General features: G+C 40.5%; 2 protein-coding genes across 11 annotated transcripts; both read right to left on the bottom strand.

The window, feature by feature from the left end:
• Positions 1-56,221: 56,221 nt before the first annotated feature.
• Positions 56,222-75,623, bottom strand: TCAIM (T cell activation inhibitor, mitochondrial). 7 transcript variants are annotated; one of them, XM_039391231.1, is made up of 13 exons: positions 75,538-75,602; positions 74,706-74,768; positions 73,574-73,617; positions 73,214-73,289; positions 69,879-70,014; positions 69,187-69,340; positions 68,044-68,290; positions 66,320-66,442; positions 63,633-63,730; positions 61,935-62,026; positions 59,832-60,064; positions 59,175-59,306; positions 56,222-57,950 (listed from the first exon to the last, which is right to left on the bottom strand). In XM_039391231.1, the coding sequence occupies exons 4-13, from the start codon at positions 73,240-73,242 to the stop codon at positions 57,725-57,727; spliced, it is 1,470 nt and encodes a 489-aa protein (XP_039247165.1). In that variant the 5' UTR covers positions 73,243-73,289; positions 73,574-73,617; positions 74,706-74,768; positions 75,538-75,602; the 3' UTR covers positions 56,222-57,724. The 7 variants fall into 7 exon arrangements, with proteins under 7 accessions (XP_039247165.1, XP_027589155.1, XP_039247163.1 ...); XM_027733354.2 differs by having other exon boundaries at positions 74,651-74,768; XM_039391229.1 differs by lacking the exon at positions 75,538-75,602 and adding an exon at positions 75,394-75,483 and having other exon boundaries at positions 74,651-74,768.
• Positions 75,624-77,901: 2,278 nt separating this feature from the next.
• On the bottom strand, positions 77,902-120,660 carry TOPAZ1 (testis and ovary specific PAZ domain containing 1). Of its 4 annotated transcripts, XM_039391248.1 has the most exons (21): positions 120,572-120,630; positions 119,099-120,002; positions 114,987-117,699; positions 110,243-110,304; positions 107,769-107,899; positions 105,810-105,871; positions 103,891-104,003; positions 101,558-101,643; positions 100,702-100,839; positions 96,458-96,521; positions 95,161-95,312; positions 94,850-94,942; positions 94,452-94,567; positions 92,986-93,055; positions 91,807-91,981; positions 90,278-90,378; positions 86,259-86,424; positions 85,276-85,440; positions 84,031-84,234; positions 82,781-82,964; positions 77,902-81,544 (listed from the first exon to the last, which is right to left on the bottom strand). In XM_039391248.1, the coding sequence occupies exons 2-21, from the start codon at positions 119,949-119,951 to the stop codon at positions 81,331-81,333; spliced, it is 5,862 nt and encodes a 1,953-aa protein (XP_039247182.1). In that variant the 5' UTR covers positions 119,952-120,002; positions 120,572-120,630; the 3' UTR covers positions 77,902-81,330. The 4 variants fall into 4 exon arrangements, with proteins under 4 accessions (XP_039247182.1, XP_039247180.1, XP_039247181.1 ...); XM_039391246.1 differs by having other exon boundaries at positions 114,987-117,696; positions 119,099-120,660; XM_039391247.1 differs by having other exon boundaries at positions 101,558-101,628; positions 119,099-120,660.
• Between the last annotated feature and the right edge of the window lie 8,852 nt (positions 120,661-129,512).

A 129,512-nucleotide genomic window follows, 5' to 3' on the forward strand; every position in this document is an offset into this window, starting at 1 on the left:
ACCCTAGCTTCTACTACAGCCCCTTGGGATATGAGTGTCACTGCTTTGCACCAGAATTGTTCTATGGGAAAAGTCCTCTGAGAGTGGCACATCAGTGGCACATTCTCTCTCACTTGGGCAGGTTTAAGTAAGAATTCTTCTCAGCACTCACTGGATTGGCTTTTTAGAGTAAAAGTCAACATCATGGGTCTTTTTCAAGGCTCATTTTATATCTGGAAGGTTAACTGAGCTGAAGAAGTCACCCTTCTGTACGTATTATTAAGAAAAAGGTTCACTGCACAACCAGAAACACGTGACCAGCAAAACACAAGACAGTTATAGAAAAAGACAAGGCTGCTTACAACAAGAAAAGGTTTTTGGGTGGAAGCATAAACTTCCCTCTTAACTGGGAAGTGTTCTGGAATTAAGGGTTAGTTACTATAACACCATACAATAAAGGCAATCCTTAAACTGCAACACTTTAAACTACTCAAGCCAACTTCACTAAAACTATTATCAGAAACACAGTCAGAACCAAGCCTTCTTTCCCCAACTCTGCAGAACTCGGCATTTGATCAACTAAAATCAAATAAACAAAGATCAGTAGAAAATACTTGGTCAATCCCTTTTAAGGGCATAAAAGCTGAATCCCTTTGTGGCAGACATTACTTTCAGATGCCAATACTGTTGCCAAATTGTCTGGTCAGCTAATCTAATAAGGGCAGAAGCCCATCTCAGCTCAGTATATTTTTAAGGAAGGTTATACTCAAATGGGTAAGAGTTGAGAGCCACTCGATCAAGTAGTACGCCATCTTCCTTTTGTTCCAGGCTACAATCAGTAAATAATTAAGATCTCCATACAAATTCTTAAGTCTAAAGTATGTTATATTAAGACTTTGACTACACAACCACCTGTGTTATTCAAAAAACACAGTCTCAGAAAACATCAAGAAATTACAGAATTGTTTAAAAAGGTCAGGTGAGTGAGTAGCCAAGAGGTGGCAGTGTTTCTATCTGGCAAACAAGAAATGGACTAATTGTTTATAGCATTCTAGCAGAGTAGGAAGTCCAGAGACATCAAACAGCGATATACTGCAAGAGGCAGAGTTTTTAAACTGCTTCTCTCGCACTTTCAGCTGCAGCCCAGTTAAAGTGAACAGCCTCTTCAGGCACTACATCCAGCTCTTGGTTAAAGCAATTGCCTTAAAAAAGCAGTAGTAGTATAGTAGTACAGACATTCAAACGAGGAGTTGTTGATGCTTCTAGACAAGAAGGTGGCAATATTTTAATACCTTACTAGGCTTCCATAAATTAAAGCATTATAAGAGTCTGTCTATGCAATTGTTGAGGGCTTTTTAATTGATAAAGAATTTTCAGATTTACAATATAAATTGTAGCTTAGACTTACAAAAAAAAAAAAAAAGGAAGAGTAACTGCATAAATCAGTACTTAAATTTCACTTGGCATTTAAGCTAGCCTAAGGAAGTCCCAAGACTGCCTCACCTCTGAATTTTTAACATGGTTATTGAACACTGGAAGATGAAGTTTCAGTTCACATGTTCAGTGCAAAGGTCACAAGCTCTGCAAGACCATGATCAGAAACATTCCAGGGCAGTGTTGCTTAATTCATGGCAACAGCTTTATTTAACAAAAGCACTCGAGGAATGGTTTCCCTCCATAACTCCATATGGGATCAAACATGAAACAAGTCAGCTTACTCCAAGAAGTGGCTTCTCTTGACCACATGAGAGCTGGGTGTTTTGAGAATTTGTTTTGGCTGGTTTTGTCTCTTTTTGTTTGTTTAAACTTTGATTTACAAAGATCTTTCATTCTGAAAGCATTTCCACCCCATTGTAGCAGAAAAAGAGCCAGGGCATACATATTTGGCAGGAATGTCTCCCCTGCTTGGAGAAAAACAGATACATGAAATGGGGAAAAACAACCCACACACCACGATATTCTGACTGTCACTGATCTAGGAAAGTATCTTCCAAGAACAGCCATTTGCTCCTAGTGAACGGCTGGCAAGTTTGCTTGGGTCAGACAGGGGTTTCTGAAGACGAGTTTCTTTTCTTAGATAATTAGTATTTTTTATCATTTCCCATCATGCTGCTCAAAAACTTGTGCTATTTCATATGTGCATCTAAAACAACTTACTAGATTTAGAGCTGTGGAAGTCACCTTGGATTATTTCCCTTCACTTCCCCCCTCCTTAAGCAAGGGACTACAGAGATGTCTGTTGAAGTGTCTCTGCCACAGAAGCCAAATGGAAAAAACCTGCCCATCTATATCCAAAATCAGAATCCACTAATACAGGTGCTAAATATTTCTTTACACATACCTTAGGAAAACTCATACAGGAAGCTTTGGAGTAAAATCATAAGCCACAACATAGGAGATAACTGTTCTCAAAGGGAGGGATAAACCCAGTTTCTGGTCAGTTCCTCAAGAACTGACAACTAAAACACAGTTATAACGAGGATATACTCATCCAGAGTACTTTTGTCTGATTTCCATCCCAAAGTAAGCCATATGCAAGTGCACCTGAATTCTGCAAGAAGGTTAATACCGTGTTCTCATATACTGAGGAACACCTGGAAAAAACAAACAAGACTTCCAAGACAGCATTCCATTTCAGTGAGTCTCATCTGCTGACAGTACATTGGGATAGCAGACAGTAATTTCAGCTTTTTTATTTTGGTCTTTGTTTTAACATGCAACACTTCCTCTTTCCAATCCATGCCCTAGCTAATGAAAAGTGTTTCCTTTTACATTTCCCCCCTGGATGGTATCAAAATGAATTTAAAGTTTAAACAATAAAGATATTGATGAAAATACTGTTTTCTCCTCTAGACAAGATGATATTAAATTTCATGCATTATATGGTACTTTAAGAAGAGATCATGATTTTTTTCTGTTGCTTATATTAGTAAAGTAATATTAAAATAGCATAAGACAGGACACCGTCAAGGTTTTCCCATGATAATTTCAAAATTAAAATGGAAGGATACCCTGGGGACCAGTTATTTTAGAAATATATACTATAAACAGCTTTCCTTTTTTTTTTTCCCCGAAACAGCTGTATTGAACATTGGTAAAGACAAAACAGCAGTTCTGACAGGAAACTGGTTCAATACATTATTCCCAGATTGATTAACTGTCAAGATTTATCTTTCATTTAGGAAAAAAATAAGTCAGTCTTACTATGCTAGCCAAACCCTCATAAATACTATATAAAAGTGATGTTTACATACATATACTGACAATATATAACAAAGACAAATGAATAGCAACAGACAAAAAAAGCACATTACTGAACAGCTGAGAGGTATAAACACTTTCCATGTTTACACAGTGACTTGCACTAGATGTTTAGTCACAAGAAGGCTTTCTAATGAAAAGCTCAACTATGGCTTTAACCAAAAATTCATTCAAAGTACACATGTTGTTTAATTTCCCTTTCAGAGTTTTGGTTGTTCAGTGTAAGGCAGAGCTGGGGAAGGAAAAGAGATGAACAGGTTTGGAAGAGAGAAAGGGAACTTCAGTGCTTTTTCTCCTTCCCTATAGCATCTTCAGCTGTAGGATTTTGCTACCTCCATTGTCCAATGACTTCAGTGAGCCTGGCACTGGCTTCTTTTCTCTTAGATTTGAGCCAGTTCACCCTGCTATTTGTTGCTGATCAGTGCACAAAGGGATCAGATACAGAGCACAAGACTTCCTGAAGAAGGCTGAAGCAGAAAAGAAATGCACATTTAGATAATAACTGATACCTGTGACAAAGCTACTGAGGCAACTAGCTGGTTTTGTGCAACCACTTTGCTTTGCCTGCATAGCAAACTCTGTCACTTCTCTATGCCTATAATGAACACAGTTTTCTGTTCCTCTACCCCACTTGGGAGAGTCCACACCACTGAGGGCTTTCATCAACTTAAGCTCCTTAGCAGTCCTGTTCTTTGCTGAATGGCATAGGCTGGCATTAAGAACAAGTTTCAGAAGTGATATCATATACAGAATAAAAATGCTAACCTTGAATTGTATTTAAAGGATGTTAATTAAGAGGCATGACTTCACTGTAAGAAACTGGTTGCCAAATGAGCAGCTGAGTAAGTCTTCCACACTAAGCTTTTTTAGCTAGGCAAGCAAATGGGAAACCAATTAAAATAAAGCTATAAGTAGTTTGACACCCTAAATTATTTCTATAACTACAAAAATTACGGTACTCTCTGAAGACAAATACAATTCAATCGCTTGCAGCATCCAAAGACTGAGATATGAAAATGAAACTTAACTCAAAAAATGGCTTAAGGTGATTTGTGTTGCAGTTTGTAAAAGTAAGTTTCATGTTAACACCTGCACTTTTAAATTAAGGTTCTCCTATTTGTTCTCTCAGTGTATAAAAGTTGTTGTTTTGGGTTGTTTTTATTTTTTTTCATTTTTGCCAAGAGACCAAGACAGGAGCACTAGTAAAAATTGTCAGTAATCATGTACTACTTGAACTCACTTCACTGACTGTGAGGCATAGGAAAAGTAAGGAAAGGACTGACAAGGAAGTGTTCCAGTGAAAGAAGAGCCTTTAGATCTAAGCCAAGCCACTACAAGCTTAAGTGGCCAGTCACAGAACTCAGCTACTCCAGTCTTTACAAAGACATACTGACCTAACCTATATCCAAGTCAATGTTGAAGTCTCCTACAAGGGGAAATGAAGTGTACACATTATAATAATTTTAACTGTAGTGCTTCAGAACTTCTAGCAAAATCTCTAGTAGTTCTGTAGAAGACCTACCTTCCTATATCATAAAGAATGTTTAATTCTAAAAACAATGGAAAAGTACATAACTTCCATGTAACAATACATAACATATGCAACCAAAGCATACAATTGCTCCCTGAAAATACTATTTCAAGGACAAGGCACTTGGAATGAAAGGCCCACATGCACCCCTTCAGGTTAACATTGCCTTAGAAGTTTTCCACTTGTTTTTGTACAGAGACAAAGCTTTAAGTTAGACTGACACAGCTGCTACTGTTTAGCATAACAGTTCAGATTCAGAGGTTCTTACTCAACTACTTTTTGACAAGATGCAAAGATGGGATAAACACCACCTTTGCCAGAAAGGCAATAAGATGCAGATTAAGTCTTTTGTTTTGACAAATCACAATCGGCTAAAGCTTGTGAAGTTTATCAGATATGTATGCATTTGCATGCACTGGGAAAATGCATACAAATGGGAAAAGCACCTCTCCGGAGTGGCTGGAGATTTGGAGTGGACAGCTCTCCAGCAGCATGCCAGCTATGCAGAGAAAGTCATCTCAAGATCCTCCAAGTCTTGCTTCCACTAACAGCAAGTCTGCTTAGACTGCCCACTAAACCCCCTATGAACCATCCCACCAACAACCCTGCAGGATAATTCCAGTAAGGGAGCTATGCTTCAGCAACAGGAAGCTCAAAGGGTCATATGTTAGTTATCTAGTAAGAGGCTCAGAGCTTATGAAAAAATTAGTAATGCTAGAAGAGAGGAAGAGCTACGATGAAATAATATTGTCAATTTAAATATATGTTGTCTAGAATGGAGAAGGCAGATAGCACCCAAGAAAGGGCATGTTGTTACCTTTTCGGACACTGTCAACAGCCACCATTTATAATTCCAATCCAATTCCTAATTCTAATCTTATCAATGATTTCATGATATTGGGGGAAGGGGGATTATTACATCTCCTCTCTCATTTACAATTGTATCAAGTACAAGAGGGGAAGAAGAAGCAAGGAGAGCATTAAATCTTCCCCATTACCATTTTACTATATACAAAAGCAGAATTAGAAGCATAGGGACCTCAGTGTTCCAGAATCCACTCCAGAACACTGTTTAAGCTCTCTACTACCAATGTCTTTGTTATACTAATTTTTGGTAAGTTCTTTTTCCACAATCTGTCCCTCCTTTCTTCCCAAAATACTTGGCCATCCATTTAAAAGCCTTTAACAGAAGTTAACACCAAATACATTGTTATGGGGTACCGTTGCATCACTTGTAGCTGCTTCTACAGTAACTAGATGGGGGAAGTTATTTGCCATTTTTTCAGACTAGTGTTCAGTCTATTGAACTAAATTGTCTGTTGTATCATTATCTGCATGATAGTCTCCACAACTTACATGCACTTCAGTGGGAGAATCACAGTTTTCATTTTCCCCTACAAATAACCACTCCGCTGAAGGGAGACAGTTCTCACAACTTTAGCTGGCTTGCTTGTCAGTCAGTCATCAGCTTAAGAAAATCTGGTTTCCAATTTGCTCATCTAGCCACAAAAGCTGTGTTTGGGACATTCAGCCGGCTCATTTGGCAACCAGTTTCTTACAGAGAAGCTATGCCTTTCTCAAGTAACATCCTTGTATGGATCAAGTATTCCTGAAATTTGAGTGACTTTGTCTAGCAGCCTGCAGACCCCCTTCACGCTCCAACTTCAATGTATTAAATCTCCAGTGCCTTTGGGCACACCATATATAGTGGTGGGGGCGGGGTGTGCTGCAGGGGGGTGGAATTTAACCCTTTACCAGCACTGCTTTTTAAGGGAAAAGAAAGGCAGCTTGGAGGCACGATGCTCCATCTTTCCATTCTCTAAGAGTTTTTCCTCGAAGTAACAGACCCACTCTGCCTTACATATACATGCACTTACTAAAGCATTTTAGAACTATATAGTTGACCTCCAAACCACAGAAAGACACAGAAGCAGCAAGACCCCAGGAGCTCCCTGATCATTATCTCTTACACCCCCCCCCCCACCTGACATGGCATTATTCAAGGTTACAGAGAATCAGGAATAGTAACCTTGTCAGGCGACTAGTACCGACTCGCTCACTGGCGATTCACAAACCACACTACCAACACTCGCACAGGACAGCAGCATTTCTCTAGTCTCTGATGCAGCCCTAGGTTGGATTACTAAGCTTAAAGGCACAGCCTTCAAGCTTTACTTGCACCCAATATTTAAGGTCAGGTCTTTTTATTATGTATTAAGTGACAGTGTGAATGGCGGAGTGATAAGAACCACTGAAGTGAAGGGGGAGGGAAAAGGGGAGGATTTGAAGTTTGATAGCTGACATTTTCCCATAAATAATAGTTTGCCTTTTGTTAACCAAGAGCAGCTGAACAAAAGGTTGTATAAAATTAGTCTTGTAGCATATGCCTGCCACTCTGGACAGCAAGTACATAGACATGCAGACTGAACCCACAAAACCCCAGACAACATGGGACATGGGGAAGATACAGCAACAAGCTCCAACATTACCATTGAGAATCCCATTGAGGTTTGATTCCTGTATTTCAGGTCCCTACCAGCCTTTTAATCCAGCCAAACACAGCATTTGGTAGTTCTGTACATTTACAATACCTTAATTAGCAAAAAGTAGTTTATAACAAAAAGGTAGATGGTAGTTTATAACATTGGCTATCCACAAAAATATATGGGATGGACATGTAATACAAGCAAAGAAACGATAAAATTTAGCAAACTTGACAGGACACCTTTAAATATTTTGGTAATGCATGGAGACCGAGCAACAGTAAAGGGAAAATGATGCCACACAAGTACAGCTATTACTTTTAGCTCACTAAAGGACCCTTCTCCCCTCCCAGTACTGAGATTCAAAGGCAAGCAGTTGCTATTCTGACAACCCTGGAAAGCAGTGGTATGAGAGCAGCCTAGGTTTGCATGTGTGATCTTAGCAGAGATTATACTATAGTAGCAAACAGGAGTAAAACACAGGAGGTTACAACAGCAGCCTCTGGTTGGATTAATCTATTTCAGGAGTGAGTATAAGAAATTTCACATGTTCGTTTGTTCAGTAGAGTTCATTTCCACTACAGCATTCAAAACATACTTCACAGTCCCCAGAATTTTAAGTATTCAACTCTGAAGAGTGACTGCATCCATTGCCGGTCCAACAAGTTTAGAAATTGCCTCCCTGGTGCTGGGAGGTAACCCATTTTCTCCAACTCGGCACTAGTGCAGAGGCATATAGCACAAAGCATGCAGAACTATAAAACAATAAATATTCGAGATTCCCAGTTCAAGTCTTAGTCACTTCAAAAATATTTCAACTATATATGTAGGAAAACTGCTGACTAGATATCATCCTACCCAACAAATTCACCATCTGAGGTTTTAAAACATGCATGTTATACAAGCAAATGAAATAACAGTAATGGAGCTCTTGTTTCTTAGAGCTGAACATAGAAGTATTAATTTGTTCTTATTAAGAAATGTCAGTATTGCACACACGGGTACCAAGTCTTACTCCTTTTCTTATTATAAAACCGGAGCATTCAAAGCTGGCCAACATCTTTAGTTGCTAAATAAGATTATGAGCTATGGACTCTATAGCTGAAAAATTATTTTGTTGAGGACTGACAGAAAGAAAGGAAGAAAGAAGTAGCTTAGTGACAAAAGAACTTTAGGAAAGAAGTACTACTCCTGTCTTAGCCACATATGCTTTCTTTTCTTCAAGATGGGAGGGCAAAGGTGAAAGAGAAAGAAAAAGTTGTCCAAGGTGACACTGCATAGTAAAAAAGTTTTTGAACTCAAGTTAGAAAACAGTTAGCGGATAGTGTAGCTCCAATTCCTTAGCACATTTTTTATCTGTTCCCATGACTTTCAGAATTGATTTGGATGCACAAGCCTAATTTGTTAGGAGGACCAAGCCCATCTCACCCACACAGCCCTTCTTCAAGCACAGACAGGGAAAGTAGAAAACCCATGGAAGGAGCTGCAGCTGAGCCCATGAGAACAGCGAAAACAAGGACATATGCTTAACATATTTTAGGAACAGGGACATCCATTCATTACATTAACCAATACTTGCATTGCCAAGCAGTAGTCCCATTCCCATCCAGTATTTCTACACTTTAATTAAGACTTAGAATTATAGGGTAAAAGCATTAGTAAAAATTATGTACTACATAATTATGATCCAAGATTATATACATAACTGCTCTATTGAAATTGGATTACAGCTGAAGACAATAAACCCCTTCTGTGAAATCTTATCTGTGGCAACATTAGTCTTGCATTCTGTGCATTGTTTGTGCAGCTTAAGATCTGTGCTCTCAACACATCGTGATTCTTTGTCTGATGGAAAGACACCAACAACTTTGCAGGAAGGAAGGGAGTATGGGAGGAAAACTAGGAAGAGACAGGGTCAAGACAGTATTGAAAGAGGAATGATACCTCTTTAACTTTAAAACAGAGGAACTAGGTAGTTTTCCTCTAAGGAAGCATGGTCTAGCAAGCATGTTTACATGCTCTGAAGATTTAGCTGAAAGGAGAAACTGCTACACATGATGCAAAAGTTCATCACTAAATTGAGGCAAAAATTCAGCCAGACCTTCTCTCCCAGTTATGAGATACACTTCAAGACATTGGTTTTAACAGAACTGTAGTTAAAAAAACTAAATTATCGGTATAGTTGACTAGTTTCATGCCTATTTGTTGTATGCACATCTCCAGTCATATTTTCTCAAGAAAGTTACTATAGCCTCAGAGGTCTATGTTGCAGTCTGCAAGCATTAACACTCTTACATGTAGTAATACTCTTGGTTTTTCAGAGACATTGCTCTAAGTAAAAAACAGTCCACAATAGTTGCTTGAACGGCCATGGTATTTCTGCTTCTTTCAATTTTTATTCACTGAAAACTGTCTGAAGTCATGTTTAATTAATGTCATATAATATATCAGATTATCACCAGCAGCAAAACCTGACAACTTTGCTGTATTTACCCTAAAACTTTAAGCGTATTTCAGCATTAGTCAAAGCAAAGCAGAGGAGGTTTTGATTCTGTCCAGTGTGGTATTAAAGCCAAAAGTTTTCATTCTCTTTCTAAAGAGAATCAATTAAATAAAAAAAGACTTCTGCATGCAAGGAAGAGCCAGGAGCTAAAGAGGTGACTCAGCTAAAAGGAAGGTAAGGCAGAATAAACCAAGAGGTAACTGTTTAGCACCAAATACCTGAACATTATTGTTAAGTTAAAAAATGCTTAAATGTGAAATTAAAGACTATTAAAACCCCTTATCATTCTGAAGATGTTAACTCCACATTACGTAGATCACATATGAACAAAATAACTTACTCCCTTGCTTTTTTCACCAGGAAAAAAAATAAAAAGGAAAATACAAGCATCAGTAACTTAATCTGAAGCATTGTCTTCAGATGGGCACCTGTATGTGCATTTGCATTTGATATCAGAAGTAAAGACATAGCAAGTATGATAAATGACAGGTGCATCAGTACAAAGGAGAATACAGGGTTTCTCACATATACTTGAAGTATGAATTCCTCTAGTTCATGCACATTCTCCTCTAAGGCTGAAGCTCTAGCAGTCACAGCACCAGCAACACAATGAAGTATTGCATATTAAGACCAGGATACACTCCTAAAATTTTTCATCATTTTGTTAGGAGGCAAACCCCCTAATCATTAGAAAATGGAATAGCAAAAGCCTGCATCACATTTGTATCACATGTTGCAGTTTCATATAAGTAGCCCTTGAGCAAGAGACACGGAATTGGGAACACAGGCATATTCCCTTTGCATTAGCCAACTATTTTGGTGAGAGGTGGGTGACTGGCATTAAGAGCACCATGGAGTAAAGCTCAGCATTTGGCAGTGACTGCAAGACATTACACAAAAGCAACCATGTTTAACCTACCATTCCTGCCTAACTACACTATTCCTTTTTCTCGTACCAGTTTAGCTTGGGCCAGATTCCTCTGCAATTAAAATAAACTTATACCAACACTAGAAGAAGGGAGAAAAGTTTTCTGGTTTCTGTCATGTTAAGTGAGTTAAATTGGCTCAGAGAAGCATCTCCTGAGTGCACGCAGCCAAGCCTTCGAGAGGAGAAATTGAGATCCCCTATTCTCTGAGTAGCCATGAGATGTTAAGACAGCTTGCTCCCTCCTATTGTGAAACCAGAGCTTTAACCCTACATTAGAGCAGCTTAGACACAAATTTAATCAGCAAATTTCTCCAAGGTACCAGATAAGTAGCTTTCCGTTCAGCTGACAGTTATGCATTTGAATGCCTTCCCCTATACCTGCACATTCCTCCAAAAGTTGCATCTTTTACAGTGAGTAGGACAATAAGAAGGAATACATTTCATTTGTAACCTAAAAAGACAAAGAATCCAAGAATATATGCAAATCCAGAATTCAGTAAAGCAATCTAATTTAACAAGTCTTATCTACATGCGTTGACAGCCCTATGAACCACTGACATGCACTGATCTGGCAAGAAACTTAGGAGTTTGTCAATTAATCTGATCAGTTAAGATCCTGACCAAAGGATGCAAGCAAAAGGAAGGAACAGAGTGGCTCAGAGCAAGCAGAAAAAGACCTTAAAAATCCTTTCTTGCAGTGAAGGGAGCCATGGTGCTACAGGGTTATGCCTCTGTAGAGCAATATGAGAAGTAGAGGGTCACACACCATTAGGTTGACTGAATTTGGCAACTCCACGCTTTCCCTACAAAGTGTTAGAAGTCTGCTATTGAAGTGTTTTGACCATCCAGCACTTATCACCAAATGATGCTGAAGCACACAGCAGCTGAGCCTTGGCATAATGCAGGCATTACTTAACCTGCAACTTGTCCTGTTTTCCACTTTCTGCAAACTCACTTGAATCCAGGTAGTTTATCTACACAACCCGAGTGTCCTACAGTTGTTTCAACGTTTTCTGATATTATGGTTTAGTTTGCAGCCTATTGATATTTCTAAGAAAAACAGGTGCTCTTTCAGTCTGAGAGATGAAACAATCAAGCACATTCTGCATTTTGACTTATCAGTTAGCATATTTTATTTAAATACGAGTAAGACTACAGTAAAATCTTTTTCTAGTTTAAAGTCCTGTTCTAGTTGGGTTTATTACAGTAACATCCAGTTAGTACTATAGCATTGACAGTTATGTCCACACAATAAACGTGGTCAGACAAAAGAAAAATTTCAGCGTTGCAACATTGTTACTTTTGTAGAATGCTTTGAAACAGAGCTGAAAGCATTTCCCCTGCTGCCGTGGTAGGATTTTACCTCCGACAGTGAAGTTTAAAGTCGTGAGTTCACGGGTTCCACTTTCTTTAATGTTTGCCACTACTGTAAAAGTCAATATTCTCTGTTTTAGAGACTGTATGCGCTCAGAACACGAGGCAACAGCTCAACTGAGACCAGAACCAACTCGACTAAAAAGAGACTGCTCCAGACATCCCAGTTAAGACATGAAATCTGCATTTCTCAGCATTCAAAGGATGACCAATTATCCTGATCTTGTCTGGCAAATGTGGATGTGTAGTCTTGTTCTGAGACTTGGAACACCCAATAAATAACCACCCACACTGTTACTTCCCTTCTCACTTGACGGAGTCACAAAATAGGAGTGGAATGAGGAAAAACGATGGGGAATGGACAGTGACTCCCAGGTGGAGAGGTGGAAAGACCAGAGAGGAACAGGACCAAAGGTAACAAATCAGTAGCGGTGTTAGGACAGGAATATCATGTTCTAGGCAAGAACATAAGGGAGCCAGTAACTTCTGTTGATAAAAACCTCAGGGACAGGGTCAAACTCCTTATAACTCATCTCAAATAGGGTGAGGAGGATATATCCTGGGGAAGGAGAAACTGCATCCAAGAAAACTACTCTTTCAGCAGCTCACATATGAGATCTGCCTGTGCTCAAATCTTATCTGCATGACATTGGTCTGAGGGAATATCCTGCTCACCAGCTTTTCTCACTTACAAATGGAGCAGAGACAGAGTTTCTAACTACTAATATTAAGCTTTCAGGCTACCCTTTCTGTCTTGCATTTTAGGTTTGTTTTTACACTATTAGCCAAACAAAGTACTTAAGTGATGCACTAAGTACTCTTCTGGAAGGCTGCCTTTCTATTATCGTTGCTTTTATGAGGCTATAAATAGCATTCTTAGAATTAAACAAGCAATAACACTCGCAGCTTTGCAGCCACCCTCTTTCTCAAAAAAAAGTTTTTCACATCGCCCATATTTTTAGCCAAAGTGAGAAAGATTACAGTGTAAACTGTTCCCAACAGTCTGTCTCTCCCAAACAATTCCCTCGAGTGACTGATAAGTACTTGCAAATACTCATCAGGTACACCTGCATTCAGGAACCACCAAAACCCACTAATCAAGAACAATAGTAGATCATTAATTTGCAGAATAAAAGCCTTTCTCAACAGGAGCTGAAGGCTTGAAAATGCTTACTTGTTTTAACACAATTTTTAGGTCTACAGGACACAAGAACACCCAAAACCAATTCTATGAGACATGCACTCTTTTCGAAGCACGCTGTTGAAAATAAAATTAGGTATGTAAAATAAATTAAGCTTCTTTAGAAGTTACTTCTAGAAAAGCTGTAGGGTTTAAGCAAGGCTAGAATATCTTTGTTCCCTTTGCAATTTCAAGATTTAAAGTCCACAAAATACCTTGGAGCTCCTGTCCCAAGTACTCTTCACTAAGTAATGGAGAATACATCACTTTAAAAGATGGATATTTTACGCTATGGCCAAAAGCCGTCAATTATTTTTCATTTTACACACTTCGACAAGAACTGAGAACACAAAAACTACAAGCTTTTCAGCCTGTACCAGAAGTCCAAAGTTATACTCCGAAATAATTGCAAAAAGCTAGCTTTTTTACTGTCTTAAGAACATCATGCCTCATTTCATTCTGGTTTTCAATATTACGTGTGTGCTCTAGGAAGCCCACTAGCAGGAAGATACTTTGATACCACAAAAACCTGTAAGCAGCCCAACTACAATAACATTGCTGGGTTGGATTTTTTTTTTTAAAACTTCACTGTCCATCAAGTATACCTCACATTCTCCAAATGTCATTTGAAGGTTTTTCTTTTTCCACAAAATTCGTACTTAGTCCTCTGACACTAGCAACTTTAAGAAACAAAAAATGCTCTTCCAGACCTTCCTAGAAAAATTATTTCTGAGTTACAGCAATATCAAAGATAGAAAAAGTGCCCCTGCAAACTGAAGACAAAGGCATCGCCAAATTTCCCTAGGCTAAACACCTTCATCTATCAGTTAAAGCAAGCATCCCACAGCAAACTCATGTACTACCCCTCTCCTCAGGCAGATTTTCCCCTGAAGCCCCTTGTTGTGCTGTCCGATTTCATACTGGGAGGGAACTACATCCAACACTGAATTTACTGGAAAATTCCAGCAAAATCCCCCGCGTTGACCCCTAGAGCAGAAGGGGGAAAGACAGCAGATCGCCATTTTCCAGCCTCAAATGAAAAATCAAGTTTCAAACCATCACAGCAAGAAACTATCCCAATGAAACTTAAGACACTTTCAGTACATTTTGAGGAAGCCGCTGTCTCTTTTAAGATCTATGAAACAATAGTCAGGGTCACCAGAAACAAAATTTAAAACGCTTTGGTTTTACAAGTTAAGACCACATAAAGCAAGTTCCCGTTTTCGTATCAGTAGATGTAGCTGGTATTCACAAGGGTGAGTACCTCTGCTAACTTTTAGACTACTTTTTATTTATTTATAAATAAGCAAAAAGGAGTCCTTTCCTCGATACAGTTATCTTCCTTCCCTATTTATTCGTTTTTTCTTTCTCCGAGGGGTTACACGCAGAACACAGTTGTACAAAATAGACTCCACTTCGTTTTAGAAGCGTTAGGAGCTCGGGGGAGGGGGTGGGGCGCCTCTAAACTTCTCTCTCTTGCATCTCCACGGCCCCGCCACCCCTCCCGACGAGCTCCCTCTGAGGGGCATCGCCCGCAGCAGCCCGATGCCCCCTCCGCAAACCGCGCACAGGCAGCCCGGAGCTCCGGCGACCGCCTCCGGGCACAGCGTCTCCCGCATCTCGCAGAGAGCCCCCCCCGGCTCACCTTCACCGCCTCCTCCTCCCGGGCGGCGGTGCGGAGCGACGCCCGGTGGGAGCAGGGCGCGGCCGGGACGTCGCACGCCCTCCCCCGGTGTTCCAGCGGCTCCCGCCCCCCGCACACGCCGCTGGCGGGGCGGCCTTGCCCCCAACCCCGAGCCCATCCCCGGCTCCCGAGCCCCGCGGCAGGAGCCCAGCGCCTCCGCGGGCTACGGGAGCTCTGCGGCCGGTCTCCACCGCCGCCCGCCCCCCGGGAGGCAGCGATGCGGGCGGGGGCCCTCTGGCGCCGGCCAGGGGCGGGAGCGCGGCCGCCCCCTCCGTCCTTTCCTCCCTCCCTCCCTCCCGCGCCGCGCACCGGCTCACCTCGTCGTCGTGGTGCTGGCAGTAGCTAGCCCGGTCGGGGAAGACGGAGAGGATGTTGTATGGCGAGGCAGGGTAGGGCGGGCTGAGGGCGAGTGGCGCGGCGGGGCCGGCGGCTGCGGGGCCGGCGGCGAAGCGCTCGATGAAGTGGTCCTTGGTGAGGCGGACGCGCTGGTGCGCCCGCACGCAGTTGTCGCACAGGTGCTCCTGGCAGTCGAGGCAGCGGGAGCTGGCGGCGTTGCCCTCATCGCAGGAGCTGCAGCGGGGCTCGCCCTGCCGGCTGTGGGGCCGCCGCAGCAGGAGCGCCGCCGAGCCGCCGCCCGAGGAGGAGGAGGACGAAGACGTCGAGGAGGGCGCGGCCGAGGCGGCGGCGGCGGCGGGCGAGGAGCCGGCGGCGCGGGGTGGCCCCGGCGGCGGGCGGCCGTGGTGCCGGTTGTTGCCGCCGCCGCCCCCGCCGCCCCCAGCGCCAGAGCTCCCGGCCGGGCCGGCCCCGGCGGCGCGGCCGTTCTTCTGCTCGTCGGCGGCCGCGGCCACCACGACGACGTCCAGCAGGTTGCTGAGAAGGAAGTTGGAGGAGGGCAGCGCGTCCATGCCCGAGGGCTCCGAGATCACCACCTTCTGGTCGCAAATGGGGCAGCGCAGCTTGAGCGCGTCCCCCGCGCCGGGGTGCCGCTGCGCCTCCAGGCACTGGCGGCAGAAGGCGTGCAGGCAGGGCAGGACGTGGAGCCGCCGCGGCGGGCCTCCGCAGGAGGAGCCGCCGCCGCCCCCGGAGGAGCTGGAGGTCTGCGAGGAGGACGAGGAGGTGGAGGAGTTGGAGGAGAGGGGAGCCGGCGACCCGCACATCTCCTTGCACAGCGGGCAGATCTGGAAGTCGGACTCGGGAAACGAAGCCATTTGCGACAAGCCTGACTCCCCGATGGGGGGCAAAAACGTGTCTCTCCTCACTCAAAAAAAAAAAAAAAAAAAAAAAAAAAAGGCAGCGTGGGCGGAAAAAACAGAGGCGCGGGGAGAAGGTAGTTCTGCAAGCAGCTTACGACCAAGCTGGCATCGATCAGTCGTTTTGCCAAGTGGGATCGATTGGCCGTTTTTGCAAATACGGTGTCATCGATTCGGCGGTCTGCAGGGAGCTGGGTCCTCGCCTCGTACCTCGCTGCTGCCGGGCTGGCTGCTGCGGGGGTGGGGGGGCGGGGGTATTTTTGGTATCAAGGTGTAGCTGTCCCGTTCTCCCTCAGAAAATGGATCCTCTCTTCCCTCACACGTACTTAACCCCCGATCCCCCGTTGCATTAGACAAATTGTATCGATTCCCGGATCGGTCAATACCTCACACAGTCTTCTCATCTCCCCCTCGGGTCAGCAGTTTGACAACGTGGTTTAGTTACTTGTCTTCTTCCTAAACGGAAAGTGCATGGGCGCCGACCGCCCGATCCCCGCCGCATCCAGCGGGGACCGGACCTCTGTCCGCCGGGGCTCGGCTCCGGTTCCCACGGCCGCAGAACCGGGTCAGGGCGGCAGTGCAAGTCCCTCTCGGCCGGGCGGGGAGGAGGCGAATGGGGGGCAGCAAGGGCTTAACTCAAGTTTCGCTCTTTCTTCTTGGGGCGTTGGGTTTTTTCCTCTTTTCCTTTAAACCTGTGCTTGTCGGGGGGGAAGGGGAAATTTCGTTTCAGTTCCCCCCTCCACTTTTGCAATCCAGAGCAGCTCTAGGAGAGAGAGAGGCACTGAAACACAGTGGCCAGGCAGACTTCTCCGGCTCCAGTCCTCCCCCGCCGACGCCTGCTCCACCACCGCATGACTGGGGGGTGGGGATGGAGGGCGGCGTTGATGCCCACCCCACCGGCAGAGACTCACGCTGGCGGGACGTGGAGGAGAAGGAGGAGATGGGAAGAAAAGGGCTCCGAGGGCGGCCAAGAAGTGCAGTCCCCTCTGAGTCTCGGCTCTTGCCGGACGCCTTCCTTTACGCGGGGCTCCCCTCAGAGGGCAGCGCCGAGCCCGCAGCCTCCCCACCACACGCGGTGCCCGGCGGCTCGGGCGGCTCTCCCGGCCGGTCAGTGCCGCGGGCTCGGCGCGGCTCGCACAGGCTGCGGCGGCCGCGGCCGGGCAGAGGAGCAGCGGCAGGTCCCCGCCGGCCGCCCTGAATTATTCATGGAGGGTGTATTATATTCGCTCGCACAAATTGGAGCCGCTGTGCAATGCTATCCGAGAGCGCTACGCTCGCCCCCTCCTCCTCCTCTCCGGTTCTCGCTCGCTCTGAGCCCCTGCAGCGCCTAGGATCACATTTCCTTTGTCATCTCGCCTCTTCGCGTGGTGTTTTATTGAGAAAACAAAAATAATATAAAACCCGAAGAGGGGGAGGAAGGAGGGGCAGGGGTGGTAAAAAGCTGGGAAACCCAAAACGCCCGCCTCCCCCGCGATCTGCCGAGCCGGAGCCCACCGGCCCCGGGGGGTGAATTAGCAGGAATTACTCACTGATGCGGCAGCACCGTCCCGGGCGGCGTGGGATCCGGGGAGAGCCATCGCGCCGGGCGCCTTCCCCGCCTGGCGGGGTGCGGAGGGCGGCCCCGGGGTGCGGGGGGCGCGGGGCTGGTGGCGGCGCTGGCTCTGGCCCCGCTGCGGCCGCCGGCACTGGGGCGGCGCGGCGTGCGGGAGCCTTTTAAGCTCCGACGGCGCGGGCTGACTTCCGCCCGGCTGCGGGGGGCGGCCGGGGGGCGGCGGCGGCGGGCAGGAAACATTCGCCCTCCTCCCGCCCGACCTGCCCCCATCCGCCCGCATCCAGCCCTGCCGCCCACCCCCCGATTTTTAATACCGCCGGTTTCGGCGCCGGGGACCCCCTTCCCACCGTGGGTCTGACGCGCCCCAGCCGCGGCTCGGGCGGTCGCCGGACCCTCGCGCCCTTTTTGTGTTTGGGATGCGAGCGGGGAAGGAGCGGGGCTTCGGGGCCCTTCTTTGAAAGCACCGGGGCGTTAATGCAGCTTTAAACGTTAAGGCTCTCGATTAATTGTTTTCTGACGCCCAGTCTGGAGCTGACCGGCTCCTCTCCGTGGTGTTGCGGTTGCCGCCGGGTCCGGCGTGCCGGGGAGGGCGAGTCCGGGGGGGGGTTTGCTGCTGGCTAGGGGCAGGCGCTTCCTCTCCTTCAAACTGACGCGATGAAGTTAAGCAAAAATTAGAGGCGATGCCATTTGCGCTGCTGCGAGACGTAAATTAAGCAAAAAACCCGCCGCAATTATTTTGTTTTTAATGAAACGCCCCGCCACCAGCAACGGCATGGAGGAAAGTTTCGGCTGCAGCACGACCGAGTGGCCACCCTCTTGTTTAGTATGGCTTGTGGTAGCGAGAGAGGACGCATGGCATTGCACCCTTAACAAGGAAACTGGAAATATTGAGAAGTTTTAAAATGTGGAACTGGCTTAGGGATTGGAAAGCCAAATAACAGGAAAAAGAATAAAAATTGGAAAATATACACATTAGTGAATGAAAGCATCTGTAAATAAGCAAATTAAAGACAAAACAAATTAGTGTTCAGTAATGATAACAAATTTTCAAAACCACCACAGAACAGGAAAACTGGTTATTAAAATATATTCAGTTATGTTCCTCCTTTGTTTAGCCCTTAGATGGACAAAGAACTAATGCTATTTAGACCTTAGACTCACAAATAACACTAACTTGTGTACTTTATAATGTCTTTTGTCTTCTGCTGACAGGTACTAAACAAAACTCGAGCCATGCCTGTGAGGATCTCTCACCAAAAGCCCTTTAGAGAACTGAGAAACTCAGGAGCGCTAACGTCCATAAGGATGTCCATAAGCAAGACCACGAAATGGGAATTGCTGGTGGAGTCCTTGGGGCAACCAACATGCATTAAGTTGTAAACAAGCATGAATATTTATTACGCCCCTCTCCCCCCATATATTCTGCTGAGAACTTGCCTTATGTATCACTGAAGGATTTGGCTGGGGGGCTGTGTTCTGTATATTACAAATCCATATATTCACATTTGAGCATGCAGGTGAAATCTACCACAGCCTTGACTATCAGAGGTTAAAAAATCATTGAGCCTTGCCTCAGCTCTGTTTATTTGTCCTGTGGTTGCTGCAGAGAGTTGTGATACTGTGGAGCTTGTCCTTTTCCAGATGAAGTCAGTTAGTTGTGAAGAACGGTAACTCCCCAAACAACAAACGTAAGGTAGATCCTTTTGGGTTTCCCAGATAATGCTTTGCACCAGCTCCCTCGGTAGAAACCATCATCTTTTGTGTTCAGAAATATTTTAATTGGGCAGAAATTCCCAGATGCGTGTCTCCAGGCGTATCTGACACCCCTGCCTTCCTCGGTGACAGCTGTTTGCTTTCCAGCAAAGCGGCTGAAGAGGGCAATTCTGCGCGTCAGTGGTTCAAATGGTTCTTAACGCGCTCACGATGCTACCTATGCGCTGCGGAAGGTCTTTCTGCTGACAGGATCCACTGTATTTGTGCCAAAGCTCCCGAAGCTCGTTTACAGCTTACACCCTCCCTGAGCTTGTAAAAGGCTATAAGCAATTCACTGTCCCTGAACAGTGGGTCCTTATTCTCCAGATGTCACCCTCGTATTGGAGCACCCCTGTCTTGCCAAATCAAAGTCCGCCTTTTCTTCTCCCTCCACCACTGCCGAAGGAATACTACGTTTTGAGGCTTCCTCCAATTATGGAAGACTTTCTGTCTTCATTATGAAAAACGCTGAAATAAAGCTAAAGGGAATACACCAGTATTATACTCCGTTTTGAAACACCAGCTCCTGGAGCACTCGTGTACTCAAGTACACATCAGATAGCACTGGGCATTTTTCTGCTTAGTACATTGACTCGATGGTTTTTGATTCAATTAACTTGTTCTACTATAAAAAACCCCTGAGCTCTCCTCAGAGCGAGGCCTCAATTTATTTAATTTGTTTTCTAAGCCGACAAACACGTGGGTGAATAACAGCGTGAGGGCGATAGGTGAAGTGCGGGAGGCTTCTGGTTCCTCATTAGACAGCAGGATGAGAACTTATTTTTATGATTTTTCCCTGGGAAGCTAGTGCTTCGCATTTACCCTTTTTGTTTCTTAAAAACAAAAGAACAATAGCTATCCTGGTTAACAGGGCTATTGTCCCTCTGTGCCAAATAAATGAAATCTCCCGTGCTTACGTGAGCGTCTGAGGCATTTCTCTGCATTCTGCTCATTCTCCTTTGTGTCGCTCTGCTGAGGTTTCTTGCATTTATTCCCTTCTCTCCGGTCTTTTTCACACCCATTTCTGTCATCTTTCTTTTGTCCTCCATTCAGATGCTGTTGCTAGTCTGAATCGAAAATGGTGTGGTTGTACTAAAGGCAAGCCCATCTTATAAACTGTGTTGAAATCATAACTGTGTCATGATCACATCAGAACTATGTTAAAACATTAACCATCAAAACATTCTAACAATGCTAAAATCTGGGCATGACTGGCCAAACCTTCAGAGACACTTAACGAGAATTGAAATAGCTCTGAAGATACGGGCCAACTTCTACCTAGTTGAAAAATCTCTATTTGGCAACATTTGTCTGTCCTTGACTAACTGCCCAGCCACTGCAGCTAAAGGATGCATTAAAACTGCCTTTTTTTTCCTTTCCCCCTTATATTTCAGCAGAAAATAGGACATTAGGGCAGAAGACTGCACCTGAGTCATTCTCTAGTATCTACTTCCAATGTTGGGATGTGCTTTCCACTGACCGTACTTTAGAAGATTTGTTTCTCGAAGGAAAGCATCTGCTTTCCACCAGCAGTACTGTGGGACAAACAGAACAGTGTTCCTGCCAAAAGCAGTACAGCTGGAAAAGCCAGGGGTCTGTAGGTTAAAAGCTTTGTTAAATAGAACCAGGTACAGTAATTGTGGGTTCAGGGATATTTTACTGTAATTTTGGAGGCAAACATTCACATAAAGAGCTCTCCCCCATACCACCTGCGTGAAGTGGTCCAGCATCCTGACATGGTTTGCCCTGCTATGTGTTGAGCACGAAGGCACTGTGCAAGCTCAGAGCTTGGCAGGGCTTCTGAACAGGAGTTGCTGAGGAGCTGGTGCCTGTCCTGAACGTGCACAGGTAATAATAAACATAGAGGTCTGAACTTCTGTTGTCATTGTTGCTGTTTTACACCTAAGGACCCAGAAAACATTTCCAACTCCAGTATTGCTATACTGCAGACATAAAAAGCCAGGACAGTGGTTCATCACTTTTAGTTCTGCGCAGTCTTTTCTAGGGATTACCAAGACTAAAACTCTCCCTGAATCCCCTTCCTTCTTTATCTGTTAACAAAGAGACAAGAGACACAGCACTGCAACCTGCTTGGATCTTTACTTCCCATGCTTAAGAATTCAACTAGTAAATCAGTGTATGAAAGGAGCACTTCCAACAGGTTTACTCACAAGGAAAGGCTTCAGTAAGATCTTGATGCTGGTGTAGCCTTTGGAGATTTTGTGTTAGTCAAATAGTGCCAGATAAATGAAAGAGGAAGGTTTTGCTCATGGTTTTTAGCTTGCTGTTAGGGACTTATTCATTACACTCAGAGGAATATCCATCTTTTTTTTTGGCTTTCACCGCAACTGTACTCCACGGACAACTGTGCCACTTAAGTTCAGCCACTTTAGCCCTGATTTGTGCTGGGTTTTTCTCCTTTCCTCATTTTTACTCTTGCGAGCACAAACTTCTAAATTTGCCTCAGATTCCAAATTTGCCATGCCTGCTCTTGCACACTGACTCTCGCTCAACCATATATCTGTCATTGGATCCATTAGTAAGTACAGTAGTAAGCTCAACTTTCTGCATGTGTTGCTGAGCTTCCTGTATGGTATGCTGGATCTTGAGCAGGGTGGAGGGTTGGGGAGCAAAGAAGCAGTATGGGTTGTCCCCATGGTATAAATCATTGGGAACTGGCTTGCTCAGCATATTAATTCAAGCCTTTGACACCCCCTCCTCCACCCATCCATCTCCTCTACAGCAGGGTCACCTTGAGTTTAAAGATGTGCTTGTTAGGATGTGATGGGATCCAGAGAGGAACAGAGAGAGCCTCCTTTATACACATGTGCAAGTGAAATCTATAGGTTTTGTTGGTGCATCTTTACATCTCTACAGTCTTCAAGGGCTGGCTTTGGTAAGCAAGGACCTTGCACTCAAACAGCTGACATTACTTTTAACCCCAGAGACATTACCAAGTTTGGGCATCAATCCTCTATTCCCAGAAAGAAGCAAACCCCTACTGTCTTGCCTTACAGCACTGAGCTCTGCAGGCAACTGATGCAAAGATGTCATTTTTTGATGTGCTAAAGGAAGTTGGGGTTTTTTTCCACTTCTACTGATAGAGTCTCCCAGAGCACCTTTATGCTTAAGCCTTACTCAGGCTCTCCTACTGTTTAGTATGCATCTGAGAGGAAAGTAAATGACCTTTCTTTTCCTATTTTTTTTCTCCCTCTGCATTCTGATTCGTTCCTTCTTCTTTTCAGAAATTCTGGCTGAAAATCATTCATTTCTAACCACATAGCGGGATTTAGCATCACAAGGACTTTTAGCAACTTTACCTCCCAATGGCTGCATCTCTAAAACCGGTTTCTTCTTCCAGACTCTCAAATCTCTCTCTATTCACCATCTGTTCAATCAGATTTCTTGTTAGACTAAGTACCTGTGTTGGCTTTAATCTTTGATGATGACAGCTCAACTATTGCCCCCCAAGGATGGGCTCAAGGCCAGAAGATGACAATGTCTGTTCTTCTCATCCTGATTTCGCTCTAAACAGCTTTCAAATGTGATGCCTACCATTAACAATGGTCTAAATCCAGGTCTAAATCACAAGAAGAGACTTTGCTGACTGGGTGTTGAACTTATGTGAAAACTGATGCTGGAGTCATATTAAAGGCTCTCAAACTCACCTTCCATGAAATGTCCCATCAGATCACTTTTCTCTTTCAGGAAAAGCTTGGCAGAATCAACATGTCTTGTAAACATGCTCTACAGGTCAAGAAATGCAAGCTCTGAGCAGCTGGAGGTAGAAAGCAGGTGCCAACATTATGGGCTAATAATTGCAAATGTTTTGTTATTAGCCTCCTGTTTCCTGACACTGCTGCTGCTCTGATACCTCACTCTGCATTTATCCTCTCCGCACAGTTAACTCGGCTCAAACTCAGAAGTTCACCTTACCTTCGTTCTTGTTCACATCCGCAAGATCCTTTTACTCAGCTGGGGGAGTGCTTTTAACAGCAAAAGGGAGAATGGCTTGTCAGCTGCTAATGCTTCCCCACAGCTGTGTAAACTCTGGGCACGGGCAGCTGTTCCCCTCCAGATCTGGCGGCAGGAGCTGGGAAGCCTGGCACCCTCAGCTATTCATTACCAGCCCCCAGTGCAGCCCCCAAACTGGGACATGAGTGTCCCCTAACAGGCTGCAGCACCACCATGACTGACCTTATGCTGGGAAGGGTGAAGTGCTTGTGCAGTGTGTTCAGAGAGACACTAGTATCTCCTGTCTCTTAGAATGGTTGCAAAGATCATCTACATCTTCTACATCTTAAGGTTGTCTGCATCCAAGTGCTGCCTGTCTCCTTCTGCCTCCTCCTCATCGTTCCCTGGGAAGCCTGGACTGATCATTTCTCCCACAGGGCCATGCAGTGTAATTCCCTGAACATTGGCAAAACTGTGACCCTTGGCAAGTGGCACATGTTCCCAGATGATTATGTGTTGCATGCAGCACTGATCCTGACCCACATTCAGGTGCTGCTCTCTCCCACAGCTGCTCTGATCAAGACAGATCAGTTTCAGAGGTATAAACTGACCGCTGAGAGAGAAAAGTGGAGCTATTTTTGCATTATCCTTAGCGGGAAATATGCTTGGAGCTAATCTGAACCTGAAATGTTTAGGGTGAAACCAACACTGGTCAGGGACAGTACATGCAAAAGTACTGTACTCCTTTATGAGAGCGAATGAACAAGAAAGCAGCCATGCAGGGTGATAATCAAAGTTTCTGGCTCATGTGAGAATTTCTTGTGGTTATAATTTTGTTGCCTGTAGGGAAAGCTGTAAGATGGGCTCAGAGAAAGCTTTTACTACCTTATAGGATGCCATTCCTCCAGGCTCAGGTTACAGGTAGAGGCTGTTGTGTACTCACAGGATATGCAAGAGGTTGAAGTCTCCTATCTTGACTTCCCTACAAAATCTCTGGGAACAAGGAGTGACAGACACGTGAAGAAGCCTTTCACCTCCTCGCTGTTTCACCAGGGAGCCAAAAAGGGAGAAGCCCTTGCCTGGGCAGCTCTCCCTGGCAGTAGGAGCAAGCAGCTGCATCCTCTCCTACATGAGACCGCAATGGCATCCCTACAGTTCTTCATATAAGTGGACCTACAAGAACAGCCTATGACTCACATCACAGCCCAAAGCCCTTGTTGGGTTTGGAAATACAGGCAGCTAACACCCTTTGGGTTTTCTCACAGAAAATGAACCCCAAGGAGCCACATCTTACTTGGAGGCTATTAAATGTCCCTTTGGGATGTGCCTCTTCACTGTGCACAAGAAGGGCCCTGCGCCTGCTGGTGTAAAGCCTTCCCAGTATACCTCTGCCACAGGAGCTATAAATAGGCTGGAGGATAAGACAAAGGGAAACTTTCTGAAAATGGAGGATACCACAGGTCGTCTTGTTTGCAGGAATGAGAACTTTAAAGGTTAGGCAGGTGTTCAGGGAAGTTTTGAAGCTGGTGCTGTAGGTCTTGGAGAGGGGAACACTGTCATTCTGGGGATCTCTTCCCTTTTTTGCTTCACTAAAGCAGAGAGGGTGTTCTCTCTCCTTTCAAATAATACCCATGCACGTTTACGATAGTGGATGGCTGCTGGGAAGAGAAATTTGTATATCTTCTGCTTGCTTGCTGCAGAGCGGTGGAGTTGCGTTGAGCCGGACAGCCCCTTTGTGAACCACTGCCTAGCAGTACAGATGCTCATTTATTTGAATAAAAGCAGCCAAGGGGCTTGTGTGGTCTCCACATGCAGACTCTACCCTTCCAGGGTGTTTCACAACTACACGCTTTTGGATGCTACTGCAACCTAGAGAAGTAAAAATAGGAAGGAGGGAGTGAGCCTCAGGAAGCCAAATCAAATGGCAGTAACAGCATCTCAGGAAGTTCACCCAAGGTGGTGGGGTGCAGGGCAGGTGAAGAAGATCAGAAGCATAGGAAACCGGGGAAACAGATGTGGCGATGCCAGGCTTTGGGGAGGGAGCTCTTGAGATGCAGGGCCGGCATTCCCATGCGTTCCCATCTGGCAGTGAAGGAAGTTATGTAAAGTGGAGGGGCCACGGGCCCCCTGATTTTTTTTTTCTTCCAATTCTTTTCTCCCTTCACTTCCCATGATGCAATTAAACAGCCATTGCTGACATCATCATGTATGCATGCTGAATGCAGCCATTGTGTCTCAGCTGCAGTGCTGTACTATATATAGATTAGTTGCCAATCTCTGCTATGTATCAGCAGGGAAGACACCCAAGGAATTAAGTGAGCAGTTGCACTGTAGGACTCCTGGCTTTTGTCCCGTGGCCTCAAGACATGATGGAACTAGAAATAGTCAAAGATAAGTGATTTGGAGACCAAGCCAGGAAACTTTTGAAGGATTGATTTGCAGCAGTGGTAAGGGAGCAGTCCTCTAGGTTTTGATGCATGAAGCAGGAAGACAACCTGCCTCACGCATGTTGCTAGCTTCTTTTATGTAAAACTAAGTGGTTAGTCAGTAATTTCCCCTCACCAGTCCCTGTGTCAGGTAACATTAGATAGCTGCACATCCAGCTTCTTTGCCTTTGGTGGATGAAGGAAAAACATCCACCTGTGGTCTCGGCCTTGTGGACAATTGAAGGGACAATTGTGACTGCCCTCCCCTCTGTGGGTGGTAAATGCACCCTGCAATCCCCTGTGCAGAGGTCACATAGAGCAGCCAGTGCCTGTCCTGGCATTGTCAGTGGCATGGGAGGCTGGGCATTTGAGGAGGACCAGTGCTGTATCTGCCACCACAACATACCAGGTTCCATGCTGAGCCTGTTCAAGTGGCCTTGCCAGCACTAGGTTAGGGAAATTTGGTCTTGTGCATTTCCAATGGTAGCATTTTCTTTTGAGGCAAGACAGCTCCATCAGCTACTTCTCCCTCCCACCCAGCCCTTTGGCTGGAGGCGACTGGAGGTAGCTGAGCCAATCAAACAGCTCAACACTTCAGAAAGGGGCAAGTCCTGTTCTCTCCCTCCAGCTCCTGCTCTTTGCTGCTCATCTGTGGACACTCCAGGCAGCTGACAGCAGGGGCTGATGAGTGCTCAAATAGAGGAGGTGGTGGGACCAGGGAGCTGGGTGAGCAGGAGAGGGTCAGGGTCCTTGGAGGTAAGCAAACCCTCCCCGTTCAGCAGTGACCTGTTAGATTGCCTCAGACAACAGACAATTTGAAGGTGTAAATTGACCCCGAAAGGAAAGCTTTGATGTTAGAGAATTTTTTCTTTCTTGTTGACTTCACTCCAGGCCAAATTCCATCTAAACTGTGGCCATAGCAGCTTTCTCAGTCATTTCATGAAGTCCCATACCAAGATGATGAGACCAAGTGTTGCCACAGCCCCAGGCACTCACCTTCCTGCCCTTATGCTGCCCATGAGCCAGTCACAGTGTCTCTGTTCCTAAGAGGTGTTCAAGTCTTCACTCAGTAGATGGTATTTTTTGTTGCTCTGGCTCCTGCTAGGCATTTAAGAATAAGCCAGGTAAAACTGTTTATTTCTTGTAGTTCCTATGAGAGTGGCTGTTTCTTTGGTGGCAGGCACAGAAGATGCTACCAGAGTGGTTTTGAAAATCTTCAGGAATGTAGGTTCCCCAGATTCTGTGGGCCCCTGTTCCCCTGTCTGACCCACCTGTCACGACAATGTTTTTCCTTGTGTCCAGGTAGGATTTTCCTTGCTGCAACTCATGACTGCGGGTCTTGTCCTTTCAGTCTTCTCAGACTAAATAAAGCCAGTTCTGTTAGCTCTTCTTCACACATCATGCTCCAGCCCCTCTAACCATCCTAGTGCCCTTCTGCTGCACTTGCTTCATTATATTCATGTCTTTCTTGCACCAGGAAGCCCAAACTGGACACAGTAGCACAGGTGCAGTCTTGCTGCTGCTGAAAACAAGGGAAGGATCACTGCTCTTTACCTGCCGGTTCTGCACTTGCTGATACAACCCAGTCTGGAATTAGCCTTCACGCTGCTGTCTCATGTTCAACCTGTTGCTCACAGGGACCCTCAGGTCCTTTTTGGCAGAGATGGTGCCCAGGCAGTAGGTCCCCACTGATGCAGGGAGTTTTTCCAGATGAGGTGCAGGACTTTACATTTATCCATGCTGAAATTCATGAGGTCCCTGTTGCCCCATTTCTCTAATTTGTCCTGGTCCCTCTGAACAGCAGCCCTGCTCTCCAGGATATTGTGCTCCTCCTGCTTTGACATTATCTCTGAACTTGCTGAGGAAATGTTATCTCCCATTGTGCAGGTTGTGGGTGATATTGGTGTAAACCAATTCTGGCCTCAGTATTGACCCCAAAATTCACTACCCATTATGGACTGCCTGATGGACTCTGAATCCGTGACCATGTCTAAGCATTCAGGCAGTTTTTCACCTACTTTCCAGTCCATCCATGCAGCCCATACCACCTTAGTTCGGCTACAAAGATGCTATGGGATACCATGGTGAAAGCCTTACTAAAACCAAGGAAAGCAACATCCACTGCCCTCCTCACCCCTGCAGAGCAGGTTACATATTCCACCAGGAGTGCAGGCAGGCTGGTCAGGCACACTTTACCCTTGGAGAACCCATGCTGGCTATTCCTAATCACTCTCCTGTTGTTCTTGAGGTAGACGTAGAGTCCCTCAGGACTTGTTTCATAATTTTCCCAGGCACTGGGTTGAGTCTGACCATCTGGTCTTTCTCCAGATTCTCCTCTCTGCCTTTTTTTTTTTATTTTTTGAAGGCAGACTTCACATCAGGCATCGATCGACAGATCAAACACAGACCTGGTTGAAGCTGACGGATGTACAAAGCAGCCTTCAAGTACAATAAAAGCAGCAAGTGAAGATCCCTGTGCAGCAGGACAGCTACTGCAGAAGCCACCACGCACGGCATCACAGCGAGCATTGCACAGCATGGAAAACACAGCCCAGCAAAGCCCCAAATGCTGCTTATGGGGGACAACACAGGACAGTCATAGCTAATGGCTGCAATGAAAATTGCAGAACTTTTGCAGTTTGACCAGTAAATAATCCATGGTGTTACGGTCTATTTTTGAAACAATTGAGAAAATCACTATATTGGGTTCCTTGGGTTGAAGAACTACAGTTAGTCCCCTGATGTCTTTCCATTTCTGCTGGTACTTGTTAGTCCCTTTAATTGCATGTGTATTGCAGAGCAAATGAGAGGCACAAATTTGGATATGAGAATCTGATCCAGTTCAAGCTCTTCTGATGTGGCTGTTTCAACAAAGAGAGTATCAGGGCAGATGGAAAATAATGTGGTATTTCTGGAGGTACAAGGGAATTCTTTGTATTTCCTGAATGCAAACAGTATTTCTACTTGGTAATAGCTGTCCTGGAACTGATTGCCTTTCATTCATTGTCTTTTTATATCCCAGACACAGAAAACCTATATTTTTCAATTGATTTTGCATCTTTTCTTGATACAGCTATATACAGCACCCTAAAAGCTTTCACCTAACTGGGTAATTATATTTTGTTTTCAACACAGAAATGTTTTAAACTTCCTGTAATATTAAACGGCTCCCAAAGACACATTGAATATTGACCAAAAGTGTGACCAGGGTATGATGGGCTACATGACTGTCAAAACAAAACTCCCAGAGCACAGAGCACCCCTAGGAAATTGGGCATCTCAGGATTCCTGACAGCAGGAGCTGAGAGTTAAGGCAGCATCTACCCTGCCTTGATTGCCCTCGGGCACCTTGCCACATTGGCCTTGGCAGATAGCCACTCTGAACTGAATGCATATATTTGTCTTTTAAGATGAAGTTTTGTTAGCCTTTTATTCTCTGTGCAGATCCCAAAGTTACGAAAAAACCTGCTAAAAACTGTGGTTCCTCATCAGCAAGATGAGGAAAAATTCTTACCCTTTTGCAAAGCCTGAGGTGCTGATTCTCTCAGGACATGGTAGACCTGAGGGTGTCTTCAAAAACCTTAAAAAGCTATCTGATCCTGCCAACAGTGATCTGCAAAGCTATGAAGCCCTCTCTGCTTTTCAGGTTTCTGATGCAAGTGCCTTGCGTAATACCGCAGGCTTCCAGGTATGGGAACCATAGCCAGCCCATAAACCTGAGTGCATATCTTATCCACCTTGAGGCCAAAATAACCTGACCTTTAGATGATCTTCAGTGGATGATGAATAATGTATTGCATCTCCCAGAAGGCTGATTTCTGCCCCTACGATAACTGACAGTTTTCCTGGCATCAACCAAGCGTGTCAGCTTGTATATTTTGAAAAAATGTTCTGGGGTTATTGAGGGGGAAAACCTGTAAGGCAGAGGACAGACTGTTTCAAAAAGTCAAAAACTATTGCAACCACCAAATGGGAGTGACTTTTTGGGCATGGTGGCTGCAATGTTGGAATTCTCCTGAGCACAATAAAATCTATCAAAGAAGAAACATCAGGGCTGGAGAGAGACAGCAGAAACTGAGAGCTAGGAGAGAACTTCCAAGGAGTTAATTGGTGCTGCATTGGTGTTTGTGGGTAAGCAGATCTGTAAGTAAGGACATATATTTGTGAGATCACGTAGAAATTCCCAAAGGAGCTCTCTTTGCTGGCCAAGCCTGTGCCGACACACATACTACCTGCTATGAAAGATAATTATATGTCACTCATTACAGAAAAGGCATTACAGGATAAAAATCCAAGTCCTTTGGTTCAAAGAAATCTCCAGTACTGCTTCAGCCTATCTGCCTGTCATCTCCAGCTGTTTCTCACTGGGCTGGGGCTGTCCCCAGGAGCCATGGTGTCCCCAGGATCCACTGGGTCATGGCAAAAACATCTCCTCATGAAGGAACTGGTTGTGGACCAGAACCGCCCACATGCAAGAAAAGGCTTGTCTCCCTCTGCTCTCCCTTATCCTGGGGTTGCCATTAAAAAGGCCCAGAAACAGCAGCCTCATGTCATGAGTCACAGAAGTGACTTTTAATTCTCAGAGGGAATTTTTGAAGTGATTTAATGCTTAGAAGTTTACACCTGTTCGGGGATGGATAAAACTCCCTGCTTTTGTGCTTTCAAAAATGTGCCATGCCAATTAACTGCAGATGTGTTTATAGGGTAAGAAGGATGCTACCAGAGTTTCCCCTGCTTTTCTTGGCTAGACCATTTCCTGGGAGCAGGCCCTGCAAAACGTCTGAGCCCTCACCCTCATGAATGTTTTGGTGGCCAAAATGGGCTGCACTTCTTTCTGATGTGGTTTTAGGGCAGTGTGGCCCTTTGATGCTCTGTCTTGCTCCCCTTGCCATCCTTCTCAGTACTCACCAGTGCTCCACTGGGCTGGCTGCCTGTTTGCTGTAGCTGGATGCTTGCAGCAAGGTTGGGGTTGTCTTAAATGCTTTTAATAGTCGGGTGGCCACTACTAAATAAAAATACACTTCTTAAACGAAAATATATATTCAGACACAGCAGATGCCTTAGCTTGTGGGGAGCTGCTAAGTTTCAGGGAATCACATTTTCTGCCAGCATAACTTCACTGGAGTCAACGCAACACCTTCTCCTAAAAAACCCGTGTGCAGGGGGTTGCATCCATCGGCAGGATTGGAACTACTTGGAAATAAGAGCACAGACTTCTTTTATAACATAGTAAAAAGTATGCTTCTGTATGACTTATTATATGTTCGTTATGTTCAAGTTGACACCACTTGCATTCCTTATGTGCTTTTCTCAATTACAATCTTAAACACTTGTATAATTTTAAGCACCTGGAGAGTTTGGCTGGCTTCGCCGGAGGCTGCTTCTGTTTAACCTCATGCCAGGGTTATGCTGCAGTATATCTTACAGTCTCACCAGGTAAAACTACTGGTTTTGATTCAAGCATGTTTTGTCTGTTATTTCTCTTGAGGTTTTATCTTTTGAGGTGATTCTCTGGACTAAACATTGCTCCAAGGTCTTCTCCATGCTTTTGGAAGATAACATCCATCTTGTTGGGACTTGCTGTTTAAACCGTGTGGCAATGAAGGGCCATTTGACTCGCCAGCCTGCCTTAGGCCTGCTGTGATCCTTCAACAGCTTAGTTGACAAAGCAGGAGCTGTGGCTTCCAGGGTCTGTGCTGCTCTGCAGAGACACTGGATTCTTAACTGGAGGAAAGCAGGGATACGTGAGATGGGAATTCAGTGTCCTGGAACTGAGGGCAGTGGGCTGGAGAACCTCCGGAAATATGGCTCTGAGTATAGCCAGCCATTACAGGAGAAGGTTGCTGAATGTGGCTCCCCCTCTTCCTCTGACCAGTGGGTCGGTGCTCACCCCTCCCTGAGGTCAGGGTAGGCTCCCATTGCTCCCCTGCAGGCTGCATCCACCTGGCTGAGCTCAGTCATGGGCAAAGCTCACTCCTGGGGAGGGGTGAGGTGGACATGAAACCTTGCTCAGCCTTTCTTCAGCCAGCATCTCCTATCACAAGGAAAGATGACAAATTGTTTGTTAAATTATTTAAGATACTACTGACTGGTTATGAATTATTAAAGTGTTTATTACTTACCATTTGGATGGCAACTCAGAGCAGAAAATCACAAGCCTTTCAAGAAACCTGAGGCCAGACATAGCGTGCCAGACATGCTGGGGACTCGGGGGTGAGCCGAGGTGGTGGGCGCAGCAGCATCTGGTGTGAGAAAAGGCACGGCTGGAGCCTGGAGCGTGCCACAGCCTGCACTGCTGCAGATGGCTTTGCCACTGGTGCTGCAGTCTCACAGCCTCCTGCCACTCCTCCCAGTCCTATTTTTATTTCGTATTTGCGTGATGGCAGTGCTGTACAATGCGCCATATAACTTAAAACAGAGACAGTCCTTGTCCCAGTGGTTTTCTCCCTATTACTGCAATTTTCTTATTAATGAAACTATCTTTAGGTAGGAGAGGACACCACTAAAGCAAGAATATGCTAGTTCTCATCAGCAAGTGTAAATGTTTGTTTATGGTTTCGCTCTGTTAAAGATATTTGAAATTTTTTATACCGGCCTTTTTTCCCCCTCCTTTTCACCTCCCTCATGTTTGGGTTTTTTTGCTTTCTGTTTTAATTTTCCCTTTTCTTGAAACTGTAACCATGTGCTGATCATTAGGACTTCTGTTCAATGCATACTTACCCTTTGTGGTCACCATTCACGAATCCGGAGGTTACTGATCAAAGAAAGAGTGTACCTTATCTTCCAATGTTATTTTGAGGAAGACAAAGCAAGGAGATAAGCATAGTTTGGACATGCAGCTCTGCTTAACAATACCTCCACATCAGAGTCAGGATTGGGCATGTGGTTAAAATACAACTAGTTGGAGCAAAAATTCTGCTACTGGGTTCTGACCACATAACATGGCTGCTAAAAAATGACATTACCCTTTGGGCTGAGTGAGATGAGTTTGATTTGCAGACATAGATATATCACGGCATCCAGAATCCACAGGGTAGCCAGAGATTGCTGGAATTCTCTGAAATTGTTTGTGAAAACAGTCAGCTGAATATGTTTGTCCTTGAAATGCACTGTTTCTTATTTAGTATCGTGTGTTCATTTTTCCTCCCTTGCAAACATTTCAGTCATTCAGCCCAGCAACTGATTAAACCACCCAGTAAACACAGTACAGATGTCAAAGTGAAAAATTCACAAGCTATTCATAACAAGCCATCTGCTGAAAATAATTTGTCTAAATTATTTGGGGAAAATTTATGAAGTAATGAAAATGCTCAGAGATATTTGGGAAGATTCTAATTACCAAAAATCAAGAGAAGGCCTAATGATATGTTTTGGATACAACTGAAATCTTTACAGCTCATTGCCGGATTTGGGATAATAAATGCTCTCTGGCCTGCCATGCTAAGTACTGTCTGCTCAGATTTGAAGCACATAAACCTGTTTCACATTCATGATTACCCTACAAGAATGTGCAGTTTGGGCATAGTCCGTGGTCTGACTTATATTCCTAGGACAATAAATGGCTGAAACTCTCACTCAGGCTATATTTGGACTATATTGGAAATCCAACCTTCAGAAACTCAAGCCATCCAAACAATAAAAAGAAAAGTCATACCAACCTTTGCAGACCTTGCTCAAGTAAAGGCATACCTAACCTTAAACAATTTTTCATGACTGTTTCTTTGGTTGTTCAAATTGCTTCTGTTGTGCATTATTCTGGTTTTCAGAGCTCCTGCTGAGTCCCGAAGATGGGCTCTTTCATCTGCCACTGGCTCCAGGAGCATCTCTTCTTTGCCTTTTTCCATTCTCTGCATTTCTTCTTTGCCTTAGTTTACACACCAGTGCTTTGACAGGCACCTGAGCTGGCTAAAGTGTTTTTTGTGTGTGAAATTTGGATTTGGGCCCCTGGGAGTTGTATTTGCTGGTAGATCAGAGATCTCACCTTTAAACCACAAGCAATTTCCTGAAGAAGGCTTAAAGTGAAATAAAAAAGAAGGGGAAAAGATTAGTATCTTCAGGGGACATTTTCCAGCACATCACTTAAATCCGCCTCCCCAGCCTACAGGCTGAGTAAAGGTTAATCCTACAGCATCTAAAATCCCATACAATCCACACTCCCTCAATGGACACATTTCCAGGAGGAATTCCTCTGACTGAGCATACTTGGCAGCCACACAGAAAAGTATCTCAGATCTTAATGGCCACAAGTCAGTGGATATCTAGGTCCATCAATCTTCAGTGGATATAAAAGTCACACTGGGACATAGATGCTGGGCACATGCGGGATGGGGGCTTTCTTTGTGAGGGAACCATGTGCACTAAGAAGAAAGACCTCTTCTAAAACCCAGACCAAGAAGTAATTGTCAAAGCCTTCGCTCTGGGATTAATGAGACTAGGGTCAAACAGATAGGTAGGTACTTAATGAATTTTTCAGTAGATGTTACATCTGAAGTGTGTGTTTACTGAATTATTCCCATGTCCTGTTTCTTCTTTTCTTTGGAAACTGTCAGTATAAATATTCTAAACAGACTGAAAAGTATGTGAGTACAGCTGGTTGCTGAACTTCACCAGTGAACACGGGGAAATTTGTTTTATGTTTGCAGTCAGAACTCGTTTTCCATTTTTAAGTGACTTCCAATATTGAACTCCCAATTAGGTACTTTTAAATAGAGATGAGCTAATGCATTGTCCAGCTGCTCTTGCCACTATCCCGTGTTCGTCGATAGTTGCCCATCTGGTCTTTACCAGCTTAAAAATAAACATCCTCTAGTAAAATGAAAACATGTTCATTTAGAGTATTATCCTGATGCTACACAATTCAGTGTTTTCCATCTAAAAGTTCATTGCATTCTATAAAAAAACATGAAAAAAACGCAGTAGCTTGTCTTACCAGAGGGACAAAGTGGACTCATTGTATGAAAATACGCCATAAAATGTTGCTACCAAATAAAGAGCTTCAAAACTGGCATTAGCCTTCTCTTTATCTTTTGCCTTTTATTAGTGTAGTCTAACACCCAGATCCACGAAGTTATTTGACTGTCAGACTCTCACTGATTACAACAGGAGTAATGCACCTAGGTGTATTATAAAAGTTTGGTCTGAGGGTCTCCAGCCTTACACTGCGCGTAACCCGTGAGCTTCGGCACATGGTTTCTCTCAGCCTGACCAGCTTTGACTAGTGCCGTAGACTGCATTTCCGATGGGAAAACGGGGACCACGGCTGCAGATCTTCGGGCAGAGCCTCCCGTACGTTTCCCCGGCGGTGGGGCTGGGTGATCGCGGACCCCACCACGGAGCAGGTCAGCGACCTCAGAGAGCTCGGGCTTGTTCCGGGGGCAGAAACCAGAGACACGAACCGAAAGCACACCGTGTGGTCCCGGCGATGCTCCCGGGCGGCGTGGCGGTCTCGTCGGGAGCATCTCCCTGCAGCGCCAGTGACCCCCGAGCGGAGGGGCCGCTTTTGTCCCCATCGCGGCGGGTTTGCCGGCCGAGGCGGGGGTGGCGGGGCCGGAGGGGGGTCCCGGCAGCGGCTGCCGGCAGCTCATCCCCCGGCCCCGGAGCTCGGCGGGGTTCGCGGGGCAAGAGCGGCACCCAGCGGCATCCAGAGCCCCGCGCCGCAGGCTGCGGGACAGCGCCGGGAGCACCGCGGGATGGTGTGGGGTCTGTGTGTGACCGGGGGCCTGCGAGAGAGGGGCACAAACTTCTTAGCAAGACCTGTTGTGATAGGACAAGGGGTAATGGCTTTAAACAGAAAGAGGGCCGATTTAGGTTGAATATAAGAAAGAAGTAAGTTTTTTGAGGTGCGGGTGGTGAGACGCTGGCACAGGTGGCCCGGAATGGATGCAGTGGATGCTCCATCCCAGGAAACATTCAGGGTCAGGTTGGACAGGGCTCTGAACAACCTGATCTAGTTGAAGATGTCCCTGATCATTGCAGGGGGTGTTGGAACTAGATGATCTCAGAAGGTTCTTTCCATCCCAAACAATTCTGTGATAGTAGGTTTTTGTGATTCTATGATTCTATGACTCCCAGCCCTGGGAAGGACCTGAAACTGGCTGGGGTTTTTTTGTGTGTTTTTCTGTGTGTGTTTTTTTGTTTGTTTTTAATAAAACACACACACACACACACACACACACACACACACACACACACACGGACTGGCAGAAGCCTGAGGAAGCCAGAGGGAAGGTCTGGGCTTGCTGCTGCTGTGCTGAGGGCAGGGTGAGAAAGGGACCTACAGGCTTTGAGACCTTTCTCTTGCTGTTACAAATATCAGGGAGCATGGTTTCTCCACGCAATAGTTTTGTCCTGAGGGAATCCTCCCAAGAGGGAGCCAGTGGTGATTCAGGGCTGGATTGCATGAGGCAAATCTCAGCTTTCACTGCCAAGGAGAGAAATGGAAGAGGAGATGAAAACCTGTCAGACTTAACTCCAATCCCAGCCAGTGGCATTTCAGTGGAATTGCTGTGGGTTGGGAGTACTGCACTTAAGAACAGATTTTTTTGGCAAAAATAATTTAATCCACTGCTTTAGAGTAAGAAACATCACACTCATCATGCCTAGCATGGTCTGCATGCTTGTGTGAACCAGCCCCAAAGACCACAGCAAGCACAGGTAGTGTCTGCAGTCATGGGAGCCTGTGGACCACCAAGCACAGCCAGGAGAGAGCAAAGTGAAGAGCTGGAGCCAGCCTCTCCCTCACCTTGCTCCTCTGGGTCTCATCCAAAACCAGTACCAGGCTCTGCCAAGTTTTCCTCCAGCTGAATTCCTAATGCAAGTGAATCTTAACTCTACCCCTGTCTAGGGTGTTGAACATTTCTGTCTTTGTAAGAAGAAACTGTTGATAAGGATGATCCAACTGTGGGTTTGGAAACATGATAAATAAATGGTGCTCAAATAGCTGCACTTCAGTAGAAGTGATGTTTGGTGGAAAACAAAATATTAAGAAAAAAACTGTATTCATTATTGCTTTTAATCTTTTTAGCAGTATTGCAGACTGGGCAGACAATCTACTTTTCTTGTGGTGTAAAAGAATCCTCCTAAATGAATAAAATATGGGATATGTCAGAGCTCAGCTTAAAAACTAGAAAAAAAGAGGAAAGAAAAAACCAGAAAGAACACAGGCAAGTCCCCGTCTCAGCTCTCATTGCCATCTGAGAATCCGTGGTTGGGATCCTATGAAAGAACAACCCCTGGTGGGACAAGAATTAAAATTAGAAGAAGAAGAAAAAAACCTGAAATACAAAGTGACCCATGAAACCTAGCCCAGAAAGAAGAAGGGCCACTAGAGGAAATGAAGTTAAGGATATGTTTGGAGGGAGTTTGTTTTCTCAAAGCCTTCCGTTTCACTGCAGCTGATTTAAAGTGAGGGTTGTGTTTCAGCAGCAGCAGTTGTAGGAGTGCAAGAGGGGATCCTGCTGCCTTGGCCTCTGCTGGCACACCCCACACAGAGTTGTTTCTGAGATTGGGCTCAGAAGCTGTCCATGGGACCAGACCTGGAGGAAAAGCTGCCTTTTCCCTCCAGGGGACCAAGTGATGCTGCAGAGGGGCATAAAAGGTGTCCCTCAGCCTGGCTGCAGACAAACATGTGAGTTTGTTGCCCAGCAGTTTTCTCCACTTGTAGAAATGGTCAGCAGTGATGCAGACCTGTGCCCACCAACACAGGGATTTGAGCAGTGCAAGAACTGAACCAGATTTTGTATGCTAAGGAACCAGTGCCATGCCATCAACCCTTTCATATGGTAAATGCCTATTTGCTTATTTCATTTGCTTCTTTACCCCTAACAGGAGCACTTTTCATCTCATAGGGCTTCTCCAAATGGCCCACATATGTGCTGTTCTCCACCTTTGGGCATGGTCTGGATGCCCATCACAGACCTGCTCTCCTCGGGGCAATCCCACTCCAGCCAGTGAAGCCTTGCTCCTCAACATGCTCCCGCTATTACATTCTCGTTAAGCACAAAACATTTCTATTCTGCCCCACACTGAGAAATTCTATGGGGACCATGACATCAACAAATGACCCCTGGAGATTTTGTAGCTCTTTGCTGGGTCAGGAAGCGTGGATTGATGGTCCTGCACTGGCAGGTGGATGAAGTTATGATGGTGCCCACTGCTCCAACTTTCCCAGTTGATGGCAGGAGCAGCCACCTTTGTCTCCCATAGGCCCAGTTTCCAGCCCTCCTCAGGGGTGTCATGGGGGTCCAAGATGTCCAGTGATGTCAGCTGGACGTTGTTGACACTGTTAGCCAAACACATTTCAAGGGATAGTTTAAATAATAGATAAATTATGGGTAAGTTTCTGCTTAGCAAGGATCTTTACACTTGAAATATTTGTACTAGCCATGTCTGAAAAGAGTGGTGTGGACAGGGAAAAATAAATTACACTGTCAAAAGCCGAGCTGAGTAAATGCTGCAGCGGGGATGTTTCAAGTTCATTAGCTCTTTACAAAGCCATACTTATACTGATTCGAATAGAAAAATATCTCCAGTGAAGGGGTGCAAATCTGCCATCATGGTCCAGGGACTGAAGAGCCTGGTAGTCCCTTGCTGCAGTGCAGGTGCCTGGGTGCTGAGCCGCACTTCGGAACACAACGTCTAACTGCATGTCATGGCTCAGGACACTTTATTGCTTTCTGTCAACACCACAGCACCGAGCTGGGAAGTAATATGTGCTTCTAGTGATGTGATCCCTTAGACGGCATTTTAAATCAAACTTCTGTCTGTGGGGAGGCATGAAAGATCCCGTGACACCATTTTTATTTCAGGAAGAATAAAGGCATTCATCTCCGCAACATTGGATAGATTCACTGCCTTATCCCAGTAGGGCATCTTCACATAAACAGCTGAATTGAACTGCAGTCTGGAATAGTAGTCAGTGGTAGGAAACTCAGGCACTAATTTTGCTTCTTCACTGAAACTGTGTTTTATTGCTCTGAAGGAGAGTGGCCAGCAGTTTGTGCTATGACTTCCAAATAATGGTACCATTTTTCGTTGGACTGCGGGGTCATTTTTGTTTGAATGCTGATGGCTGGTATTTACAGTTTCAAGCCCATTCGAGGCCAGGAGTGTGAGAAGAAAATCAAAAGCAAGTTCCAACCCCTATTTTCAAGGAATCTGGCTGAGCTGTGGAGGTTGATTTGCAGTTTAAAATCTTTAAAATGCAGTTTTAGTTCTAAAAGAACAATGATTGCACCAAGACAGCCAAAAGACAAATGGTGATAACATTTTTAATACCAATGGGGACAGCTGATTTGAATTAAGGTTTTTCTCTCAAGGGGGAGACAGCAGCCCTTATAAGGGCTACAACTGCCATGGTGGAGCTTTTCATGACCATCCATAGTCACAACCTTCCTGAATGCCATGTAAGCTTTGAAAACACTATCCCAGTTTTACAGATTTGGGACTATGGTCCAAGACTTGGCCTGGGACCACTCCCTTCTGAGAGCACTCAGCAATCCTGCAGTTGAGCCAGTACCGTAACTCGCGGGAATCACTCCCATGCCATTCTTGCCTTCTTTGCCCTACACCAGTGTCCTCCAGGCTGGATGTCACCCTCTACCCCTTGAGCTGATGAGAGCTCTTAGATGGATGTTCACGCACTGGTGAACACCAGCCCAGCCTTCATTTGAGTGAGGGCAGAAGAAACAGAAAGCTTCTCCAGTCTTTGGGCTGAATTCATTCTCCAAGCAGCAGAAAATAAGGAGAAAAAAAATCAGGGTGAGGGGTAGAAAGTAAAGTCAATGCAGGATAGAGATATGTATACTCACCACAGTTTATGGTGTACTTAAATAACATAGCAAGGATTTTAAAAATTCAGTCTTGATTCTTTTGTTTTAAAAGTAATTATCACTTGTGAATATACAGCTGGATGAGTTAATCATTTGGTGTTATTTTTAGCCCTTTTTTGTGCATTTTGAAAGTTGCTTCAGCCTCAGTAGGTCTAACAACCCAAGAGGCCAGGGAAATGCCTTTTCCTTGTATCTTTTCTCCTTTTTACATTTTGCATTGGTCTGATTTTTTGTGGGGTCAGTTTGTATTACTGTTGGTTTGGATCCGGGTGTGTGCATCACTGGATTGTAAAGATGCAAAGCTGCAAAGGCACAATTCACAGAACATCACTGCTTTGTAAAGCATACATTTAAGAACCACTTTGAGTCTTTTCATCTCACCTTTTCACAGAGTCAACAATTTTCTTTGTCATTGACAGCAACTGGGGATAAAATCACTATGTGAAATGCTTACAAAAGGACCTACCTGCCCTTTGCAGAGTTTCCAATACAGCATCTGGCTGCCAGCAAGTCGGACTACCTAGGTAAGGGGAGAACTCTGGTCCATGTAACCTCTTCTCCCTCCTCCCAAGCAACGCCACTGCAGAGACACAGAAGTTTAGCATCTCCCACCTAGCACCATAGATATTTATGCGACATATTCCCTCTCCTTTTTTTCCAGAAAGCCACATCCCTCTCTCCCCACGACTAGGAGCAGAAATCCAACCCTGGGGCATCCATCCTGCAGAAACTGCACCTTGCCAGAGACAAGTACTGCAGATGGCTGCAGCTGCTCAAGCCAACTGGGACGGCAGCCGCCGGCCCCCACACAGCAGCCCCACGGCTCAGGTGTCCTCAGGAAGGAGAGAATTAGTGAGGACTTTAATGCTGGATTAGGCTGCCCCAGGTTTTCTCTTTTTCTCCTACCGCCAGCTCAGCCCATGGAAGCGGGTGGTCTCCGGTGTGGGTTACAGCCTGGGACTGCCCCTCGGCGTGGCATGTCCTCTCTCTGACCCACAGCCCTGCTTCGTCCTGGGGTGTCCTGAGGGCACAGGGATGGGAGCTGCCAGAGTTACAACTTACAACTCACCCTGTCCTCTGCTGTGTAAAGCCTGCAGCTGAAATGGAGCATTTTGCAAAGGGCTTCTCTCCTCTCTGTCTTATTCAGAACCCATACACCAGAACATGGGTAGAGCCCCCTGCACAGACAAAATGTTCTCCCCTGTGTTTTTAGGCATTCCCTTTCTCCACAAAACCTTAGGAATATTCCACCAAGCTGCAGAGAAATCTCTAGCCATCACAGCAGACTTTAATGGCCCTTAAGTCCTGGAGGACTGAGCAACCCAGTGCTGTGGCCTTCCTCACACTGCAGGGAGGAACTCACCATTCCCCCTGTGGTCAGAGCTGCAACCATTAATGTAACTACTGGGAAACTGGAGTTGACATGACTTGTTGAGTGGTAGTTGGTAAGCTTCCTGGCTGAATTTGGACAGCCTGCTGGGCTGCCCTTCCACAGCAGTCATGTGGAAAGCCATGGAGAAATCAGGCTATTGCAGTAACGCCATTTTTCTGAAAAGCCAGTTCTGTGGCTGAATGAGCTCATGTGGGTTCAGGACAAAAATCCCATAGTCATGCAACACAGAAATAAGAATTAAAAAAGATCTCATATGTGATTTTTCCCTGGGACTTAGAGATTTGCCAAAACCACTGTGTGCTGAAAACCAAGAGGAGATCACTTTGCATTTACCCAGTTTCTCATCTTTCCTTGAACATCTGCTACTCGTTGTTGCTAGAGGGAGGTTTAGGATGAGGATAAACACCAGATCTGACCCACTGTCATAATTCTTTTACTTTCTGCTATGTAGTGTTCATTTTTTAACCCCAGTTGACTTTGAACAGCTCAGCCAGGCTCATCTGCCTCTCTTCTTGGGAGCTGCTTTTTGCTTTCTAAGAATGCCCAGCTGAGTCATTCTGATAGTATTTCCCAAAGGGTAATTAAAAAGCTTTTGTTAAAATATGTCAGGTCTGTTTTGCTGGAGTGAACACATCTTGGAGGCAATAATTTGTTACAAATATTCCATGTCAAAAAGCCAGAGCATGATGACTCTGCTTTGGCTCTCAATTCTAGCAGAGATGCCAGGTCCTGAGGAATTGTATCTCGAAAGAGCAGGTTCATCCACTGTTTTTTGGTCTCAGGTAACCAGTGCTGTCCTCTCATTGAGGGATTAGCAGCATAATTGACAAACCAGGAGGAATCCAACTGGTGACTCTCTTTGTAGACACAACCTTGGAACACAAACCTCTGGCCCCAGGGATTTGCTTTTCATTTGCTGCTCTACAAGCGCAAACAGTTCAGTAGGGAAACTGCACTCAGGCTGATGGCTGCTGACCCTCCTCCTGCTCAAAGTGTGAGGCAGCAGGAGCCTGAAAATCATGGTTGTAATATATCAAGTGACTAAACTCCATCTGCCACAGCAAGAACCATGCTTCATGCTGCACCACTTGGCTGATGGTATATGAAGTTTCTCAAGCAGAGCTGAAGCAAAATTCACACTTTGTGAAGCTGGTGGAGCTTAAGAAGTTAATGCAAAAATGCCACAAGTAATCACTCTTTTTCACAAGAAATGTTTTGAAGTAAGCCCAATTAATCAATCATTTTACAAAATGCAGGTCAGGATGGTGCGGGTGCATTAAACCTGCAATCTCACAATATTACCTCACCTCCACTGGGTCATGTAGGATGTTTTGGAGATGGTGGCCAACGAACACCCTTTCAGACTGTGAGCAGGGGTACCTGCTGCCTGGAGACATCTTACAGTTTTGAAGATACCAATGGCCATGAATTTCCTTGTTCTCAACCAGGAGTTTCAAGAGCTGATGCAACACCTTGTGCCTTCAGGTATTGGCATTTGGCACCGCTGGCCAGGCTGACACAGTCTCCTACAAAAACTTTTTCATCAGTTTGCATGAGATTCTCATCTGGGACAAGGAAACTTTCTACTACAAGAACTGGGTTTTAATCTTGTTTGTTTGTTTGTTTGTTTTAAGTAGCTCTTTGATTTATTTGCTCATCTAAAGTTTTTTTACGATCCTGAGGCAAATCCCAGATGACAGATCCTGGTATTGCAGATGAAGCAAATAACCAGTAAAATGACATGCACCAGGTTTCCCACACATCATTACAGAGGAAGCCATGTTTCAAGAATAGATTTACAATGTACAGAAGCAGAAAAATGCAGAAATAATGAACATTTTAAAGAAGAGAATGTGCCTGTTTATTTCTTCTGATGTAAAGAAAAAGCAATATTATTCTGAACATGCTCTTTCAGAGTGATTTTCTAGTATTAACATTATGGATTTTAAAAAAGTATCCACTATATTGTTGATATATAAAATATTACATTTATATTGATCTATTGATCTATTGTATCAATGTAATAAAAGCATTTAGTTGAAAAGCAGAACAAATCAATCCCATGCCCATCAGCTACAAATTCAGTTCTAACTTGTCAGCTTCTGCACTGTTTTTAATTCTTATTTTCTACTGCCTCTTCTAATACGAGATAATTTTTATGTACTTACTTTCATGATCAACTATGCAGCACTTCCTTCAGTTTTGCACAATGTCAGGAGAGGATGGAAACAGTTGTGTAGGATGCAAAAGTGGAGCCAAGGTCTTGTTGAGGGTGAAATGGGTTTGTGTAGGGGAAATTCGAGAAGACCCCCATGCATCCATCCAGGACATTAGCTGATGGCAGGACAGCTTGTGCAAAGTGTGTGCACAGAGCTACTTGTGGCTCCTGGAAAACACTAGTTTTTTGTGTGACCACCACCACCTCTCTCTGTGCCACGGTTAAATGGCTGGTGGCTGGGTGGACTGGTATAGAGACAACTGGCTTTGAAATCCTCCACTGTGCTTTATAAGGAAGGATCCCAGGGATGCAGGATGCAGGAGGAGGGCTGAGGCACAGGCAAGCTAGAAGGAAGCACTGGGAAAAGGACAGTGAGAACTTTATAGGATAAAAGCAGGGGACAAGGACAAAGTGAGGGCACAGCAAAATGCTAAAGTGCTATATTTCAGGCAATTAGAATAATCATTCACATCTCAGAAATGCCACAGTTTTATTTAATACGTCATTATTTTTGGCCTTTTACTCCCAGACCTGGAGAGGAGAGAGCAGCTGCAAGGCATCCCCAAAACCCCAGATACCCCCCTCTCCCCTCCGCAGAATAAATAGTTTATTGGAGCTTTGCTTGCGGCATTTGCACTTCACCAGCTCCTGCATCTGCAGGCACTGGCCAGGACATGAAGCAGATTTTGTATGCCCCTGAGATGCTCTGAGCTGAAGGCACATAAGGATTGGTTTTGCTGCACTATCACATTTTTCTGCTGCAATAAAAATCAAACCATTGAGTAAAATGCTCCCAATAGGAAGCACGAAAATGTGCAAATGGAAAACACAGGAAAGGCTTTTGTTACTGTGATAGTCCTGTACATGCTGGTGAATGATGAAATATAGTGACTTCTGCAACATTCATAAATGCAGACTGCCAAGGCAGGCTGGCAGAGGCAGAGGATGGTCTATGGGACACTTTGGTTGAACACAGAGGGTGGCCTGTGTGCTCCTCAGTGCACCAAAAGGAAAGAGAAGGCAAAGCATGAGTCCTGACTCATACCTGCACAGAGCACATACACACTAAAATATTCCCTAAAATTTTTAGATGTTATTTGATCAGGGGAAAAGCAAAGGAGGATGGAAGGATTTCTCACCAGTTGGGAAAAATGAGACCATACTTGCAAAGACATGAAGGCATCCTCTGCCTTCCCCGCTCCAGGTTCTGAGTTCCCAGCATGAAATGCACTGCATCATTCTATTGTGATTTGAACAATCAGACAGAGCAGCACAGCCATGTGGGTTAGCCACGGAAAATCAACACTTGTGGGCTCATGAAAGGAAAACTCTGGGTGCCTCCCTGGACCCACCTAGTATGGAGTGGGGCCCGAGCACCCCAAAATCAATGTGGCTCTGGCAGGACCCCCAGTGGAGCAGGTTGGCCCCTTGAGGCAACTGCAGCAAGGAGCCAGGGATGGAGCCCTGCTTTTCTCCAGGCAAGGAAGGAGCCGAGTGCAGGCGGCAGGAAGGCGGACGGGGATGGATAAAAAGGAAGAACTCCCTGATCAGAGGCCACAGCTGATGGCCATGCCCAGGGCGTGCGCCCTGGCTGCCTCTGGTCCGGAAACGCCGTCGTGAGGCCCAGCGAGGGTGAGCTACGCGAGGAGAAAAGCAGCCCCAGAGCATGTCTAAGGTCATGACACTTGACCTTTTCATTTCTTTTCGTTTTTGAAACCTGATTACGTCTATTTTTAGGCCCGTGCTTGGGGAAGGAGGGGGGCAGGGGTGGCCTGACCCTGCCTGATGGCGCAGCTCCGCTGTATTCCCTACTCTGCGCCTGTGCCTGTTTGTACATTGCAGCAATGGCCCCATGTGTCCAAGCACACTTGGAATCACTGGGTGGGTTTGGTACCAGGGTGCTTTCACCACCCCAAATCCCCTGCAGAATGAGGTCTGCCCCATCTGGATGAGGAGCATGTGCTACAGCTGGTTTGGACAGGAAGCCAAGCTCAGCAGTGAGCAGCTTCCAAGGGCATTCGCACTGGGTGGCCAGGGAAGACAAGGTTTGGTGCAAAGGAGAGTGGCTGCTTGTCCATTCTGAATTGGGATAACCCTGTGGATGCTGTTGGTGAGTGATGGGTTGCCAGGAAGGTGCAGGAGTGGAGGAGGGACTTGGGCATGTCAGAGGCAGAACAAAGAAATTACCAGTTTTGAGAATGAGTATTGTAATCCAGCATAGACTCTGGATTTTTCTATTTAAGACAGGCAAAATCACAGTTGAAGAAACAAGGAAAAGGGGGTGAAATAATCATGGGTGATGATAGCAAAGCTGGCTCCCAGTACAACAGTCCCTTCACCAAGCATAATGTCTATTTTATTTTACCATTTTAGGTTATCCGAGCAATAAGAAAATAACAAAAAAACTCCATAACCTTCTGGCAGACTGTTTTGCCAGACAGATGCTGATTTTCTCCCACTCCAGCTACCCAACTTCCAGAAGTGCAGCGGGGGGAAGCCAGGAGCTGAGCAAAACCTGTAGTGTAGGAGATGTCCCCAGGTGGGGCTGGGCTCTCCCTCTCTCCCCAGGACCTGGTGAGTGGGTGTTACTTCACCTAGTGTAAGTTTTGCATCCTGCCTTTCCCACAGCTCTGGCCAAAAGCAAATTCATTCTCTCTCTCTCTCTGCCTCTCTCTCTCTCTCTCCCTCTCTCTCTTTTGTTTTAAAGCAAAGGTTATTCTGCCCATCCAAGGCCTGACTTCTTTCACATCACCCATGCAGCAGCATCTCACAAACACATTCAACAAAATATTGGGGGGTCTCTATGCCAATATGATATTTACACATTATTTCATATACCAAACACACACACACACACACACACACACACACACACACACACACACAGAGCGCTTTCTGCTTTGTGTTTTTTCTTTAAAAGGCCCAGGGTATGGTCAACCAATTCTCTTGGCTGCTTAGCAACAGGCAATTGAGCCTGCCTATCAATTCTCAGTTTATAATAACCTGAGGCAGACCTAGATTTTTGTTTTCCCTTGAGCTTTTGTCTTCCCTTCCCTCTATAATAAATACCAGAAATGTAGGGGCAGCATGTGTCAGAAATCCCCCAGTGGAATATCTTTCATCGTGCTGGCGGGGCTGCTTCTCTAGCAGGATAGAACTCTAGGTCCCACACGCCCTACTCTCCTTTGTTAAAACATTTGAGAGATTCGTTCTGCATTAGACCACACCTTGCAGTAGACTTATCTTTAAAGTAGATAAGTTAAAAATAGAAAATTTCTATTTTATATTAAAAAGAAGACCCAAAGAGTTCACCTCGACAGACAGACTGAATGCAACCCTGAAGATACCCTGAATATCTCTGTCTTTGAATGTGCTATAAAAAAAAATAGAATATAATTAATTTTACTGGCTAATATATCACTAAACAGCACATCCTGCACTGCAACTCAAGGGGCTGGAGCTGAGGGGCCTGGCCATGCTCTTGGGGGGAAATGGCAGTGACAGTGCATGGAGAGGTTGGGAGCACAGTGCTGTGCCTTAGCGAGCACCAAGGAGCTGCTGCCTCCCGTTGGAGGAGGGCAACGTGTGTGGATGATGAAGAGGTGGGTATTCAGCCCATCCTGAGAGGTGCTCAATGGACAGTGGGCAGGGCACGGTGGGGTCTCTGTGGCCAGCTTTGCTGTAACAGCACGCTTCCTCTGAAACACTTTTGTTCTCCACTGCAGCACCATAGGGATGCTGCTTGTTGACTATTACTGCCCTTACTCTGGAAGGAAAAGCAACCTGTAAGGCCTGGAGATAAGGCAAACCTATGGAGATAAGAAGTCAGCAAATGGGAGAAGCCTGCTCACTCACCTCCGGCCCCGAGCAGCCTCATCCATAGAGCTTAGGGCAGCCTCAGGCTGGTATGGTCTTTTTAGATGGGACCCCTCTGTACCAGGTTGACCACAATTCTCATAGTTATCCTGTATCAAATCTAAGCATTTCCATTATAAGAAGCATTTCCAGGAGACTGACATGTTTTTTACAAGCAGGTGAGCAGGAGTAGCCCGGCCACCCCACATGTCCTGGATCACTCTGGCAAGGGATTGGCATCCCTGGTGCTGGTCCACAGCCTCCAGACTCACCACACCTCTCCTGTTCACAGAGCGTGGTGCAAAGCTGCCACCTGCAGCCCTCCTGCCCACAGCTGTGCTGTGCTCCCCACCCTCCACTGTAGGTATGTCACAGGACCAAGTGCTGTTTCACCCCCAAGCTCATGACATGAAGGATGGTCAGAAACCACCAGCAAGGCCTTTGCTTTCTTGTTCTTTCTTTGCGGATCAGCAGGTTCTTCAAACGCTAGTTCATGCTGATTCCGGAGCTGGCACAGATGATGGGGATGGAGAATCCAGTAGCATGCATGTGTCTCCTCTCATAAGGACCAGACATTAGAACATTCCCCTTACAGCATGACAGGAGGTCATGCCGGGGAAGGAGAACAGGGGGTCCCCATGATTCCAGCGCAGCCTGTCTGCTCACACCCCTTCACTCTGGGCTAGAGCCTGTGGGATTGTTCTGAGCTGCTGTATCACATAATACCATCACTCATCTTTTGTTTGCTGGAAATTTAGCAGAGGATCCAGCTTTTTAAAAGCAGAACATCTGGAAACGAAACATAGGCAGGGTATACATGGGGATGGGCATAGGTGTTCACTTAAGCAGAACTGAAGTTAATGGAAGCAGCATGTCACTGGGAATGCGGGTGGCCAGGACCTTTCTCCGAGAGGAATCCTACAGGAAAGCCACATTTCTGCACTGTGAAAATGCAGTCAGGTGACTGTCAAGGTTCCCAACACCAGCGCCTGCCTTCACAGAGGGAGTTTTCTGGTGTGAAGTTTGTGGTACAGTAATCTCTTCAGACCTTTTTTACAGAGGGAGGGAAAAGTCACATTGCTTTTGTTGAAAGTTCAGTTATAACTGTGCCGAAGAATGGACCAATCTATCTTCTCCCTGCATACCTTCTCCTATGCTCTGCCTTCCTGTTAGGACAGTAAAATTACAGGCCAAAACAAGCTCTACCTTTCAAGAAAAGATGTTAAGGGAAAAAAAATATTTTTCACAAAATCTGTGCTTTTGATCTGTTCATAGCAGGAACTAAAAAAATCTACAAAGAAATTCAGGACACTTCATGCACTATTGTTCAAACAGTGATTTCTGGATGCAAAGCATCCAACAGGGATTACAGAAATATTGAACTCCATTGCAATCCTTCAGGAAAGGGGAAATATTTTAGAACACATCAGCTGTGGTGTAAATGTGAAATCACTGAAGCTACACAAGGGCTTGTCATCACAACAGTGACAGCATTATAAGTGTACATTTAGGTTACAGCAACTCTGGTGCAATTCTCCAGGGGAAACTCACTTCTGCAACAGGTAATACACTTTTAAAGGTTTATTTATGGCTAAGAGTGTATGTTTAAGAAAACAGAACAACAAAAAAGGAAACAAAATACTGGAACAAATATTAAGACAAGAGGTTACACTATTTTAACACCCTGAATTCAACTCTCGCTTTCTGACATTTTCCCAGATACACCCTTCCTATAGACCCTTGTACATTTATGTAGCTGTACATCTGGTGCACAAGGTGGAATGAGACCCTTTCCCACAGTGAGGATGCAGCACTGGCAGAATTTGAGGAAAACAGCTTTGCTTTAACAAAAAACAATCAGCAACAACTACAAAGCCCAAACCAGAATAACACTGAAGATAGAAGAAACTTAACTGGGAGTGCAAACTGCTGAGAAAATGGCTCCAGTGTACAAGAAAATTATCCATACTGACACTGTGTGTGTTAAACTATTTATTATGCTCATGCATATGGTGATATACTAAAATTCTTGTTGGTAAAATGTCCATTCAAAATTAAATGTTGCTTTAGCCTCACTACCAAGATTTTTGTGGTACCAAGTCACATTTGTAATAAACTTTATTAAATAAGATAAAATATTACACAGTTCAAACAGAGAAATCCAACAGGGAATTCATGTCCATTTTTGTTAAACCAAGTAGCAGAGCTTTGTTGTTGGCATTAGAACAGCTCTGAGCTTTGCTGGAGATATGTTCTAGAAAATCTCCCTGTAGTTCCTAATGAATAATTGAAGACAATATATAACTGAGATGCTTGTTTGCAAGCTCCAGAGCTAGATCCTAGAGGACCATTATATTAACTTTTAATAACATATGCTGTGGTTAAAGTTATAGGACACAAAATTTCACCCTAAATATGCTCATCCTATAAAGAATAATCCCAAGATTATACCCCGGAGGTATAGCAGGAGGTGTACAATGACTAATAAAGCAGAAAGGGAAACATTAGCAAAGCTTACAGCTTCTCCAAGTTATTTTTCAGATATCCTCTATTTATGCCTCTTACCTACATATTCCATGACTCTAACAGTGCACCACGATGACAATGCTCAAATTCTCCAGTGCAGTTCTCCTTGTTTTCACGGTCCTCTTTTCGCCCCCCAGAAGCTAGGAACTGAGCAAGTCTTTCAAGTGTGTGGGGTCTGGACAAGATCCTACCCATTTTAATTATTTATCATATGTGATCAGTGAGGATGCAATTTCTGCTCATGCCTCAGGGTGATGCTGAAAATGTTTCACAAATTTTTTATCCAAGAAGAATTCAGCACAATAAGTTGTCTGCAAAATAAATTTGTAGAGAACGAAGTAATCATTAGGAAATCCAGCCCATTTAAGTGATTGCTAACTGCACCTAGGCTTCCATTAATCACCACGTAATTGTGTTTCACCTAATATTAACTCTGTCTTCAAGAAAGGCTGGTTTATCTTTGGAATAAATGAACATAATAAAAGAAGGGAACAATGAAGGAATGACAAAATCAGCATAAACTTTAAACTAAAAAAGAACAGAGGAGTTACCAAATATCCCATGCCATGGGTGACTCAGTATTTGTATAGAATCTCTGCAGTCTACTACTGAGATAAGCAGCATGTGAGAACATATTGGAATGCAGGCAGAGTACACTTTGTAATGCTGTGGTGGAGCATGAGGGTTTAAGACACAGTGTGACAGTATGTACCCAGTGAAGCTTTTATTTTGACAGAAGCAGAAAGCAGTTCTGGAAACCCTGGTTTGTAATTTCTTGGTAAACTTTGTCACTATTGCAGCCAAAGGTCCATGCTCACTCAATGTGGAGTAGCCTTTGCCCATTGGCACTAGTACTTGAAATGACAAACAGAGGAGAGGAAGGAGGAAGACAGATGTACTCAACACCCAATCCTTCCACACTCTGTTCTTAGCCACTTTCAAACACAAGACATTTAGAATAAACTTGCCTATGATTTGTACCTACCAAGTCCAACCTGATGAAGAAAAATGCAGGACACACGTACTTAGTCAGAACAGCAGTTCTCCTCTTTGAAAGAAATTTCTAGTGCCAACCAGATATACAGATGTACCACACTCACTATACAGGCTTATACAGCTTTACTTGGGTGAGGGAGTATTTTTTCACAAGAGATTTTGCAAATAAAGACATAATTAAATTTCTCTTCTAAGAGAGACCTGTGAGCTGAGAAGGTCTGTTAGGACTTCTTGAAGACATCTGAAGATACCTATAATTGCAGTAAGGTCTCTGTGGTTTTCAAAGGGCTGCTACCCAGCTAGGGATATGCTACTAAATTATAACTAGAAATCTCAGCTAGCACCTGCTCTTTAGATCTGCCATTCAGTGCCAGTCATGACAAACTGCATTAGAAAGGAGGTGGACAAAACCCCTAATTGTCAAGCTGGAGCAATCCTAAACCTGATTGTTCCTTTTCCTCATTTTTAAACCGGAGCATAAATTGTAGATGAAATGTGGTTCCTACCAGAAGATTACAGTTTACAGGTTCTATACCCAGTAAAGATGGAAAGAACCGTACAGTAGCAAAGATAAATATATATATATATACGTGTGTATATGTAATCATTTTTTTTAAAGTCCTGACTTCAGCCAGGAGGGGTTTAGACCTTCAGGGTCCTTTGTCCCACCCCGTTTTCACCATCTCAAAATGAAGACAGGGAATCTTGAGCTCCAGCAGAGATTTCTGGCTAAAACCAGAACACACATATACTCTTCAATTTACAGCACAACTTATTTTCCCTCCAAAGTCTGTCAATGCCAGGACAACAAAGACCTGAGCAATGAAAAAACATTTGCAACTGTACAGAGTTTTAAATTCTGATTCATTAATTTGATTTTTCTTTTTTGAGGTAATACAGAGTGCAAGAGACCCAGGTATTCCAGGCATCATATAAATACTGATCAAGACAAGATTTCCTGTTGCTAAAACCTTTGTGAACTGGTTAGTCACATCTAGATTAACACTTTGTGACCTTTACAGAAAGGTCTTGCAAGCTCAAAGATTAAACAGAGAGGAATGCGCATCTGATCATGCAATACACTAACGGCCCTATGTTTAAATATCCCCTGGCTAGAGGGATTTGTCCATTTTGAAGACAGTGGTATCATCCTCCAAGAATCTTATTTGAAGTGTGCAAAACCACAGCAGAAAATTGGCTCAAAAAACCATAAGGCTCAAAAAACTCTGTCAGCACTGCTACAACCCCCCAGGGAGCACTTTTATTTGTTTTGTGTTATGTTGGTTTGGGTTTTTTTCTCCTTTATTTTTTTGTTTGGTTGCTTTTTGTTCATTTGTTTTTGTTTTTAAGTGAGCAAGGTTACTCAGACCACTCCACCGGAGAGGTTGCTGTGATCAGATGTCCTCCCCTGGGGCTGCATAGGCAGTCTTGATGAAGACAACAGTGACTCACCCTCCACAGGTCTGCTTCTCTGAGACAGTATCACCTTCTCACATCCCTGCTAGCAGGGTGAGCCCCAAATCATATAGTCTCTGAACAATGCCCTAGCTGCCAGTTGGTGAGAAAAATCAAAGTTAGATGTAGTGCTCCTTGTTAAGTACATTCTAGCAATTTTAATCAGCTGTAAAATTGAGGGATTTGCATTTATTCAATTTTTTTTAGCAATGTGTAGAAGTTACCACTCAGTCTCCATGGACTGTCTGAAATAAATGCGAGCTAAAAACAGGAGTTACCTATGACCTTGGATTATAACATATTCAAAAACTCAGTCTATGGCTGTGACCCAGTGACTCAATGAACTTGAAACATCCCACTAAAAAAAAAAAATCTCAGAGTAAGTTCCCAGGAGCATGACAAACGGATGGGTAAAATAACGTGTGGGTTGGACAGAGCACTATCAAGGAAATGCCTTGATCTTGAACTGTGGCTGCCAGATCACAGAGCGGTCTTGAGGGAGGACATCAGGTTCTCATCCGAGCACTGCTTTTAGTAAATGGTCCCAGAATATCCCATTACAGAGAGAGGGTACACACAGCAACCACAGGCATTAGCTGACTGCTCAACTATGTCCCTGCAACATATAAAACTCAAATGACAAAGCAGATGATGAAAGAGAAACAATCAAAAAGAAATTAAAGCTGACTGGTGTCTTAAGCTACAGTAAATTGCCTTGTGTTCTCCTGTGCAGCTAGGTAGGGATGTTGGTACTAAATAAGAAGAAAATTAACCCTGCTCTCTTTATCTAACCTCAATGTTAAAACACCGTTTCATGCTGTCATTGCAGCCGTTATATTTGGCACAAACCTTGGCTGCTCCCACTTTTCTGAAATCTTATTCCCTGTTAAAATCCAAGAGAAGTTTAGAAAGAGGTTAAGCAGCTCAATTTCAGGCATGTTGGCAGGGTCTGTTGTTAGCACAGTCCACAGCAGAGATGGGGTGAATTTAAGACCTGTGGTTTTTTTGGTAAACATGGTAGGAAAAGCAAAAGAGTTAAAAATCATCTAAACTTGCTAAAATACAGAGTCAAAACAACAGCCAAAGGCTATGGAAACAGATCAGAGAAAAGACACTTTTCGAATATAAAAGTTGTCACGAAAATACTAAATTTCAGCTCTACTAAATAAAACATATTCTAAAGGTTTTTTGTTTTAAAGACATCGTTGAGATCATAATCAATCAGTCTGGCTACTTAGACACAGTGCCCATCGGAGGATTTAGCAAAAATGAAGCACTAAATTATTCAGCATTTAAGCAATCGTGTAAAGAATATGTAGCTGAAAAGGACAAACTGCAAAACAAGATTATTTTTCCATTCCTTCAGTATATACTGTAGTTTTACCTGGGCCTTCCAGAGAGATATCTAAACATTTTTTCCATGCACAGAATCGAGATCCCAGCTTTTAATCTTGTATTTTTAAGTCAAATTACTCTAGTATTTATATGCAACTGAAAAGGATGATCTTCCTGTCTAACTTCTTAAATTAATGTTTTCACTGTATTTACAGCTATGTTTTTTCCTTCTCAGTTAGGCTTTAAAAACCAATCAAACACAAAACCCCAAACAAACAACCCTCTCTCCCTCCCTCAAAACAACAACAAAACAATCAATCAAACCAAAACCAAAATCAAACAAAAACCCCCAAACAACCCTGCCCTTCTCTATTACAAATCTGCATAACGTTAAGCTTATAAATATTAGGTGTCATCTTTGTATACAGGTACTATACGCAGACAGTACATGCATATGTCCAAGGAGTCACAGAGATAACCTTCTTCAGAAAAATACTATATATTCTCAGAAAGAAAGAAATCAGTAAGTTTAAAAATTTCAGTTTCCTCAGAAAGACTTTTTTAGCTGTAACGTACAAAACTAGATGAGATTTACATTCTGCATGAAGAGTTCTGATGGATTTTAGATATGCTTTAAAAAATTAGCTCTAATCTTCTGGAAGACTTTCCCTTTTTAAGTCTTCCTCAAGATTCATTATCAAGATTTTGAATGTCTTACAAAACATGAATACAAGCCAATTAGTTCTGGAGACTGTATCACAGCAGTTAACAGCCACAAGAACAACGACAAAATGGACCTTATTGCATGCAATTGCATGCAATTTTCATATACAGCTGTTAAAACCCAGGCAGGAGCCTGTAACACTGAAATTCATACAGAACTGATACTGTAAAATGTTGTGCCAACATGTGACAAGATGGAAAATGCTGTTTGTCAGTGACTGCATCTCAAGGTCACAGTATTAAACAGCATCAAAATAACTTGTTAAGGTGATAAATTTTGTCTCAAGCCCCCACCTCTTTTATTGTAGCATTGAATTTGGCATTGAATTTCCTTCTGGCAGCTGCATGAAAATACTAAACCACTCTCATGGGCTGAATGACACGATCTGGGCATCAGGGTTTACTGACTCATGACAGATGACCAACACACATTTCAAGTCTGATCACTGGCAGAGTTTCTTACTTATCTTTCAAATCACAGAATGACTTTTTAAATCACAGAACATTCTCAGTTGGAAGGGACCCACAACGATCATCAAGTCCAACTCGTAAGTGAATGGCCCCTACGGGGATTAACCCACAACCTTGGCATTATTAGCACTGTGCTCTAACCCCTTAGCTAATCTCGGGCATGTTTGCTGCAAATTTCTAAACAGTAGATAACCTCAAATCTAAGCCAAACAATAATGATTAAAACAGCAAGACATCAACTCTACCTAATTATATTAGGATTTGTTTTCAAAGAGGACACTTTTTGAAACTTAATGCCAAGCATGTTTTTAGTTGTTGGTCGCAAGCAGGAATATTGTACTGAAAAAAAACTACAGTAGATGTTAGTACTCATTCAAATGCAGTTCTGTAATGAGGCAATAGCAAAGTCTGTTGAACAGAATTCGAGGCATTCTGCGCTGCTTAAAAACACAACAGTTTCAAATCATCATCCATTTCCACCCTGCCATTGTGACAAAAGATTTTCAGAGTTCTATTACCTCTTTTTTCCCGCCACCATATTAACATGTCAGAAAGCAAAATGTAACTCTGACAGATTTAACCCATATATTTACCTAAATGGATAATTGTTACTCTTGTGACAGTCTTCAAAATAAGTCAAACATGCCAAAATAAATACCTACAACATGTGCCTTAAATTTACTTCCCCCCCCCCCCATTTTTCTAAGTATATTAAATAGAGAGGCCTATATGCTTATAAAGGGAACTCATTCTGCAGCAAAATGGACTTACAGAAAGTGCACTATAAAATAACACTGCTAAGTTCTAGACCTTGCATTGCTGAATTACTGACTTATGCTCAACTTTAACTCTTTTACTGCTCAACTTCTGAGCAGTTTTAGAGATTTTTATAATGTATCTCCTTCAGAACTCAGGAAAACTGAACCTAACAGAAGAACGAAAGCCCACCCCCCCATGGCACCTGAGCCAACCACCTTCCTGGTGGAAGAGCAGCAGGACTGGAACTCTGGTTTATTGCACAAGAACAGAGACCCGGCCCGGAGGTATCCATCAGGAGAGCAAGCTGCCACACTATCCTTGGAGTGCCGACACATTTTGCTAGACAATATTGGTTACTTCCCCTTAGAAGGAATGGTGACAATCTGCAGGTGTATCCCAGACTAGAAGTGTGTAATAGCAACTACTTTCACTGCTTTTACACTTAAGCTCAGTCCCATTCTCCCTTGCCAACCCTTGCCTACACCAACCCCATTCCAGGTCAGGGTCTCCATTGCCCCAGTTACTTCCATGGAAACATCTCATGCTCTATTTCATTAAGGCTCTTTAGAGCTTATGTCTCCTCCTCCTCCAGCCAGTTCCAGTCATCTTTTCTGCATCGCAAAGAGGTGTAGTCACTGCTTTCTGTGACATTAGCGTCATTATCCTTCCAGGATTCCATCGGGCTCTCAGCTGCATCCACCCACCTTCCCTCAGACTTTTTATCATCTCCTCTACAATCAAACTGGACCACTGCTTATTGCCTCAAGATCTGTAAGGGGCCATTCAACTCAAGCAAGAAAAAACTCCACTACATTCACTTTTTATTGCCAATGACACTCTGCTTTCAAAGAGCTATTACAGGGAATATTGCTGGGCTACAACTGATAGGGCTGGCTCACTTGCTTAGCACAGCGGACATGGACAGGATCATCAATGATAGATGGAGCGAGGGAGGTAATGTGCAATGGAAGTTAACTACTTAGAAGAAACTATCAACTGACCTTCAAAACCTACACAAGGAATTGCCAGTAATATCCCTGAATTAAAGGCCTGAAAAAGTCACAGCTTCTGCCTCAATGTTTTAAACCACACATTTGAAATCACAGTGAGAATTTTTGTTTTAAGTTTGACAACATATCAAACAACTTGACACTGAGTCTTTTAACAGGAGAAAACAGAGAACCACAACAATTTCCCTGCTCAACACAAATAAAAAGACAAGGCAAGTAAGCATTTGACAATTCCTCTTTTTTTTTTTTGCCAGTTATGATGAATTCAAGTGCAGAAATGTTAAGCAGTTGGTGTTTCTCAAAAGATATTTTGTAAAGTAGTAATCCAAATACCAAAATGCATCTTGGCATGTATTACAATGAAAAAGTGTTGACATACATTCACACTTTATTTCATGTTTTTTTTTCAAAGAATAAAGTACCAGTAAAGATCCATTTGCCGTACTGCAAACTCCTTGTTCTTATTGAGAAATACTTACTCTTGCAGACAATCCCACACAAATCAATGCTTCCTTTCCTTAGATGTCACATTAAAGTACTCAGGTTTTAAGTGTTGTGAATGGGATTTGCAATCTGTTATAGTGTAAGTAAAGAGGATTGTCTGTATTTATGGAGCAAATGCTGGAAAACAAAAAGAGAATGACATCTGCTTTAAAGTAATTGCAGACAGTACAACTGGTGTATTTTGGAATTCTAAGGCAATACTGTTGGACCAGCATATGAAACTCTGCTGTAGAGACCCAGTTAATGTATTGTTTTCATCGTCAAAGTAGAAATATTCTGTTGTTTTTCCCTTGCTTTTTTGTTTTTTCCTAATTCAGTAATAAGCAGCAGTATGAAATGCCAACGTTGCCAGAAGACAAATTATGTACTGAACTTCTGCATTCAGCAAATCCCTTAAGATAACGTATAATGTCTGCTTTGAATAGCACACTCTTTAAGGTGATCTATCTGGCAACATTCATGTATATCAAAAATACACATGTACATTTTTGCAGACTCACAATTTAATGTATTTTCAGAATTCACTACAAAAATGCAGTTTCACAACTGTTAACATACATTGAACTTCTACAGTAGTATGGATGATGTACAAATGTCTTTTTCAGAACTACCAATACTGTGCATTGTGCAAATTGTCTAGGACTCCACTCCTTCTTGAGCAGCAGCTGGAAGAAAATTTGTATGTTGAATACTGATATCAAAATACAGATTTAAATAATTTACTCTTAAAAACATTCATATTTATAACCTCTTACAGAAAATAAACAATGCATCTGATTATCAGATATGTCTCTCAGTTTTTCCAGTTCCAAGGTATACACAGGTCTCCATCCTGCAGCACAGAGTAGAAATGTGAAATGCAAAGGTGCATGCCTTGTAGGTATGGCAGCGATTCTTCCAGCAGCCGCTTACAACAATCTATCATCTGTGCACTGGAAACACTCGGCTCCTTATACAGCCGGTCCAAAGAGAACTTTTCAGTGGAAGTATCAATTAGCTCTTTTTCTGTAATCATCATCCTAGCAAATGAAGGCAACACACAGTGACAAAGTTAGAACTTAGCATCTTAAAAAAAAACCAAAAACCAAACCACCTTGAAGCAAGCATTTCAATATATACTGAATATATATTAAAATCGGAAATAATGAAATAAGTAGGTTATATGCATGTAAACAAAGGTATCAATTCATGTACAGTTGGTACAGCTGAGATTTTTGTGCAGGTTGATACCTGTGTCTACTCAGAGGTCAGACTGAACATTCTCCCATGACTATGGGCAAAAGCATGCCCAGGGAGTCACATTTGAAAGCCTGCACCATGACATCTTTTTGCTCACTAAGTAACAGGGAAAAATATCAAAATAAAATCCTATAAAGCTCCATTTTTAATGTAAGGGATGCAAGTACTTAAATAATGTTGAAAGTGTAAGTTTGAAGTATAAGGTCATGTTCATAATTACTCTCATTTTCATAATTACACCAGTACTCTGTATGTCATCAAATACAACAGTTGATAGGTACAGTCAATTGATGCACATTAAATGTGTTAGTGACTTCCTAAAAGCAGAATTATATGGATCCACTTGGACCTTATGATCTTAAAGGTCAATTCTAAGAATATTGAATTCATAGCTTGCAGATGATTTTTTCCTTTCACCCCAGAGTGATAAAACATCATATGGCAAACTCAAACTACTCAAAAATAAAGTTACTGTGTAGAGTTACTTAAGTCACTGGAGCCATGACTGATCAACTAATGCAGACAGTTCAGGCTTTCTAAACTAACTGACAAACAACAAGAAGTAATGATTCTGTAGTTGTCTCAATATTTTTAGTTTAGATTTTTTTTTAACTGCTGTCACATTGTAATTAACATTAATAGAAGTTGTTGCTTTTCTTATCCAATTAAAGGTATCTTCCTTTAAAAAAACCCCCACCTCCCCTTTGGAGAAATAATTGTAAAAAAATTACGCAATTTTGTCTTGTAAGCAAAGATCTTTTATATCTGAATTAAGTTTCTACAAGGTGAAGGAGGGTATTTTCTAACAACTGTTTGTGTTCACTGAATGCTGTCATTCTTCACTTAGTAAAGCTGATGGTTAAAGTTCTATTTTATAAACAAAAGATTTTTTCCACCAGAAGAGTATGAATATGTTCTTCAAAGTTCTCCTCCTCCTCCAAATAAAAAACATGACATGCAAAGATTTTAATGAGCTAAATGTATCAAGTCACATGAACACTTACTCCTCCTTTCTTTTCAGATTCTCTCTTGCTTCCTGTGCTTTGGCAAAAATAAACCATTGAAGAGCTGCTGGATCGCAGACCGTTGGGATCATAAAGTGTCCAAATTCATGTAAGCTTGGTGCATATCTGTCACTTATGAAACATGATGGAAGTAAAGAACAAGGTATAATTTTTTAAATGCAAGTATTTCCATTAATTACTTTCAGCATGAATTCTGAAGATAAAAGAATATAAATTAATCACTATCAGAATAATTGGTAAAAAACTAATCAAGTTTGGTTCATGAGACTACAGAAACATAATACATAATTCTTTTTTAAAACTACATTTCAAAATCAACAGACAACAATACTTAAAAAATATGAACACCAGCACGACAGCACAAAACTTTTGATTTACCCCAGCACAATACTGAAAAATAAAGACAGAACTTTGAGTCCAACTTGAATGAAATTAAGTAGGATTTTCTTCAGTCTGATTCCTTCTTAACCCACAAAATGCACTTAAAACCTTCAGAAACAAAGCGACTTTGACATAATGAAAATCCGAGATTATATTACTTTTCTTCTTAGTGAAAGCAATAATCAGGGTGCAAAAAAAAAACCAAAAAAAGAGCAAAAGCTCTGAAAGAAATAAACCTTTCCTGCAAATACCTACCTTTCCAGAATCATTTGCAAACCTCGCAGACTGCGAGGATGAAAAGGCAGTCTACTGTCACGTAATTTATTATAGAAAGAGTTCAGAGTCTCGTAGTACTCTTCTAGAGTCAACAAAGGTTGCAGTTCTTCAATATATATTACTTGTATGCCTCCCAGAAGTTCACTTATCCGATCTTCCAAGAACAGCAGCCTTTTTTGAAGCTTATAATAATTTGGCAGTCTCTCAAAAATCTGTGCACACACACAAAACACATCTCTTATGTCACAGAGCATAAAACTCATTTTAATAAATTAAAAAAATAACAAGAAACTATTAAAGAGACACTTAACAATACAAATATGGAACTCAAGGGGAAAAAAATAAAATCAAAGAATACCAAAATTGAGAAATATCAAATATATACATTTTGGGACTAAGACTGTAAGTATTTTTCATATTTATACTATAAAGGCACCACTACATATACAGAAATTAACAGTTCCAGGTAAAAAAATATATCATCTGAAGCCAAAATAAAACATTTATCGCCACACTTATAGCGGTAGAGCTATTCCTCATACAATAGTCACTACTCACCATCTACCCTGTTATTACATTATAATGTAGTTTTACATACAAAAAAAAATGCTGCTGCTGGAACAAGTCAAGTGATTTCAGAACAATCTCTTTAGAAACCCAAGAGAGTAGTAGAATCAGAACAGCTTTTGGCACAACAAAATTTATTGGTTCAGGATTTGCATTTGTTATGAAGAAAAATGGCAAAACTCCTCTAAATATCGTACTTCTGATGAAGCATTCTAGAGACTGACTTGGACAGTATCCTACTGCTTCCTTCTTCTAGTAATTAGTAACAAAAAGTAGTAGCACTTAGGACTATTTTCTAAAATGGGGTAGAATTGGACAATTATGTCCTCTAAAAACCAAGTGGCTAATCGACCTGATCAAGATTTTCACTTGATTTTTCTATGTAACATTTCACATGATCTTCAGTGCATTTTAAAATAAAAAGCCTTTGATTTCAGGTTCAAATTTATACCTCTCTTTTGTACCATCACTACAACTAACTGCACACATTATCCCATCGGCATGGCATTTTGTGTAGATATATGACCTCCTCTGAAAAGTTAGAAAGACCTCCTTGGCAAAGTTAGAAAGAGCATTTATCTTTTCAAGGAAGATAAGAGTTTATTTTAGTATTCATCAGAATGTGTAAGTTCTTAGTAAATCATTCACACTAACAAACCATGGTTTGTTTTCTCTCTCAGTGAAACATATATAGGTGAAAATTCAACAACCAGAGAAAGAAGACTGAGTGTCAAGTTTTCATATTATTCACTGACTGGACTACAGAAATAGAATCTTCTCATATTCTAGCAGGGTGAAATTTCCTAGTATGAAATTCCACCAATTATCTCCTTTAGAAGTATTTTTTGATAGAACTATCAATAATATTTCAGCAACCAAGATTAAAGAAAAATTACTTAAGTGACATGTTGATATCACTACAAATTTAATTTTTGGTTCTTTGCATATAATACTTTATCATTCAGAATGCCAGAAAGCTTATCAACTGAACGTTACACAAGCAGCAGCAGAACTGGCATAGTCACTAAAGATAAATTTCTGCAACATCCACATTAGTTGCCTAAAAGAACAAAATGGACTGATGGGGTTGGTTAGTAGTCATTGGCTGAAATCATCAGTTCACAACTCCCTTTAAATCTCATATTTATGAAAAATCTGAATAAAATTCATTAGTTCTTCATGGAAATGAGCTCTTTATGGATCACTAAATATTCTGCCAGTGCTTGCTGCACAGACTGGAACGGTGCATAACAAATTAGTTTTCTTTGTATCTAATCAGGAGTAGTACTGACTTGTCAATGAAAGCAGCAGTAAACATCTGACAAAGACTGTTGTTAGTAACAGCACACAGAGGATTAAATTTAGAATGCAGTGTACACAGTGATGCTAAACATAATAGCTAAGTGTTTGCTTTAAATTACTCATCAGTTATCTGCACCTATTAATATTTTTGTTATAGTTTAAAAAAGGATGTCATAACAAAAGGCATTATCATTTACTTTGAAATCCTCTTACTTTGGTCCAGTGATGGTGAACATCCATGGTCCCCAGCATTATGTGACCTGCTGCACTCATACCCGAGCGGTCTGTAAATACCACTGTGCGCCCTAGAGATTGAACAAAGCTCTTTACTAATTTGAGTTACTGCAATAATTCTCACAGTGTATTTCTGCAGCACAAATGCACATGAGTAGATGCTTTTGTTATTCTCAAAGTTTGAGAGAGATTCTTGAAAAGTCTAGTTTCAGAATTTTTTTCCATACAAACCTGACTTAGCATTTGCCTTCTCCCTGTTTGAACTTGATAGTTTTTTAGATACTTGGATTTTTTTCTTATGACTACTTTTAAAATAAGAGAAAATCTCAGCAGACAGCATATTTAAAGAATCTGTACAAATAACGCATACAGTAGGAAACATGTTATATGTTTAAAGTATACATAAGTAAGGTAAATGTTGGTCAAAGAACTATTAGCACAGCCATTCAACACCATTTTCACAGAACTCTCTGCAACATGCAAGCTGTAATAATTTTCATTTCACATTAGGTTTTCACTCCTTTTTAAAAGAAAAAATAGAGACAACATAAAAGGACAGTTCCGGGTGTATTTTTAGGGTGATAAATCAATTTTGAGTCTGAGTATGGTTTTTTAAGTGAAGTACAAAGATCCTTAAGAATTCTTTAGGGTAAGAGCACAGGCAACTAACTATTTATCAAAATAAGCTTCCACAAAAGTCTTCAGTGTGATGTATTAACCTACAAGACAAGGCTTAAAGAGAAGCTCTTGTCTCAGAAATCAGTTTTCCAAAATCCCAAAGAAAGAGCAGCACTGACTTTAAGGTATCTAGTCCATTCTTGTACCCTAAGGCAAGATCGACAGTACCTGTATAATTACTGACAGGTATTTGTGTATTATTACAGATTTTCAAAGATGAAGACTACAATTGGTTCACAAGACAGACTTTTTTAGCACTTTAAATCCTTAGCATGCTTAGGAAAAGAAACTAATTTGAAACCTGATACAATTTAAAACTACTACTTATTGTCCTACCCACTGTCTTTTGACAAAGGATTAGGTGCACCCTCAAATGAAAGCATCTCAAAACTGACTATCTGCAGACAGGCATAAAATGTGGAATTACAATTAGAGGAAACAGCTACTGCCACAGGTCAAACAACTGTATGAGAGGAATGGTAGGTCAGGTTTACAGAATATTTTAGTTTTTCTTGAGAAAATACAGACTTTAATATAGTTATTTTATGGAACACACACAAGAAGAGAAAACAAATATGATTTTAAAGGTATTCTTGTAAGTCCTCCTTATACTGACTCTTTAGAGAGCTCCTCACATTTTTGTCTTGAATCTACCATGGGTAACAGTCTATTGCTACCTCCGCCCTTTCAGAGGTTCAGACTAGATTTTTTACCTTCATTGTTAATATTAAGTCTGGTGCCTTCAACCCACTCTGTTTGCATTTATTAAGAAGTAAACTAGAAGCTGAGTGTAGCGAATATACTATAAGGCAAGACCACCTTAAAAAATACCCAGTAGCTTAAAAGTTCTCACCAGCTTTTCAGTAAGCCTGGCAAGTTTGTTTTTGCAGTTACGAAAGGTATTTACGAAAAGAACAAAAGCTCTGTTGTCACAGAAGACCCATGCTCATCTCTAGATAAATTCTATATTAGGATATATGAAACCAGCAACAGAAATACCTTTAACATTCTTTAATACTTCAGGGCGCTGTTGGACTAAGCGAGCTAGACTGTGCAGCTGGCTACAGCGGTGAGCAATACCCCAGCTTCTCTGCCACCTAAATAAAAATACAATTGAAAGCATTTAATTCTCAATATCATTAAAAAAAAAAATCACAGAAGTTGAGATGCAGCCTTATAACACAAATAAAATAGCACTTCAACAGTAATAAAAGCAAGTGCTACTGAAAAGCTGTCCATGTCATATGTTATTTGAACAGTTAAGAAGCCTAAATAAAATTTCACAGTGTTTCTTAAAGTGAGACCAAAAAAACCAAAGAAAACCAATGACAGATATAAGAAAATCAAATATAAAATCTGGTAGACAGAACAGAACTTGTAAATCTCTCCCCCAGTTAGAAGGGGGTTAGCAAGAAAACAGTGACAGACAACTCCGTATTTGGCTCAGTCATGGAGCATGCAGTTTATTTGTACACTGTGTAATGTTCGTCCAGAGGAGTAAATACAGTATCTAAGGTTGTTGTTTTTTTTTTCTGACTTCCTAGCCCAAAACATTACTATAATTCCAGTGGAAAGTTGCTATGTATTATCTATATTTTAAGTGGAGTAATTTTTGTTAAACGATACAGGAGCCAGGTGTTACCTGGGTGACTTTAATATACGCAGTTTTGACGTCTTTTCCATCACAGACAGATCAGATTTCTAACTAAATTGCAAAAACATTTAAATTGTGAAGTTGTCCCAGTGTATTGAAAAAATACACCCTTTTACAGAGTTGATATAAAACTGTCTCAAAGTAGGAAATTACTATTCCCTTATTGTACTGGGTCTGTCTGGAATTGAGTTAATTTTCTTCACAGCGCCCATCTTTCGCATTTTTATTAAAACAGTGATCATAACACACCAATATTTTGTGCAGTGCTGGCACAGTGTCCAGGTCTTCACTTCTTCTTCCCTATCTGCCCCCCAGCATCAGCAAGTAGGCAGGGGTGGGCAAGATGCTGAGAGGGGACAAAATCACGACAGGTGACTCCAACTAACCAAAGGGTTATTCCAGACCATATGTTGTGTTCAGCAATAAATGCACAGGGAACAGAGAAGGAAGGGGGGATCCTCGTGATTACGGTGTTTGTCTTCCCAAGCAAGCATTACACATACTGAGGCCCTGCCTCCCATAATGGGTTAAACACCTGCCTCTGACAGGGGAACAGTTAATTCATTCCTCCTTTTGCTTTGCTTGAACTCACAGCTTTGCTTCACTATTAAAACTTCTACTTTAATCCACACATTATCTTGGGTTTACTCTTCCTTTTCTCTTTCTCCCATCCCACTCGGGGTGTATCAAGTGGCTGTGTGGGGACTTAGCTGCTGGCTGGGGTCAACCCAGATTATCTCATTTGGGGAAATTTAACTAGTAAAACCTCACTCTTTGGGATGCAGGAAATGGCACTAAGCCACAGCACTTGTGAGGCAATTTAATCTAATCCAAGTAATTCAAACAACTACTTACTGTTACCTAGCAATATCACTTTGCTTTCAGTAGCACCAGACGGGAATGTAAAAAGGTGGCATGTCTTCAGCTGTCCTAAACTTATACATGGAATAAAGCCAATGACCCAGTTATTTTTCAGACCTCTGTGAACACTGGCAATATCACAAGTAACAGTTCCCTATTAAGATACTGGTTTGTCAGATTTCCAACACGCACATTCTTTTCTGAATTATAACAATATAACCCATGGAAGGTGAATAACTCTGCATGGAACACAATAGTTTTAGTGAATTTTAAAAGCACAAACTGTAAGAAAATTAGATATAAGCAAAGAATAAAATCAAACGCACATGTTTAATACTGAAGACTGTTTCAGAATCTTAAAAACCCTCACCACAGCACAGTTGCAGAGGATTAGAAATTGTGTTCAAAAAAACTGGCTTCAGCTTAAAAGAAGCCAGGGCCTTTTACAGGGTGAAAGGACAAAAGCATGATTTCAGAGGCTCCAACTCTCTCTTTCCTTTTTTTAAAAACAGAACTTAACAGACTGGCCTTTGAAATAATCCCCCAAAGTTAATTTTTCCATTGGTGAATACCTTCACTGCCATTTTCCCATACTGAATATCACACTTCAGAACATTCTCAGTCAAAGGCACAAAATTTAAAAAGGGATCGCAAATTATTTTCTGAAAATATTCTGAAGAATCAAGATCTCCAACTGTACTCTGCCCTTCTAAGGAAACATAGCTCCTACTCTGGAGAGTGGGAAACAAAGCACTAGAAGGAACATTTTTATTAAACATTCACACAATATGTACAATGTGCAAAGTTGCATTTCACTGCCAGTCTAGTTATCTTTGTAGATATTAACTTGAATTCAGGAAGAGCAATTTTAACCAGCAAAACACCACCCAAACTAACACATATGCACAGGTTCTATTTCTAGTTATGTGTTTGCCTCGACCGGAGCCTACATTTTTAGTTACAAATACGAGATCTCTTGGAGCAGATTTTAACAGGAAACTTTTGTCCCAAAAGAATTCTTCTACAAAAACATTCAATGCAGTAACACTTTTTCATATATGAAATATAGCTTTTTTGCTGAAACGAGTCTTTAAAGCTCATGGCGTAGAATTAGGCAACACTTCCTTGCTTTGATTGTCTTAATCCAAATCCAACTGATTTAATTTATTACCTGATATCTGAGAGCTGGAGTTCATTACAAAGTTCAAATTTTAAACGTTCTAGTTCTTTTCTAAGCGGCAAACTCTTTTTCAGCTTTTTTACTGCACTTGCTCCATTATCATCTAGCCAGGATCTGAAAGAGGAGGAAAAATGCTCAACAGTAGAAGCACGCTGCTGTATTACCTTTCATGCAAACAGTACAGGTAACTGAATTCTTACTGCTAACATAAAGGTTTTATTTCAAATTACCAGGTGAAGGGATTTTTTAAAAACAGAGGATAGAAACTGAAATTGTTGAATGCTTCACCTGAAGATATCTACAAAGTAAAACCTGGTACTTAATGTCTTTGAAGGGGACTAGGGAATCAAACTGAACCAAAAGACACTGACAGTGTAAACTGTAAGACTCAGAGGTATGAAAGGGGTAGAGAAGCAGATTAGTGTGATTTCAGGGGGCAGCTTCAGAACGTTGTGTTTTAATGAAAGAAACTTCCACGTACCTGCCTTTAAAAAAAAAGCCACGACAAAGCCCAATGGAAAACCCAACCAAAGTGATCATAGTAGATTACCAAATACAAGAGGTGGTACTAGAGGGCTAGGTTAGGTAACTTCTACAGAGCTGACATGAACGTAGATTAAATGAGTCAAAGTATAATCACAATAATTACAACCAGACAAACATGACTCATTAAGTACATCTAAAATTTCAATAAATAGATAATTCTATTTATAGGGAAAAGTTACTCTTTAAGAGATTTAGCCTTTGTTCATAGCATCAACTGATTTTCATACTCTTATTTTTACAAACAAACTTCCATTCTCATATTGTATTCTGAGCAAAAAACTTCAAACTCAAGTAAAAAGAGAGGCCTAATGCCAAATGGATAGTTATTCAAAGGAGACTGTTAATACGTAACTGTTTGTGGCATTTCTTGTATATGTGTAAAACTAAGTAAAAATATTCTCTAGTATGTTAAACCTCAGTTAAGTGTTTTACAATTGCATATGTTAAAGCAGTTTTATTTGTGAAGTGGTATGCAGGACAAGGGGTATGCTCTGCTCTGAAGAACCTTCCAGCACAGCCCTGCATTCATTTCAAATGACACAAAGTTACAAGAAGTTTTTCAAGGCCACAAAATGTGTATCTGTCCCAAAATGAGCACCAATTTCTAAAACACAACATGCTACATTAAATGCAAGTTCAGTATTTATAACTGCATCAATTTAAATATTAAGGTTGGCATGATGAACAACAAATGAGGAGCACAACACTAAGATACCTGGCAAATTAAAACCTTTTAACCTTAGTTTTCATGTATTATCTCTCACTCCCACCAGAATGTGATAATGAAAGAGTAACAATAAAGTTAGGAGCCATATAGTTTTGTGTTACAGAAGTACTGTAAGAGGTAAGAAGCTATTTGGAGCAAGTGGACCCTCTGTCTCCTTCTAAACTGCCACCAATATTCCACAAATCTGAAAAGCTAAATCAACCAAAACTGGATTGACCAAAAACATGACTGCTGGGCAGAGACACAAGAATGCTAGCTGGCACTAGTTATCCCAGGAGCTCATTAGAACTCTCTTTAATTATAAAAAGCATGACAAAATTACATGTTGAACAATAAAGTTTTGTACTGTTCAGAATGCTTATTGCCTGCCTTTAAAGAACTTGGCACTAAAATAAGACCAATTTAGGTTACAAAATTTCCATTCAGTGAAAGCATTACATACATTAAAGTTGTTTCCACTCTCTGGGCTTGTTCTAGTTCCTCCTCAGGATCCTTGAATCCAGTAAACGAATAATAAGTCTTATCCCATTTGATAGGTCTGTTCACTGTGCTTTTTGCTTCCTTGTGTGGCTGAGAGTTCACATTCAAACTCTGAATATGCTCTGTAGATAAACTGCAGGAGTTGAGAATATCTAATACTGTGCTCAGGAGATCCCTAGTACGTAACGTAAAACTGACTGCTCGAAACCCTGTAAAATACAAGTATTATTTAATTAAAATTTATTAAAATGCATTCACATTTCTCTCCTCTTACATGAGAAACCAAACAAGGCACGGATAGTTGGAAATTATTATGATACTGTTATTTCAGTACTCACTGCAAAATTTACGTGCAGTTTAACTATGTCTCATCACAGCTACTGGGCCAAACTGCCCTGTTAGAAAGCAAGCTTTTGACTCAGGAGCAGAAGACAGCTTCCACTTCAAATGTTACATTAAGCAGACTGAACATAACACTATTTTCTTGAAAACCAGTATGATTTTATTTTCTAGGACCTAGCACTAGGGTCCCTCACAATTTGCTCAAGTTTTTTAACTGTCAGGATATAGAACGTAAAACTCATCTGTTAGGTAAGGCATATTGGTACACCAGAGACAAATACACAGAATAAAATTAATCATAAGCAATATTCCAAATTTGGCAATATTTTTTGTAGTCTCAAAGATAAGAGACAATGTGGTAAATTGAAGCTTCAGATATTATACAGCTTCTGCTTTACAGAATAAGTTCCTATTGATCTTACAAATACCCTGACATTGTGTACTGAGGATAAGGACCCAACTGTTGTTCCAGTTAAACATGACAATGGTGTTAAAAGCACAAAAATTATCATTTACATCCACCTATGTTTTTTACTTTCTCATACTGTAATTTGACCTCAACTCTGTAATGTCTCATTCTTTCAACGCTTTTTAAAGCTTAGTTTAATTACTTGGGATGGTCCCAGCTGTCTGATCTAATACATATTTTCATGGTTTGACTGGATTTTATTCAGCTGAGAAGTCTTTATGACTGCACAAGGCTAAGTAATGGTCGGAAAGAATTTAAATACAGGAAGATACGTTCTGCACGATATAAAAGCACCTGAAGCACTGAAGGATTCTTGAACATTAGAAGAGTTTGGTTCTGTTTCTCTTACATAAAAAGTAAGCTGAGTTGGCTTCAAGGAACGAAATCCTGGTTTCTGTAGGTTCTCCAAGTAGCCATTTAACCTCTTCAGAGAGTTTTCATTTACTTCCTATTTAAAAACAAAAACAAACAAAAAACCATTACAGATGATGAATTTGGTAATTTTTCATTTAAACCTTTTTTAATCTTACAGGCAGAATTAGTTCTTACAAAATGCCAGTTGCTCTTAGCAAGTAGTGATACAGTTTATATTCTTAGCATTAATAATTATCTTGCATGAATAAATCTGTATGATGTACATACTTGTACATTCCAAAACCTACTTTTAAGGCTTTCAACCTTAAAGAAATATACGGATTCAAATATAATGCACAGCATTTCAAAATGCTAAAGTAGTATGTATTCTAAATTAGTCTGGAAGGATTCAGTATTTTGTTTAGAACAATTAGAAAATATGAGTAATAAATAATGGATGTTTAAGGGCCCTATCCTTGCTAAAAATAAAGGAAGTGCATCTTTTTGTTCCATGGTAACAACCACATTAAATTCTAACACTATGTTTGTCTCTCTGAGAGCAGGAAAACTAGAAAATTTCCATCCTTGAAACATGAAATATTTACAGAGAAAGCATACTAAAAGATTTTTACCCTCTCTTTGGGGTGCTGGCCAAAGAAATCTGGATGTACAGCAAAATAGAAAGGTCTGAGAGCATTGATGGCATCAGCTCCTGACAAAGTTCTTGCCTGAAGAACACACTGTAGCAATATCTTGTCCAGACATAACCTAATAAAGTAATAAAATATTTATGTATGATGCAACCAATCAAGTGACAAAACAAATTACATTAGAATGTGACAGAATTGAGTAAATGTTCACAATTGCAAGTATAATAATTTAAAACTGATATCTGAAGTCTGAGTTCTAGATTTTTCTTTCCCCTTAGGATTCATAAAGCTGTATTTCAACAGAGCCAATCCAACAGGTTCTAGAGATGGTGGATGCTAATGGCTGAATAAAGACATGTAAATAAGTACAGTAACTTTTCCCTCTACTTTCTCAAAGAAAAATTCCCCAATCAAGAAGTTCAAATTACAGATATTGGCTTTAGTGGTATTTTTTGTAGGTATTCCTGATGCTTCTCTTAAAAGCCAGTCCTTATATATTTTAGAACCTCTACGGTAAAAGCCAAACCTTTTTCAAGCAGTGCCAAAAGAATATTAGATTTTGCCCAGGAATAATAATCATAATTCAGTCAAAAAAAGTTCTACATTAGTTTCTGAGTTTCCCATACTTGTGTCCATTACAAAAAAAAAAAAAATCTACTTTCTTAAACATCCTTTTATAGAAAATATCAAGTTAAAAGACAATATTTATTTGCCTTTTAATTTTCACTGAATTAGAAGAAACAAGGACTAAAAGAAATTTCAGTGGTAGGAAACGAAGATTTATTTACCTAAGATTAGAAGGAAAAATTAAGTTGAAGAAGTTCTACGAAGCTCAGAAAGCACAAATTATTGAATACCTCCAATTATGCAGAAATTAAACAACAGTTCTATAACAAGAACACTTGTGTAACAGAGGACTGAAATGGAAAGAAAAATGAGTTCTGCATTAAAGACCACCAAAATTTCCTGCCATAGCTCAAAGGTGATATTCAGGTTTAGCAAACTAATTACCAAGAGACAGTATATATAAAAGCAACAAGAAAATGTGAATCGGTAAATATTCAATAATAGGTTTCTCCTTCAGCTGATTTTACAAGCTAACACATTCAACAGGCCATTTTCTGCGATTAATGTTTATTTTCCTTTGCAACTCAGAAGGGCAGGGACTCTGCTCTGTTAAGCAGCAGAATGCTTAACCCCTCACAGTATCATTCAAACTGCAAACCCTAAATATGTGGCAGACTGGAGGCAAAGCTGCTTCCAATTCACATAAAACTAATAACTTTATTAATAATGGTTAGCAGGACTGTTTCACAGCTATTTGTTCAGCATCCTAGACCAAATAATTATCCTGGACACAGAAACATGTGAGACTTTCCTGACTGCTGTCATTAATTAAAAAAAAAAAAAAAATCCCCAAAATCCCCAAATTTGTGCTCGGGCAATAAGCAGAATTTTTCATTTTGGCCACTGGTAAATGACAACAGTTGAGTTGTCAAGCAAATGCAGTGACCTTCACTTTACTTTTTTTCTATCAACTTTTCCAGCTCTTCAATTAGATACATAAAAGCAGTTCAGACTAATGTTTTCTGCCTAAGAGGTGAGGAAATATTTAATTAGTAGGTCTGAAAAGTCAGCTTGCTGAAAACAGAAGTTTTTGTAGAAAAGTGGGACAGAAAATCTACGATGCAAGAAGACTGATGAAATTTCAAATCCGTTATCACTAACAATTTTCACGTGTGTGAATTAAGTGGAAGAATTAAAAAAAAAAAAGTATTACTGGCAAACACTTCTACCTCCTTCCTGACTACATCTCAGAAGCTCTAAGACTAGTCATCACTATAGCCCATGATCCTACTCAAAACAGCAGGAGATGGTGAAGTATCACATATCGTGTTTTTATGAAGAGTGAAAGCTCTCAATGACAATGCCGCAGTTGCTCAGTGATGCAGGAAAATTATATTTCTACTAGATCTGGCAAGAAAGGAAGCAAAGCACACTGGTGGTCCTATGTTCTGGGTATGGTAACACCAAAATAATTGTCTTGCCGAGAAAAAAAAAATTGCAGTTGTTTTTTTTTTATCAAATGGACACAGAACAGTAAAAGGAAAAAAATTTCTTTCAGCAAAGGAAAGAAAGTAAATTAACCAGTTTTCTATATGAAAGCAGTTTTGAGTAACAGCTATGCAAAAAAATTTACATCCTCCTAGACCTCGCCAGGAGGAAGAAGAGCTCAGTTCACTGTTCACCTTATTTATACACCATTTGCCACATCCACTCTCAAGCTACACTGCATGATGTGTCCAGTAGTTCAGGTAAAAAGTTCCAACACAGCCGGAAATTATTAATCATACTTCCAAGTTTATTAATCATAAAGTTCCATCTGCTATTCTAAAAGAAAAATGGCCAAGTATGGCTAACTTTAGTTCCCTTGTTTTGTATCTAAACAACACTGTCATGCTAGTAGGAAGGCTCAGGATTCCAGCCAGAAGTCTATTTTGAACTTGCTTAAAAGAGAAATGCTCAAAGGCCAAAATTAGTCTGCGTGACAGAAGGAAGAATTCATTCAGTGAAGGTGAAAGACAGAACTCTGAGGCATCTTTCAACTGAAGTGACAAAATAAGTGAATTAAAATGGATTTAAAGAGATAAAACGCAAGAAAGATGCTTATGGCTTCACTCACAAGGAACAAGGATTGTTCCAAGAGGTTCATTTAGATCTGAGGAGCAGAGAAAGGCTTCGTATTAAAATCAAGGTCATAACCACTTTGAGGACAGTGTCTCCACTTCATGAAAGATATGAAACACAATCTGTACTACAACACTTTATGCAATCACACTCTAGGGCTGATTTAATTTATTGATTAAATAATTCCCTCCAGCTTTCTTTTTTTCACATCTCTCTGAAGTTTAACTTTTTGGCTTTTAGTTTTGGCACTGAAAAGCTTGGCTAAATTAAGCTCATAGTTATAGACATATTCACACATTTTGAAACACTGAGCTTTAATAACTCAATAGTGCAGTAACATGTTGGACATATTCATATTTGGACTACCTCGTCTCAAAATTCAGCTATTTTAAACCCCTTGTTTTGTTGAGAGCCTTTTTATTGTCTCACTCGAGGACAGGCATATGGCTTTTGGGGATTTTCAGCTGTGGATGCTCTGCTGAAAGCTTCAAGCTGTAAAGATCAGAATGTCAAAGAAATGAGCACTGATCAAAAATACCAAACCAGTTTCACATATATGCAAATCATATACAAAAACATACATACATATATATATACTAAAGGTAAATTAAGTCAGCAACATGCCATACCTTCTCACGGTTCTCAAGCAGCAAAACATTTCAGCAACTCAATAGTCAAGCCAAATTTCAGCCATCCACTAACTCACTTAAAAAAAAGGAAAAAAAATCCTGTTTAGTAACAAACAGGGATATTTTCCCCTGCTACTTATCAGTGCATTCTCTAAATCGTAAGTGGTAACTTTCAAAGTCACAACAGTAATACAGAATTGAGCAACCACACCTAAAATCTAAAGGTTTGTGTAAGAATGTTTTCAGTTTCCTCTACTAACAGTGAGTCTTGCCAACATTAAGAGTTGTTACCGTATTTTGTTTTGAGGATGAATATTTAAAGGCATTCCAGTTAGGGAAAAAAAACACCCTAAAAATTACCTATGGACAATGTTTCCTGCTCTTCCTGATGTTCAGGTTTTGTTCTGAAAAAAAGCAAAAAAACAGAGGCTTTCTTTAGGCACTAACACATACCAGTTCATGGAATTCCATGTAAATTTTTACTAAGCCCGAAACTCTCAAACAAATGATAACAATTTAAAATGTACACGCCAACTATTTTATGGAAGCATAATGTAAATACAAAGGGAAAGACACTGTCTTACAACAGTGCCTTGAAATCTTTTATCAGAAGTTTGCTGGCATTCATAAAAACGAATTAGCAATTTTTACCAGTAACTTCTGCACTATGCAGCTGTAGGTTGAGAGTTTTCCAGCAGTAGACAAAACACTGGGCATGTCAGAGTGCAAACATGCACCTAATCATTAGGGATTATGAGGGAAGCTCCCTATTGGCAATGTTTTCTTATATGTTTTCACGCACTCTTTTTTGAAAAACATACTTTTGTTTGCACTTTTCGAAATAACATGCTTGCTAAGTATGATGTTTTCAAGCTGAGATAAGCAGTTATCAGAGAAACACCGTCCGTGTTCCAATACAGCGTGATAGTTCCTATGACTCCCTTGCAAAACACTTGAAGTTTTAAAACTTACTAATAAAAATATACTTAACCAAGAGGTTGTTTTACTAGAAGCAGATAGTGGGAGAAAAAAACATGCTGGGCTAAAATAACCCCAGATTACTCAATATTTTTTGTCTTCTGATTTTCAGCTAGGTGGGCAAGACTGTAATAATGTCATTTTTAGTGTCCGTGACAACAGTCCTAATCATAAACTAAGTTAAATACATTAATAAGCTCTCTGGTAATAAAAGTTTTCTCCTTCTGTAATTTTAGCTTCAGGCATTTGGGCAGAGGATGGAAAAAACCATCTCAATCCGCGGTGACGCTTTACATAACCAGACAAAAGCATCATTGTTTCTTGCTTCAAATGCTGCTTGGAAATTGGTACACTGCTTAGTCAAAAAACAAAAGCTCCTGGTCTTGACCAAGTTTCACCTGCACCCCACCTCAAAGTCACTCACACTTGCTAACACAGAACAAAATATTAACTACGTACAGTCACTTAGCAAAACCCTTCGGCAACACGGCGTTGCACATCGCTGCCATCTCACCTCGGGCCGAGGGTGCTTATTTCGGGTGCTCACCTATACCCCAGGCAGCACTGAGGAAAAAGACTGAAAATAAACAAGATGATAGCGGCTCAGAAAATAAGCTCGGGCCAACCTCACTCGCTGCTTGAAAGGAAACAGTGGCCCGGCCACAGAGACAGTTTCAGCTACTGAAAACAGAGCCCTGGTAGAATTCACCTTAAGATTCACTAAAGAAAAGGTGTTCCCAGCAGACGGCAGAACTGACAACCCTCGGCTCGCGGGCCTTTCGCACCCTCAGCAACAAGGCACGGGTAAGGGACCACTGATCCCGAGCCGAGCCCGAGCGGGCAGAGCCGAACCGAGACGGAACGAACCGAGTCCGGCCAAAGCGAGCTCGCGCCGGGCAGAGCCGAACCGAGCCGAGCCGAGCCGAGCCCGGTCAAGCCGAGCCCGACCCGAGCGGACCCGAGCCCGGCGGAGCCGATCCGAGCGACGCCGATCCGGCCCGATCCGACCCCCGGTGCCGCCGGCCGGGCCCGCGCGTGCCCAGGCGCACGTACGGCCCGCGCGTGCCGGCGCACGGGCTCGCTCCGGCCCCGGCCCGCACCCCCCGCCCCGCCGGCGGGGACGGGGCCACGGAGCCCGGCCCGGTTTCAAAGCATACACTCCCCCTCCCGCACCCCCCCACCGCCCGGGCTCGGCCTCGCACCATCCTCCGGCCGCCGCCGCCGCTGTCCGAGCGGGCCTCTCGAGCAGGAGGGCGGTGAGGTCGCGATGCCTTCCCCGATCCCCTCCTCTCCTGCCCTTCCCTCGAGGAGAGGCGTGGTGAGACCCCCGGCCCAGCCCCGCTTACCGCCGCGGCCGGACGGCGCCCACCGGGGCTCGGCCCCATCGCCCCCACCGACGGCCCCGCAGGGGGCGGGCCCGGGGATTCCCGCCGGGGGGCGGGGCCGGGAAGTGGGCGGGACCATCAGGCAGTGGGCGTGGCCATCGGCAGTGGGCGGTGTCGCCCCGGGGCGGGCAGCGCTTCCCCTCCCGGGCCCCGCTCCGCGCAAGCGCACGCGCAGGCCCCGCTCCCCGGGGCTGCCGTGGGAAGCAGCCCTTCCCATTCCAGCGGGTCCTGCCTCGGGCCGTACAGCTGTGCCTGTAGTAGTTCGTCAGGGACGCGGAAGGGAAAACCCTCGCCACAAGAAGTGTCTGCCGTTCTGCAGAGGGATGGGAGCGGTTTATCCAAATGCCTGCGCACGCCTCACGTTGCCTTTCTGCAGAAAGAGAACACCAAGTGGGCGAAGAACCAGCCGTGAGCTCTGCGGTCCCGATGGGAACGCAAGAGCGGTTTTCCTGCAGTTACACAGAGTCAGGTTGGAAAAGACCTCTGAGATCATCGAGTCCAACCTATGACCTACCATGGCAACTAGACCATGGCACAAAATGCCACGTCCAGTCTTTCCTTAAACACCTCCAGAGACAGTGACTCCACCACCTCCCTGGGCAGCCCATCCCAATATCTAATCACCCTTTCTGTTAAGAAATTCTTCCTAATGTCCAACCTAAACCTCCCCTGGCGCAGCTTAAGACTATGTCTGTGTTACTAATGCTCGATGTACACATACATTTACACATCTATTTTTCTTCCAAGATAGCTGCTGTCAAAATGCAGCTGATACAGGGACATGGAACCTCAGAGCAAAAATGCCTGTTGCTGACAGAGTTAGAAAACAAAGGGATATTAACTGCTAGGGACTGGAGTTATTTGCATGCAATGTATTGCATTTCTAGGCAGGAAAGGTTAAAAAGAGGACTGACAAGGTTTAGGAACTAACTGTAGCTCAGTGAAGCTTTTAATCAAGTTAACACTCTCACAGCCCTTTGGGGATTTTCTTAATTTCCATAACGTGCAGCATGTTTTTTGCTTCACAACAGAAGCCAATCAGTTATGTAAGCAAATTGGTTGCATAATTATGCAGATGAAAAAATAACTTTAATTGATTCAACAGAAACCCGTGCTGTTCATTTCACCTGGGATTTCTTTTAACTTCTTGAGAAATAAAATAAATTGGGAGACGTCATCAGCAAGCGGGCCTGCCAGATAGCAGCTCCATTGCATAGGGTACGTATTCCCAAAGAGAGGCCTCCTCCCCCTGCCCTAGCACAGGAATTAATTCCTGCTTTTTAGTTAAGTCTCAGCACTTAATGTGTGATGGGAGTAGTGCTGTGGCTTTATCTGGTTGTGTTATTCCCAGGACACATCCCACTGGCTCAGCAAGCAGCACAGATTTCCAAATTGAAAGTTTGTTTCATACCAGATAAAATTATCGTCTGAAAAAGTCTGTATTTTGACCACTTGTCCCCTAACAGAAGGAGAATTTTAAGCATTCGTTTTGCTTAATTCTAAGTTGCTACAAGTGGCAATGGAGCTGTTTTCTCCTTACTCCTTTGTCTGTTTCGGTCCTGGATCTGCAGGTCAAAAAGTAGCATGAGTTTCTTGGAGAAACAGTTCCATCACAGGCAATGGTACAGAACTCAGACCAATCATGTCAGCATTAATTTTTGACACTACTCATCATCCTAGCAATTTTAGAAAAAGTTATGCAGAAGGAGCTAAGACTGAAAAATGTAGACCTGGGATCTGCAAAAAAACCTCCCAAAAAACCCAAACCCATGATGACGCAAGATGCATCTGGAGAATGTGAAAGGACAAGAGATGTGAAATAGTCATTGCTTTTAATGTGGCCGTATTTTACTAAGATGAGGAATATGGCATTAAGATTTTAGTAATTAAAGTTCCATTACTATACCAGAGACATTTAATTATTTTTCCTAAAGTGAAACTCTCACTGACATCCACTTGAGTTCTTCAGTAAACTGAGCACAGCCTGTAACCCTGGCTGTAGCCTCATCTCAAGTCTACAGTTACAACTGGAAGCTGGCCATCTCCACAGCTGGGAGTTTCAGCCCAATTTATTCATGAGCATTTGCTACACTATGTGCTCTGGTGTGGTTAAAAACTGCACAGTCTGACTGATTTCACACTTTCTTAACCTCCCCATGCAGCATATCATACTCGAGATTCTTGTAGTAGCTACAAGATATTGAACTGTCCACATCTACTTTGCTGTTTCCCCATCTTCCCACATACCTAAGAATGTTAATTACAGAGATCTGAATAGGGATCTGAATAGAATTAAATAATTTAATGACAATACAGACACTCAGATATCTTGAATATTTTATATAAAGAATAAAAAACCATTTATTAACATCTTAACAACTTCTCCAAAGGGACCCCCCCAATTGCTCTTTATAAAACACAGTGTCAAGCTCCTATTTCCAGCTTTTCACCTCCGTCCCCCATGTGGGTTCAGAAACTCTCAAAACTATCAATGCTTTGAAATAAAACTGTGGTAAGCCTTTCAAACCCCATTATTCTGTTTTAGTTACAAGAAACTGTCCACACCTAACAAAAGCAATCTTTCCAAGAGCATACCGTGTAATCAGTGAAAACTGAAAAATATTTTCACAGAGGCAATTTCTCATGCATCTAACAACATTCCAAAGGAGTGCAGCGTTGTCTACACCAAGCTACCAAGCACAACATAGGAAAGTTTTTATTTGCACATTTTTCTGTCTCCCTCTGCAAAAAGGTACACATACATTTTATTTCCTGTATGAAAAACTTTATCAAATTAGTTGCTTAAAGTCAAACAAAGAAGTTCTTTCAGCTTAACTTACATCTGGGAAAAAGCAAAAATATGGATATTGTCAATATATTGAGTGGCTGGCTCTGCAAAACTGCATTGTCTCTATTGTACTTAACTTTACTCTTCAGAACATTTTTCCATCTTTCCAGGCTTGTTTCCATTCCACACTGGAGTTTTGTCTTGTTTGGCCCATGGAATTTCTGTTACCAAAATACCGAGAATGTCACTCAAGAAACCTTTCTGTCCTTTTGATACACATCAAAATGGCCAGAATTGTATTGTATTTCATGTAGACCTAGGCAGTACAAAAATGTGAAACACAGGACTTAACAGCAAAGTTTTTTAAATTGCCTACTGGTTTGTCATGTGTGTATATATATATTTCCCATGTATATATATATTTCTCATGTATATATATACACACATATATATATATCTACAGGGAGAAACACTATATTGCCAGAAAGACCAGAAGCCCTCGCTGTAACAAAAGTTCTGAGCAATGATATGGGGAGCTTGCATTGCTTGTTAATATAAAACATGACAGAGACTACATCCTATCACAGCTGAAGATGATACTCAGGAGATGAAGCCAAAACATTGCAAAAATTTTACACAGTTCCAAGTTAAACCTGAAGGTCAATGATTAACCTCTGTCTGAAAAAGAAAGCAACATTTGGGTTTTTTTTCTGGGGATGATCTAAGTGAAAATTCAAGGTTGCTTACAGTGGAAAAAATTCTGCTGTCTCTAGAACATCCCAAGATTTGAAGCCATACAGATTACAAAGAGAATTTTGTCCTTCTGCATCTCTCAAACACAGTATTAGCCACATCTGGTACTGCTTACAGAAATGTGGGATTTAGCTGAGTGTCAGATAGCCTCTTAATTTCCCAGGGAAATTAAGCTACAAAGGATCTTACAAAAAGTAATTATCAAAAATTTCTTAGTTTCTCACTACCAGTTTTAGTTCGTTGAAACCTTCCAGAATTGCTCTTGTCATTAATGCTGGAGTGGCTGCAAGAACATCAGTTTAGATCCCTCACTGGAAACCTGGTCACTTCTTACCCAGTCTTTCAGCTCCTGGGAAGCAAATGCGATTGGATTTGACCAGGTAGATGGCCTTACAAATGGCAGAGACAACTCGGTGAATACCAACGGGTGGAACCCAAAGTTTGTTTGAACTAGTGCCAACTGTACTTCAAGAAATTTTGAGGTAAGGGGCTTTTAAAGAAATGCCATCTGATTGTTATTACTGAATCCACCATTTTTTAGAGGGAAGGCAGATGAGATCCTCACAGAAGAATGAAAACACAAGAGCCTCTATCTTTGCATTTTTTTCTGTACAGGTGGCACAGGAGGAAAGTAGTGATCTTGGCTGTCACTGCAGTCAATCCTCTCCTCCAGTAGCAACTCCCAGACAGACTGGATGAGCAGTGGTATTGAAGAAGGTCAGAACCTGGCCCTGAAGAGGGTCAGGAATCTAAGAACTGATAATCAGATTCATGACATTAGATTAATGGCATGAACCTTAAGACGAGAGTGGCAACCTCCCCCAGAGAGAAGAACCACCAACACCCCTTCAAAACCCTCCACAACCATCCAGGAATAAGATCATGGCGGCTTTCATAATTCAGAGGTACTCTGTGGCTCAAACTGCCACAAAAGGACACCTGCAGTAATGCTCCTGCAACTGGGAAGAGACTTATGCTGCCCCAAAGGAGGGAAAGATTTTTCAAACATTCAGGTCTTATGCTACCATCTTGATCTCCCTTATGATGGAACAGCCTTAAAAACACGTGAATTTCTCTACCCAAAAGAGCAGAACTGTTCAGAACAAAAAGCTTTGGAAGGGATGGAGTGCAGGACGAAAAGAGCTGTACTCCTGGCATGTTTGTGAAGGTTGGTACTGGAGATCTAAACTAACACTACACAAAGTGGGGAGCTCAGGCAACTATCAGCTTTGACAGAGGTCCCACTGATTTGCCACAAGAGCTTTTCTGATATGAAATGTGTGTCTCTTCTTACTCAGCCTGCAGATCAGTAGATGGAAGTGTGACTTGAGCGATTCATGCTCCAAATTTGATTCAGAATTTGCAGGTGGGGAAAAAGAAATCCTGAAGAACCAGGAATGGTGGTACAAGCTTGCTAGAAGCCTCCATCTCATCGTGCATTTGGCAGGAACTAAAAAATGGACAAACCCACCTTCCTCTAAGAGCATAACCAAGGGAGAAAGCGAGTTTTCCTCTTCAGTGGAAGTACCCATATATACAAATGTGAAGCTACACACGAGCTATTATCAAGATACAACTAACCCTTCATCTGTGAGCAACATGTGTCTGTGAAGAAAGGTGTCCTAAGTCAGGCATATCTCAAGTGATTTTGAAGTTATTTTCATCTCAGTGCTTTTTATTGGGATCTTGCAGTAAGGAAATTAACATCTAAGGTGCACACAGATGGGTCAACATCCTCACAAGTTACTGTGAGGAAGACAAAAGGAAACATATTACTTCTACGGACTATGAAGCAATGTGGAAAATACCTCACACAAGAACAGTAGATACACTCAATCAGTGCACTTACCTATACTTATACTACACTTACACTTTCACCCGCTGGGAGAAACAAGTCAGTACTAGATTCTCTGTAAAAAAGGAGAATGTAGGTTCTGAGGCTGCAGCTTCCTCAATATCTAATGATGTCATTACAGAACATCTATGTAAGTCAGTGTGACATTTATATACTTAGGGAAAAAATTACTCTTTTTGTGCTACTATCTGCATTATCATCAATATCAGTATTTAAAAACACAACTTGAGTTTGAAACATTGCTGTCAATCTGTAAGGCACAGTCTGGACACAGTGGGAACTGCCTTTATTGCTCTGTATTATTTTGAAGAATGATTGCTTTAACCATTAAAAAACAAAAGTCTTAACTATTTAATGACTACCGAAACAGCCAGACCTCCTCAGCCCATTTCATATTCTCCTGAAGCCATTTTAGAGCAGATGAAAGCTCCAGGCTGTAAACCTCTTCCATATTAACATTCATTGTCATATGCTTAAGAAGAAGCTTTGGATCAGATAAACGAGCTGCTAGAATCAGTCTCTCCACTGCCATTTGATAGACACTGTTATCCTGAACTGTCTGATCTTCACATCTGTAAGAGAATTTTCACAAATACAAAATTAGGTACCATACAGGCCTTGTGTTGCTTGCCTGACACTCTACTGGCAGCAAGATTACAGAAATATTAAAATAAATCCATGTATTCACTTCACTGATAATATATTATGTTAATTTCTAGACAGATTTTAGATTATTATTCTGAAGAATTAATAAGTTAGAAAAAGTATATTTTTAATGTATTTTACAGTAATGAAATGTAGTAGGCTTTAATGCCAGTGCAAAGTAGCTCTGCAATATTCACAATTCATGAAAAAAATATTTGTCTCTGGGCTGGAAAATTCAGTAAAGGAATGCAAACCAAAAAGGTTTAATCATTTTTGGCATGTAATCACTTTTGGAACAAGGCTGTGCCTAAGTTACATGCCTGTATTTTTTGGAAAGAGCAGAACTTACTCTTTAAGAAAACAAGCAGAGGTACAATAGCATACATATCAAAACAAGAGATAAAAACCTCCTCATTTATCAAAGGAACAAAATTAAGAGGTGTATTCCTTGGGAAGGATACAGAGGAAGGAAGACAAAATACTAAAGCTTTGGAGATGCACGAGTTCATAGTTCTTAACAAATGAAGCTTTTCTATGCAGTTACATTTTGATGCTGAGCCAGTCAGTCTCAGAGAAAAGTGGGTCTTGAAAAATAAAATTACAGGTATAACCTAGTGACAATGGTTGGTGGTTTACAGACAAATGGAAAAAAAAGCAACAAAACACATTTCTAATCTGGATATGTTAAGACTCACAGAAAGTGGGAAAAGAAAACACTAATAAATTTAATATTGAGCTATCCCTCATAAAGAAAATTAAATAAAATGGCTTCATGCACTTTCCAAAAAACAGCCAAGAAATGTTAAGAGTTGGTTTTTGAAAGAATTAACATTTTGACTGTGCCCTTCTACTCCAGTACTTAACCACAACACAACAATCTATATAGCAAGGTATCAAGTCATCCCATTTTTGAAAATACAGTACATTCTTAGTGTGGTAGACACATTCAGTTAGGAAACACAAGTCACTATCACTCTGGAACAACTACTTTTCTGCTATACACGTGTAGAAATTATAATGATAAAAAAAACCCCAATTCCGAAACAAAGATTAAAAACAAGTTTAAAACCAAGCATCCTCTTTCCTAGACAGTGGAAAATAAGATCTCTTGTTAATTACCTCATAACATGAACAATCAAAATGGTACATATATGACAACAAACCTTTTCAGTATTATTTGAAGAGTCTGACTAGTAGTCACTGGACTTTGAATATAACTGGCATTTGAAACAAGAAATATTTCAATGGCCAATAGCATCTCAACTTCAGACAGGTAAGATGGAATCTTCAAAAGTTTGTGGTATAAATTTCCCTGCAGCTGTGGGTAGCAACCCAATGATAAAGCATCTGAGAATAAATGCAGAAACATGAGGAATTAGGACCACCAGTACTTAACATAGATCTGTTTTCTTCTGTGTGTGACTAAATGTGGAAAAAACCCAAACCCTTAATAGATTTTACTATTTCACCGATGAAGTGGCCTGATTTGAGAACTTAGCAAATAGTATTCACATATAATATTCACTGTTGTAAAATGTTATTTTTTTCCATGAGTATTATCGGCTATGATTAAAAAGCTCTGACAGAATTCCGGAGACACCAAGTGTGTAATAACACAAGTACAACTTAGGGCAGGTCAGACAGAAGCTCTATTAATCATGATCAAAGTGAGAGAACATTTGAACAGCACCTCCTGCTTTTTTCCCCTAACTTCTGTTAAGTGATCCCAGCAACCCAACCTACATATACAGCATTTTAGGGGGGAAACAAAAAAGAGAGATGAGGAAAACCTATCATTTTAAGGTTAAAAAAGAACAAGAGGGATGGACTCAAAGTAGACTGCTAACCACCACAATTTTAAGACAGAATCAAACAGTAAATAATGTGACAATGTGGAGCGACAACTCTTGGTGGACCCCAGCAGAGTGGCACACCCAGTACTATCTTAGCTCAGAAATGGGGAGTTGAAAACAATTTCTGACTATTAGCTTTTAGTTGAAAGGCATTTTCTTATAGTTAGGATAAACTTCTTAGCCAGACTTCTCAAATCTTACATATTAATAATTTTAGCACCACAGCTCTAAACAGATGTGTAAGGAAATATAATTTGCCTAGATGAAAAAGTGAAGATGATGCAATTTTCAATCATTTCAAGGGTTCACATTTCTGAAAATCTGAAACTGAATATAAAAAATTAATTTTATCAAAATTACATTTACTTCATGCCAGGTAGTATGCGATGATTCTTATTTTCAACTATTTCCTAATAAATATTTTGGTTACAAATAAATTCCTGAGAGTGACACAGAAAGTACTGTTTTTCTCTTACCCATTTCTTCCCAACATACTGAGATGTTATAAGCATGTTATCCAAAGACTGTAAGGGAAGGACACTGTTTAAGAAGCCACTTACTTTTGTAATATGTCCTAGCTTTAGACCACAAAGAACTTCTTCCCAAAGCTGTGATTAATCTTCTAAGTAAAATAAAATCAATAGCAATTTTTTTTGAAAGCATGAAGTCTACTGCAGAAGATGAGACCCCAAGGCTCTTGTTCTCAAAACAGGCATTTATCAGCTTGTTAAAAAGGCAGCTGTACTGAGAAACATCTACAATATCTGAAATGAAATGAAGAATATTAACTACTGAAGTCAAATGCAAATCTAATTGAAGAATCACTTCCCAATCAGTATCTAAATGAGGACTCTTGCTTCTATCAGCAAAATGGAACATGGGATAACATGAATGCTTTTTTCATCAGAAGTCTTTTCATACACTAGTTCATTTATATTGTGAAAGAGAAGTGTTAAGGTCCAAGTAACAATTTGCTGCCCAAACCAAGAGGATCAGATAAAAATACATTCACTTGCTCAAGCTTATAAATACAATCTTTACCTGATCTCTTGGGCTTAAAACTCCCACCAGTAAAAATCACCTTAGTGCTTCCAGTTCTGCTTCGACTCTGAACTGTCCCTTTCCTGGCAGGACTGAACAGCCTTGTTTGTATCCACCTCATGCCTCAAAGAACTAGATCCTTTCAGTATTCTCTAAGTAGATGGTCTTCCAACCAACCTCTCCTAACATTCCTAAAAGCACACACTGGCAACAGACTGAGACCTACACAGAGGAATCAGCTGAGGTTTCCTCAGTGGAGCTTAAGTAACTATGCATCTCATTTTGAAGTACGTGTCCAGAATCTGCAAGATAAATTGAGCCCAAAAGAGCACTTAGTTCTTAGCATGGTATGTAAAAGATGTCTAGGTTAGCTGGCTCAGTTATAGGAAAAAAAAACCCCTAAGGCATTCATCTGAAATTAGGATAAAATTAATCATGCCAATTATATCCCTATTTGATTTCATTGTATAGACTCTGTATGATCCTTAAAAATTTAATGGGTCTTTCCTGTTGCCCTGTGTAATTGAGTCAATTGGAAGAAGAGGACAGGTGTATAAACACTGTGTGTGTGAGAGTGCGCGTGTGTGGCAAGAGCTGCAGAGTAAAATACAAATTTAAACTAACACAACACTCTGGAAAAAAACCCAGGCTTGTCTAAAACCATCTTACTTCTTCAACAAATTTTAGCTGGAAAACAGAAAGAAGAGCACAGAATCATCTTTTAAATTTTTAAGTCTTAACACAGTACCTTTTTCTTTACTTACCAGAATGTTTTTGCAAACCTGGGAAGTTCTGCAGAACTTCAAAAGCCTGCCTGTACAAACTCTTACTCAAGTATCTGTGCACTAGGGTATGTAACAGATTGCGTCGATTGAGGATGTCCATTTTATCACAAGGCCACAATGGTGCATCTGTGGTCCACTCTGACTCTGTGGCAAACAACAGTGCAGTGTTATTTCTGTGAACTGAAACTGCTGGGCGCTGAGGTTTTCGGCCATTAAGAATATACTGTAAACTGTAACATAACATAAATTTCAGATCTGCACAGAAAATGCAGTTCTAGTTATTAATAATTCATTCCTTATGACAAATGCTCTTCTGATGGATTCTCTGAACCTTTATATTGTAAAATATTGTTAAACATCACAAAAGTAAAATGGACTGTCAGTGGCACAAATAAATTTGTAAATATCTATATACATCTATAAAACTGAGTAGCAAATTTTAGATCCTAATATTAATTTATAGAACACATTCTGTTCTTTATACTTCTGAGTTTCTTCTCCTTTCAGCAGATCAGAATTCCAAAAAGCCGGAAATAATATGTTATTTAACTGCAGAAATATGGTTCTATTCTAAAGTAATTATATTAAATGGGGATACTGATAGGCATAAAGAAACACTGTATTGACCCAAGCCTGAAATTTTTTGACACTGAATGTCCCCTGGCTCAAAGGAAATCTACATGGAGCAGGGTCATTTTCCAAGCTGCACTCCTCCCTCATTACAGCAGACTTTTGTGTAGAACGGTGTGGATACCAGACTACTGCAAAAACTTTTCTGAAAAATATTATGTATTATATTATTTCTTATACATATCAAGACTACTACTAACCAGTAAGATGGATCACATTTGCTTTTGTTGTCCCAGTATTATTAACTTTATTTAGTAACATAGAGCAGCTTGTATCTTTTATCTGAAATTTGTCATAGAAGGGAATGGTTCAAATTTAAGTCAAAAGCTTACCTCTCAATACCCTTGTCGCTCCATCCAAACTTCCACAATTAAGGAAGATTTCTGCAGCTTTATTAACAATCTGACATCTTGATGCTGACCTCCCTGAACCTATAAGTCCTTTCAAGAGCGTAAAAGGTATCTGTAGCTCGTGCAGTTTATCCAAAACCTTCCTTCCCTAGTGTAAGAGGGAGAAGGGAAACGGGGAAGGTCAGAGAAAGCAGTGGTATCAGTGAACAAGGAGTGTATTTACACAAAATACAGCAGATTTAATTTAGTGGTATAGATTTATAGGCATCAGTTCATCTCCCCTGACTCATCTCCAAACTGCGTCAGGGGAGAAAACTTCTAAAGCAAAACTCCTAAAGAAGGGTTAAGTTTTTTTTTTTACTATGTAGGCAAAAAACCTTGACCAACCCCTCATTGAAGAGTTCCCAGCACACTATTCCCCACTATTTCTATTATATAATGTCCCTATACAGTATTTTTAATATACTTTGTAATTAATTTCTATCTGCTTAGTTAATTTTTTTATTTTTGATTCCATTCAGCACTACATAATCTGCAAAATTCTAAAAAGATCATACAGGGATTTTTCTTTTTGCAGTAGAGCTACAATTGTTAAATTGAAATCATTACTCCAACATAAGCGAAAGCAAACACTGATAGTTGTATGCAGCAGGACAAAGTTGGGCCTATCTGGCCAACAGTGTAACAACCAACAACTTGGATGACTGCCAAGATTCCAGGCTGATATTCAGACTTGTTTCCTAGAGAAGCTTCATCTTAACTTTTTCGTTGTCCTTTTCAGTCAAAACCGGAAGAAAGGTAGCAGTCTCAAAGATAATTAAGATCTGACCAATCTAAAACAGGTGATGATCAAGTCAAGGTGGGATATCACAATAATGTTCCCAGCAAGGCAAGGCCAGGCAGAATTCAGTACTTGCCCTGTATGGCCGCACCTTGCTAGTCAAGCAACATGGACCAAGCTCCAAACTAGATGGGTTTCAGCTCTTGTTTAGTGGGTGCATCAATGAGGAAGCAGCTTATTAAAAATTGTGGTTTTGTGTGAGCATGCATTGTGGTGGCAGAATAAGGGTCATGAAGGTAGAGGGAAAGGGAAGTTTAGGAGAACAGAGAAGCTGACAGAAAATGAAACTCACTTCTAAGAAGCTCATGATTTGAAAATGCTTTATGCATATGTACATACATACTGCAGACTGGCATGTGCTCCAAATTGGAGACTTTCAAAGCCCTACAGGTATCTGCAATTGTTTATCTCAGCAAAACCCATAAAAATACTAGAAGTATCACTGCAGTTAGCATTTAAAGTGTGAAGAACCCATTCAACTGTAGATGTATGCAGCTGAAGGGGAAACTTACATACCAGAAAGACTCAGATGAGAGCAAAATAGAAACTTGAAAATCTAAGTGCAAATCACAGTCAAAATATAAAATTTAGGAGGAACTGCATCTATTCTATCCTTCTGGCAAAAGGAGGGGCCACTGAGAAGTCTTCTTTATAGGAAGACGGAAAACATGCAGCTATAAGCAGAGAAGTGATCTATAAAGGAAGGGCACTCAAAATCCAGTTGTGGAATGAGATCCTTAATTGGACTAGAACCTCTGACCAATTCTCTGAAATATTAAAAAGCTGGAAAAAAATAAACCATAGCAAAGTCCTGCAAGATAGGAAACAGATGAAATAGGAAGTGGGTGAAATAACTGGCAAAGGAGCATTAATGTTACAGGATTCTCTACAAGTACATATCCAGAAAGCAGTCTAGTGTTGTTTGAAGAGCCACTTCCATGAAGACGTATTCACGTTTCAAATCTGCATGTTTTTTCAAAGTACATCTGTTTTATGAACCTTCCTTACCTCCTACAAAGAACGTTCTCTTCAGGACCAAGGAGCATACATATTTCCCCCCTGAGAGCCACCAATCATCAAAGCTACGCAATAAAGGGGTTTGATGTTCATGAAAGAAAAGCGAGCTGAAAAGCATATCTAGAGTTTCAGACAGTCCAGCATATTCATAAAATGGCACAGGGCATGTCCTAAAGCACAGTATCAAGTAGATACTAGCCTCTAACCACAGGATTAGGGATTTATCTGATACATATAATGGAGTGAAACTGGTTGGAGAATGGTAGAAATGATAGATCCCTGAAGGAGAAATCAATTTGGGACCTGCTAGTTCTGATAAAAATCATTCAGAGCAGAGCCTCATTCACATTCCCATATGGTCAGCACAGGTTGTCTATAAGGCTATTTGAAGATCTTGGTCAGCAGTCCGTTGAAAAGTGGGTTTGATGCCTAATGCAACATTTTCAAAGAAATCATGATCTTTTGCTCTAGACATGAAAAAAATCATAGTACTGAAAGAAGCATCTACTTTTAGTAACTCATGTTGTACAAGAAAAACACTACCCATGCTTTTGACAAATTGCACCTCTGAAATTAGGACATGAAGATGAATCTCCTTGGAATATTAGGGATTATGCAATCCAAATATCAGGATCACCCTTAAGAAGTATCTGTAAAACAGCTAAAATGTATGAATGCGTATGAACACTATATGCTGAAGAAGACAGCCAAATCTCAAGCCAAACTAAACTCTTCAATGGGCATGTGAGCACTACCACTCCTCAATGCCAAAAATTTATATCACCTCTTCTATGGTTAGGACTATCTTAACTGTTCTATCTGCTAAGTTTTGTGGAACAAAAATGCCTAAAAACGTTCTAGCGCAGTATTACGTAAGTGCTAATGCAAAGAGCCTCTCTCCTTCCCTTTACTCTTAAACAGTACCACACTCAACAAGCTGATGCTGAAAAATTAATGATTCATCAGAACAGGTGTACTGCTTCTAGACTAATCACCTCTATCAAATATCTCCTGGGACCTGGCTTAACCATTAGCACAAAAGACAATTTAATTCCTTGAGGTGAACCAAAATGGGTTCCTTGATGATAATTCACAAAAAAACCCAACCCAAAACTTCAAGAGACAAAGGGAAGAAGACAACGAGAGCATTTCCTTTTGTTCATAACAATTCATGCTGGAAATCATCTTGTATGGGATGAGGAACATCCCAGTACAGCATAATTATTAGCTGAAAGGATCAGGCCCAAGTTCAGAATTTGATCACTGAACAAAATACACTCCAAAATCGCTGGTGGTTTATATTATTTCTTATGCTGTCACTTGTCATGTTGCATTGTATAGGAGATTCTGTCTGGTATACACTGCTTCCTTCCAGGAAGAAAAAGATGAATTTAACACTGAAGTAGATATTGCTACAGTGAAATTATGACCAATACTGCATGAGGCCTAAGGAGCATAAAACATCCAGTCAAAAGTCCAGTCTCTTAGTCCTGGCCCTTCATAATATTTGACAGCAAAGAAAGCATTGTAAAGGGTATTTCTTTGGGATGTCCAAGTTTTGCAAGATTCGCAGAATTTAGGAATTTATATTCTACCAAAGACAAGCACTTCCAGCGGAGTTCTGAGGAACAAGCAGTTCACCAAGAGCAGCAGCAGCCTTGCTATGCTGCTTTTCTGTCTTTCTGGCCTTATCCATGCTATTTGAGGCCAGATGCAGAAGCACCAATGCAGGAAATTGCCGAAACTTCTCTAAATATCACTTGAGTTGTGAAGTCTCAAAATGCAGCATTATTGCCAGACAGAAGAAACACACATTTCTGGGAAACAATCCCATCAGCACCTCACCCCAGAATATCAGGAAGACTGGTCTCCTAATTCAGGTTCAACCTCAGCTCAGAAAAATCACAAGCTGAACCTGAACAATCAAATTCCTAGGTTGCAAGACAAAGTTATGATGGGCTCCACAGAAGCCCACTGCTCAGAAAGGCACAGTGAAATGCTTTGATCCAGCTGGACAATTAAGAAGTATTAAGATGGCGAGGAGGCAGGTGGAGCCATTCAACTAGAGAAACACAATTTAACATCTAGAAGAGAAATTACTACTTCTTTTTCTTCACGTCAGGTTCCCATAGTCCAAGTATACCTTCGTCCACTGCAGTACTTCATGATAAGAATACATTACGCTTATTCCAGTCCTCCCAATGAAAAGTCTGTCTGCTTCATTAGGTTGTGAATTTTTCATTACTGGAAAGAAAACGAAAAGCATTTTTAAAAAAATTTTACATGTAAATGCAGTTTAAAAGAAATTAAATGCTTGAAAAACACAGTTGTGAAAATATCAAATCCGTTTTCTGAAATATTTACCATTAAAAGTAGTAACTCCTTAAGTTCTAACACTGGAAGTAGGGTAAGTAACTACAGTTTATTCAGACAGTATTTCATAGTAGTCTAAGTCATCTATAAAATAATTGGACATATAATGGCATAATTTAGCAACATCATTATTTGTAAAGTAAGCTTTACATTTTCTGGCAACACGAAGAAATTTCGGTAATTGCAGAACTGAGTAATTACAAGTTTTTCCAAACGTATTGTACCACCTCTTTGGTCTCAACCCATTCAGGTGTGGGAATATTTTTTGTACCATTAGAAAATAAAAATAAATATTTTAAAATGTAGTGTTTATTTATCTTGTATTTGCAATTTCTATTTTTGTATATGCTTTCTAATGCATTTAATATATTAGCGCAGTAGTACATAAAAAATTGGGGGTGAGTGTTCAAAAATCTTTTACTGATGGAGGTGCCTATCAGTTTGGAGACCACTGCTCTAGGGAAGGCAGACTAAGTTCCAAGCTCTGCCATAATATTCTCTCTGTGTCACAACTGGAAGCTGTGATAGCCATTTAGTAATACAGAAGTCTGTGGTCAGAAAGGTCATGTCACATATCTGGAATAAGTATTCATCATGTTTTAGTAGTTAATACAGGATGAAAAGTATCTGAGTCGTCCCTTATAAAACACTTAAATATCCCACTGACACTTCACTGAGCCTCAGTAATTTGTGAGCTTATCAGGAAGAATGATACAGATATGCAAATGAAGGGGCATACGGAGGAAAGGGGCAACTAGAAGGTGTTTTGCAGACGCAGCACTTGGAGAAACTCTTGGTTCTTTAGAGAATACTTCTAAAAATCCAAATTACTAAGGAAAAGCTATAAATTATGTATATGATGTAACCCTGTTCAAGGTGTTTTAAAATACACGACTATATATATATATATATTGACAACTCTAAAGTTTATTTACGCTATTAATAGTGTGACACTTCACATGACAATACTTAAACACATTTGCCTTTGTCCTGAGTATAGGCCATTCTTATTAAAAGACCACAAATTTTGGGTTCTCTTCTTGATTTCACAAAGATCAAGTGTTCCTCCTTCAGAATTTTCTTTTGACTTTAAGTGTAAGCTCTGTGGATTTTACTTCTAGTAGAAAATGGCTTCTACTGAACATTACAGCTGATTGCATTTGCAACTCAAGAAATTCTGAACACTGTAACATAAAATTAACTAATAATCATAAACTATACAAAATAATTTTTTATCTCTTTTAAAACTCTACAAAGAAAAGGGATGAACAAAAAGCATTTATTGTATCTTAATTTTACCTGCATCAGCAAAATCACAGAAAGGAACTTCTGGTCTGTTTGACTCAGAATCTTTGGTTAGTATTTCAGCAATAGATAAAAATAATTTCTGAAAATCCTCAAAACATTCACATCCAGTTCTTGCATTAAGATACAAAGTTCCCAGCTTGGTCCAATCCCTTTTTTCCTTACAATGCTGTGAAGAGGGCAAGGGATAAAGATAAGCAAACCTGCTTCCAGAACACCAAACAGAAAATATATTGAAATTTGAGAGACACACCTGGGATAGACTAAAGCGGAAAAAAGACAGAGATGAAATGGTACTGCCAAGAACCTTCACGTTCATATGGCACAGTTTCATGCTGCCTAACTTGCATGGACTACTAATTACTTCTGTCCCTCAAGAAATAAAATTTCTTTTTTCATGTCATGACCCCAACTGAGGAAGCTCATAACTTATGTATCTTATTTAAGAACTGGCATTCATCCAGTATTTACTATCCTTTTTTTATGACATGATGCACACCGCATTTATGGTTATTTTCTATATGAGTCAGTCGTTTGCTTGTCAGATCACTTGGTAACTTTGGTGTTGAAGGAGTAAAAGAAGGTTTTTCCCTTCTTATATTTCCGTGTCTGGATTTGAGCACTATGTGTGATAATATGTAAACCATAATTGAGCATAATAAGTAATCTGACCTTGAATATGAAACGCACAAGTGTCCAACTAAAGAATGTTTTACAGTATTTTCTTATTCTTTAAAATTCCTGCTTAGTGTTGTCAAATGCAGCCTTTTACAATTGTGTGTTTTTATACTAGATGTGAATTCTATCTGCTAAATAATATAAACAAATTTTTGGTGAGGAATGATGCACCACTACCAACTACAAGCATAACAAACGTAAGGCATAGGAAATAATTGCTTAAAGTTATAAAATCTTTAAATTAGATGCAAAACCAAGACACAAACTACAAGTATGTAAATTAAAATACTGACATCACAGAAAAGCCAAAGACAGTATCCCTTGCATGTGAAGCCTTCCCAAACATGGCTTTACATAAAAGCATTTGATCATAAGCTCAATATACTCAATAATAAAGCCCACTAATTTAGAAAGGTGTAGAAATTGCTATTTCTTGTACGTTTCAAAGGCATAGTTTAAGTATTCCAACAAGTCTGAAGAATGCACATACTGTACCTGAATTTCATCTGCTGCTAAGTTGAAATCAAAAAGCCAGTTCTTTTCAAAATGGTGTCTTTCTCTAAATCTTCCATATGAAAAAAATATTAATACTTAATTTTAACACACCCTATTGAACTAAATTATGCACTAGCAGAAGAGAAACAACAAAAGACCATATATGAACAATAAATTGATCTGATTTTTGATTCTGTTTACTTCACATTACGCAAACTGCACACTGAAAACACTCATTTACAATCTTGCCAAGGGAAGAGAGTAAATGTATTAAACAAATAATTGAGCAGAGCTAGTTTTACAGAATATATTCCCTTGTCTCAGTTGAAGTGTAACTGAAAAGGTACAAATAAGACTTGCAAATCCAGTAAGTAAACACTGAACTGACAACTGCAAGTCACCTTCAAATACCTAGGAGCACAACACTTTATTCTGATGCCACCACTGAAACGATGGATACATCTACTCAGTGTGATGCTACGACGTAGAGACGCGTAACCTACACAGGGCATGTGCTAACACATGTAACTGAAGTAGCACAGGTGCTCAGTCTTCATAGATACAGACCATTTCTCACCTTCAGCTGAACTCACATACATACTGAGGCAACCTGGAAGAAGTCATGACTTTGTGAATCAGATTCCTGATACAAAAAGTGATTAAAATGACCTCCAGCATTTGTGGTAAATTGCATAGGTAAAAACCAGAGATCCATGGCTGAAAGTACTCTATGGGAAAAGTATGCAAAGGCAGAAAATAATTTCTACAGTTCTTTCAGTTGGAACAGTGGTGGCTTGTTTTCAGATAGTAGATGCTGCATATTTGGTCTCCTCTAAGAATCAAAGGTATGTTTATGAATCACAAATTTAGTTTCTCAGTTTGCATGTGTGTATACGATGCAGATGACACAAAAAAGTAGAAGGATCACAATCTCGTTCAAGCGATGCGGAGGTAACAACAGTTTTGGAACAGATTTGACATTTTGCCCAGCATAATCCAGCAGTACTTAAAAATGATCCTCCTCCCTAGCAGTGTTGGCACAAGTGTTTATCTAATCACACCATAAAGGAAACTAGAAAACTACTTCAGATTGTAACTAATCCTCGTATTGTCTAGAAGGGTTATTTTTTGCAGAAGTACTGTCTGCTTATGTGGGCATAAATGTTATATTAAACCATGATGTTTTGAATTGGACTAGTTATATAAGCCTGTAGCACAGCAGGGAGCAGATTGTACAATGACGGTTGATATGGAAAAAAAATAATAATCAGAATCTAAGTTTTGACTTAACATTCCTTGATCTTTGAAGCACAGTAGATTGACACCACTTTAAATACAATTAGGCATGATACGACAGTATTTTAACTCAAAGCATCTTTTAAAGATTTTACATAAATTTATAAAAATAGAATCTAAAACAGGAACTAGACAGATATAATTAGAAAAACAGTTCCTTAAAGACATACCTGGATTTTATGTTCAAAACAACACTTATTTCCCAACTAGAAACTTGCAATTGGTGAAGTAACTTAACAATATAGTCAAAACGGTCTAACTCAAGGAACATACCAGCATCAACGAGCTGTAATATCAAAAAAAGTAAGAAAAGTAAGCATACAAAAAATTGTGATCACTTAACGCATTTTCAGAGGTAAATGGCAAACAACATTGGGAAAAACATGTCACAGTGAATCTTACTCAAAAAAGAATGGATTAAATAAAAACCCGTACAACCAATTCAGCTACTCACAATAACACTTTTAATATTATTTCAGTACAATGTTTTTAAAGTAATGTGTTTGAGTTTTAAAACAGGGAAAGTATTTCAGAAATTCCAACAAGCAGCAGTAGTACAAACTCATACCTTACGAAAGGTACGGATTAATGTAGGCACAGCATCTCTTAAATTCAAAGAAGCCACTTGCTCAAAAACTTTCAGAAGAACATCTGTAGTTGGCTAATTTAAACAAAAAAAAAAAAAGCACTATCAGTTTTGCAATTCTGTTCAGTAACGAAGCTTAGATTTTATAATGGGAACTTTTGAACTGCTCCCCTCACCCAAGATTTGAGCACCAGAGTAAAACCAAACTTATTAATACAAATGGCATAATACTCAAACTTGGAGTGTGGAGAAACCACGGAACAAAGATTTAAAAATATTCCAAAGTCACCTACCAGTGTCTTGATTTCCATGGTTACATTCAATATCCAAAATACCTCCTGCAACAAACAGTTCTTGAGCAGAGAAACAAGAAGATCATTCAACACTTGAGAAGCAAAATCCACACCAGGAACAACTCCTCTGTAATACCGCACAAATATTTGGACTGAAAAAAGCAATTAAATTAATTTCACTTTGGGGTAACTGATGCTAACTATTTAAGCAAGTTATTTCCTTACATTTTAAATGCAGTGTAACAACCCTTAATTACCCAAGATATTATGGGACAGGGATATGGAGAAAAATGTGTGAAAGGATCCAGTTTGAATACAGTGTTAACCTTACTAGACCCAGACTGATTATTCTGAAATACCTCATATAACTGAACTGAACACTGTAAGCCCTGTAGATTTCAAGAAAGCTTAGCTGATTTGGTGCAGTGCAAGAAAAATGCACAAAATCAGGTCAGATTTAGTATGTGTGTCAAGGTAGTAAGGCCTTTCCAGACATGAAGCTCTAGAAAGTGAAGTGCAGTGTTATGGTGGATGGTTTTACAACCTGTTGCATAGCTAGCTTTCCTTGACAGACACGTACCATAGCTTGCTGGTACACAGTGTTACCCACATTAAAACACCCAATATTTTGACATGGGAACAATACAGCACTGGGTGCAACTGAGTCCTCCGTTCACATTCTGCTACACCCCGAGAAGCTCTCAAAAACTCAAGACTGCTCAAGACAGGTTCAAAAGGAATCACTGTCCAGAGTGAAAAAAACTCAAACCAAAACAAAGTCCTTTCTGACTGAACTCAAAAGCTCAGATGGATCTGCATCAATTGCAGTTCTTAAAACGGGTTAATCATAATTGCCTGCATATATGGTAATGTGTAAGGACTAAACTAAAGCCATTTGGGTGCAGTAGCAATACTTCAAGAGCTTCATTCTAAAGGTTTTGGGTTTGTGATGTTTGGCCAGGGTGTTCAAAAGCACCTTAACAAAATTTGAGTTCTGTTAGACATCCCCCCTGCCCCAGTCATGCATTTCTACTCTCAAATCTAGTTACAGTCAGGCTAAGTTCATTTTCTGTGGAAGTAAGTTTCTAACAACCTCCTGAGATAACTGTGTATTTAAATTTCTAGCCTGACTGGGAAATTTAAACATGACAATGCAGGGATTGAACATATTCATTTGAAATAGGAACTTCTTATTCACTGTTGGAAGTGGTAACCATTTCTCTCTCGACAACCTGTTTTATTTGCTTTAAATAAGCTAAGTATCAAAGATACATCAACAGCTACTACTATACCCTACCTGCACGTTTTAGGAGGCCTGGTTCTTTGATTTTAATGTATGTCCTAAGAATTGCCATGCAAATCTAGGAACAAAAAAAAAAAAAAGGAAAAAAACCTATAATGAAATGTTACCTCAGTTTACGCCAAACAAAAGAACTACTCACAAACATGACTTCTATTGTGAAATGAGCTTTACACTGAAAATGCAGTTACTTCAAGATTACTATTAATGTGGCAGACTGTAAACAAACAGAAAAAGGGAAGCAGAAAGGTTAAAGTGAAACGTGGTAAGAAAAATTACATGGAACATACCAACTAAGAAGTCAAAAAATCATCCAGATATGAAGACTGTAACACTGATTATCACAAAGAATCACTTATAAGGACACAGAACAAAAAACTCACTAACTTCATTTAATGAACCGTTTCACCCCACACCCACTTAATTAAGAAAAAAAAAAAGTCCACATGAGTTATTTGGTATTGGAACATTCTGTCAGCTTTGTGATACTTACACATTTTGCTCTACCTCTGCAGATGTAGAAAAAAAGACTACCGTGTTTAAATCTTAGAATTCCAAGTTAGGGAAAAAACCCACCCACCCTTTCAGATATCCTCTGTCACTTCTGGAACATTACAGTCTTTCTGCACAACAATGTAAATAGGTCATACTTAATACTATTTTGCGAAATAATGAAAAATCAAGAGACAGGGAATGCCCTAAATTAGTAGTCATCTTATTAGAAAATTGAGTCAGGTTTATTTTTACATGCAACTTAAAAATTACAGAGGATCCCCTCATGGAGTTTGTTACACAGCAAATGAACTATCATCAAAGCTAAAGACACTGGCTTGTGGCCAAGACATCTTTCTTTTTTTAAAACCATTAACCTGTTCAGATCATCAAGCCCAAGAACACGAAAACTGTACGTCTAAGTATGTTAAATATAAATCTTACTGTTTTTACTTTGAAACAGTATCATAATGTTATTGAACTATAGTCCAAGATACACCTTTCAGAAAATCATGTCATCATTAATATATGTGAAGTGTGACTTGACAGTGGGTTAACTCATTTAATCCAAAGCTATAATCCCAGGTGGCTCAGGGCATTTCCAAAACAAACTTTCATAAATGCTTATAGTACGGAAATTAGTTTGCTTTCTTTTGGAAGCTGTTTTTCTCCTTCCTTGGACTGACTCCCAAAAAAAGCCAAGACTGCATCTGGAGCTCTGACTGTTCCAAGTATTAGTGAAATTGCCTGGAAAACCCACTTGTAGCAGTATTTAATCATGGGACATGTTATATTACATTAGTAAAAGAAACTAAATGTGTTATTCCTTTACAGCTTCTAGAAGGCTTCAATTGATTTAGCTGTTTCAATTTTAAAACATATAACTGCACATACAGACCATGTAAAAATCTGAGAATCTCTAAATTTTGAGTTTACTGTAATAGATTTTGAATGAAGGTACATGAAAGAGATGATTCCTATTTTCAAAAGGTAGTATAAATCCCACTCTTCTGTCATCTATCAGTTGATTCCATGACTTGTTCAACATGACAATTTAATAAAAACTATAATAAAAGACTGTGTATCTTATACAAGCAACCAGCTGTCCAGTAAAACACGGTCCTACCACAGTAACACAGAGGTGCTTATTCAGAAGAACAAACACAGGAATGTATGAAATCCTCCAGCATCTTCCAGCCAGTGTACACTCTGATGTTTAATAAGGGAGAAAACCTCACGCTGCAGCCTTTTGCTCAGTGAGATCAACACCATGATCCTTTTTACAGGCGATTCTGTTGATGAACCCTGTGTAATCTTTAGGACGCACAGTCCCTACTAAATGTGGCTGAAACTGATCGACAAGCTCAAAAGTCATTTAACGGCTGTTAGAGACAGTAACAGAAGGACAGTGTAAAGTCTAATTTCTTTAAAAATCCAGATTAAAAAAACTAAACCAAACCCCCACCACAACAGAAGTATATACTCCAGGCCCCAAAGCTGCAAGACAACACTAATGAAGACAGAAGTCTTGCTATTTTATATGCTGTTTGCTTCCAGTTAGAGGTTCATATGATCAAAGAAAAAGCGAGTATGAAGCCACAAAAAGTAATAATTTCTTTAGTGGATACAAGTCAAAATAAATGAGTAAGGTGCACAAAGTTAAAATAAAATGAGAGAGAAAAATACAGCTTTTGCATAAAGACATGTTTTCAAACCACTTATTTAACCATGCGATTATTATCTGTGCTACACTCTGAAGTGCCTTTTGAGCAAAACAATTTACTGTATTATGCCCACTGTCTCTTGCCCTTTCACTGTGCACCACTGAGAAGAGTCCAGCTTCATCTTCTTTATCCTCTCTCCATCAGACACTGATACATATTGTTAAGACCTGCCCTCCCTTCAAATACTTCAGGGAGTATTTAAAACACAGTCTTAATAGTTTTGTTTACTTTGCCTAGTACAAAAGAGATTTCACTGTTTGTAAATAAAGGCATCTTAAAAAAAAAAACAAGCCCAAAACCAGTAACTTGTACAACTTGCTGAGCAAAAGAGTCTGCTGATTTTCAAACCATATGATGTTTTTATAAATTAAATCACTGCTGTGTTGTGTGATCAATCACAGCTATAAAGTGTTAAATACTAGGAAGTTATGCCTTAAAGCATCAACCATTTACCTAATGAAAAGGAAAGAATATCCATTATGGGGAAAGGTACTTCTCTTCAAAAACTCCAGTAACAATCATCACTAGAAACAAAGCATTAAGCAAGTGGACTACCAGTCTGCACAGCAGTTCCTGGAGAGATGTATTTCTCCTGTATATGACTGGATGACTTTTTTACTTTACCTGTTTTCACTGATGTACTTTGGTGCCACCATGAGGTGCTTGGCCTATTATCGTTTTGAAATGGACAGGTCTATAAATATAAATAAATATAAACCAAGCAAAACTCAAAGTATACTTTCAGACTACCAGTAAAGTTTGGCTAGGTTTGGTGGGCAGAACAGTAAAATTGTGCTGGACTGCTGCACCACCAGTAAAATCAAATGGAATGGATTTTTACTAGTTTGGGGCAAATAATTCTTTAAGGTGGCTGTATATAATGAAGCATTACAAACCACATTAATTCATATAAACTAGCTGAAAATTACTAATAATCACCACAGCCTGCCCAAGATACTTCACAACTGAGGAAAAGGGAAAATGTCCCATACAAAACTACTCTCAAATTGTCTTACTATCTTTAAGATGTAATATAAATTTTCAAAGGGTTTACAAAGCATTAGCAGAAAGTAAAGCAGCTTTTCCAGACATAGAAAGGAATAGAGAAAACATCAAGAAAAATAAAACTGAATTACACTGATGTATTTTAAAAATTCTGATGCAGAAGATGGATAAGCTTCTTTAGATGTTACTTTTTTTTAGTAATTATGTCTAACAGGTTCAATACAAGTTATTTTTTACATTTTGATTCTGAAATGTCTTACTGACACTAATGATGAAACTGCACTCATACCAAGAAGATGGCAGATAAGAAATATATCTTGTAATGTCTGATGAGGACAAGTTTAGGCACTTTTCTTTGTTTATCTGTTTTGACATTTTTGTTTGCTTCCAAGTGACTTACAAAACCACCTGAGTCTTGGTTTCATACAGCCAATTCCAAAATCTTATTACATGACTGCACGATTGGCTTGCCTTGCACAGTTCTTGTAAGTATTACAGACTCACAGTGTCTCTGTTAAAAGGTTTGAAAACATATCTACTTTGCCCATCACTGGAAAACTATTTTTGCTTGTAAATATTATGTGAATTGTTGCTCCATTTAAAGAGGTTACAGCATCTTTAAACAAACATGCCCATACTGCAAAAAACATGCAGGAAGTCATATACCATGGATAGCTTTTGACAATACATACAAAGTCTCTGCAAAGGTTTCCTGAAAGTCTCTGATGCTCAGGATAGAAACGTCTCAGAATCTGTGCATTCTACTACTCTATATCTGCACAGCCTAGTTCTTGCTCTTTTGCTGATGACTGTTCTCTTTAAAAGTCTGCTAGCTCAAAATTGTACCGTGCTTTAAAAAAATAACTTAAGAGACCTTGAGAGAAAGGTTTTCTGGACATTTTTTTCATCCATCAATCTCTGAAGTTTATTCCCTTTCCATATATAAATAAAGGAGATTATGTTTTGCATTTAAAGTGTTCACACTTACAACCTGTTCCTAACTTCAACAAAACTTGTTACCTTTTCATCCCCTTGTTCGGGGACATGGGAGAACCGACATCTTGCTCTTGTACACCCACGTGAAGTCATGAAATAGTACCGGCAGTATTTACGGGGCAAGTCAAGTGCATCGAGGATCTGTTGGACTGAATGAGAAGCCTGAAATAAAATAAAATTGCAACAAGCTGAAGAGACCAAACAAGTAGTACTTTTTGAAAGCAAACATGCTCTTTTTTTCTGAGAATTTCAAAATAACTACAAATTATAAAGAAAAGCAAAAAATGTGGGATCTATAATTAAACCTCTGAAACAATCCTCATGTCTATATTGTCCTTGCAGCATTTCAAAGGGGACAAAGATCAATCTTGTCATGTCGTGTTAATGTTTAACACAAAAAAAGCCTGTCCTGAGGACCACAGACAGGGACAATGCAAGAATTGCTAAATGAGATGGCCAATGAGTAGAGAGGAGGAAGAAAGAGAAAGGTGACAAGCTCCTGCATGGCTCGGAGTAGCAGTCTGAGAATTCTGGGGCATCAATTTCCTTTACCCTTTTTCAGTGCCCAGCATGATGGATAATGCAGGCTGTCTTAAACATGTGAAACCTTGTCTGCTTTTCAGTTCTATAAAAATGATAAAGTAATAAGCATTTTTAAATTTTGCTTAAGCTGAAAGTAAAATCAAGAAATTGAAGAGTTGTCCCATCATCACTGATTTTGTTCTCAGAAACTGTATTTACTCAGTGACAATATCTTTAAGGTGTAGAAACATAAACTCACATAGATTCATAATTTCTGACTCCATATATGGAGAACTGTCTGAATATTCATAAGAAATTTAGTGCAAAAGGATCAGAAATCAAAGATTTAATAACTCACAGTTGCATTTTTCTCCATCTTCCATGGCTCAAAATCTCCAAAATTCTTCAATGTCTGTAAAGGACTTTTTCCTGATGGTTTGTAAACTAAAAATTAGGATGAGGGCAATAAATGGATCACATAATAAAAACGAATCATACTGAAACCACTCCAATTTATCATATTTTCCTTTATATTTATAGTTCCTTCAAGTCACAGCAATGATTAATGGAAATTTGATTAACACAGTCTAAAGCCAGTAATTTAAGTAACAGTTTTCTTAATTATCCCAGAAGTGAGACTTTACACAAACTTCAAGAGTAAGCACATTTAGTTTAAAAACTTCACTGCTTTATCCAAGGTTCCTAGTCTCTAACTTATAGAGATAAGAAATGGAATAAAAATATCCAGAAGTTTAAATTTCAAAAGGAAAAATAACCCACCCACTTTATCAGTAATCTTTGTGTTCCAACATCACTAGCCATAAATTTAAACTGTTTTTTTTCAGAACTGAAAGAAAACCTTTCATATTCTTATGTTTTAAGCAGAGCAGCAGCCCAATGTAAATCTTAAGCCCAATGTAAATTACTGGTTTCTTTACCATGAAACTTGGTTTTATAACTTTAATTATTATTGAATAACAGATTTCTTTCTTTGAAAAATGAATAATGTTAATGGAAGATAAAAGTTCAAATTTTCAACTCCATATCTAAAGAGAAATAAGAGCTTTTGAAAGCCTTGCTTTCTAGGGTTCCCATCTAGCCCCTCCAAAGGAATGGCTGTTCAAAAGACAGGGTGCTTAGCCCTTTCTGACAAACTATAGTTACTAAAGAGCATGAAATAATGAATGTTCTACTAGAGACTTGCACTAGGTACATGGTTCTTATTCTGCATGTCTTTCTAAACAGATAGGGCTATCCCAGGATAGGAAGGAGAAACCTAAGGTTGAATAATTAAATATTTAATGTTACATACTGTCACAGTTGCAAAACTTTGTGCAGTGATGGAGGGCAATTTGATAAATTCAGGATTGGATACAGTTAGTGATAAGAAAGACCAAGAAAACAGCCAACCACTAGCTGCAGAAAAACAGCACTAGGAACTTGATCTCAGAAGTCTTTCCTACAGATTCTTGCCATCCCCAAAGCATAGAGTTTCTGATCAGGTCCCTTCTAGAGTTTGTACTCTCCTTGCTGACTGTAGGTCACACTTGTAGGGAAGATGGTACTAAAGTGAAATAGTCAACCCTGCCTGCACAGTTCTGGGAATAAATGGCTGTTTTGCCCTGTCCTAGCACAGGAACTCTTGCTTTGGCAACTGTTTTGAATGATTTTAAGACAGAAGATTTAGAAGAACTCTTCTGAAGATGTATACATTTTAAGGCCAAAGACACGAGCAGTTTCAAACAACTGGAGTCTGAAGAAGTATTTCACAGTTGCTTTTTATAGCATGTTTCTTTGCACTTCCTGAAAATATTGTTAAATGACATGACGATAAAATCGTTCTACAAGCTCAGACTAGCATCAGAATTTGAAACTAAGCAAGGATCTCTGTCACTGATCTTAATTCAGGAAATCCATGTTTATAAATATCTATATTAATCAATAATTCTAAAAACATTAATTCCCCAAAGCAGCTGCTGCAAAGGAACAGAATACAGTACCTATCCATAAGTAATCAATTCCTGGTTTTCTCTATCTTGTACGCCAAATAAACCATGCATTTATGTAAAGCTAAATGTCAGATTTGTTATGTGCAGTGACTACAGTTCCATTACATTATGATTTCCCTGGTGGCAGAGATGCTGAAGAGGTATCTGTCCCAGGTGTGAAATACACTGAACATGAAGTGCTATTTATTAAATCTACATAATTTCCTTGATCCAGCCTAGCACATGCCTCACAAACATTTGAATTGGCATAAACAACAAAATTCTGACCTTCAGCAAAGTGGGTAAATCACTTTAGCAAGTTTAGTTAACAACAACCAGCCAAGAAGACCTGCAGTCATGTTCTCTGACCAAACAGAGAAAAACAAGTTACCTGCTGATGACATGGCTCAAACATAACGCATCAAACTACTAAGAACGTAGGCATTTCTGTACTATTAAAGTATCTGACAACCATAAATACCAAGATAGAATGACTGCTATTAGACCCTACCAAATAGAATTCTGCTAAAAACCAAACCAAAACCCCTCACTAACCTATCATATGAGAGCTTGCTTTTATATATGCAATCTAAAATTCCAGCCAACACCTTCAGGAAATGAAGACTATCCGTAAGATTTTATAAGTAAATAAAGCACATGAAAAAATAAATTCTGGAGTGTTCAACAATACAGCATATAATACCATTTGTCCAGGATTTCATCACTGTAGCTTCACTGAAGATATTTACTTTCGGGTCATTCAGTGGTGATCCTGATAGCAATTCACAGTTCACAAGATCTTTGTATTTACAGTCACTGTTGAGTATTAAAAAAAAATTTAAAAATTCTTTAAGTAAACAGGTGCTTCTCTCATATACTGTATGCCTAAAAAGACAGATTAAGTATATAAAACATGAGAATTTCTTCCACAATTTATACAACACTTCAAAACTTGCTGTAAATTTAAAAAGCTAGCAGTCCCAGCAACTTGACTTTCATTACTCACATTGCCTGGTCCGATATGATTATCATCTTAGCTCATATTGTTCTGTCCTGAACCATAACCATATGAAATTCAATAAATAAGTAGAAAAGGCACCCATGTACCACTTTTGGTTTTGTTTGTTTGTTTGTTTGGTTTGGTTTGTTTTTTTCCACTATGCTGACAGGAAGACTGAGATGATTTCTGTCATCTCTGAAGAAGCTGTTTACCATAGTCTGTTCTGTAATATCTGCCAAAGAAGTAAACCACAAAGCTTTTCAAATCACATTTGAAGAGCCGACTGTTTTCTTTTCTAAAACCTGATTTTACTGGGCAGAAGATTTAGGTGATTTCAAAGGGAACTCCAATTCAGGACTGTTCTGCCTTTAACTATCCCAAATACGTTCATTCCAGATAATTAAACTGCTAAAATGTGACACTTTCAAAAATAATCAAAAAATATTGTTAGCCAAATACTTGGTATTCTCTTTCTTATTTGGAAACAAAGCCACAGGAAAAAAAATCATCCCCTTTCATGAGTTCTTCCTCCCCTCCCCCTTTCAATTAAGAATCCTGGTCCAGTACAAAGGACATTTCACTCCGCTTGCCTCTCTATAGAGACAGAAGCAGAGTTGCTATCCCCTATGAGGGGCACATTCTAGCTATTTACACAGCCAAGATAATTTGAATTGTTCCTAAAGTGCAGGCTGTTTTTAATAAATTTGAAATGAAAATGCTGTGGCAGAGAAGACAAAATTCCATCTAATAAACCCAAATTCTTCAGGATCAGTCTTTATTTTTTAAATGCATTGGGTTGGTTTCCAGAGGGGAAAAAAAAATCTGCAGATTTAGTTACTCAGAAATTTCAAGTTACCATGTAAATTTTTTTTTTATACTTCCTTGTGATGCCAGCCTCAGGTCTGACAACAGGACTTTCATAGTAACTTACCTTCAGGATAACAATCTCAGGTCTCTTTTTAATCTAGACATTAAACTACACACAATTTTGCCATGGATTGTAAACTATAAAGCTCTGCAATCAAGTTATTTTTTTAAGTAACAGCATCACTAGAAGTGAAGTTTGCTAAGTAAGAACAGCAACTCTGTTTTCTTCTACATGAAACTCTGCAATGGTAACATTTTTGAGTAAAACTAGAGAAAATAGTTTGACTCCAAATGAAGGCCTCTTCTTTAACCACACAGAGTGCTGCATTTCAACTAAAGTAGTGAAGTAATGCAGAATCACTTGCACAAACGTATCTTAATCAGCATAATCTTCTTATTCTATAGCATAAAGAAGGTAAATTCAAACAATATTTTACCAGGAGGAGGAGTTTGGAGCTCTCTAGTGGATTAATGAAAACATGCAGTATTCTCCACTAACAGACTTCTTTCTGGCACACCTCACACCTCTCACAGATTGTGACTGGTGTTGGAAAAACCCCAATACTCTCTATGTCACCTAGGGTTTCTTGATTATTTTGAAAATTACTCGGTGTCCTGGTTCTGGTCAGGACAGGGTTAACTTTTGCAGTAGAAAAACTGTATTAAATACTGATGGTGTTTTGGTAAAAACATCATGTTTTGTTTGTACAGTAACTAGGGAACACCACAGGTTACATGAAGGACATTATATATACCTTTTTTCAGCTTCACTCTTTTTTTCTTGTTTAACATCAGGCACTCCATCTGCAAACTTGAACTGTGAAGATATCTAAAAGTTATTTTCAGGTACAGCCAAGCACTACTAAGCCTGTTATGCTTTACTCTACAGACTTAAAACTGTTAGTGATTATTGAAAGGTGTGATAATATAGCCTTGACTGTAGAAACTGTAATTTGGATTGTAGGGTTACTCTTACAACACGTTTTAAAATGGACATATTGCCATTATGCTCTTGATCTTTAAAATGGTGACTGCTAATTGGAAAAAAAGCGATGTGACCATCTTGACTTCTCTGCTCCCACCGATAATCCCAGAAATTTTTAGGCCTACTGCCCAATTTTAACTGCGCCTGACAGATGCATAGAAACCCACAAAAGACTTCATCAAGAAACCCACCTCATCAAGTTTGATGAAATTTAAAGCTGTACGAGGGAGGAATTTAAGGCTTTTGCTCAGCTATATACCATGTTGTATAGTTAAAAAATCCCCAATGATATGGAGAAAATAGACAGCGTCAAATATATTTGGGGGTAAGAATTTGAAAGGACTAATACAGAACAAAGCCATGGAATCCTGGCTTTGTTTTGTTCATTACTCATGGAAGTAACTGGAACTTCACAAACTATCACAAATTTATGATAGCCAAAGAATTAGACATAGATGCACTCTCATCAGATTTCCAAACTTCAATTTAGCAGTTCCCCAAATGTTTATAGCACTTTTTCCACAGTTAGTCTTTGTCTTTCTCACAGGATTATCAATTGGAAAAGCCATTGAAAAAACAAAATACAAAAATCACCCCAAATGGTAGAGTACTTGCAACAAGTGTTCTGCCATTGCATTCCCTGCCCAAGTTGGCACAGCTAGTTTTCTGTCCACATACAGAACAGCAGGACACTGGTTTTATAAAAGACAACACTATGAAGCAGCCCAGCTGGGACTGACCTGGCAATATTTACAACAAGTACTACACCTTCAGCAAACTGTACTATCTGACAGACCTTTTTAGATTCTCTAAGAGATCAAAGAACAAAGTGGTGCTGTTAACTTTGTGAATCAGATGTTAGCAGCCCAAATTCCATTCACTGAAGGAAATGTTTCTATTCTTCTCAATAATGATTTTGAAAAGGAGATCGATTCTCTTCTGTTTGATTAACGATTACTTATCAATTTTTAACCATGTGAATTTTAACTTAGCCAGTATAAACCATTATCCACTCCTGAAGCAGTGGAAAACAGTAAATGCTATCAGCAGCTATGTCTGAGTGGCAGAGAGATGTAAATTCCAATCCCTTATTAAAGAAGTAAACACTATAAAACTTCAGCAAGTATTAAAAGACTTAGACTTATTATTTAGAAGAAAGAGGACAGAGACAGTAGAAAGGTCAGATAAAGTCAATAAGCATGAAAATGTCTTAACACTCCCTTCTGAACTGCCGGGAAGTCAGTATGTTAATATAATGGCCCCTTTGCCCATGTAATGAGGCACAGAAGGATCGGCCTTGGAAGCATAATGGCTGTGCAGCTCCCCAGCTTTCCAACACCATGCCATCCTTCACAGATTATGTGGTGAGAAGCATTTAACAGCAACTTTTAAAACTAGATATGTCATGTAAAATGTCACATGCACAGTAGTACTCTTAGGTGTTCACTGGAACAGTAATTTTCATACTGTTGGTGGTACAGCATTAACAACTGATATAACAATATCCTGTTTCATTTCAAATGTGAACATGAATTATTAGTAACAACAAAAAAATCAAGCACAAATTACATTGTCAATGGCACAGAAATCTATGAAATGCTAATATTCATTTTATTACAGGAAACTAAGAATTTTGTTGATAAAACAACATTAGTAATTGAAATTACCCAATTATGTGGGCTGCAATTTCTTAAACTATTTAAGGAGAGAAAGCATAATTTCTCAGTACCTTTTCATTCACATCAAAACTCTTCAAAAGTTCATCCAGTTCACTTGGTCGCCCATCTTTAAGAAAGTCCTCAGCAACATCTCCCAAAGGACTGCTTCCTCTGGAGGAGTTGTGCGTTTTAATATCTTCAGCTAAAAATGTATAAACACATTGCTTTATGTGTTTCCCATGTTAAATACTACAAAGTCTGACATTTACAAACTCCTAGGACTTCCTAAATGTGAAATTTATAAGGAAAAATAGTTCATGTTTAAGACAGGAACCATTTCAAATAAATATTACGCTGAATTTGCAATTAAAATTCTATCCAGGCTGTATGTACTATAATGGTCCCTGTAGAACAGTACAACAGGTTTATTTATAGAATATTGAATTCAGTATTTTAGAAATAAATTCAGTTAAGCTTTTTTATTAAAACCCAGCCAAAGATATGTGTGGTAATTTGCTACGCAAAAAGACTTAGCCTTTGCTAGAAAAGGGCATAAGTTAATTGTAATGATACGATGCTCTGAGAAACTCCAAATTCCTGTAATATAGTAAACTCAGTAAGAATTCAGTGTCAGGAAAATTCAGCACCTTTTGCAGATGCCACAGGAAATTAATAAAACACCTGACTGCAACTTCCTGAAGCAGCTGTTTATGTACAACAGCAGAGTTCTGCATAGAAAAGAAATTCACATGAATTAAATTTCAACTGCACTGCATTGTCCAGATTCAGGAAGAAAGAATCAGATTAATACTGGAAAGGCTTTTGTCTTATAGTGACTGATCTCTGTATGATCACCAGTACAAGACACATCTGGCAAAAGACAACGTACATAAGACTTCCACTTACAAGGTAAAGAGGATTGATGTCATCCTGAGTACTTTAATGGTAGTATTTTTTTCCCTGCTTAGATGGTGAAGCCACTGAAGCATGCAGCCATGACCTCACTAAGTAACACGACACCAGAACAGTAACTTATTTTACTTACAAAGCAGTAAATAATTTTATTTACTAAATAAAATAATGCTAAATAATGCATAAATAGTCAGTAATTACCAAACCCAAGCAATTTTTTTTGTTCCGTGCGGATCTTTTTTAAAAGTCATATATTAAACATTAAGTTACCATGTGCATATTCATCTAAAAGTGTGATGTGATCCTAAGTTTCTCAGATCTGGGAAGGACTTACTGAAACCTTTTTCTTTATTTTAAGCACCACAAAAAGAATTAAAGACTCTAAGCCTCAAACTTCACCAGTACACGAAGTTAAACAACAAAGAAAATGCAGAAGTTACTAAACGTACAGGACTTGCTCCCAGGTTTGGTTTCAGTCATCTCAGCATTGCAGATGCATGGCTTTTTACATCACCACAGGCCTAACTGTGCACTTCCTCCTCAGGGAATTTCTGTCTGTTTTTTAGTATCTGAGCTCTTAAAACCTCATTACCTTTTATTTTGCCTTCTAATCCCTGAAGCCTGAAACCTTCCCTCCCCCAGATAGTCACTAGCCCCTCCTTTCTCTCCAGGAGACTAGATCTGCCCAAACCACTCCTAGATGAACATAAATCATTAACGTGGAAAACTAGCACAAGAGGTACTGTCACAGACCTCTTGCAAGCCTGCAGCGAAATCAACACATAATGTCAGAATGTCACATTAACAGTAAGTTGACAAACTGATACCAGAAAGGGAAATACCGTGAACTTTCAAAACCAGTCTCAGCACTCTGTGTGTTCTCCACTAGGCCAATAACGCGCTTCTGTTCAAAGTCAAAATCCTGTTCCTCCAGCCTATCTAATATATAGATATAATATATCAGATATAACTGAAAAGTAGGTCTGGCACGTAAGCTGTAGAAAACAAAACAAATCACATTCATATGCTGCCTAGCTGGACTGTTATGCTTTAAATAGGAAGAAAAAAAAAACATTAAGTCAGAATTAACCTTCTCTTATTAAAAAAAAAAGCATCCTTTAACAACACAACAGCGTCTCAGAAGAATGAGCAAAGCATCCACGAAAAGACCAAAAGGACAACCTGGAAAAAAAATGATTACAAAATTTTGTGTGCTGATGAACACAAGAGAACAGCCAACTCTAAAGGTGAGCCAGACTCCAAAACAGTATCACAGTACTCAGTGTCCTACTATAATCTCAACTACCAGAATTCCTAAAGTATCAGAGAGATGTCAAGAAAACCTCATTAAAAAAAAAAACCAACCAAACAAAAAACCCCAACCCCAGTACTACCAACAGACAGGTATTACAGAGAAGTAGATCCCTGTATTACTCAGGTTTGTACTATTTCGAAAGACGTCAATTTTAGACACATTAGGACACAAACTACCATTACAATAAAAAGATATTACAGGAACTGACAAGTTCCTCTTTTTTTGTAGGGAGCAGAAAGTCTAGGTTTTGCCACAAAACATCTTTGTGGTTACTTTCACATTCTGATTATGTATGAAAAAATTTCCTATGACTCTCACCTTTTAGCACCAAATCACAGGAATTTTCAATATCATTTGACATTCCAAATTCTTGCATGCATCTGTTTTGAACAAAAAGAGTATTTAAGATTTCCATCTTGAACAAAAACAAAATTAATGTACCACTTACATTAAGGTTCTCAGTAACAGTTTTAGCTATGGACAGAATCCTTACATACAACACACAAAGCACATAAAATACAAAGTAAGACTGTTCTTAACTTTTGGCTTTCTTATGTCCACCCCTACAGGTATACGCCTTAACATGTTAAGTAAAACCAAGACATTTCAAATCCCCAAATTTTCAGTAAAAGCTCATTATCTCATTTAATTAATAAAATTAGGAAATTATGGAAATACTGTGCTAATGAGCCAATTAATGAGTTTCTAAAAAATGAGATTTATAGCATTTTTATATTTGAGACCAGAGTAAATTTATATTCAAGATCATCTGCATAACAATATATCTTAAAGAGAGTCGCAAAAACATTTGTTCATAGATAGTTACTTCACCTATTTCAAGGATAAGTTAGGAAACAGTAACTATTTCTCCTTAGAAAAGCTCAGAAGTAAAAGTACATGTTGAAGTATTATATACAGAATATATAAAACATCATCAGCACAGATTTTGGAAGCTTGTACCTGGTGAATGACACAACATCTGACAGCAAGCTGTCTACTAAAATGCAACAAAGGAAATTTGCAACAACCTAGTGGAAATGAAAAAGTTCCACAGTATGTGTAACTTGGAACTATACAAACATTCAAGCACAGACAGGAGATATATTAAGAAGCAGAGTTTAGTAAGCTTCAGCAAGTTTGCAGAGATGGGAGGGATTATTACTATTAGAGCTCTTTGTAGGCTTATTTCCCCTCTCCCCCATATTTTATGTGAAATGTAAAGATGGAGTGATTTTGCCTACAACTACTAACTTTCTTTTTTGCAAAACTGTCATACAGACAGTTGCAGAAAGCTGTCATCTTCATATACATTGCTTAAAACTGAAAATATTTTACAGCATCAAGAGACTGAAATCTTCACATTCAGGTCAAAAGCCACTTTCCAATCTTTACCAGATTCTGCTAATTGTGCAGTGTGAAATAGTTATGGAATTACTTTATTACTGCTTGTACAGAAGGTACCTAAAACACATACAGAAAACCACATTTATTACAGTACTTGGCATTTGCTCACCAGTCTGACAAACCTAGGAGCACTGACAGAACAAGAAGTCATCAACATATTTTAGAGATGCAGAAAGGGAGATAGACCAGTCCATGTCAGAACGTGGGATGCTTTGTGGGCTTCTGGTGATTAAACAAACCTCTCTTTACAGTCCAAGTTACACATAGTCTTGTTTCCTATTTTGCATATGAAAAATGGATTCAATTTAAGGTTTTATTCAAAAGGAAAACAGTAAAACAACGAAGTCTCCAAAGGGCAAGAATGGCTCCTGATGCGCTTTCAAAGGTATCCACTGAACCTACTAGAGTTCTGTTGGGGCGAAATGACACAAAAGGATCCACCTGAGGTGTGCAGATTCCCCACATGAGAGGAAAGAAGTACCTCAGGCGATTGATTCAAAACTCTGCACTACTGGGAGTCACCAGGGGTAGGCAATAGAAAATTGTGAACAGAAGTATGCGTGAAAACTGAGTTTCACTGCCCTGCTCAGGCCACAGGCCAGAATCTTTTCGTGATGACTGGCAACTAATACCTGGAAGTGACCAGCACTCGCTCTTCTCTTCGAAAAATGCAAGCACCGGAGGAATGACCAGTCCTACTCATCCTAAAGGTCAGAACATGCTAACTGAATCAAACCATTCAGGACATACACACACAGAGCCTTTGCTGAACCTTCCCGAATAAAGACAGGACCTGTTTGTTCTACTTAAACCTACTTTTTCACAGATTCTGGGCATATGCACAAGTATAATTACAGTAGTTCAGAAATTTTAAGTCGGAGATGTGCAGCAACAGCCAAATCAAACCAGAACAAGACTTACCTGAATTTTGGACCTCAATCACTGTTCCAACCAGCTTTTGAAGGACAAGTGCTCTCGAAACTGGTGTTTTGACAAGCTGTTAAATCTCAGATTTTTGTTGTTGGAAGAACACTACAAACTAAGACACCAGTTGTTTCCTTTACATTGCTGTTAAACTCACAAGTAACACTCAACACAGTTTTAAAAAGCTTTTTAGCAACCCAGCTATACTTTTCAGCATAAGTTGCTTCTAGCAGAAACACAGTTCTTGCTGGTCTGTACCAATGCCAGGCTAAAATATCAGTACATAAAAAGTAACATACTAAAGTCCATTCCCATGCATACATGTACTAAATAGCTTTAGCAAAGATCTAGATTCTTTCTGTGATCATGCTCTTATTAAACTGAAGGTAAATCGTAACAGAAGCCATGTATTGATAACAGCTAAAGGAAATACTCAGCTTGCATTAATCTTCTATCTAAAATCACCTAGATGACATTCATCTAGAAGCAAACAGCTAACATTACCCAAATGTTAAACAAAACCTGTATATAAACTAATATTTATACAAGTTAGAGATGCTTTAGAATAGCAGAGTTCTGACTCATCGTTCTACCTGAACAGACTGGTGTTAGAAACTAATGCTGCAACAAAGCAAAACTGAGGATGCACAAAATAAGAAGCCAAACAAGAAAACACAGACAGTAGTCTAGACCATATCTAAAGAAAAAAAAAAAAGAACACGAACAGAGTCAGTATTTTAAAATATGTAGTATGATGTGAGTGTAATTCTAACAGCATAATCGCTTTTTTTTTAGTTGGCCAAACAAAGTTGAAGTGCCAGTTGTATTTGGTGAAAGTCAACAAAATAAACTCCCAGTATGAACTGGCCACGATCTGGTATTATCTGGGGATACCATAGTTTTATCAGGTAGTTTATGATAAGGTCTACTGCCTTATTTTAATGTTTTTAAATTCAATTCATTAATATGTTCCTGACTGTTACCAACCATGACTAGTCATCATCTAAATGATCTTTGCATCAAATTATGGAAGGCAAAAAGAAAAATAAGAGAATTTTGCCTGCCTGTTTCTTTAGCAAATTAAGGAGAAATTCTAATAAACAAGAACCATGTATTCTTATTTTCCTTGGCTAATGGTGAACAAATTCACAAGGATATCAGAAGAAAGCTGAAATTATGACTTCAAACAAGTTCATTTTTCATCTATCTAATAATCTCTAATGTTGCTCTAAGTCAATGTAATTACTAATTAAAGGAAGTATTTGCCCTTCCCTACAAAGCACTTACAAGATCCAATAAAATTCTCAGTTACTATTTAGGTAAATTGCAAACCATATTACCATAAACAATACATGAGCGTAAAGGGCTCGGAAGTTCTGGTCCTCCATTCTGTGCAACAACTGTCTGAACAGTCAGCTGGAATCCACCTCTGGACAGACATTATTACCCTGGGTAATAATGCAAAATGTACAAATACAGCAAATAATAATTCTGATATACAAAGATATCATAGACACTGTACCCAAAATGAATACTCATTCTAATAAATTTACTATGACACAGCCTAGCTGCTTCTCAAGAAGTTGGACGTTGCTACTACAGACTTGCCCTGTTCTCCAGAGGCTTGTTTTGGCAGAAATTTTATTCTTTTAACATCTGAAAGTTTTATATTCTTATGTCCAAAACACTGTTCATCACCACAAAAAAGATTCCTTTCCGCTTTTGCACATGGGAGTAGGAAAGCAGAGAGTAAAAAAAAACAAACAACAGAATGTATTTATAAGGTGGTTGGTACAACACCGAAAATAATTAAAACATTACACAAAATATGGATAACATAAAGCCACCCAGAAAGAGCACACAAAGAAAATCAAAACACCCATCCCAATAAGAAAACTAATTTTCAGAGGAAAAGCTTGTATTATTTTCTATCTAGACTTTGCGTTTTCCTTTGTAAGATGAAAAATTCAATCTTAAAACTCTTCCACTGAACACAAGTATCAAACCCTAGAGAGAAAACAGACTAGACAGTCAATGAGTTCATCTACTCCACGAAGAACTACTACCTCGTTTACAAAAGTTTGTTTCTACTTTAAACTTCTCTTCCTCTTTCAGTGACTTTTACTATCATCTCAAAACCCAGAAAAACATTAATACCTAATGATTTACACCGGGAACTTGTTGAATAAAGATGCAGGATCATAAACATCTGTAACACTTTAGCCAAGTTATGCATTTGAAAACTATTCACATGTCTGGGGATAGGAGAAAAATACGGAAGGAGAATGGCAGAATGGAATACTACTGTAGGGACAACCATTTACTCTTACAGATCCAGCAAAAAAATAAGGTATCTAGAAAGTAATAACATTTCTAAGTATTATACCACTTTACAAATAAGAAAAATGCCCCCCAAAAATCCGCTATCTCAAATCAGGTCATATTCAGAATATTACTTCCAATTATCTTTGTTTATATTTTCATATTTCACTTCACTTGGTCTAAATCAGTCCTTTAGGACTATGTTTTACTTCAATCCAGTTTATCCAAGCTCTTACGAAGAACAAATTAATTTATCTGCATTCAGAATACTGACATAGCTTAATCAAATTTGACACTTAGAAGCAACCCAGAAATTATTCTTTAAAGAAGCCTGACCACTACAACCAAAGTATATTGATATGAGAAAAAAGTACTTAGGAGTATTGTAAGAAAAAAAGAATTATATGCATACCCAGAACTATTCTCAACCAAATGTTTCTTTTCTGAGGTAATGGGAGACTTGGGCTTTGTGTCTTTAACGCAGATATTAGTACAGGACGCTTTCACTGGACAATTCTCACAGGCAAGGGCTAGCTCCTCTTCATTACTGGTTCCAAAAAGATCAGGGTCATCCTGAATCACATCAATGACAAGAATATCTTGCTTGTAAGCTTCAAGAATATCTGGTGAATTTTGACTTTTCTGTTGTGAAAGAATCTCTTTTGATTTGCTATCATCATTTATTTGCAATCCAACAGGGTGGTCAACTGAATTCCAAGAATGATCAGGAAAACTAGGTTTCAGCACACATTCAGAACCGGAGAAATCAGGCACAGATGACTCTGGCTGTCCATCAAGAAGAGGATGTCGATATGCAGAAAAATTTTCGGGGAGCACAAATATCCCATTTGAGAAGTTTTCAGAGCCACTGTGCTGAAAGTCCTTACTGTCAATCTGATATGCTGTTTTCTTTACAGAAGCTGTAGATGTAGCATCACTCATGACAGGAAAAGGGTGCTGCTCAGAATTTACCAGCACATTTTCTTCACCTGTCTTCTGTCTTCTTGAAACACCAGTGCTTTCAAGCTCAAGTGGACTACAGGTTTTTCTTTCAAATGAATGGACAGATTTCAATTTCCTGGATTCAGGTTTGTTTCTGCATAAAGGAATTCTGAATTTTGTCAGGTTTTCAGGGTTTAACCCTTTAATTAGCTTTAAATCAGAAAATGTCTGGTTCACTACTGACACTTTAGAGCTAAAGTTTATTCTATTTGTGTCACCTGTAGATTTACCTTTCTGGACTGTCACAGACAGGTTTCTTTTTGTTACATCTTCTTCATTTCTATCTTTTTGTTTTGTTGTACCCTTCTGGACTGTCATAGACAGGTTTTCAGTTGTTACATCTCCTTCACTTTTATTTTTTTGTTTTGTTGTACCCTTCTGGACTGTCATAGACAGGTTTTCAGTTGTTACATCTCCTTCACTTTTATTTTTTTGTTTTGTTGTACCCTTCTGGACTGTCATAGACAGGTTTTCAGTTGTTACACCTCCTTCACTTTTATTTTTTTGTTTTGTTATACCCTTCTTGACTGTCACAGACAAGTTTCTGTTTGTTACATCTCTGTCATTTTTATCTTTTCGTTTGGTTGTAAAATTCCAGGTTCCTTTAACTTCTTGCACATCATCATGGTTAAAAGCCAAACTGCTTCTATCTGCATTAACTGATGATTCCCCATTTTCATTACTCATTCTCGAAGTCTTGTAAATATCTACAGAAGAGGATTCTGGTGTTTCAAGTGAAGTCTGACATTCAGTATTTGGATCAATTCTTTTATGTGCAGATTCTTTTGTAGTTTCTGCCGATGACACAGGCAAATCCAGCTGTCTCAAACTCCCAGTCACAGCACTACCTCCTACAGCTTTAACACTGCTTTTATCAGAGGAATCCTCAAAGGCAGCTTTTAAAAGTCTTTTTCCTTCTGAGACGGACCCATGATTTTTATAAACCCATTCAGAAGTCCTGGCACAAGATTCAACAGGCCAAACTTTTTTACCAGTCATGGGTACTGCTCTTTGACAGGTAAACTGCTGAAATTCCTTATTCACATTGTTCAGTTTTCCCCCTGTCTTGCTTTTGTGACAGTCACAAGTATCATGGACCTGAGCTAGCGCTCTCAGGGTACCTGAGGTAGCTGACTGATGTGCCACAGTGCTTGAATTTTCTCCTTTTGCTATTACAGAGAGCTCAGATCTCTTCTTAACAGCATTTTCAAATGCAGGTACTTTGGTACTCTTCGTTCTCCAGGTTGATACATTTTGTGCTTCATGAGTATTTCTTCCCTTATGAAGATTTAATTCATGATCATGTGAATCTGACAGAGTATGATTCAGTCCTGAAACTGCAAAGGAGCTTGATATTGCAACTGCTGCTTCTGCTTGTAACTCACACTTACTGCATTTATTAGCCATGCCTGTGAAAGTATTCTGCACTTCTAATTTCTCTGCGATTTTCATCTTTTTTCTAGGCTTCCTACCAATATTCCACTTTTTTTCCCTTAAACACTTACTGCTTTCACTCAGACAACAAGAAAGACGGCCTTCTCCATTTTCATTTTTTTCTTCATTAGACGATAAACCACCTTTTACGGGTGATATCTCATTTAGCATTCTACTATTGCTGCAAATTGTATCACTCACTTCTACAGTACCATGGGCTACATGGAAGAATCCATTTAATTTATAACTGCTGGTAGTTCCACTAGTTGAAAGCTTCACTAATGTATTGATGTAACTACAGTCTTCTAATCTCACATACGGATTCTTTTCTGTTGCACAGAGCAAGCCACTACAATGTTTAAGGGCATTTCTGCAATGTTCAGCATCACATTTTACAGATGTGTTCACTTTTTCAGCTGCAGTCAAACTTTGCAAGTGCTTGATTTGACCATTTCTGGGTTTTCTTTTCTTAGGCTGACTTACTTTATACTGCACACCAGACTTTTTTGTTACAGCACGGGATAGAAAGCTCTTGCTTTGAGTCCCACCTAAAGCAGCAACCATAGGAGATTTAGAGTAGTGAGATTCCGTTTCCTTAGAATCTTCTGGTCTGTTTTGCTCTGTCTTTATATTCTTCACAGCCCGTGAAGTACCGGAATCTTGCTCAGTTGCTTTCAACTGCTCCTCTGCTGATTAAAAAAGCACAGAAAACACTAAAAGAGTACCCTATTGCAATATTTTATGAAGAGAACAACAAGAAAACCAAACCCCAACATTCAAGGCTACTAAGAACGTGACACTGGATAAGGCTAAGATATTTCTGTACAGTTTTACCATTTTTTTTAAATGAACACTACCAGCAGACTTAAAGTCTTATTTTAAGAAACAAATGCAAAGATTAACAAAACCTTAAGGCATCATAAGGACATTGCAAGTTGTAAATTTGTTATACATTCCACAGAGGTGGAAACCAAATTAGAGCAAGTCTGGCATGAAAATGCAGATGCTGTTTGCACACTCAGCCTTAAAATCTTTTGTTTACACAGTAGATTCTCTGTAATAGGAAAGCTTATTCAGAAGAATATATTTCAGATACAGAGTCCAACCAAATGCATTAGACTGAACAAGATCCAGCAAAACTACAGGACTTCCATTTTTATAGACTACTACTTTTTATTTCAAATACAGATTATGCAAAAAACAGTACATCTGAAAATTTAGACTAAAAAATGTACTCAAGAACACGCTAGTAGGTTTTTTTAGATCTTAGGTTTCAAAGATACAATTTTGATCTCAGTTTTTCAGAATATGGTTTCTAGATAAAACATTTATTAATAATCTACTGTAAATATTTGTCATTTGAATGTACCCACATTGAAAGTAAGAAGAATGTCTTTTAGACAATCATTGTGAAAAATAAAGAAACCTTTAAAAATCCCCCTTCAAAATTGTTCCAGTTTGATACAACAGTCACTTAAAACATGAAAGTACGATCATTGTTTCTACATCTTTTAGGATTTTAGAGAATAGCAATTAAAAAGCAAAAAGTTTTGGAAAAAAACTCCAGCATTCTGTAAAGGTAGGCACTGAAACAAGACAGAATGATACATATTCAAAAATAAATGGACAATATACAGATGAATGAAGAATTGACTTATTTTGGCTTTGCTGAAACTACTGCCTCCTTTCCTGCTTGTGCCTGACTTTCTCTGAAGGAATGGGCAGACTGCTTTTAAGAGAAGCAAATTCCAGTACTCCTTACCCAGGGCCCGTTGCTGCCAATATTCCTTCTCTCTCCCCCCCTCACCCTGCCTCCCTCCTGATACCCCCCAAAAGGTAACTGGTCTCCTCTCCTTTATGTTAAAGGCTGCTTCTCCTTCAAGAAAAGCCTCTCCTCTTTCTAAAAATCTGTTTTCTTCCAAGACTTCTATTCACAGTAGTTTAAAGCACACTCCAGCTCTTACCTCTACACTTCTTGAACTAAGTTAACAGCCAGTTTTTAAAGGTCATCCTGCAGCACTAGTCCCTTGTTCTGGGAGCCCAAATTCTGCACCTATACTTCTACAGCGGGGCTCTCCAAGTGCTTACCATTTTCCCCTGGGCTGTGTGCTCTTTTCTGAGGGACTGAGCTCTGCCACTCTTCTTTCATGCAGCGCTTGTATGTCTTTCGTCTGGTTGGTGGTTGTTCTTGTCCATCTACACCCTGTACCAGTGCATTTCTATCCCTCTTCCTCATATTCACAGGTCCTTTCCTGGACTCTGGACACTGTGCATGCAGTTCTAGCAAAACAGAACTACCTTTCTTTCTGGGACCGTATAGTTTTGTTTTCATCAGTGACATCCCGCCTTTCTTGCTCAAGCATTTCTTTTCTTTCTCCTGCGTCCCTAGTTGTCTTGATCCAACTAAAGGACACCCATTCAACTTCTCTGGTATATCAATCTCTTCCTGATGTTTTGTTTCAGTCATGGCTTCCCGACCCCCCAAATTCTCCCTAAAATCAGGGATTTGCCTGTTCTGCATCATCATTGAGTCAGTGCATTTCATTTCAGTACTCCATGTGACCTCTCTGGGTCGCAGCCCTTCCGGAAGACAGGAAATGCCATGTCTCTCTGCACTCTCAATTTCTTCCTCTGAGGATGGAATTTGTAGTTTTATATCCATACAGCCGTATTTTTCTGAACTCCTTGAATCCTCCTGGAAAACTGAGAGGTCCACGTGGTCTGAGCAATGTTCTTTCCTCTCAATCCCTTCTGAGAACTTATTCTGCAAAGCAGTTCCTGAGAAAAACAGCTGTTGACTTTGCCCTGTCCCTCTCCTTACAGTCTCTTCACAGCCTACTGCTGCACCCGTACCTGCTGCCTGTCGATCTTCACACTCGGCTGTGTCTGAAATTGGCGGAGCTACACCGCTGCCGCTTCTGGCAGCCCTCCTGTGCTGCATCCCCCTGTTTTTTCTACCTGGGAATTCCCGGCCGTTCTCACCTTGCTCCTCCTGCACGGGCAAAAGAGGAGCAAACTGCCCAAAGGAAGCGCTGGCGAGCCTGGCAGCTTGGACGCAGGTAGGTAAGGGCTGCTCTGGTTTTCTCTTCCGCGCCAGGCGAGGACTCCGGTTCATTACGAGCTTTCTCCCTGGCTCACACCCTGCACCCTGGCAGCCGGGGCCGGCGCCTTCCGAGCCAAACGGCCCCACCTCGCTAGCCGATACCATTTTCCCCGACCTCAACCGCGGCATCTCGGGGGCGCAAAGACAGCAGCATAACCCAAAAAACCCACTCGCAGGTGCACCCCAGTGAAAGCCCGGCACCCGCGGCTGGCACAGGCCCACCTCGTAGGGGAGCACAACCCCTCTCAGGCCTCACGGGTCACCCGAGGGGGCCCTGGCTGACAGAAAAGCCAGGCCGCTTAGGAAAAGCTCACGGCCACAGGCGAGCCCCTCCCGACAGCCCCCCCACCCCCAGCCCGCAACAACCCCTCATAGAGCAGGGCGGTGGAGGAAGCAGCCCCGCGCCTCCCCAGATTCAAGGCAGCCGCAGACCGCAGCCACCCGCGACACCCTCTCACCCTCTACCCTCGTCCACCGATCCGTTTCTCGACGCCTCCTCCAAGCGCCGCCTGCCCGCCCGCAGGGCCGAGATGCCGCCGCGGCGGGTAATGGCAGTAGCGGCGTAAGGGCGAGGCGCGGAGCCCTACAGAACCGGACAGAAGCCCCGTCCCCGCAGCGCTCGCCCTCCCGCCGAGTCAGCAGTGCCGCCCTCACGCCTAACCCCCACGGCCGGGGCGGGGCTCAGCATGGGGGTGGCAAGAGCGGCTCCTCCGCACCGCGGGGATTTGGTGTCGGCAACGCTGGGCCGGGTGGTGGTGCTGTGGTTTGGGTACACCGCCGTAGTGCTGCTCCCGTGTTGCCCGAGCCTCGTGCGAAGCTGCCGGGCCCGGCCGCAGCCGTGGCTCATGGGGCGCCCAAGGTAACGGGGTTCTGTGTGGAGCTGCCACACCGTGCACTTCCAAACGCCCGGCTCGCCCCGAGCTGAGAGCCGCGTAGGAAAATACCCAGGCTTGCCCGTTCCTTCAGGTGTTCCGTCCACCTCAGTGAAGCAGCATTACCTGCCTCATGCACAACGCTTCAGGAGCCCTCTGACTCTCCAACACTGAGGGGTCATGCACTTGTTCCACGGAATCACAGAATGGGTCAGGTTGGAAGGGACCACAGTGGGTCAGCTGGTCCAACCTGCCTGCTCAAGCAGCATTGTGTTCCTTAATATCTCCATTGGGATTGCTCTCTGGGCAAGCTCTTTCAGTGCACCCGCACAGTAAAGAAATTCTTATTCATGTTCAGGTGGAACTTCTGTGCATCAGTTTCTGCGAGTTGCTTCTTGTCCTATTGCTTGGCACGGCTAAGAGCTTGGCTCCATCTTCTTGGCACCTCTTTTTTAGATACTTACAAACACTGATGAAGTGCCCTCTCTGAAGGCTGAAGAGATGCAGCTCCCTCAGCCTTTCCCCTAAGACACGTGCTCCGGTCTCTTAATCATCTTTGTAGCCCTCTGTTGGACCTGCTTCAGAAACTCCGTGTGTGTCTTGTACTGAGGACACCAACTTTGTATTTAAAATAGCACAGATTCTCAGGGCTAGTGCTACAGAAAATATCACTCAAACAGATTATATAGTCAGAAAACAATAAAAGTCAATGTTTGGGCTTTGAGTGGGGGTGGTGATAGTTTCAACACAGGTGGAGAACACTAAAATTTCAGGGCCATCCACCATGTGATAACATAAACATATAGAAGTTAATTTACAAAACCAATGTTGTACAAAGATTCAATCTAAGCAGCAGGTGCTATGAAAATCACAAGTTATTAAACTTAATAAGGTGATACTCTAACGCCAACAATGCAATTGGCAAAATTGCACATGGTTGGTAAATGACCGTGTCCTGCAAGCAGTCCCTTTCTGTTCACAGGTGGTCTCTGAGGGATCAAGTGCCTTATTCAAATTCATTTCGCTCTGGCTTAGTGCTTTCTGGTGTTCACATCTAATTCATCCTCATTTTAGACCTGTGCATGGAAATAAGGTGCTCTGTGTCACAGCTTTCTGGAAGTGCAGTACAATGGATGTAAAACAGTAGTCGAAAGGGCATATTTTACTAATTGGCATTGGCTCGCTCTGTGACTTCAGCCCATGTAACTTTATCTCTGCTTCTCCATCTAGAGGTAGAGATAATACATCTTGGTACAAATAAAGACAGAGAACACTGGATTTTTGGTAAAAGCTCTTCATAGGTGAAGAAAGAGCAGACAGGCTGGGAAATTGTTAACTTTCGTTTGCTTACCATACATACTTAAGTACAACAAAGAAGTCAATGAGTGGTTAACTAAAGCTAATCAAAGCAGAAAATACAGATGTCTTAGTTTCTCCATTGGCTCTGTATCGTGCTTCAGGTCCTTGGGGCAGAAAGGACCCAATAAAAGGGGCTTAACAGCATTTATCATTGTCAGTGTTCTGCAAGGCCAGTATTACAAATGACATTCAGCTCTGACAAAACTTAACCATTTAACCTTCTCCAGTGTGTAACAGAATCTTTTAAGCTTGATAGCAAGATGAGGAAGAAAAAGATATGCTGAAAAGCAGTAGTAAAGAAAATCTGGAAGAATGGCATATAAATTATCTTACTGCTCTCCAGTATAATTTTTAAGAGTTTAGTATTTATTCAGTTATTTACAATGATGAGAACTCTACTCAAACCAGATTTTCATAAAATGAATAAAAATTTACTTGAAATGAATGCTAATTAAAGACATTCTTCATTAAAATCCTTTGGAAAAAGGGCTAGAGCTTCAGAAAGGACACTTTGAAGCAGCTGTGGATTATGTTAAAAAAAAAGATTGTATTCAATTTACAATAAGGCTAAAAAGAGGTAGTATAAACATTGTCTTGCAAAGTGGATCAATTTAATCATCTTTTAAAAATACTTGAAAAAAGAGATTTTTCATATGTAGACATTTAAAGAAATTCTGTGTCAAGTGTTTATTAAAACTCTAGGTTATTAAAGTGGAAATAACTTTAAAAAATAAACAACTTAAGGAGGAAAAATGAGTTATTTTCACATTGCAACAACATTTGAATTAATACTACTACAAGGAAATGTTTAAACTTTATTTTTAAATTACATATTGTTTAGAAATAAAGATAAAAGCTTGTTTCTCTTGAGTTTTGTAGTCCTGTATGTCAACATCTAAATGCCATATCTAGGTTTTAGAACTGATTCAACTTTTGCTAATGTATTGCTTAGTTTCAGTGATTTCTTGTTCATCATAGACACTTAAAGACAGTAATAGAAAGATGAGGTACTGAGTGTCTGAAAGTAAAAAGGGAATCCTAGTCCCTAAAAACATTTTTTGCCCAGAATAACCAGTACACTCAGAGGTGCCTGGCAATTTCCAAGCAAGCAAAAGGAACTTGTGTGACTACATTTATATAAAGTCCATAAAATTATTATTTTTTTCTCAGAGGAGTGTGTGCACTTAACTCCTGAACCAATGTAATTTACATTGCTACTGTGGAGAAACTGAGGCTGCAGATCCAGCAATGATACATTTGAGTAATCTTCCAGAAGTTTTCAAAAGATTGAAATTTATAAACATATAATCCAGCTACATAGGTGAGCAAATCATATAATTTTTTTGTTGGGCTCTATTTTAGACTTTGCTAATATACTCACCTAGCAATAGGAATTAAGTTGTCTTTTTTAGCTAGGGAACTGGAAAGAATTAACTTGAAAATGAACTGGGCTTTTTTTGTGAGGCAATGTGAAAAATGTCCCCCTGGACCACTTATTTTTATACTGCTTGCATCTTCATGCTTGACTGAGGGATAGATTTGTTATCTCTAGCAAACCTTAGTGAAAAGAGTTTGGCTGTGCTGTGATAACTGAGACTGAGCTCTGAAGAATATTCCTGATCTGTTACATTCTTAAAACACACCAAATTAAGCTCTTAAGTGATACAACTAAATTGAAAAAGGAAAAAGTTCTAGTCTAGCGTATTTAAGAACCTATCTTTTTTTAACCTCAAGGATTTATTCATTAACAGTTCTGAGCTACTGGGTTTGCAAAGGTAGAATCCAAAAATAGCAAACATTGCTATGATTTTTAAATAACTTCTTTATCCTCTGCTTTCCGTTCAAATACACGAGTGTTTTGGAAATAGGCGTATTGCTAATCTGTTAAAGTAAGAAGTGTTTTTTTTTTCTCAAGCCATTCATGTATATCCTTCTAAAACTGCCTTGGGTTTTCACTCTGAGGACTTAAGGCAGGAGCCACCTTTGACGCGGCATCTAATGAGAATCGTGCAAATTACCCATGTTGGGCTTGAGGTACAACGTGCATGTTTGATTCATGTTCTCAGTAGCTCACCTGTGTAGGTGTTGATCCAGTTTATACTGGCAGCTGTCTGCTTGTCTGCCCTGACATTATGAGCTCTGCTGGACAAGGGCCAGTACGGTGCTGAGAGCAGAGGTACCTCGGTGGAAATATGTGATCTGTTTTGTGAAACAGCTGAGTGATTATGCTGCATGGCATCATGATGGTAGACTGGATTCACCTGAATCCAGTGAGTAGCTGGATATCTCAACCTTTGTTTTGGTGTCTGTTTTTATTATAGAGCTGTACAGGGCAGAATAAAGTAACTTCTTTTCCACCAGTTTAAAATGAGTCAGTGGAGGAAAAAGGACAGCTGCTGTATTTCGTAATGAACCACCTGGCATTTGTTGATAGATCCTCTGATTCCTAATTTACTACTGAATTGTGGCAGCAAGAAAATCAAAATTATTGATTGTATGGAATCAATTTCCACTGGCAATTGTTGTGCTCCTTCGGTTTCTGTCAAAGGATAGTCATAGGAGGGATAAGGACCTCTCACACTGAGCTTTACAAGGCTTGAAAGTCATCTATACCACTTGCCTTTTTTTTGGTAATCATGCTGCTTGACATTTATTCTGGAAGACTGACTTTCCACATAATCACATCTGATCTGAACCTTACAGAAAGTGGCACTAATCAGTTTTAAGGTTCCACAAGGCAGCTCCTGTGTAAGGTTTGTATTCTGTTTTGTTCCTTTTCATTCATGGCTCTTTTTAAAACTTCCACTGCTAGAAGTTTAAGAAATAAACTAACTAGCTAGCTGGCATTAGAGATTCAAAAAATACAAATGCAGGAGAGAGATGCAGTAGAGGATTAACTACTCAAATAGAGGACTATGTTTTCAGTCTGAATTTATTTTAAAATTCTCTAAATAAAACATATGTTTGCTTTAACTAGATAATACATAACCATGTACCTACCACTAAATCTGCCTTTAGAATCAACTTCTTTTGGTGGCTGGATGAAAAAGATGTGGGACTTAGAGGAAAGCATCTGCACACCAGCAAGTACGTGACATCCCCATCCTCCTGCCAAAAAAGGTTATGAAGTGTGATTTCTAGATCAGAAAGTTAAAAAAGAAAGGGAAAAAGGAAATGAAAGTTGAGTTAATCTAGAAAAGGCATAGAATTAGTAATTGTAGGGGTGCAGTAAGGTGTAGATAGAATGCGATAAGCCAGTAGATAAACAGTGAAAACATTGCTAGAAAACAGAACAATAAAATGGCTTCAGAAAATCACTCTTAAAAAAAGAAAGGAGTGGTGAAGACTAAACAGTAATAGGAAACTTTTCTGCGATTCAGACTGACTGAAGAAACAGTGGGGGATCATCTTCAGCAGTGCTTCTAGGTAAAGAGAGCCTGAACTTTGAATGGTGACAGTGATCAATCGCAAACTGGAACCCAAATCTGAGTCCTAATTAATCTTGCTGTTGGGCATTGAACAGTGACTGGCTCCTAGGTTCAATTTCTTGTGCTATGGTCATCCATTAAGGCCTTCCATCTCTCTCTGCTTAGTAGTGCCAGGGTGGCTGACAAGTATAGAGCCTCAGAATAACTTGCTGTGTCTTTTATTCCTTGAATGATTCACCCATAAGCATCAGATCACATCCCTTAATATGTTATATAGTTTGTATATGTAGTTTTGAACCTGAGGAGTGTATTTACAGTTCCTCTGTGTTTTTTAGAGCTCCAGATCTCTAGGAAATATCTGTTGCTTCCTTTTTTTTTTGAGACTGTGTTACTCTTTAGCAGTGAAAGTACCTTTTACAGTTGATGAAACGTAATTGTTTCAGCCATGCTGACTGTATCGCACAATGCACTGACTATAAAGCTTCCCCTAACCAAAGCAGCGCACAACCCTTTTAAAATGTTTGCTTTCTTTAACACTGAACATTTTCCCACCAGCATATCCAGGATGATCTGTGGGAATAGTTGCATGAAAGCTGACATTATTGGTTCATGTGTGCAACATCTTGCTGTGTAGGAAAGAGGAGACGAGAACAGAGATTTACTTACTTTTGCATTCATCTTCTTACTTTTTCATTTGTAATTAGTTTTGCTATTTGAAAACAGCAGAAAATTATCTTCAGATAAACCAGGGACATACTAGGTGCTTTAGTGAGGGTTGGAGGTAAAATTCATTGATGCTAAGTCAAAGCAAGGCACCCATTTAGCAGGGAGTTGCATTCAGCATACATTATTGGGTTAATATTGACATCACTTGCCTATCTTCATACTTTGATGGGCTGAGTGTCTGGGTCATAACCTCCAAGTGGTATCTTAGCTATTTGCATTCTGTGTATGAGAAGACAGGTTTATTTGAAATCTAAATACTCGCTGTCTGTATGCCCTGCTGCTTAGCCAGCATTTGGGGACAGATAATTTCTTTTTCATCTCTTCACCTAGATAAATATTTTTCTGATCAGCATGAGGATTGTTGATGTGTTTGTGTTGCCCCAGGTTCCATACTGTGTTAACTGCGAGAGTGTCCACTCTTCAGCTTGGCTGTCATTTGGTGGGTCAGACTGAGCACATAAGTAATTATGGAAAGTGTTATTTCTGGAGTAATTTTCCCACAAACAACAACTCCATGACTGAAGAGAGCTGATCAGAATGCAGAATGCCTCAGTACCTGTTGGTGTAGACAAATATATAATTACTGAAGAAATTAGATGTTTCACTGTTAAAGGAGGAATTATTTGCTGGACTGCCCTTCAGCCTTGTCACTTTCTAGAACAATTCCTTTGACACCAAATAGGGAAAACATCCTTTAATAATGTAACACCACAGCTCTGAAACCTCATTATAAGTCATGATTCTACTGTAGTTTTTTTGCATAATATCAAATAATAATAATATTATTAGTATTACATTGGTAGAATTCTAAAGTGAGTAGTTATATTCCTGATCCCCAGGTCAGTCAACTGACAACAACTGAATGAACCATCTCAAGAAGATGAGATGACATGGCGAAGACATGAAGACATGAACATGAACACTTTCCGAGCAGAGACTGTACATAGATGGTTTAAAGACTTTTAGTCATTATGATAATTGAAACTGTACTTTCACTTCTTATTTGGCATGTTGCTCAACATGAGAATTGGTGTGCTCTGCGTTAATCATATTGTGATGATCAGGTGAGAAGTGAGGTTATGTATTCACACAGCACAGGGTACAGAAATAAAGAGTAGATCTTCTCTGATGTTACAGTATCTATGCAGAAGTACATTCCTTGCAGCTCAGGAGTCTCTCTTTCAAATGCTTACTCACCTGTAATAAGGCTAGCCATAAGTGATAATTCTCAGTTAATAACAATGTTGTTGTCACTGTTCCACAGACAAGTCAGAACAGCAAGGCAGTCTGTTTCCTTTCTGGCTGCAGTGATTGTGTTGCATTCGCTTTTTGTGTGTCTGCATGTTTATGTCATTCATTCCTTCTTGGCCTCTGAGTAGGCATTGGGCAATTTTGTCTAAATTTGACTGTGGTGGGACAGAGACCACAGAGCTATTAAGTTCCTGCATATTTCATGAAGATGGACATCCATATAGATGGGAAATCATCCGTGGAAAGAAAGGTTCACCCTTTATTAAACATGAGAGAATCCACAGAAAAGAGACATGTCAGATATCTGGTCTTGTCCTACTGCTTACACACCTTCTGATTATAAGATCTTGAACAGAGTTCCAGGCAGGACTGGGTGTCAGGGAACATCTTGCTTCGGAGAAGACCTGCTGGAGGGGAGAGAGCTTACACTTGCTGACAGAGCTTTATGACTAGAAGTGCCTATATATTCCTGAGGGTTTCCTAAAGTCGAGGTACACAGGCTAGTAGTTGTAAAGCAGTATTAATCCCTAGGTGGAATAATATGTTTCCATACGTGGTGCATCTGAATGATTTTTCAGGAGTGTTCCAACAAATGAGCCTCTTCCTTGGTCCATGTGAATTTACAGAAAAATCATTTATATATATAGTTAGTGCTGTGTAATGAAATTATAAATAAATGTAAACAATATATTTATTTACATTAAAAGTATATAAGTTGCTCCTGTATATATGCAAATAGTTATTTATCTTTGCACCTTGTGTTTGAGTTTCCTATTCTGTTTTGAACCTTGAAAACAGACAGGTAATAATTTGTATTCGTTTTGTATGCTCAACAGTCTGAAAAGAGACAAGTGAAATCAGTCAGTTGCCTTATGTGGGCTAAGAATGATGCCTTCAGGGATTCAAGGTGATTGGGGCTAGGCACATGCTGAACTGAAACCTTTTCCTCTGCCCCAGGATACACTTGATACCTTGTCTTTTCTCCACCATCCCATAACATTTACACATTTATGTTTGTCACATAAATCTGCATTGTGGTCTTCCTGAGGGCTGTTAGCTTTTTGTTCCTGGCTACTGAGGAAATTAAAAGTTATAACCAAAGACAAATAATTATTTCTAATCAGGAATCTGTTTGGATATTTTTAACTAACATCTTTCCTTTGGTGTGGTTACAGGCTTCTGTGAATAAAATATGTTCCCTTATTCTATAGGTGGTATCTGTTAAAACAGAAAGATAAACAAACACATTGCTGCCTCATTAAAAAAGTCAAGAAGTATGTGCAGCATTTAATTTTGTTGCTGTTTTTTCAGAGACCTGTTTTCCGATACCCTCATCCTCCTATTCTCTTTCCCCAAATAAATATTTTGTGTGGAGTGGGATGGGAAGGAGGTTATTATGAGGGGTTCAGAGGCTGCATTGAGTCCTTACATTCACTTTGGAATTTGTTGGTGCACTGGATGTACTGCACTGCCGGGAGGCCACACATGGAGTTGAGTAGAGCTTTGCAATGGATTTTCTTGGTATAGCTTAACTCCAGAGAACGAGCAATGAGTCCTGTACAAGTCACTGCCTGATCTCTTAGTAAAAAAACCCTTGCACCCCAGTGGTACCCCTTTTGTCCCCAGCAGTCTTGATCAGGGAATGCTAGGCAGAGACTGTCAGTTTTGGTTGGATTCAACTGGATGTTATTAGCAGGACAAAAACCAACACAAGTGTTGCTAAAATATAAAAATTATGCAGGACCCTCTGGCACCTGTTTCTG

The sequence above is a fragment of the Pipra filicauda genome, unplaced genomic scaffold (genome assembly GCF_003945595.2).
Source record: "Pipra filicauda isolate LSUMZ 115617 unplaced genomic scaffold, ASM394559v2 scaffold91_size2508729_pilon, whole genome shotgun sequence".
In the NCBI taxonomy this organism is placed as follows: Eukaryota; Metazoa; Chordata; class Aves; order Passeriformes; family Pipridae; genus Pipra; species Pipra filicauda.

Excerpts from the sequence above, each read along its gene's own strand:
- TCAIM (XM_027733357.2), bottom strand. The coding sequence starts at position 73,242 with ATGTTTTGCTGCTTGAGAACCGTGAGAAG. Across the intron at positions 66,443-68,043 it reads AGAGTGGAAACAACTTTAAT|ATCCTGGCTAGATGATAATG; the intron begins GTATGTAATGCT and ends CTCCTCTTTCAG. Across the intron at positions 60,065-61,934 it reads TTCACCATCACTGGACCAAA|ATTTTTGAGAGACTGCCAAA; the intron begins GTAAGAGGATTT and ends GTGTGTGCACAG.
- TOPAZ1 (XM_039391245.1), bottom strand. The coding sequence starts at position 120,242 with ATGCCGCGGTTGAGGTCGGGGAAAATGGTATCGGCTAGCGAGGTGGGG. Across the intron at positions 95,313-96,457 it reads AGGCCTCCTAAAACGTGCAG|TCCAAATATTTGTGCGGTAT; the intron begins GTAGGGTATAGT and ends TGCTTTTTTCAG. Across the intron at positions 90,379-91,806 it reads CTGTGATTTTGCTGATGCAG|TAATGAAAAATTCACAACCT; the intron begins GTAAAATTAAGA and ends TTTTCTTTCCAG.